The 102,838-nt window shown below is 49.4% G+C and overlaps 3 protein-coding genes across 3 annotated transcripts; all 3 read right to left on the minus strand.

Annotated features, from left to right (window-relative positions):
• Positions 1-37,287: 37,287 nt before the first annotated feature.
• On the minus strand, positions 37,288-45,679 carry CLEC19A (C-type lectin domain containing 19A). The gene is made up of 5 exons (XM_063414590.1): positions 45,420-45,679; positions 40,003-40,168; positions 39,426-39,519; positions 38,516-38,648; positions 37,288-37,783 (listed from the first exon to the last, which is right to left on the minus strand). The coding sequence occupies exons 1-5, from the start codon at positions 45,508-45,510 to the stop codon at positions 37,704-37,706; spliced, it is 564 nt and encodes a 187-aa protein (XP_063270660.1). The 5' UTR covers positions 45,511-45,679; the 3' UTR covers positions 37,288-37,703.
• A 2,343-nt stretch (positions 45,680-48,022) lies between these two features.
• Positions 48,023-83,561, minus strand: SYT17 (synaptotagmin 17). The gene is made up of 8 exons (XM_063414459.1): positions 83,424-83,561; positions 80,304-80,321; positions 78,878-79,026; positions 73,756-73,904; positions 72,729-73,348; positions 63,900-64,020; positions 63,076-63,231; positions 48,023-49,076 (listed from the first exon to the last, which is right to left on the minus strand). Exons 1-8 carry the CDS (start codon positions 83,436-83,438, stop codon positions 48,880-48,882), a joined length of 1,425 nt encoding a protein of 474 aa, XP_063270529.1. The 5' UTR covers positions 83,439-83,561; the 3' UTR covers positions 48,023-48,879.
• Positions 83,562-95,504: 11,943 nt separating this feature from the next.
• ITPRIPL2 (ITPRIP like 2) lies at positions 95,505-101,188 on the minus strand. Its single transcript, XM_063414779.1, has 2 exons — positions 100,866-101,188; positions 95,505-100,774 (listed from the first exon to the last, which is right to left on the minus strand). The coding sequence occupies exons 1-2, from the start codon at positions 101,186-101,188 to the stop codon at positions 99,124-99,126; spliced, it is 1,974 nt and encodes a 657-aa protein (XP_063270849.1). The 3' UTR covers positions 95,505-99,123.
• Between the last annotated feature and the right edge of the window lie 1,650 nt (positions 101,189-102,838).

Raw genomic sequence — 102,838 nt, forward strand, 5'->3', positions numbered from 1 at the left:
CCGGCCGGCGGCGGCACCGCCCCGGGCGCTGAGAGCGGTGTCAGCCCCCGGCCCTGTGGGGAGTCGGGACAGCGCCTCAGCTGCCAGGGGAGCCCGTGCGGGAGGGCAGTCAGGGCATCCCAACGGGAAGGGATCGCGGGATCACTGAGGTTGGAAAAGACCTCTGAGATCATCGGGTCCAACCTCTCTGCAAACAACACCACGTCAACTGTACCATGACACCGAGTGCCACGTCCAGTCCTGCCTTAAACATCTCCAGGGACTGTGACTCCACCACCTCCCTGTGCAGCCCGTTTCAGTGTCTAATCCTTCTTGTGAGCGTCTTCCTAATGTCCAACCTAAACCTTCCCTGGACACAGCTTAAGACAATGTCCTCCCATCCCTGAGGAGCCCCAGGGTGCCCGGGACATGGCGGGAGGCAGTGACTCCCAGTCCTCAGCTGTGAGGGGAGCCAGGGGATCCCAGACCGCGAGTCCTGAGGGGATCCAGGGGATCCCAGACCCCGAGCCCTGAGGGGATCCAGGGGATCCCAGTCCCCGAGCCCTGAGGGGATCCAGGGGATCCCAGACCCCGAGCCCTGAGGGGATCCAGGGGATCCCAGACCCCGAGCCTTGAGGGGATCCAGGGGATCCCAGACCCCGAGCCCTGAGGGGATCCAGGGGATCCCAGACCCCGAGCCTTGAGGGGATCCAGGGGATCCCAGACCCCGAGCCTTGAGGGGATCCAGGGGATCCCAGACCCCGAGCCCTGAGGGGAGCCTGGGGCCCTTGAGCCCCGGGAGCAGCCGGGGCTGCCAGGAGCTGAGCCGGGCCGGAGGGCAGACTCTGCCCTGCTGCAGTCTCCCCAGTTCCCTCTGCACGACTCTGGCTGTGCTGTCCCACGCCTCGCTGGAGTCCGCAGGGAGCTGTGTCCCTCCGAATGGAGCAGATCCTCATCCCCACACTTCTCCCCAGTAGGACGCGTCTGCTCTGCATGAGTGTCAGGGAGTCTGATGTTCAGCAGCCATCAGCAGAAAGCTGACCAGGCTCACATTAAACACGAATTGAACGACTAAAGTTTCCCCATCTTCCTCACAGGAAGCTTCTAAATTGCATTTCAAAAGCAAAATAGTGTCTTTCTAAGCCCGGATACGTTTCCGTGTATCTCCACGGTTATCCATGCTATCCTCCAAAGCTATCTCCACAGTTGCTGGAAGGGCATTTGGTGCCCACTGTTGGCAAAGCCTGTCTGTTACCAGGAAGGCAGAGAATTCTAAGGAAAGAAAAAAGGTGGCCTCCATTTGGTAGATATTCTAAAGACATTTCTCCAAAAAACATGTGCATACTGTCTCTGGTATATTTTTATTTCTCCTACAAGGCCTGGAAACTTATATTAGCTGATTTGTTAAGTCCAATTCCTGACATCAAAATATTCCTTAGTTAGGAAAAATCATATTGATTTGGTCAGATACTCAGCAAAGAGACATGAGTAGATCAAAATCTTTTTTTAATTGCAATATCCGAGGCTTGAGACCACTGCAAGACCTGAAGAGAATTCTGAAATTCTCCTGTGCCTATTTCCATATTAGAAACCCTGCTAATATGCCACAGTTCTGTTGGAGTCTTTGCTCAGACAGATGGCATCCTGCCGTCGCCCTTGGACTCTGCTGGGCAGCCCTCATCCTGCTGATACAGTCCTTTGCAGGCAGTTAGCAATGCCTGCAAGACATAGAGATTTCAAAATCAATTTCAGGACAAAAAGAAGAAAAAAATGTATCATAAGGCTTCATCACATTAAAATGCCTCTTTCATGCAATGACCCTTGCCCATCAGTCTGAGTTTGAGTTGATGTGCATTTGTGTATCTTAAGTGAATTAGTTTTGCAAAACCAATCAATTCTGTGAGCCATGACAGATTTTTTCCTCGTCCTTCATAATTGAGATGGACATCCAGAATTACACAATATGCCACAAAATTATTTTTTGTAAGTATAGCAACAGTACCTGCTGCAAATTTGCTGACCCTTCCCAATTAAGTCAAGCAGATCCTCTGCCCCAGTGATGCAGCAGCTGATTTTTTTAGTTTCATTACTGAGTGGCATCTCAGTGGTAACAACAGGAATCACTTGAGGGACAAGGTAATACCAGCAATGTATTTTTAACTACACTTCAAATTAATTTAGCAAGGGGAGGCAAGAAAGCAACCTGGGTACTATGACCAGTAACTGCCTGCATCCATCAAGAGTTTAAGAACCACTGATTTAGCGTTCAGTAGAGTAAATTTTGTATGAGAAATCCTGTATTCTAGTGGTGAATTTGCTGCAGTCTGTGTGGTCTAATGCAGATCCCTCTTCAGAGTGCAGTTGTCTCCATTTGTGAAATGGATCAGTGATGCTCAGCTGTCTAAACTGCTTCTGTGCACAGCCTTAACGCTGTAAAATATTATATAGCTGCCAAAATAAAAGATATTCTAGATTTGTTTCTACAAAGATGATTATATTGTGAAATTTGAATGGTATTAAAGATATTAGTTAAAAAGCTCATCAAGATTTGTGAGATAGAGTAATAATTATTCCTATAGCATTTTCTCAGTGGCAGATTTCAATCAGCCAAAGATGGATAAACCATTCAGATATCACACTAGGAATTAAGAAACCCAGGGAAGCTGAGGCCAGGATTTTCAAAATTGTCTTCTAAATTTCAGTCCTCAGGTTTGGAACTTGGATACTGAGTAACCAGCACAGACATCAGTTGGAGCTGTACATTCTGAAATCTTGCTTAAAAATAAAGTGTTTCAGTATGGACCCTCTCAAGATAGAAATAGATGTACTTAAAAGACCTGCCTTAAATTTCAGAAGGAGTGGATGACACTTGTGGAGATACATGCCCTGTCTCACTGCTGGGTATATGCTCAGTCCACTCCATCAAACTGCCTACAACCATCCTCATGCACAACTCTGGAGTGACAGACACTGTGAACCACACTTTTCCTGCTTTATAATTCATGCTAATGATTTCTCGATTTAATATATCAAAGAAAGCTGCATTAATCTGAGTGCTATTTTTAGTTGGAATGAAGTGCAGATTGTATATATTTAATGTGCCGAAATAGGGTGGTAAGCACCATATTGCGTCTTTTACCCCTCGCTAATTTATTTCCTTACTAAGCAGTATGTCTGGAGAAACCAGCGTGTGCTGAGGATTGCAAGTCACTCCTGGCCCTTGGCTCCCTCTGATCCATAATAGAGCTACAGATTGAGAGAAAAACCATCCCCAACAATGAGAGGGAAAGAGATGCTATTTCCTCTTGTGGAAATAGGACAGAAGCCAAGGAGCAAAACAGTATTTAACCAGAACAGAAGTACCAGTCGCCAAGATCCTGTGTACTTCAGATGGATGCCTCTTAAAAATTAGAAAGGATTCTTAGAGAAGTTACTCCCAATACCTGCCAGTTCTACTGTTTTAATGGCAGAATCCAATTTCTATTCAACAACCCACCAAATTTTCAGTTGAATGGCCCCACAGACTAATTTCTAGGCATAGCAGCCTCAGAGCACGTGTGATGTGTGGCCAATCTGTGCAGGCACTGAGAGCACAGCGTGTCCAGAACACGTTGTGCTCGTGGCTCAGGCACAGCCCCCACGCATGCACTGGAGCTCCCCCGGGACTCCCACTGTGTTCACTAAAAATGTGGGCAGGAGCGAGGATCTGCAGAGGTCTCTGCCCAGCAGGGACACTGTCCACAGCAACAAATGCTGCAGCCCCCATGAGGCCTTGTCTCATCCCAAACTGGAATTTTTCCTTATTCTATGAGGTGTATTAATACAGAAATCCAACATACAAATAATTCTAATAACAATGCATATTGAACCATTAGTTCACCACCAGTTTAATGTTGAAAATCATTTTAGTGTAAAAAAGTCAATCTTTTGTTTTGGAATTCTAGTCTGAATATCAACAAAAATCATCTTTTACCTTGTTTTACCTTACCTTTTTTATTTGAATAAAAGAGTAAGGAAACATTGTTTTATTTTTTCTGGGTATTTATAAAGCCACTTTGAATTTAAGTGGGATAGCACATGCAACCATCTGCTCCATTTCCTCAAGGTCTTTTAGAGGATATCTTTTCCTGAGCACTATTCCTCCACAACAGAGCAACAAATATAAGACATTAAATTTCTTAGAACTCACTCTCCTGAATTTCCTTATGATGATTACATTTTTAAGGCATTTTACATCTCCTAAGTGAGATGTACCTCTCCTAGCATTATGTACAGTATGTGAGTAAATATCTGAGTTCCTGTCATGGATACCATCCTGTCATAGATTTATTACATCGTGGGCTACATTTGTCCTTGTTTGTGTGTATAAGCTGTTTCTTCATATTCTGTTTATTGTCAGTATGTTTTTCTGTTTATTAGGTGTATACTTCCTTAAATGTCCTAGATATTATTTACATATTACCAGCAACAGTCATAGATAACATACAAACTGAGCACTTCCATTTAAGTGACAGGTTTCTAAACAAGTAATTTTTTGCAGTAATTTTAACCTGACAAATACATAACCTAAACCAGTTTCAGATCTTTAAATATTTAGGTCCTGAAAGTCCAAGGAAAAATAGTAGGCGAGTAATTTTTTTTTTGTCAATACAAGCAGTCATATTATATCTGTTAAATTTCAGCCAGGGTAAAAATGGTGAGATAACCCAAAGCAGTAGTGTCCACGCTGCTTTCAGGAGAGTGGGAACTGCAGCAATCCTTTTCTGAGTTTTGGAATCCACACAGAGCTCCTTAGAGGAAAGTCACAGTCTGCCTGCAGTGTGTTACGTAGTTAAATTGACAGCATTGTAACAACTCACAAAAATTTTTCAACGTCTCTGAAAATCAAACTTCGTGGAACAGCTGAATGCCTGATGTGTAGACAGCGCTGGCTGGGGATCAAGTGTGCTTTCACTCACAGCAACTGCAAGGTGCTCCAGGAGCAGCAGCTCCCTCTCCTCTGCTCAGTGAGACGCTGCTGTCCTGCCCGAGATGTTCTGTTACCCACAAGCCAAGCGTGGCTGCAGATCAGGTCGTGGTGCTGCAAGAGCTGGCTGTTCAGGCAGCTGGGGGGAGATTTGTGCTGCTTGCATTATCCCTGAGAGCCCGGGCAGAAGCCTGAGAAGCATCCTGCAAGAGGGAAAAGCTGAATCGGGGCTCACGAGCAATTGCTCGTTATGAAATGCTGCACAGTGGTGGAGCAGAGCTGGCGTGCACTGTACTGCACTGCAGAGAAAGGCAGAGTTGCAGCAAGAAGCAGTTATCCCTCACCGTGGATGCCAATAGTACAAGACTTTAATACTGTGAAGCCCTTTTGAAAAATTAATGGTGTGCTTGATGCTTCACCTTTCTGGTGAATCTGAGCATTTCCACCTGTTAAAAGAACCGCTCTCACACATAAATTTTCATGCTCTGCAGACCCAAGTTTATGTCATGTTTGTTGAAAGGGTAATTTGAAAGAGGCTGCCAGGGAAGTATCAAGCCTTTAGGCATAATAAGCCCAGGGAAATTTGTTTGAATGGTGTAATGAATCAAACTTATTAATTTAGCTCAGTTCAGTGCTTATGCTGATAGTGGAGTGCTATGAAAATTAAAAGAAAAATTGGTCTAAAAGGTGCAGTACAAATAGAAGTGAAACACACAGTAAACTCCCCCAAGGTATTTATCCTTTAATCTTCTCTAATTTTAATTGCTTTTTCTAGGCTTATTTTCCTACCTGTTTTTTTAATGTGTTCCAGATCTACACATTACTAAATCCTTATCTCTCCATCTTTCCTTGAAGCCTCTGGAAAAGACTTTGATGAGATCAGTAGAGATGTCACTTGAGTCATACTTCGTGAGACAGCTCGATAGCCAGCCTTTATGAGAAAAGACACAGTATCAGAGCATGAAAGAGAGGAGCCATGAGTCCAGAAAGAGAGATTTAAGCAGCAGGTCCTTATCTCTCAGAGTTTAGTGCTCTGCCCCAGACAGTGTTCTGTGGGACTAATTTTATGTGTGATGTGCAACCAGAGTATCCGTCAGTTTTGCACACATTTCTCAAGCACCACTCAGGTTTTCTCACAGCTCTTCTGAAGGGCATTTTTGTGGAAACTCACAAGTCGAGGTGTCCAGCTGGAAAGCTGGCAATGGGACCAAAAGTAATTCCTAGAGGAACCATGACTCATCTGCTGGCCAAGGGACCATGTAAGCTCTGTTTTCATAGGAAACAAGCTAAAAAGACAAAACCTTTCATGTCTCTGGATGTTTGCACGATAACATGCTAACAGGGTGGGAAAACACTCACCAGCAGAAAACAAATCGACTTGGATAGACTTGTGGCCTGTGGATAAAATCCAGGTAAACACAGGGAGCAAGAGCAGTTTCTCTGGTTCTTCTGCAAGCAGGGCGCTGCTGAGGACGGGCATCCCTGTGACAGTGGTCAGTGGCACTATCTAGAGCAAACCCAGGAGGGGTCAAAGTCTCCACAAGGGGAACTGAGGCCCCAGGCACTGCTTGGTTGAAATCTCACCTGCATAGTTGTTATTGCATGTTATTTTTGTGAGAAAGGCTGTGTCCGTGTCTGAATAATGACACAATTCAGTCTAAATCAAAGAAGGATAAATTGCCTTTTACTGCCAGATACATGCAGTGCAAGGGCTCAGTATTCCTTTGAGCCTATGAAAAGCTTAGTGTGGGAGAGCTGTCTAGCATTATGTAAAAGAGAATCTGATTTCCCAAATAACATACATGCATTGTAACCGCCAAATCATCTTCCCGTAGCACCCTGTATAAATCACTACAATTTGCAGCTTCTTTAACAACAGCCTTACAAACCACAGCTTCTTTCAAAAGCAGCTTTGACTCATCTCCAGGCCAGGGTGAAAAAATAGCATAGGGCTTTGTGCATGAAAATCACACGTTATTCCCAGTCAACCTGATTTCTGACTTTTTCTCTGATTTTCAAGTTTTGCTTTTTTCAGCCTTCATAAAGTTCTTTTAATTCAATTTTTGCATGTTTATAGAGAAAACTCCAAGGATTTACTCAGAAATAAGGAAAAGGCAGACAGCAGATGTCATCAAGCCCTATTGACATGTTCTTTCAAATTCTTATTTTGTCATACTCTTTAGTCCCCAGTACTCTTGATTTCTCACATAAAAACATGTTATTCTGTAAACTACTGTATATCTTAAAGTTTTCTAGGCAGAAATTACATTTTTTCTTATGTTTAGAATAGTCAGACCTTGATCAGGTTGGCATCTTGAAGCATAACATAACATTGTCAATAATTCTGCTATAGAAAAGAACTTCATCATCTAAAGCAGAATGAAGCCTTAAACAGAGCACATCTCTCTCCTTCTCTTTCTCATTGTTTTCCTAGACCACATTTATGCTACACTTTTTCCCAGTTCCCTGTAGCACCACCATCCTCCTTACCCACAGCTCGTGCAGCCAAAGCACACGGAGCTTACAGCCCTGTTAACAGACATGATCAGCCTTTCATTCAGCCAGAAATGTTACATAAACTTACTGTTTTCTTTCCAATAAGTTCCTTTAAATTCTTATTTCAGATATTAATTAGATTGTTTTCAACATATGGTTTGCAATTATTTGGTTCTTTCAGTTTCCTGAAACTTGGTGTTCCACAGTCTTACAGATCTGGTGATCCTTCAGAGTGAATAAAATGAACAATAATCACTAATGCACAAAGATAGTGCTTTATCATGGTGCTTTTTCTTGTTATTTCTGTTCACTGATTATAAAAACAGTCAATGTTTTGTTCTCTCAGCTCATTCATTCAGATGTTTTTGTAAAACACTGACACTAGAAGCTGCCCTGCATCTATTCCATGTCTGATGTGCCATTAGTTAAACACCTACTCTCCAGATAAATGGGATTTAGCTCCAAGCATGCAGACCCAGTACACCAGCCCCTTAATGACATGTTTGCAAATCCATAAATCCTGGCTGTAAGCTTTCACCAACACACAGCTGAAGAACAAGCCAAGCCTTTAAACATCCAGAAGAAAACCCATGATGAGACAAAAAAGTGCCTCTGAGGAATGTAGCCATATGAACCAGAGCTGCATATGGCATTGCTGTTTGGGCATAGCCACCCCTGTGAAATGCAATCCCATGTGTGGTGTATACATACATTTCTATGGATACTAACTGGATCAACATAATCGACTTCCTTCAAATCTGGGATCCAAGTTGAAAACAACAAATCTAAATTTGAGAGAAATACATCCTTTACCTTTCGAACTTCACAAGATTAAAAATGGCACTGAAGCAAATTACAAAGCAGCCCATCACTGCTGAGAAACTGAAATGAACTGCTCAGGGTAGATTTCTAATGCATTTCCCTCCTCTTTTCCTTCTCTACTGCCTGTGAGAGGACTGGCTGCAGTGTGCTGGCTCCATAATGCAGAGGGGATTTTGGGGTGCACATCCTACAGCAGCCCAGCTCTGGGTTGTGCTGAGCCAGCCACAGTGCAGCTCATGGAAACAGCCCAATACACATCAGGGAGATGCACATCAGCATTTTAAAGCAATTTCATGTGCAGCCAACTGAAGTTATAAATCAGTGAACAGAGAGTGATTTGCATAAGTGACAGGGAATATGTTAATCCTTTGGGTTTCCCAAACCCTACTTCATTAGAAATCACGTGCCTTAGTAAAATATGTAAATTTGTACATTTTTGTTAAATGACTGAATGGATTAATTGCTACATTTTATTTATATATGTATTTATATTCTATTAGCTGGGTTCAGCTCTTCCTTGTACTTGTTGAATATTTATGGCCCTGTGTAGCACTAAGGTGGAGATTTGGAGACTGATCCCTTACAGATTTCTGGGTGCAGATGGACTCTGACTCACACAGAGAAGGTAACAGAGTCACTGTCCCCATCTCAGAGCCCTGCTGTGGCCTTCCTGCCCCAGTAGCCAGATGACAGTCTCTGTGCTCCTGAGGTACTGCAGGGCATAGACTGACATATTAATGCAAACTGGAATTGAGGATTATGTTAATATGTCAGATTGTGCACTGGAGTGGGGAAACAGGGCAGGGAGCTGGGAACCACAGCCTCAGCTGCCATCTCAGTGTGACCTACAGAGCTCTAATTCCCACCCTGAACCCGGGACTGGATTATTTTATAGGCTGCCCTATTTATTTTTTGCCTGCTTACTTGCATCTACTTTGGAAGGGATCTTTCCATGGTATGAAGTCCCTGTTGGACCACTTTTGCCAGGATCCTTCTCCCTTGTGTCTCAGAAGGAAGGTACTCTGGTGTGCTCAAACCCACTGCTGCAGGCCCTTTGGCCAGCAGTGACTGCTTTGCTGTGCAGAACCTGGTGCAAATCCTGAGTGATAGCTGCTCTCATGTCTTGGTTTTCTCAGTAAAGCCTACACGTCTGTGCTGCCCAGAGTGGTTTGAGTGCACACCTGGGCTCCTCCAGGCTGCTGGTGCCAGTTCTGCTGCTGGGCTGCTGCTGTCTGCAGTGCAGCTGCCCCTCAGCTATCGGGGAGCCAAAGTGCCACTGCCTGGCTGACACAACTCAGGAGCTGCCCCGAGGGGTGCAGGCCATCTGCAACATCAGGAGGCTGACAGCCCCTAGAGCTGATCAAACCCAGCCATAGATCCTCCCTCTCACTGCTTTCCTGCCCCCTGCTAGCCCTGCTGCAGTGTTCCCTCTCTCCCGCCCTGCAGCAGAGGCCAGCAGAGCGGTTCTGTTTCCCTCTCCTCTGCACTGTTAGAGTTAGGCACTTCTCTTGGTTTCACCTGTGCTCAGAACTCAGCAGAATGCCAGCTGAGGACCTGGAAAGTGACAGGGGTTTGGACTTGGAGAGCCATGCCAAGTAGCCAGGACAAGCACGTGGCTGCCTCCCACACACGAGGCTTGTCTCATCTTCCAAACCATCCCCACTGAAGTCACCTTTGTGTAGCCCTGCCCTTAGAGCTGAGCTGTGTCAGCTCATGAGGGCTCAGCACAGACAGTCCCTGGCATAGCCGGGCTGAGCATGCAGGTGAGCAGCCAAAAATTAAACAGCACTCCTTGTTCTCAGGAGTGAGTTATGAAATACACATTCCTCGTGGGGCACTGGGGAGTTGCTAAATGAGTTTGTGATAGTCTCCATAGCAATGGAAAAGCGTACTAAGAGGAGAAACCACAGAGAAGATGTATGCCAGAGATATGTCTCCTTGACAACAACCCGGGCATGGGACTGAGAGAGCTGCCTGGAGGAGCTAAAGCTGGATCCTCATGTCCTTCTCTCTGAAGTGACTCAGGACATCAGAAGGAGCTGCTCTTAATAAAAGCAACAAGCACCGAGACAAGTATAAATTAAACCAGTAACACTGATTTACATGAGTTAGAAACACATGTCTGGGTATATCAGTTCCTTTACATACCTATATGAATCATGTATGAATTTTATATATTCATATGCTGTGAAGTCAAGTATTCAAAAATTATCAGTCTTACTCTAAGCCATGCAGCTGTCTCCTGTTCTCCTGTCTCTTTGCCTTTCAAGATATTCTTTAGCAGCATGATCAAGGAGACTTTTCTTGTAGGACCCATGCCTTGTTCACCACAGTGGGCAGATGATGCTCACTGAATTGTTGAGTCAATATTTTGTTTTGCCCTTGTTCTTCAATAGCTTGCCTCAGGCCTTCTTTATTTCATGCAGTGCAAACATACTCACAAAGACAGAATAAATTCTCTCATGACAATTTGTGCAGCAGTTATTATAGCAACGAAGTTAAATGCTACCAACCTGGAGTAATGCTAAAAATATCAGCAAAAAACCCAAAACCCAAAAAACCTGCTACTACAAAGGCAAAAAAACCAGAAGAAAGCAAGCCAAAACTTCTCCAGCTGTGCCACACACCAGCTCGCTTGCAGCCAACAAATCCAGCTGCTACTTTTGCTCTTTTTCTATTTGCCCAGATTTTGATATGTTATTCCTGGGACCACTGGAAGACTCCCTTCACATCTTGCTGAATGCTCAGCCCCTTCAGGGGGAGTCTGAGATGGTTGTGTGCACTCTAAAGGAACTACAATACCTGGGAGTATCTAAAAAATATTCTTAATAAGTAATACCCAAACAAGCAGGTCATCACTCAGTTTAATGTTGGGTTCTCCCACTGAAATTGGGCACTCATAACAGATATTGCTGAACAGACTTGGTGTAATTTTAAAACAAAGTGTAGGGCCCTGTTTTCTTTTTCAGTCAGGTGCTGAATATTAAGCAATATGGTTTATTGACTGAATGGTGAAGGTAAAGCATAGTATTTTTAGGCAGAGTATTGCAACACAGGAAGTTCTGTCACTTTACATTAAATTAAAATCATAGCAGAGTTGTTAGAGGTATTATTGAAATTAAATCCTATTGTTTCCCTCATATTGCTTATAATTAAATGAAGTAATTACTCTTTGATTGTTTAGGTGATTTAAAATTAATTCCATTGTTATCCTACTGCATTTATTAGCTGACAGATGCAAATCTCCCGGGACCATTGAATAGCTCTGGCCGTGTTCCTCCTCCCTCCCTCCTTGCTGACTCTTCCCTGTCTTGAGGTTTGCAATATTCTCTGGAAACCAGGAAAAGCCCATGAATTTTCCTGCAGCAATGTCAACAGAGAGGACTTTACAGTTTGCTGCCAGCAGTCAGCTTTTAAAAAAGTAAAGGAAGAAAAACAAGGAAAAGGGAAACTCCAGTGAGTACCTGGGGCTTGGCAGGCTCTAGTCCTGAAGTGACAGGTTCCTCAGAGAGGAGGCTTGCTGAGGAGCCCTCCCTTCCTTTAGGTCAGCTGCTGCTCAGTCCTGGCAGGTCCTTCTGGACCACAATTTGGCCCTGTGAGAGGGAAAGGGCTACCAAGGCACAAGGATGAATTGGCTGAGAACTGGGTTCATCTTACACCTGTGATAGCTGGGACAAAATAAAGTACAGCCACATTGACTTTGGGCTCATCCAGCACATTTTCTGCTAGCAGTCAGCGTTATTACTCCCTGATCTTTCTGAGCATATTTTTCATTTTCTACACAGAACAGAGGACTTTTATTGTACTTAGCCCAAAGATGCACACACTGCCCTACTCCCTGAGGAAATTTTTCTTCCAGAGACCATGATGTCATCAGTGACTTGGACCTGGCTACTCTAGACACTGTGTGCAGACACTTGTGTGCCAAGTGAAAAAGAACAATGGCAAAATATCTCCAAGGCTCCAAGGCTGCCAACAAGACAGACCATGATTCAAGGTGCAACAAGGTGCCTGCCTGGGAAGCCAATTAAATCCACAGAGCTTGAAGAGAGCTCAGAACAGGCCCAGAAAACACAACACATCCTAAAAACCAGGGAAGATTTTTCCTTAATGCCTTTTATCTATGTGGGCAAAGCTGACACAGTGTTCAGATGTCCAGACATAGATCTTGCTCACATTGTGTGAGTAATACCACAAAGATACACCATTGTGTCTTGTGGCAAGAAATGACTCTGTGCCTGCTTTGGTCCAGCCTTGCAGCTCACCATCCTGGCATATCTTTTGCTACTGCTGCAGCACAGCTGATTCTGGAGCAGGGAATAGCAGCCCAAAATACAGCTCAGCAATTTCTCAAGGCAAACACAGAGTGCACCTCTACCATCCCAGGCTCTCGGAGTGGCTCAGGCCCCTTAGAGGTCAAATATCCCCCTTGAAGGAGATTCATACAAAAAAGGTGAATATGGCCCAGGCTGACACAGTGGCAGGGGCTCTCAGCTGAGTTCAGTAAGCAGGGCAAGAGGGTAAACATCAGGAACACTAATGTGAAACTGCCTTTTCTCCTGCCCTTGCTTCTCAGAGGTTTGTGGTTTTTTTCTTTAATAGAAACAGATTTGAAAGAGGAACCCTAAATATATTAACACCAAACAGCATAAAAGAAAGTGTTCATGAATATTCCAGTCTCCAGCTTTGTATGGGATCAATATTCATTTTGTACCGGATGTGGCAAGAGTAATAGTAGCATTAAGTGCTCCTCAGGATATTATTAAACTATCAAATAAGAGAGAAAATTGGAATACAATTTTTACTGTAGGCCACAGACAGATCTCAGCTGTGTGTGGAAAGATTTTCACTTACAATTAAGGACTGTGGTAAGAGTGAGCACAAAGCTTTTCACTTAGCAGGGTGAAGGAATTGTGCAGGATTTTTGGTCAAAGGAAGGTACTCCCCTATAGGGCCCTGTAACAAGGAATTTGTCCCCATACCTCTAATACAAATACTTTGCTCTTCTATAGGACATCTCCACCAAGTTCTGAATGCTTATTTTTCACTCTGAACTGAAACAAAAACACAGTGCTGCAACAAAACAGTGACAACACTGTACTCAAGCTCTGCAAGTCTGGGCTGCATTTGTTTGAAACAGCAGCTGGACTCAGATTTTGCAAATAGTTTAAGCCTTTATAAAAAGCCAAGCTGTAAGCCTTGTGGCAGACATCTCTTGTCCTTAATGTATCCAAAACTGTCCAGTGTGAGGATGCGCCCTGTCATGGAGAGAGCACAAACTTGCATGGTTTCTGGTAAGACATTGAGAAATGTGAAATGAAAAACTGAATTTGAAAGCAGATGAGCAGAAGTGAATCAATACATTGCCTGTCACACACAGAAGTGATTTTTGAAGTGATGACAGCTGAAAGTAAAAAATGCATCAGAGTCCCTACCTGACACAAATCCATTGCAGCAGTAGAACGACCCCAGGGCTGAATGAGGGGCTGGGGGGTTCAGGTGATAACTTCTGATGAGAATTTCCCCTTCTCCCCCAAGAAGACCAGAGCAGCAGCAAGCACACCCTGAGGACTGCTCTCCATGTGGAGGCTCTCGGCACTGGCCAGGGGACCCCACTGCTGTTGAACTCCATTGATTCAGCATCCCTGCAATGTATTTGTCACCTCTTACCCAGTTATAGCTCTAACTGTGGGACACATCCTCCCAGCTCACAACCCACATTGGAGGCTCAGAGCTGATACAAGGGGATAAAAACCAACAATTCAGCTCCCTCTGTTGAGGTGGGCTTGCAGGGCAGAACTCAGGCTGTGCTGAGGAAATTCAGGGTTAATTGAGCAGAAAGAGATGTAACAAACATGTTTAGGAAAAATTGAAAGCAAATGGCTGTGCTATTTTTTTATCTCTCTTCTAGAAACCTTCCCTGACTCACTATGTTTGTGTGGGTTTAAAAGCCACATCCTCTATTATCACCACCTAAAACACCACCTCAGTACCTGCTGTGGGGTGTCAGGGATGAGCTTCTGAGAGCTCCCTCTGATGGGAGGGGGATCAGACACTCAGATATTTTCAGAGCTCACCTGAGTGCCTTCCTTTGGGCATGCTGCAAAATCACACGCCCTTACAGAACTGTTTTTGTAAAGCACAATACCAACTTTCCCACCTTCTTTTAATTTAGACCTTTCCCACACTGTGGGTTTTTCATCTCCCCTTCTTTCTCCTCATACCTCTCCTTTTTCTCTCTTGCCCAGGTATTGTACCCTGGTTTTGTTCCTGGGTGTGGTCCATGACCTTGTAGATCACATACATCAGGTAAATGCATTCCCACAAACACCTCCAGCCGCTGAAAGGCACAAACTTTCTCAGCAGCCTGGGAGAGCTTGCCATGGGCCAGCAGAGTCAGCTGCTGGTTGCCACACACAGATACTACTACAGACCAAGATGGTGAGCTCCAACCTGGATTTAGGTTTCTGTAGATGTGAGGAAGCCCAGATGAGGCTGTCAGGACCCTCCCACCATGCAAAGCAGATCCCAGCACCTCTCAGGGTGTTGGGGTCCCCCAGGTCCCCCCTCCTGGCTACAGCTTCTGCAGGAGCCAGTGTGAAGGGGCTCCCTCCTGCCATGCCCATGCAATTCTTGCTGTCAGCAGCAGATGGCCAAATATTACCACACATACATAACATTTACATCCAAAAGGGCACATAACTGGGTGGAAATCGCCTTTCCTTGCCAGCATTTATTTATAAAATGGCATATGCATGCTTGGCATTTACCTTGCTGTATGCAACATTACTAAATGTGTGACAAATGGTGACACTCATTTCCTTTCCCACTCCCGACATGCTTGCCAAACTAAAGAGCCTTAAGCAAACAAGTAGTAGGATAAATCATTGTCCTAAACCATGCAAACGTTATTTCTTATTTCAGATTTACTTTATAGTATAGAAAAAGCCCCCAGACCCAGCTGCAGCAAAGCCCAGGTCAGCAGCAGCTGGCAGCAGGTGGCAGAGCGAGAGGCATCTGGAATTTGAATGCAGAAAGTGTTTCATTAAACACGTCAAAAGGCCCAGCGAGGGGTTGGGCTGGCAAACGCACATGTTCATGGTTTTAGCTGTTTTGAAGAGAGCACACAAAGCTGTTCTCTCAGTGCCTCACAAGGGCGGAGGGAGGAGCTTTACCTGCACATTTTAACACTGCTCAACGTCTGAAAATAATTGATAAATGCACAAGTGCTAATGTGACAAACAGGAGCAAAAAGGCAAGGAATTACCTTTGCAGCACCACCTCGGGGCATGCCTGTGCAGACAGTCGAGCACAACATGCTGGGTTGATTCATCCAGGACACGTGCCAGGCACTGAAAACAAGGCTGGAATTGCAGAGGATTGGGAGCACAGACACCTCAGTACTGGATTCTCCATCGTCTCTTTGGTATGATGGCAAAAACACACACCTGCTGCTTTGGACAGGACTCCCCACTCTTCAGTGCTGCTCTCTGCCAGATCCATCTTTCCCAGGGTTGTTTGGGAAACCAACTCAGTAACTGGCTCCACATCCTTTACTGTACATCAGTTAAAAAGGACAAAGTGAGAGGGAAAAGTTCCATCACTTGAGCATGCTTTAAGGGAACAATTTTCCTGAAATGCTGAGTTTCCAGTAGCTCAGAAATTGCCATTTAATCTTAAAGTGATTAAGTATTACTCCAGGTTGCCAACCATTACCAAACCAAAATGCTTCTTTGTGTACTACTTGTGTAGCACTGGGTTTGACTTTTCCTCAGACTGTCTGAGCTCTCTGCTGGCTTGCCAGCAAGCTGGGTAGTAGCACGAGCTACTGGGAAGGTCCTTGGTGTCACCATCAACTGCAGAAAATGCATGACTGCCCCATTCTCACACCCTACTTAATTTTTGGCTGACATTTACCAACAGTGGCAGCCTATAACGCTCACTTCTAGAAAGAATGTAGGATGGCTTTCTAAATTGCATGATCTAGGAACCAAGCTGGCAAATAAGGCTGAACTGATATTTTATTTCTGCCTTTAATGCTAAATCAATAAGACTACAGGTATGCGCAGAGGGCTTTCATGCTGAATGATAGGGCTCACATCTCTTATCCCTACCCACAGCCTAGGAGGGATGCTCCAGATGGGATCCTGGGTGTAAAACACAGCAGCATAACCTACTCCAGACTAAACAGGGAGTGATATTCAGAGACCATTTCACTTGAGCAGAAATCCAGTCTCTGGTTTGGATGCTACTGGGCTCCTCCTGGCAGCTTCTGACACACAGCAGAATCCCTCTCCTGCCATCAGTGTTCCAGCCCCGGTGCCTGACAGAGACCTTCTGTCTCACAAACAGCATCCTCCTGAAATAGCATCTGTCCTTGCAATAACAATCCCTCCCTGATAACCAGGCAGTGGGTTATCAAGGAGCTCCTAGACCTGCAGTCCCTCCCTTAGCTGCCCAGATCAAACAGTTTTGACTCCAACAGCCCTCCCTGCACACTCTTGCTGCCTTCCTCTTCCCAGAGCCTCCTTTGCCTGTGCTCAAAGCCCTGTGGCTCTGCATCGTCACTCTCCAGCTTGGATACACTCCCTCTCATGTCTGGTCACACATGATGAGGGGATCCAAGTGCAGGAACAGGAGCTGCAGCACATCCTGGAGGGCAGACAGGAATAGGATGTGCCCCAAAATGCACAGACAGCCTCAGCCTTTTTTCTCAGGTTTATCAGATTATGGAGCATGCTTATATTTGTGCATCAGCTTGGGCTCCTGCCATTTTGGAAACCAGTCCCTAAAAGTCCTGTGTGTGTATTGTATTTGTACCTGCAGTAACTCATTTCAGGATTTTCTTGCCTTAAAAGGAGTCTGTCAGGGCATGGAGACTTAAAAGAAATCTTACTTCAGCTTAATGTACTTACAGACTTACCTGTAGCTCAGCAATCTGATTTGATCAATTTGAGCAGATATAGTTTAAGTACCAGAGTTTTGAATTCGAGAAACTGCTTTTGTCTTCCGAGAGCCCTAATTCTAACTGAGGGTATCACTGAGTTGACAACAAACGTAATTCCCCTCTCAGACACCAGCAATCCTGATAGGCAGCTTTAGACACATGCAATTCTACATTATGTCAGAGAAAACACATCATCTGAAAGTAAAATGGCTCACCAAAGAGTAAACAAAGCATCCTGCCAAGGCTTATTGCACCGCCTTTCCTTGGCTGTGGATTCTGGACCTCCACAGGGGCGTGTTTTGAGCCCAAGCCCCTTTTTTGATGTCTGATCTCAAAGAGAGCAAGCCCAGAGGGAAGGGCCTGCTTGCCACAAGGGTGAGCGCGGGGCAGGAGATGCAAGGACTCGGCAGGGGATGCAAGGACCGGCCGGGGATGGAAGAACCCGGCAGGGGATGCAAAGACCCGACAAGGGATGCAAGGACCCGACAAGGGATGCAAGGACCCGTCAAGGGATGCAAGAACCCGTCAAGGGATGCAAGGACTCGGCAGGGGATGCAAGGACCCGGCAGGGGATGCAAGGACCCGGCAAGGGATGCAAGGACTCGGCAGGGGTTGCAAGGACCCGGCAGGGGATGCAAGAACCCGGCAAGGGATGCAAGGACCCGGCAGGGGATGGAAGAACCCGGCAGGGGATGCAAGGACCGGCCGGGGGCTGTCACTGCTGCCCGCAGGGACAGCAGCGCCGGGAGCTGCCGGGCAGAGATCTCCGCACGCCTGCATCGCTCGGCCCTGCCCATCCCCAGCACGCCGGCGCGGCCGCTGCTAAGCAACTAAAGCCGGAGAGCAGGCACTTGTGAGATAATGCTAAAAATAGTCGCCAGCAGGCGAGACAGCCGAGCGGCCGCAGCCGGTGATGTCAGGCTCGCCTTGCCCTCCCAGCCTCTGCCCGCAAAGCCTTTGGTGGCCCCCGGGGAGCAGCACCGGGACGGGCGGCAGCACCGGGACGGGCAGCAGCACCGGGACGGGCAGCAGCACCGGGACGGGCGGCAGCACCGGGACGGGCGGCAGCACCGGGACGGGCAGCAGCACCGGGACGGGCAGCAGCACTGCCGGCAGCCCCTGACACACGGTGCCCAGCCCAGCCCAGCCTGGGCCCCAGCCGGGCTCGTCCCTGCCCACCTTGGGTCCTACCTAACCGAGGGAGGAATAGAAAGAAGCCCCAGGGCAAATCTAGTGTTAGAAGGAGCAATTTGATTAAACTGACAAAATCATGCACACCATTGGAAATGACAAATGATGTCTACTAACACAGTAGAAACACGAGGCAGAGCATACACCTCCCTCTGCCTCTTCACTCTGTTCCCAGCAGCTGAAATCACTTTTGTACCTCATCTGTACCAAACCCACTTTGCCTTTCTCCTCATGCAGGGATGGCAGAGGACATAAACCAAAACACAGGAAAAGGTGTCCATATACTCTGTGCAGCAGTGTTTGAAGTTCTAGGCCTGGAAGAGGGAGAAATGGCAGGAAGGAGCCCTGTGTTTTACCTGTTTGGTAGAAGCACATTGCCCTCAACACAAAGGGAGAGCCTTCTCTCCAGCAGCTCAGTCCTGCCCAAAGTGGGCCACTGCACCTTTTTTGGGGAGGCACAGAGCAAAACCACTCCAGTGAGCTGATCCAGTGCAAGAATCATCCCTCTTTGTCCATTTCTCCTCTCTTTTGGCAGCAAGGTATTTCTTGAACACACCCTTCCTCCATGACTGCAGCCCCTCTCCAGCCCCCTTAACCACATCAGGGAAATTACCAGGGTGAAAAGAACCCCCAGCTCCCTTTCCCCAGGAGTATTCTGGCCCAGGTCTGCTCATTCAGAGCTTCTTGCTTGTCACCCCGAGTTCCAGCAGGGCTGGAGTGGGATGGAGAGAGTGTGCTCCTGTCAAGAGCTGTGGGCAGGAAGGGTGGGTTAGTCACAGGCATTGAGCAACAGCCTTTCACCTCCTTGCAACACCAGCTGCAGGAACAGGAAAGTCCAGGCAGGTGTTACCCCACATGTAAGGATTACTTTGAATAGTGCATCCGAGAGAAGTGTTTAACTCCTTGAAATACCACTTTCTTTTAAAGCCATGGCCCAAGATTTTGGGGAAGTTACAACCAAAGTTGCTTGAGTACAAAAGCAGCAGCAAGAGCCCCCTGCATCAAACCAGCAAAGGAGCACACCAGCAATGAGCAGGGCCCAGTGCCACCCACACAGGGAGGCCCCTGGAAACTGGGACATGCTTAGCTCAGTGTTCTTGGTAAGGCAGGCAAATACATTTTTCCACACATTCTTCTGCCTCGTGTCTTTTTCTAAAAAAAAGCAGTACAAAGCCCTAGGCACCAGCCTTGCAAACTGATCCCACATCACTTCCCTTGGAGGTGCCTGGGGAGGTGTTTCTTCTCCCCTTAAGCTGCTGTTATAACCCCAGGGTGCAGCTCTTATGGCAGGTGACGTTTCCTCCTGCAGCCAGCACACAGGACATGGATCAGCTCCTTTGGTTGCCCCAAAAGAAGCCCCAGGAGAAGGCAGCAAACTCTGATGAGCAGCAGGTGGCTCCCAGCTGGCGCTGAGTTGTTTGTTCTTTCCAGGACCTTCCTCTCTGCACATAAAAACACACACAAATGGAGAAAGGGCAGTGCTAGAAACCAAATTTTGATGTTCATTGCAGCAAAAATAGCCTCTCTGTAGCTGGGCCATAAATTTCCCTGTGAGCGTAAGGGGGACGTGGGTGCACATGTCTTCCAAATACCAATGTCATTTTCAGTGGGAGTAAAACCTAATTGATCTTTAACATGCAGCTCTTAATTTCAATGCCTTTTGTACATCAACACTACTAGTGAAACAAACACCAGATTTTAGTGAAATGAGTACGTGTCAACATATTGGTGATTCACACACACCCAGTTGCAAACTCAGAATTATCCAGAAGTTTTCTGCTTCAGCACTTTTTACCCAGTAATGATAGAAATATCCCAGCTGGAAATCCTGGTGCATCCCCTGGTGCATTGCCCTGAAGCTGAGGTTTCAGCATGTTTGGAAAAAGATTTCCAAGTGGGAAATACCACACATGTCAGCCACACATATGCAGCATTGGAAACATCAAGGCAGCAGCTGCCACTAAACATTTCTACAAACCCAATGGAGAGGGTTCAGCCAAAATAGGAGGTCTGTAAACATTTTTGAGCAGGCTTGTTGTGACCCTTCCTGACCACCCCTGCCACTCAAGCACACTGAGCACTTCCTGGGAAAGTGGATCTGCCTGGGACTGTGAGATGCCCAACCCGTGGTTGCAGACTGCCACAACTTCACTTATATTTGTTGCTGCTCTTTACAGCTTACTTTGAATGAATCATCACAGAAAAGCTAAGGGTTTGATACCTCACAGCTGTGAAATATAAAGAAAGACCTTTAGAGCTATTTTGCACCATAAATGTATTTGTCTGTGCTGGTCTATATCTAGGTGATAAATGAAGACACTTGAAAGAGCTTCCTAATCTTTGAAAAGAAAACCAAAGCAAATAATCCTTTCTAGTTTTATTATATCATCCATCCAATTTCCTTTGCTCTGCTTCCAAAAGCATTGGTGGCAGATGGGCAGTCTACAACTTCCAGCCTGGTTGGGTTTGCTGGCAGGGTTCATTGTAGGGCGAAGGCACTGGAACCACTGAGCAATTATCCCCACTGTGCTGGCCTCAGATTTCACCAGGTCTGCAAGCCTTCTTCCTCAAGGCCAACCTCTGACAAAATCCAGACTGACCTTTAACTTGATGTCTATAAATATCTCAAAGGCAGGTACCAAGAGGATGGTGCCAGATTCTTCAGTGGTGCCCAGCAAGAGAACAAGGAGCAGTGGCCATAAACTGAAACACAAGAAGTTTCACCTCAGCATGAGGAAGAACTTCTTTACATTGAGGATGGCAGAGCACCAGAAAAGGCTGCCCAGGGAGGCTGGGGAGTCTCCCTCTACAGAGACCTTCAACACCCATCTGGATGCATTCCTGTGTGACCTGCTCCAGATGACCCTGCCTTGACAGGGGGTTGGACTGGATGATCTCCAGAGACTCCTTCCAACCCTAACTATTCCATGATTCTACTAGATACAGCTCTACAAGCCACCCCTCATCTCCTGGGAAATCTTGCAGAGCTGTAGTGAGCCTCACAAGTCTCAGGCATCCACACCAGTCTACAGCCACCCACAGCTCTCTGAGGACCCAAACCCAGCCGGCAGGGAAGACCTACCACCATCACAACCCCACAATGAGGTGGGAGGATGTTACAGAATCAAGAGCCTGTTGCTATGCTTCATTTTCCCTCTGGGCCCCACCATGAAGTCTCTTCAATAATGGCTTTATGGCTCCATCAATCTTATTTAAACTTCAGTACAAATAAATTGCAGCACATTCAGAGTCCCATCACAGCGCTCTGACTCACCCAGTCCCAGCAGACATCGTATATTAAATTAGTTTTGGAATGTATTCAAAAGCAACTGCTTCAGCTTCTTCGGCTGAGAACTCCCCATGCTGATAGGGGAAAGCAGAGCAGGATGTCAACCCCAGCCCCTTTGGGCTGGGTTGTGGGGTTTGACATGGCTCTGAATTCCTCCCCTTGTTCCCAGCCTGCAGCAAGGGCTTCCTGCTGTAGTCCTGTCTAGGACACTTTCCACTGTAGATCCCCATGCTGCCTGCCCCAGTGTGAGTTCCCTGTGAGGTCACAAGTCCTGCCAGTAAACCCGCTCCAGCCTGGGCTTCTCTCTCCCAGGTCCTGTCAGGAGCCTGCTCCAGCCTGGTTCCTCTCTCCCAGGTCCTGTCAGGAGCCTGCTGCAGCCTGGGCTTCCCTTGGGGTCACAGCCTCCTCTGGGCACCCCCTGCCAGACCTAAAGAGAGAGACTGGGAGTTGTGCTCTAAGTCTATCAGAGTGACCCCTCAGAAAGCCAAAGATGTATTCTTAAAATAATATTATTAATAATTAATTAATATATTGATTATTATTATTAATAATTGTAATTAATGAATAATAATATTTTCCAAAACATGTGGTCCTTTATGACTGAAAGCAGTTAAAGACTGAATTCCTTTCTAAAGAGCCCCAACCTTCAAATGTAATTCAGGGGCCTGTGGGATGCAAAAACAAAAAAAGAACCATAAAAAAACCCCAGGACAACAACAAAAAACCTAACCAACCAAAAAAACCCCAAATCCTGATGTTTTCTCTTCCTTAGCTTTCCTGCAGCAGCAAGGAGCAAGGCTGCAGGCAGTGTCACCCCAGGGGCTGAGGGTGTTTGTGTCCCTGTGTCCCACAGAGCCGGGGGACCCATGACCTGCAACCTGGGCAGCATCACTTGGCAGAAGTGCCAAGTATGCGTCAAAGTAGAAAAAAAAATAATGTGCTTCAACTGAATTACTTTCTCACTCACTGGCTGGCAAGATAATGATCTGACACAGATAATTAGCAAATTCCTAAGGCTGTTGTAACCCTCAGACCAGAAGCATTCCAAACTCCCTGTTAATTCAGCTGCTCAGTCTCCTCTGCCCCCTCTCATTGTGTACCCTTATCTCCTTTGAGAAACAAACGGGAAACACCTCCCTGTTTAACTGCTTGTGCTCTGGAGTGGTTTCCAATCAGGGGACATCAGTACCAGCTTTAGATGCAGAAATCCAATTAATCTAACCTCCCTGCCAGCTGACTGATATCTGAGGCTGGTGTTCACGGGAGAAAGCCTCCGGAGAGCGGAGGGCAGGCAGGCTGCTGTGTTGATAGCAGTGATTATGCAGGCTCACGCTCTCCCCACGCCTGGCTCGGTGTGTCTCAGCAGCCCCGGCTGCGCGGAAGCAGCAGCTTTCAGCTCTGCTCCTTTAGCTTCAGCCGCATTTCCATCCCAAAGCAAGAGGCAGAGGATCTGTGGTGATAAGGACTTCCAAGGCTAAAGGGCATCTCTGCTGCCCTTGAACAGCTACTGGAATATTTTACCTCTGTAGCAAACTGAACTCGGCCATCCCAGGTCCTGCCAGCATGTCTCATCATTTTCTGGTTTTGCTGGTGTTAGGGGCCAGACTAAGCTGCGCTAATCAAGCCTGGAAAATGACAAGTAGTGAGGCTTTTCTGCTTCCTTTCTAAATCATATCAAGCTGCTCAGCAAAAGCTGCTCTTTGACATAGAAGTCCTGCAGCTTTCCTGGATAAATCCAGGTATAATCCATGGCCATGGCCATGTGTGTGTTCAGATGTGGAAGAGAGGGCTGTGCCTGCAGCCCTGGCACTGCCCCGGGATGCCCACTCCATCCTGCCAAGCACTGTGTCCTCCTGCCAGGACGTTTTGGGGTGGGCAGTGGTGGTACCTCCTACCTGCATGGCCATGGTGAGCTTTGGGCACTCATCATGGAATCGTAGAATAATTTAGGTTAGAAAAGACCTTTAAGACTATTTGTTAACTGTTAACCCAGAACTGCCAAGTCCACCACGAAACCCTGTCCCTAAGTGCCACATCTACGTGTCTTTACAATATCTCCATGGATGGGCACTCCACCTTCAGATGAGGGAGGGGTATGACCCCAGCAGCCTTGATCAGCTCTGTGCAAGTGAGTGCATGCAGGGTGTTCCAGCCATGGATCTGGAGGTATCTTGAATTCCTTTGGGCCAGGACACCACAGTGCCCCACTCCCCTCTCCTCACTGGATTTCCCAGTTTCTGTGAAGCAGGCACTCAGCTGCACGGGCCCAAAGAGTGCTGGCACAGCTCAGCTGGGCCTGGCCCTGCTCACTTGCATCCTCACAGAGCAGGGGTAGGGAGAGAAATGCTGGCTTTGCATCCACGGGGATGCTCTGGCAGCGCTGCAGTGGCACAGGGGTGGCAGAGTGCAGGTGCAGGGCAGGCTCAAAGCAGACTTTTGCTTTTGCAGGGTTCTGGGGTCACTGTCCCAACACTTCCACAACACTCAGACCCTCGGGGGCTGCCTCTGTGGGACTGGCCAGGCAGGAGCACTGGGCCGCCCCTCTCACGGCTCCTCTTCCATAGAGTCCGCTCAGGCAATCTTCCACAGCCTCCCATGCCAGCACAGGAGCAGGGCACTGCTTCTTTTGGCACTGGAAACAAAACGTAGCATGTCTGGCTTTTGAAACCATGTTTCCATGGAGTGATGCTTGTGTTGGTGCTGAGGGTGGCTGGGATCAGTCCCGCTCCTGTCAGCAGCACAGGAAAGCAGCAGGTTTCGGCAGCCTGCGCTCTGAGGCGCTGCGAGCACCGCGGCTGATGCCGTCTGCCGTGATGACTCACTGCTGTTGATTTGGGCAGAGGCAAGAAAAACAGCCTGAATTGCACCAATTTAACATTCTTATTCTCAGCGATGGGCTGTTAGCTCAGAGCAGGTCCCCATCCCGTGCTGCCCGCCACCTCCTTTCAGTGCAGCATCCTTGAAATTTATTTTTCAATATCAGAAAAGTGATTTATTGAGAACCTTATATTTGGGAAATCAACTTACATCACTACCAGAGACATGACATACAAATGGATCACATCTGCAAAAAAAAACCAAAAAAAAAAAAAAAAAACCAAAAAAAAAACCCAAAAAAACCTGACACACTTTGACTTGATAATCTCCCCAGGCAATTTTTTTTAAATGTCTGCTCAAACGTTGGCTTTATCACCATGGGAAGATAGGAGGAACCTGTAGAGCACATGCTCATGCTAGCTGGTCAGGATGACTGTCACCAGGCTGTTCTCCCGAAAGCATTCATCCCAAAAGAGAGTTTAATTCAGGGTGAACCCCCAAGAGGTATTTCAGCCCTGCTGCAGCTGCAGCCAAACCACTGGTGGAGCTGAACCAGGGCCAGTGGTGGGTGCTTCCCCCCTGGAGAAGGGACCACACAGCACAAACCAGCCCTGGGGGGTTCAGAACATGCCACTGCAGTGTGGGTGGCAGCTCAGCCCCAGCCTGGTGTGGGAAGTGAGCTGTCAGGTTGCATTTCCTACATCCAGCCTCAGCAGCCACAACTACTCATGTACATTTTTCCAATAATTTCCATTTTCTCTTTTCCTTTTCAAAGTACCACAGATGAGCTATATGGTCTCACACAAATGAAAAAGAAGGGCTGTCATTCCAACAAATAACCTCTACAGCTGCTGGTACCCTGGAGCTGTCAGAGCATAATCTGTTTGTTTTGAAAGAAATCACACTGTAGATTCTGCAGGGATGGATGGATGGATGGAGTCATGCTTAGTTCTGGATGGAGCTCACCAGGGAGGGATCAGATACTCTATTTTCTGAAGTTCATTTCTGAGACCTGTTGTGCCTGGTGGTAGCAGTTTCAATCCTGGGCCGCACACAGACTAAACACTGTATATAAAATAGAATACTCACTTGTTTGCTGCTGGTAAGCCCCATTTTTAAGCCCAGGAAGGGGATCATTACATCGCTCTGGATATTGCAGTGTGTCCCTGAAACAAAGAGGTGAGCCTGAGACTTTCCATTACTTTCAGTAAATAGTTTTCAAATTTACAGAAAGCCTTTATCTCTGTTGGGCTGAAACACTAAAACATCCATTTGAGTGTTTTGTTTGGAAGAAAGGGCTGCTGGTGTCCCACTGCACGGTGTGGTCCCTTGGAAGCTCAGCTTGGGCTGCCAGGTGCCACCACGGTGACACCTCAGGCGGTGCTGAGGGCTCCCCCCTCGCACCCAGGGTCACTTCACAGGGTAAAGGGAATAGTGGTAAAAACACACAGCAGAAGAGCGGTGCCTAAAGCACATTTTCCCCGGCAACGCGAGCTGCAGGGGAGCCGCTGTGAGCCGTGATCCTCCCGATTTGCATAGCCAAGAGATGGCAGCACGCTCTCAGGAATGTGGGAGCGCTCCCTGGCAGCGGACACGCTTGGCTCCGCTGGCGAGCCACGTCGGAGGGACATTCCTGTGCCCCGGGGTGGCTGTCGCGGGGCGGCAGCGTGGGGCGGGGACGGTGCAGCCGCTGTGCAGCCCCTGTGCAGCCGCTGTGCAGCCCCTGTGCAGCCGCTGGTGCAGCCCCTGTGCAGCCGCTGGTGCAGCCGCTGGTGCAGCCCCTGTGCAGCCCCTGTGCAGCCCCTGTGCAGCCCCTGTGCAGCCCCTGTGCAGCCGCTGGTGCAGCCCCTGTGCAGCCCCTGTGCAGCCCCTGTGCAGCCGCTGGTCCCCGCCACGCAGTGGCACCCATGGAGGACACGGCAGGAATCGTTTTGCGGACACCTGGTCATCCCCTCCAGCCCTGAGAGAGTGATGGGCTGAGCATCCAGGGCGTTTGCCAGGTGTCAGTGACCTGTTCTTCATCTTCTAAGTGTTGTTTGGGGGAGAAAAAATAGTTAACAGCATCATTTGTCAAATTGTGCATCTGGAATGACTCTCCCTTCCCCTGTCCCCTGCCAGTGTCCCCGGTGCACACCAGCTTCTTGTTTGAGTGCACCATCAGAGCCCGAGCAGAGAAACAGAGAAAAACCTCAGTCTTAGTGCTTGCCTTTCCCAGAATAACAAATCCATCACACGATTGCTTCCATTTGCTTTCTCCCCCTACTCTATTACTATTTCTTTGCCCTTCAGGGTGCATCCCCAGGCGCCTGCTGTGGCCCCATCAGGCTGTTGTCACTGCAGCCTGCAGTCCCAGCACTTTGTAAACAGAAGGACCCGAAGTTTCTTTTCAGATGCAAGACTGTGCTTTAGAATCCCTGTGAAAACAGAAGGAACGAAGCGAGGGGAGGAGCTGCAGGTGAGTTCAGATGGCAGAGCAGCTCACAGGAGGGAAGGCTCAGGGTGGCAGTGGTGCCCTGCCACGGGTGATGTGGGTGCCTGCACCCAGAGGAGCCCATGGGTGGCAGGGCACAGCGGCTCACCAGGAGCTGCCCTGCCTCAGGATAGTCTCATCTGCCGTGCATTAAGGTCCAAGTCAGGGCTGAGCATTTCCAGCGCCCCAGGGGCCCATCAGGCAGGTCTGGAAAGCCCCAGCAGGGGAGGTGCTCTGGTTCTGCAGCCTTTTTGTGCCAGATCTCCGAGTCCAGCCCAGCTCTTCGGGGTCACCTTCCCAGCCCAATCACAGCCCCACGGCACTGCCCCCCACCCCATCCTCACCCTAGGCAGTTGTGTAGCACCAAAAACAACAAGATCCTGGCAGGAGAGGATTTCAGTAGTGGGAGCTGTGATTCATCCCCTGTGGCCTATAGCTCATACAACATATGGCAATGCATTTTCAGAAACTCAGGATGCAAAGAGGGAGACACAGCATGTGCCAAGCTGTGGCAAGAGGCTCTCTTGATGACAAAGCTGGCACGTGGCCGCAGATGGGCTCCTGCATCCCCCTGTGCCTGCAGGAGACAGTGAAGCCCAGGAGAGCGATGGTGGCTGTCCTACATCCCAGCATCCCCCCTCCCACTGTCTCACCTGCACTGCTCACACCCAGCCTGCTTGACTTTCTAACGGGGAATGCAAGCCAGAAATACCACAGAAAACCATGCATCCTTTGGTAAATTAATTAAGATTCCACCTTGCCAAAAGCACTGGTGTAGCTCCTTCTCTTTTCCTGGATGGTCTCACTTCTTCTGAAACACCAAAGGTGATTTAGCCCAAACTACAGACTACAAAGACATAAATCCAGAAGCAATTCCACTGCCATTAATGGTGGTGTGCTGGGTTCACTCCAGCACACTAGCAATGAGAGCCTGGCACAGGTCACAGACAGGGATAGGTGAATCATCAATATATTGTGATTGTGTCTGCCTTCTTCTCCTCCCTTTATTATTTTCTCTTCCTTTTTTTAAGCAATTCAGGAATGATTGCTACATATTTTAGTGACTTCTTTAGGGGCTGCATTTGCAACACTCTGGGCTCCAGCTCAGCACCACCACTGTGAGCTCTACTACAACATGAACACAAGCTGGGGCAAATCCTGTTTAAAGGGAACCACTCTGGATTCAGGACTAAATCATTTAAAGAAAATCACAGTAACTGTGCAGGAGTACAAACATTCACTAAGTCCTTGGTGATGGCTGAAACTAATTTAACCCTGTGGTTGTGCCACGTAATTAGCATGCTTATTGCTGAATCACATGCTGACTGTTCAAAATCAAATCTAAAAGAGGGCAGGGGAAATCACACTGATGTCAGACATTGCCAGGGATGCAGTGGAGATGTGCTGCAGTGTCTGCATGATGATAGCTTGTGATACAAGAGCCTAGAGCAGCCCCAGCCCTCCTGAGAATGAGATTCAGACTTGTGCCAGCCAGGCCCCTGCAGAGCCCTGACCCACACAGCTCTGCAGAAACTGCAGGAGCAGAGAGCAGCCAGAGGGGATTTCCCATTTATCAGGCCAAAACTCCATCCTTGAGGCCTGCAATGGAAAACTGCTGTCCAGCTCTGCTGGGCACTCCAGGAGGCACCAGAGATGCAAACTGCCAGCACTGGCTTTCCCAGGGTGATGAATGCCATAGAGGGTGATTTATTTCTCCCTCTCTATCCCACCTCTTAATCAAATCAGATATAATTTTCCCTTTGATGAAGCTGTACATGGAATTGCCTCTGCCTTGTTTCCTAGGATAGCCAAGCTCAAGGCAGAGTTCACCATGCTGGAAGGGGCAGAAGAGACCTGTGGCCCACATGAAGTGTCCCAGGAAGGTGGTGCTTGAGCTCCCTGAGTGATGAGGGGCTGAGATGGGACGTGGCCAGGATGGATCCCCAGCAGGCTCCAGCATTCTCCCAGATGGGTGCCAACTGCCCACCCCTCAGGACTCTGTGCCTGCCTCCCTTCCCACCTACTCCTTTAAAGCCTCTTGCACATCTCAGAGGAAACACTGCCATCCCACAGCTCCCCCCAAATCAGAACATGGGGCAGAGTCCACAATGCACTCTTCATTTTGGGGAGTCCAAGCAAACACCATCACTAAATCCACTAAAGCAGCATTGCTCCAATAAATGAGGGGTGCTCTGAGCACACACTGAGAGTCTCTGGGCAGAAAGGCACATGCATATCACCTTAATTCATAATTAAAAAGCCTTTAAAGTGAGTGGCTGAGATACAGGTTGAAGTAATTTGTGTGGCCCCAGCTCCCACATACAACCCCCCATACATCAAACCTCTGCACACCCAAATGCTCCCCTTGGAGAACAGGGAGGGCTGAAACATGGCCAGGCTCTCCCCATTGCACAAGCCCCACTCCAGAATTGACAGAGATCTGTTATTTTCAGCAGATACACAATAGGCAAGTGACTGGGGAAAAAAAAAGGCAAAGCTCAGTGTGAAAACCTAATGGAGCAGGAGGATGTCCCAGTCTCCCAGCAGAGCTGAGCTGCACAAACAGCCACTTATCCACAGGGCCCTTCCCAGCACCTGGATAGCCCCAAAATCTCCATGCTGCCAAAAACCTTCTTGACTGCTGGGCTCTGTTTCTCTCAGCTATTCCATCAGAGCCCAAAGCGCTCAGCATTCAGCTCAGCCAGCTAATCAGGCTAACGAGGGGACAGGCACCACAACTTCCTGTGCTGCGCCATCAGCCTGAAATTAGGTCTTAGTGTAAATCTTACCAAATACATCTTTAGAAGTTCAAAATCATGTAATTGGACTCGACTGCAGAAGAAATGTGCATGGCAGACCTCGATGCTGGTTATTCCTCACAGGGTGGGAGAAAGAGAGAACGGGAAGGGGCTCAAAGCAACCTGGCCTGGTGGAAGCTGTCCCTGTCCATGGCAGAGGGGCTGGAGGGAGATGATATTTAAGGTCCCTCCCAACCCACATCAGTCTATGATTCCATGATTAAGTGTTTTCACTAGGTTTGCTGGAGACTGAGTTTGGCAAGATTCTCCAGAGAAATTAAACTTTGAAAGGGCAGTACAGGAAAAAAACCAACAAATTGAAAATGGGAGGAACATTATCCTCTGTTAACTTGCATTTAGTAGCTTTAGTTACCATACTATCCACTAGACTACGAAGGGAAAGTCACACTTTGGGTGGTGTTTTGGAGACAGGAGCTCCACAAATATTAGGGAAAATATATCTCAGTTCATAAATAAAGATACCATTTTTAAAAAGGCATATTGGCTCCACCTGAGGTGGGGTTCAGACAGCCCAAAAGGCTCATTTGGCCTCTTCCTAAAATAATTTGGCATTGTTCTCTGCTTGTTGGCCTCTGCATTTCCCCTTACAGGGGGTATCTGTCACAAGAGTTCATTTTGCCAGCAGTTCAGTGAGGTCTGTGCAAGAAGCAAAGAGCAGGGCTTTGGGATACACCCCAGATGCAGGAAGGGCTTTGGGATACACCCCAGATGCAGGAAGGGCTTTGGGATACACCCCAGATGCAGGAGGGGCTTTGGGATACACCCCAGATGCAGGAGGGATGTCTCTCTCCCTGAGCTGTGACCCCACTCTGTGACCATTCTGCACATCTAAAAATACCTCCCTTCTCCTCTCCTGCTTCTCTTTTGTGAGAAGCACCATCTGGGAAGGGATCCCCTTCTCCTGCTTATGAGAAGAATTTCAACACATTTCTAATATGGAAAAAGTGTTAAGCATGAAAGTAGTATCTTTTAAAAGTACATAGACACTAAATCTTTTCATGAAGCCATTTGGCACATGCCATTCACTGTGAGGGTTCCTTGGTGAGCACAGACAAGGCTGCTGCCACTGCTGGAAAATTCAGACATATCCCCCAAATGGCATATTAATAATGAGATCTTTCAAAGGAGGATCCATGACTCATCCAAGAAGAAAAATGGGTCATTCACTACACTGAACTCTTCAAACAAAACAGCAGCTTTTTTTGGGTTTTCCCAGTTTGAACCAGAAAAATAGAGAAAGTAATGGGAGAGAAAACGTGATGGCTGCAGCTGCCAGACAACATGAGCAGTGAGAGCCTGCACTGGCATTTTGGGGTTAAAACTCCCACCCTGACAGGTATTTTGTGTCTTGTATGGCTGTTTACTAAAGCCAGGAGTGCAAGAACTGCAGCATCCTTCATCATCACCTCACCTCACTCCAGCCAAAGCCACAAACTCTCTAGTCCTTCCCCAAAAATTCACCAATCCTTTCCCAAAAGTAACATCCTGGGGGTACCCAGGGTTAAAGGGAGCAAAGCCACCAGCACTGGGATGCTTTGGGAGCCTGGTGGCTTTTGCCTTGGCAGTCATGCTTCAAGGGACATGCCTGCAGCAGGGAGCACCCAAGGGGCCAGGGCAACGTGCAATGAAGGGTGAATTTGCTGTAGATGCAGAATACACTCAAACCCACCAAATCTGAGCAAGGATTTTCAGCACCCAAACTGTGTTACTGCCAGGGTAGGAGCTGCTCTGCCTCGCCTGTGTGGATATGGGGCCTGACACTGAAATCCCAGTGGGACAGGTGTAAATGGGGCCAGAGGGATCATGTGCAAAGGGACATGCAGCCCCCAGCCAGCTCCCACTGATCCCTTGATGGAGACAATGCAGAAAAAAGGGCAGGTTGCAAAGCTGGTATTTAAGACCTCGTTAGAGCTGTTAATCTTATTGCTATTACTGTATTATAATCACTTTCACAACTCATCTAAGTCCAGGGCAGCTATCCGTACTGGATTATTACATTTATCATTCGCATTCTGCATTTATTTGGGACCACGATTTCATATAATGCTTTGGAGATTAATAAAGGCCATGACCCTTTGATGTAAGCAGTTGCCCTGCACACTGATGAAATACCACGTTTAATTGCTTCAACCCATCCTGCTGCTATCTCCTTCCTCTCCCTCTGCCTGGGATCTTCACATTCAGTGAAGAGCTGGGCTCCACATGGGCACCTGTACCAGCAGAGGGGGACCCCACAAAGGTGGTACATCCTCATGTAGACAAGCTCCTAATTTAATTATCTCAACAAGACAAAAGAGGAGCTCATGGCAAGTGGCTTTTTGCCGCTAAGCAAATGCTTGACAAGGAATGCTGAGCTCTTAAACAGCTGCTTAAATTGACCCTATGGGTCAATTGACTTTCAGGAGCCCAGAGCCATAGAACATAAACAGCATCCAAATCAAATTAATTTTTCCTTCAGGATAAAGAGAGAAGCCTGCCCTATCCTCTTCTATAGCCACCTCTGAAAGTTCCAGCCAGCCCTGCAGCATCATCCTTTCCCAGTGCTCCACACCTTTGCAATACCAAAACCCAGTAAGCATTTACTCTGAGCTGGCTTTTTTCCAAGCCTCAAAGTCTCTGTGCACTCTGGAAGCAGAGGGTGGTGGCTGTCCCCCTGTGAGCAGGATCACAGCCATCCCATCTCAGCTGCTGGCTGCTGCCCCTGGGGCCCCTCCACTCCTGCGGCTCTCACCTCCCTTGAAGGCGTGAGGACACAGTAAAGCCTCTTGCCCTCCTGCCCTGTGGCTGGTTCTCGAGAACGGCCAGAGGAGGATATTTTATTTGAGTCCTTTCCATGCAAGAGGACAGCCTCCTGTCAAGCCTTTTCCCATCCCATCCTGAGTGTGGTCTCCCATCCTGAGTCAGTCGGATTTTATGTTAACCCAAACAACAGCACAAGGACTAATGGGTATCAGAGGGGATGAGCAGAGCGAGCACCCCCTCCCTAGGCCAGGGTTGTCTGGGTGTCTGTGGGAGGGCTGCTGTCACAAGGCACCCACACTCCAGCAGAGTTCCCATTCAGAAATCTGCTCACCAGCAGCACCACTGGCTCCCTCGCAGCCCTTGACACACAGGGATTTGTTGGCGTCCTGACAAAGAGCTTCACAAACGAGGCAATCAGCAGCTCGGTATAATTTTCAAGAAATACAAATGAGCAAATATCTAGTTGCCATGGTAACCCTGAGAGCTGGGCTGGACTTTTTTGGTAGATTCCCAAATACAGCTGCATTTTGCCAGCGCAGCAGGAGCGCAGTGCCCAGGACCCCGCCTGGGGACAGCAGCCAGGATTGCTGAGCAGCATCAGCTCTTTCAGCATCACCCAGAGCAGCCCTGTGCTCTCTGACCAGCTCCAGGCTCTCACATGCACGGTGCCACCTGTGGATCCTGTCCCTCTCATGTCCCCTGTGCTTGGCTCTGTGTCCCTCAGGGCTGGCTTTCCGAGCAGGGAGCACAGCGGGAATTGCGTTCCCCTCACATCTCTGCTTTACCCCTGATCAGTGGCAGCTCTGGCAATTTGCACCCAGGAATGGAAGATTCCAGCCAAGTTACTGAGCCCCAGCAGGGCAAAAGTGGTTAATGAAAAACATAACCACCCTTTTTATGGGGCCGTGCTGCAGAGCCTGTGCCAAACAGGCACAGGGGTACTGGCCCTCAGCCAGCTCTCCCCACCAAGGCAGTTTTCTCAGGAGCCTGGAAATCCTTGGCCACAAGAGGAGGAGAGTTTGGGGGCACCGAAAGGGAACAATCAGAAGCACAAGGGGCCCTGGCATGAGCCAGCTCCTGTGCTGAGCCAGCCCCATCCCAGGGTCCCCCAGCCTGGAGGAGCCCCCTGGCAGCTATGAGCCTCTCTGAGGGGAACTGGTGCTGCTGGAAATTTCTCTGAGCTTTTGCAATTGCTTCAGGTGCCATTACACACCAGCAGCTTCCAGGGTGTATAAATCCAGCCTGATTCATGCCTCTTTCAGGAGGCGTGGCTGCTGCAGCAGGGCCCTCAGGCTGCCCAGAAGGAGATCCATTTCCCAGAGGGTTTGTCCCACTGGTTCCCACTGTCCTGCTCATTCCCTGGCAGCAGCAGGGAGCAGATGGCATGAGGTGAGATGGGAAAGCCCTGCAGAACAGCAGGAGCACCTCAGTTAAGCCAGCATCCACGGGGATCCACACAGCTCACCTTCCCTGTGCCCCACTGCTCCATCTCTCCCTGCTGCAGACATTCGGGATGCACTAAAGCTGTGGGATTTAACACTGCCCCGTTGCACAGATGGGTAACATAATTTATCACAGGGGTTTGTGGTTGGGGTTTCTTTGGTGATGGGGTTCACTGTTGCAGCCAGTCTGTGATGTATTCTCTGAGCTGCTCAAGGCATGTTTTTTGGTCCCAAGATATTTTTGTTCTCTGTCAAAGGGAACCACTCTGCGGCATCCTGGCCTCAGGGCAGGAGCTGAGCCACTGCTCAGGCAATTAAATCCAAGGGAACTGCACAAGGAAAAGCTCATCATTCAGCTGTGCAGCCCTTATTCGCCCAGCCATTTATGGGAGAAAAAGAAATCTTAACTGAATTAATAGAGGAAAGGACAGCCTAGCCCAGCCAGGCATTGGAGCAGTCAAGATAATCACTGGGGAGGAAAATCCTCACCAGGCTATGCCAGGGCAGCTCCAGCATTCCCAAAAGCTGTGATATCCATCTCCCATATCACAGCATCCAACAGCACACCTCAGGAAATTCTCAAAGTAGGAATAAAAGGAATCAAAGGGGCAGAGGTGCAGGCAGGCCCACCTCTCCCCACTGCCATGCCAGGGCAATAGTACCTCTACAGCTCAGAAATAGGGTACAGGAGGTAAAGACTATTTTGGTTCACTCTCAGGCTACATCACACACTGTTCACACTTACAGCAGCTTTCATGAATTACAAAAGGAGGTGTTCAACCCCTAAGAAAATCAGTGTCATAAAAAGACCCTTGGGAATCAGTCACTTGTAAGTGATGTGCAGAAGAGGTGCCAGAGAGTCCTGCTGCTGCCAGGTTTCCCATGGCCTGCACCACACAGCGAGTCAGAAGGGAGAAATTCAAGATAAAAAGGGAGTGAGGGGTTCTGGGACAAGGAGAACAGAAAAATAAAGTTCATCCTGAAATCTGGAGCTGCTCCAGGCCATGCAGAGTCTGGAACCGTCCATGCCGTCCATGCCGAGAGAAAGGGCATGGCCCATCTTTCATCAAGCCAGATCCACTAGAAATTCATTAAGGAGGTAAAAACTCCTGTTGTTTTCTGAATTTTATTTGATTACTGTGAAACAGAAGACACTGGCAAGGACAGAGGGTTGATTTTTAAGTAAGGACCCTGGAGCCAAAGGAAGAAGACAGGGGGGTTGGGAAACAAAGCCCCTATTAACTTTGGTCCTGACTTTCAGGTCATGCATGTTCAGCTCTTTTTACCTGGAAATGAAGATGTTAATTGGAGGTGACAGCTTTCATTGGGCTCCCCATTAGCAATATTTTTAACCACAGTAGGGCCCAGGTCTTCAAACGCTTTCCCGAGGGAAGGTTTTAACCTTTCTTTTGAAACATCTCATACCACTTGCAGGGAAAAAAGACAGTTGTTTGGCTCGAGGCATACCAATCCCCAGCCGTGCTGAACTCCCAGCTCCTCTGAGCAGGAGACTCGGGAGGAACAGGGAGAAGAAACTGGGGAGGGGCAGCCTGGAGCCGCACTCTGCACGGTGCAGCAGCATCTCCCCGTGGGTGGGTGTCCATCCCAGCCAGCCCCAGCCTGCCAGGAGACAGCCTCGGGCACTGCCAGCACAGGGGACACCAGGCTGTGCTGTCCCCACTCCCTTGCTGTGCCTGAGCTCCTCACAGAGCCGGGAGCACAGCTCAGAGCCACGAGTTCACCACACACGTCCTGCACCACCCCTGGTTCTCCAAACCCTCTTCTGCCACAGGCCACACCAACTTTATCCAGCTTGCTGCATCCAAGAGCCTTCTTCTTAAACAGCTGGTTTCTTTACATACTGTTCTCATCCTTGCACAATTTATTATTTTTAGGTGAAACGAAAGCCTCTAGAAAACACATCCAGTGCTGAAATCCAGAACTGAAAACTACACAAATGGCTAACTTTCCATATAAATATATGAATAGTGTGTATATTAATTTAAAAAATCCAATAAAAATAATTTCGTTCCATTTATATGTATTATCCATTTATATATAAAAATACAAATGTAGGGATGACAGCACTTTTTTATTTTAGAAACTTGTTCCAGCACGCACATTCCACTTACAACACCATTATTACCCCCACCAAATTTTCCAGTTTCTCTCCAAGTGGAAACATAGCTGAAAGCTCCACTGCCATCTGAGGAAGCAGTTCCAAATTCCCAGTGGAGCCTCAGCTACTGACCTCAACTGCATCCAGTGCAATCACTCTGCAAAGACTTAGTTTGGAATATTTCTAAGATGATGGCATCAAGAGGGACCAGGCAACTTTATGCCAATGCTTTACTCATCTTTGCAGGCAGCAGCTGAGATGGGTCAGACCCTGTGGCTTTGCCAGAGCAGGGACAAAAGGGACTCCTGGCTCCCAGGAGGGGGCAAGGGGCCCCTCTGCACAGGGCTACCTGCAGAGCCACCTGCATGCCACAGGCTGTGAGGGATCAGACTTCACACCCCGGGGCTCCCGGGGAGCACTGGATTTCCTGCCTCTGACTGGGCCAGCAGTGCCCTGGGAGCTGTGTCCCCTGGAGAAGCCTGGTTTTCCCTCAATGGTGCTGCCTTTCCCTTGGGCCCTGGCACCAGCACAGCCCCACTTGCACCCAAACCCTGCAAATCCTCCCTGGTCCAAGGAGGAGTGTCCCATCTGCACACTGAGCTGCTCAAACAAGGCACACAGCAGCTGCCACAACCACACACACCTCCCCAAAAATTACTTAGCTGGCAGACAGAAGTACTTCTGTAGCGCCAGTGCAGCAGAGGACAAAAGCAAAGACTCAGGGAGAAAACATCATCTCACTAGGACGTGGGGCTGCAGCAAACACTGCAAGCTCTCCCCAGGCAGGAGCAGGCTGTGAGGATGGGTTGGCCCCCAGCTGGTGTGTGCCAGCCCCTCACTGCCCTGCAGCTGATCCAGTGCCCTGGAAGCAGCCAGGGCCAAACCTGCTGCTCAGGGATGCTGCTGAGCTGTGGGCACTGCCTGGCCCCTCACACCCTCCATGGTGACTCTGTCTTTGCTGGGGGCCAGGAGAAGAGCAGGGTGAGCACACAGGCTGCCCCACCACCCCAAAAAACTGCCAGGGTCAAGAAAATAAACTTTCCTAGGCAACTGCTTCCCTGCAATACATCTCTGTAATACAGAGCAGGCTGGGGAAAAAAATTCTTTCACATGAAACCCCAAGTGCCCAGGGAATCACTGCTACTCCAGTGCAAGAAAGACAGTGGAGCCTCCACCTGCTGTTTGCAGTTTATTTTAGCAGAGAGAAAAATAACATGGACAAGAGGCATTTTGCATAACTTAACAGAAAGTAACACTTTTCCTCCACTCTTCACACATCAACGGGCAAAAGCATTTCCTACACACGGCTATTTTTGGGTGCTAACAGTTTGGTGTATTGGTAAAATCCTGGGTTTCCTCTAACAGGCTGTGATAGTCAACCTGAAATCCAAAGGCAGATGGGGGCTGGGGGCTCCTTTGCTGTTGGATGTAGCTCCTGTCACTGCTGAGTGCCAGGTTCATCCCCACTGTACTCCCAGGAGGGATTCTGCAGCCAGGACTGGCTGGGGATCCGAGCAGCTCCACAGCTCTCCCAGCCCATGCCATGTCCTGACTGCTGGAGAGGTGACCCAGAATGAAGGGGTGTGTTTGCAGCACCAGCAGCCTCAGTCCAGGGCCAGGGAGGGGATCTTGCAGACGAAGGGGAAGGCTCTGCCACAGGCATTGTCATTCCAGGAGCGCAGTGCTACCCTCCAAAAAAACACAAGGCATTAGCTGAAAAAAGGCAAAAGGAGAGAACCATGCACTGCCCTTGGGACCAGGATCTCCTGCCACTGTGGGAGGAGTGCCTGGATGTGCTCCCATTTGTGCCATTCACAGTCATGCCTCATCCCAGCATCCCCATCTGGGGGTGTGAGAGGGGAGGCCAGGCCCCAGCCTGGACTGGGGAGTGGAGGGGCAGCTGCAAACACAGCCCTGTCCCCCAAAGTTATCCATGGACAGACATTTCGGTACATCTGGGGGGCCTGGACACACCTGGCTGGTCTCACCAGCAGTGAGGGTGTGAACTGGGATTTTTGCACAGGCAGGGTCTTGTCCCACTTCAGCACGATGTCCTGGCCCAAGCATGGGAGAGAAAAGCTCCCAAACCAATGAGTGTTTCCACAGATTTCCCATGTTGGAGGGGAAATGGGAAAATATGACCTTAGACTAAATATGGTAATTCTTCAAGGCAGCTGATGTTTGTGTCCTGCTGCTGCTGTGGGAGAGGGAGATGGGCTAGGAGCAGAGGGAAGATGAGTATGTGCATGGTGAAAGGAAAAACACCTTTTCACTGTAAAGAAAAAAAAGGATATAATACTAAAAAAATTAAAATGCAAGTCCTCTGCCTGCCAGCAACCTCTTCAGAAAAGCAGGAGGCATGCTGGATTGAATTTATTGACACACAAATCACACTGAAGGCACCCTGGGCACTCACCACTGCTGTGTCTGTACCAGATCTGCACACAGTCCTCCTCCTCCGGGATGGAGTGGATCCCATCGTCAGGCTGGCTGCCATCCCAGTAGTGGTAGTCGTAGGAGGAGCCATCTGTCCACTCAAAGTGACCCTCCTGACACGAGGACAGCAGAGAAAGGCTGTCACCACAGAGCTGTGACTGCAGAGTCACCCCCATCCGTGGTGCCACTCAGCCCAGGGACATGGGGAGAGGCTGTCACCACTCAGCAGATCCCATTCCCAGTGCCACACAGTCCTGGGACATGGACAGGCACCCTTCTGCAAAGTCAAACAGCTCGTTTGGATTTCACAACTGGAATGCCAAGAACAGCCCCAGGTTTCACAGTGTTTCCCCAGGGGAAGCCCAGAAAGTAAATCTATATTTTTTAACAACCCCACTCAGTTCTGCATTCCTTTTCATTTTCCATTCCTTTTCCAGTATCTACAAGAAATCTGCTGATATGAGACTGTTCTCCTGATGGTCCCCATTTTTCTTTCTAACATATTAGACTATATATTTCCAACATGTCAGCTTTCAAAAGACACAGAGTATCACAAGAGAGCAATGGAACTTGGCGATTTTTGACACTGAAGACCTTTTCAGTTTATTTGCTCTTCTTGGACCAGCAGCACAATACTCTATTAATCCATTAATAAAATGTGATATGAGCAATTATTGATTAATCTATTAACTCTAGTAACACTTTTCTTTTAAAAGCAGACTGGAATGGGTGAAACAACAGGTTTCTCTACGTGCTGCACCACAGACCCTATGGCACCTCCCGATTGAAGGGGGTACAAGGGGCAAAGAAGAAAACCAAGTGGCTTTCCAGGAGGAGGACACAGAGAGGTGAATTTTAAAGCCATTTCCCAGGTTCCAGGGAGCTCCCACCTGCCGAAGGTCATTGAGCCCTGTCCAGATGTCGGTGGGGATGCCGGGCACGCGGCTGTTCACCAGGTCGTACACAAACACGTTTTCTTCCCAGCTGGCAAAACAGAGCAACACGGGGCAATCAAGGGGGTGGGTATGTCAGCAAATGGGCAGGCGTGTCCCTAAGATTGATCCTGCCACAGCCCCCGGGGGAAAATGGGCCCCCTGCTTCTTCCTGCTGCTGGTTACCTTCCCTGGTCTGTGCAAGAGGAGCTGGGGGAGAGGGATGAGGGAAGAAACCCTCTGTAAACATATTGTACTTCTATCCCTTTTCCAAGAGTAAAAAACACAGTTTGGGGAAATTTAGGGAATACTATGCCAGCTTTGCTGCCACTCCAGGAAAAGGCATTTATTTTCTCTATTGCCTTTGTGTGACCTGTGCCTCAGCCTTGGCTGGGCTGTTGCTGCAGAGGGATGTGTAGGCTGGACCATGAGCCTGCAGCTGACAGAGGCTGTGATGTGGGAACTGGACTTTGCCTCGGTTTCCCTCCTCCCCAGGCTGTGCCAGCGTGGGATGACGTGTTTCTGCCCACCTCACCTGTGGATGGAGGCCAGCTTGGCTGACCTGATGCCGATGGAGAACTCGGCGCAGTAGAGGTCGGCTTCAGCCCAGGTTTTGTTGATGGGGAAGTAGCGGTAGCAGTGACCCTCGTACTCCGTCCAGAAGAGGGGGCAGGAGTAGGCGTGCACAGGCTCGGGCATGGCTGGGGGCAGAGCACAGCACATCCAGCAGCTGGTGGTGAGACAGCTTGGACAGGAAGCTGAGCAGGCAGGCAGCAGTGCCCAGCCCTGCTCTCCCACCTCACCCAGAGAAAAACCCTCCAAACACATTCAGGGAAAACCCAACTGCTGCAGGAGCTGTGCAAAAGTGTGCAAAAGGCAAAACACATTTTAAACAAGTTGTGGGGTCCTCAGTTTCGGCATCTGTCTAAATCAGGACGGACATTCCAAGCTAGCCTGACATCACTTTAGGTAGAGGATGCTTAAAATAAAGGCACTGCCATTTGCTACTGGGAAAACCGAGATAAGGGCTCCTCTTGCCCCTATCAGCACCACTGGAGCTGCTGTGCTGGGACGGGAGCTGACAGCCGGGGCTGCGGGGCTCTGGCCGTGTTCTGCCCTCCTGCAAGGCCAGCCTGCCCCTCCTGCCTCCGAGGAGAGCCCCCCGCCCTGTCCCTGTCCCTGTCCTGGATGCAGCCGGGCACGTAGGCTTTGGAAGCAGCCCCGGGAGGAGCTGGTGAGGCAGGGATGCCCCGGTAGGTGCCAGCTTCTCTGCCTGCTGCAGCAGACACAGCCCCACAGCTGTCACACCTCCCTGGCGCTGTCAGCACCGTGGGGAAGCTGCCCCAAGAGGGGCCACTGTGGGGACAGGATGTCCCTCCGGAGCCTTTGTAGTGGCCGCTGTCTAAAGTGGCATTCACACCTTGCTCCAACCTCCCCTGCTCTGCTCCCCCACGGGTGGGGAGGGTGCAGCACTCGGGACCCTCAAGTCTGGGGGCACAAAAACTTCACTCTCTCAGCTGCAGGTTTGTGAACAGGGGAATTGCCATCTCCCCTGAGGCAGTCCCACATCCCCGGGAGCTGTGCTCTGGGGTCAGCGCTGCTGTGGAGAGAGTGGGGCAGCGGGCAGGGTGGGCGTGCAGGGGGCAAGGGCAGATGTCAGATGCCATCAGACTACCCAAGCAGGTAACAGGCTCAAGCCTGGAGAGGTCAGGGTGGTGCCTGCAGAACTGAGGGGCTGCGGGAATGGCTTTTCCCGAGGGTGGGGAGAGCAAAACCCTGCCAGCTGCAGCAAGGGATGTGGCTGAGTTAAGAGGAGGCAACAGTGTGGAGAAAAAGAGAGGCAAGGTGAATCCAAAGCAGCTGTGTGAGCATTCACAGAGCTAAATCCTTCCCCGTGCCAGTGCTGGCAGCTCTGGGTGTTCATTTCATCTTTCATCAGCTCCTTCCACATGGGGATCTCTGAGTGTTCTACAAACAGCCACCAGCCAGCCCACGGGGTCCCTGCTGTCACACCCCCCTCCCAGGTGACAAACCACAAATGCAGAGTCTTTTTTGCCTCCCGAGCAAGGCTGAGTCAGCTGCCACACCCTGTGGGGCTGTCACCTGCCTTGGGACCCCCAGCCACCCCTCCGGGGGAGCTGAGACTGGGGGCAGCTCTGCACCCTACAGCACCAAACCCTTGAGGGGCTCAAGGGGCTCTGCCATCCTCATCAGCACTAATTATGGGCTATGGAGGAAAAAAGATAAGGCCTGCTGGGCTGGAAAAGCAAAATAGGGTTTGGGGAGAGAGGGAAAGATAAAGACAGCTCAGCGATGATGCAGAGTTCAGTTCTCTGATTCACACCCAGCCATAGTTGCACTGGGAAAACCTTAGAACAGCCTTGGGAGATGCAAATTATTTCACTGTAGCAATAGAGCAGAATCAGGAACTCCTACAGCTGATGTGATTCCTGGGAGCCAAACCCTGCTCCCCTCATTATGCTGGCCAGGGTTCCCTGTCTCCACCAAAACCGAAGCAGAACAAGGGTCAAACCTTCAGTGAGGCTTCAGCTTTATCACCAGGTCACAGGTGAGGCATGTACCTCCACTAAGGACAGGGCTGGGATCTGGTCCTGGCTTGCAGAGACTCGAGGTTGCTGTTCTTTCCTGGGGTCTGTGCCAGACAAGGCACCACCAGCTGCCCCAGCAACTGGGATTTTATTATAGTGCCTTGACAAAATCCTCACCTCTGGCAGCGTGGTGGCAAAATTCACAGGGCTTAACCCAGCAGCATCCCCAGCAAACGGAGCCTTCACTCCTGAGTGCTAATTGCAGTGGGAGTCCCACTGTCCTGGCTCAAAGTGGGCACCCCGATTGCCAGGGAAAATCAGCCTCATGTTTTCTCAGAGTAGCTGAAACCAAATCAGAAATTGAGACAGTCCTTCTTTGTTATTCCATACTGGTTCCCATTAGGTAGCATTAATTTGACGAGCTTCAGTGAACCAGAGGTGCCTGAAGGAATTTAAGGTTAAATATACCAAAAAGAAAAATATGGGAGGTCAGCTTTTAATTAGCATCTTTTCTGTTAGGTCAGGATCAGAGGCTTTGGCTGTCTCTTTGGAGGAGAACTACTGGTCCCAGTTTTTCAGGCAGGAACAATTAGGGGAGCTGCTTGATTTGAAATATTTGTAGTAGAAAGACCATAAGAAATCTGATGTAGGGTTGTGAGTATAGGGCCTGCTCATGGCTCTACAGGAAAGCCTCACAACCCAAGCCAGCAGCTGTGTGTGGTATTTTGATCTAGAAGGTGACAGGGGAAGCATTTGGGGGCTTTTTAGACCTGATCCTCACTTTTAAGCACCCCAGCAAAACATCAGCTCCTCCACACAGGGCAGGATCAGCACAGACAGCGCCTGTAGCATGGGGGTTCCTGCCAACCCCAAGTCAGTCCATCCATTTGTCCCCAAACTCCTGGTGAAAAATGATGGCAAGAATCCTTTCTCCCTTTTTTTATTCACAATGCAGCAGTTTTAAAGGCAGGACCATGTTTTAAAGCAGCACCAGCAAAATAGATGTTCAGACTTGGCTGAGGATAAGATTCAGATCAAGCAGCTGTTACTAACTCAGAAAAGCTGGAAAACAAATATTTGGGGTCAGAAATAAAGTTTTGTGCTCTCTGCATTTGTGTCAGTGCCAAATTGGAGCCTTTTTATTCACTAGTTGAGCCCCACTGTAGAACTACCAGGAAAATCACTTATCAAAATCTTACAGAAGCTGGCACTGCTCTGCCAAAAAAGTTTCACTTCCCCAGCTGGCCTATTTCCAACTAGAAATAATTAACTGAGAAAATTCTAGCCAGTTTCACAAGAGTTTATCTCAGGATGCCATTGGAAAAAATAAAACAAAACAAAAACACCACAAGCTGCATGGCTCCCCTGGATTCAGCTGGTGAAGAGCAGGTTTGCTCCTGAAAACTTCATCCCAAGGAGCTGCCTCACTTCCAGGGACCTGCAGGTTTGAGATGTGAAATCTGAGGCCAGGACAAGGTTGGCAAGAGATGCCCAGGGAAGGAAGACTCCTGAGGGGCTGCAGCTCCACCAAAGGGTTTTGGACAGCAGGTCAGTGCTGGCAGCAGATGCTCCTCTTGTCGCAGAGAATCAAAGAACTCCATTTCATCAACAGCTGACAGCTTTCCTCAAAACTTAGAGGTGCTAGGAGACACCCTCCTTGGCACATCCATAAGCTAATGCTGCCATCTGACCTGGAAAGGCAAGTGAAGCTCTTCAGCTCTTGGCAAGCAGCTGGGTTTGGAGAGTGTCCATCAACGCCCAAGAGGCTCGTCTGAAATTAATGTCAACAGAGAAGAGCTGAGGAGATCCCTGTCACGTGGAGGTCTGGGTCCTTCCCAGGGCAGAACCCCTCCAGCAGGATCCCAGGGCTGTGCTGGTGAGAGAGGGATGGGCAGTGCTCCCAGCTGGCAGGGCTGGGGCTCAGGACCAGCAGCCTGGTGCTCACCAAGTCACCTCTCACCAGCTGAGGCCACGGGGAGGGCCAGCAGCAGGGCTTTACCCAGGCTCTGCACTGCTGGACCGTGGGCAGCTGGAGGGGATGGGTGAGACAACAGGGCTGGGACAGGGGACCCCCAGAACCCACCCCCAGGACGGCTTCAGCAGAACCTGCCTGTGGCTAAGCCAGCCGAGCCACATGTCCATCCTACCACATCCTCTTTATCACAGAATAAAACCCACAGAATAAGCATTTAAATGGGTTTGGAGGGCAGGAGCACGTGGCAGGGACTAAGTCAGTGCTGTTGTGGGATGCCTCAACTCACCCATGGCTACAGAAGCAAGTCCTTAGGCCCTCACATTATCATCACCCTGGGCAAACAATGCCGCCTTCATGTAACCTGTAGCATTTATTTTTCATTAACAGATGAAAGAGTGTCACACTGAGCATCCACCTTTGAAGGAAGGGGTCAGAGGAGGGACCTTGGTCTCTGTATCTGGGGGTTGGATGGAGCTGCAGGGGATGTCCACTGATGGACATGGATCTCATAACTGGGCAGTATTTTACATACCCTGAAGTGATTTTTAAGGCACGAGTCACAAGTTTTCAAGTAAAATGTTAAACATCAGTTGAAGCACATTGGGAGGGACATCCTCTCACACCAAGGGCTTTGCTTTTTAAAATTCTTTAATGAAACCAAGCTGCTTTTACAGGTTTTAAGGCTTCAAATCCTCTGCTAGGTATGCTTGGAGTTGTGAGGCTACAGCCAATACCAGCAGCAACGCTCTTGCAGCTGGCACTGACAGATAGAAGTTATCTTGCAGAGTTTTTTTCCTCCTTAATTAGTTTTGGCAAAGCTCCCACGGATTAGGCGTCTGGCAGGAAAGCCAGGCTTGTATCGATCCCTTTTCTCACGATCTCACCACACAGCACTTCAGGAGTCCCCTTCCACTCACAGTCCCAATAAACCTAACAGGGTTCAAACAAACTTGGTGCAGCAACTCTCTGGAAAAGTTTGGAAGAAACCTAAGTGACACACAGCAGCCAGCAGCAGCTAGGAGCAAACAAGGGGAATGAAGGAGAATCCCGTATCTGTTTCACATGCATAAGTGTGAATAAACCAGGAGCCCTGGTGGCCCTCAGCCTGTCCTGCTTGGCCACAACCCCGCACCCTCCCTGTGCGTGCCTCTGCAGCGATTCCCGGGCAGGGCACGGCAGCGCGCCTTGGCCAAGGCGAGAGCGCTGACCTGACACCCAGAAACAGAGACCTTTGTCATCCCGGAGAGACGGACCGGAGCTGCCCTTGCCGCGTCCCCGTGGTGAAGAAGAAAGTTGATTTCCACGAAAGTCAGGGATTTCTGGCGCCGGGGGAAGCCAGCTGCCAACCTCCTGTGCGTGAGGCACACACGCTCCTTCCCTGCCGCCAGCACCGGCGGTCAAACACCGCGGCCAGCGCCGAGCACTCACCTTGGCTGATCTTGATGTTGGTCTGGGGGAAGGCCTGCGCGGCCAGCAGGGCGGCGGCCAGCAGCGCGCACAGCGCCCGCCCGCTGCCCATGGCCGGAGCGCCGGGCGCCGCTGCCGCTGCTGCCGCTGCTGCCGCCGCTGCCGCTCGGCCGCGGGGCCCGCCGGGCTCGGGGACCGGGCAGGGCTCGGGGCTCCCTCCGGCCGCGGGTCCCGGGGAGGTCCGGCCGGCTCGGGGGTCCCTGCGGGTCCCGGGGAGGTCCGGCCGGCTCGGGGGTCCCGCCGGCTGCGGGGTCGCGCTCGGGCCGGGCCCCGCGGGCTGTGGGGCGGCCGCCGGGCGGGGCGGATATAGGGGCCGCGCTGCCCCCTCCCCCGAGCGGCGGCTCGTCCGCAGCCCGCCCCCGGCCCCGCTCAGCGCATCCCAGAGGGACCCGCACCGGGGGCGCTGCCCCCAGCCCGCCCCCGGCTGAGCCCGCCCGCGCTCAGCGCATCCCAGGCGGGGCCGAGGTCCCTGCGCTGCCCGCAGCCCGGGGTCCCTGCCCTGCCCTGCCCGCAGCCCGGGGTCCCTGCCCTGCCTGCAGCCCGGCTCGGCCGCACGCCGCTCCAGAGCGCTGCTGTCCCCCTCCGGGGCCGCGGGCAGGGAGGACACCATCCCTGCTCGCCCCCAGGCGCATCCCGAGGCCGTGGTCAGTGTCCCCGTCCCGCAGCGGCCCTCGGGCGGAGGAGGCTCGGGGTGACACCACCGTCACCTCGGGGTGACACACGGGACCTGCTGCCGGCAGGGCCGTGATGACCCCGGGGAGCGGCCACCCGGGGAGGGAGGCAGGGGAAAGGCTCCCGGGGCTGCAGGGCGGTGGAGTTTAACACGGCAGTGCCCCATTGTGTGGTGCGCTTTTTGTTGTTTTGGTTCAGTTTCGGGGGAGTGGGGTTTGTTTGTTTTTTCCTGTGTTTGGTTTGGGATTTTTTCCCAGAGCAAGGCAATGCGCTGGCACACCTAAACAGGCTGGAAGAAGGAACCCCCGGCTGTGCCCGGGGCTCCCAGGCTATTTCAGGAATTCACTCTGTGCCCATCTGCCAGGTGCGTGCTGGGTCCATGCCATCATGTAACAGCAAAAAACCTGATGTGATGCAGCAGCCTGTACCAATACAATCCAGCATGTCTCCTTCCTGTGGTCAACATTTTGTTAGACATAACCTTCAGATTTTTAAAAACACTGCATAAAATACCTTTCTAACTGTTGCACTCATAAGGGAAATAGTAGAGGCACAAATACTACACAATTTTGTGGTCCTTTTCAATATCCAATTTATGCCTTAAATCAGCACTGAAGGAACTGCTTAGGAACACTCTCAATGCTGTTCCCTCTTTATTCTTAGCTACAGATTAAAATTTTCAGCATTTTTGACCCATTTTTAGAGATTCAAGTATAAACAATTGGGGGTGACACCAAGCTTTCAGTACAGTAAAGCATCCAGACTCACTCCAGAGACAGTAACTCATTCAATCAACTTTTCTATATTAAGTGTTCTTCATAGTAAATAAAGCCTTTTAAGAACATCTCCCCCCTTCCATGCATTGATCTGAACTTATCTGGCTCAAGGAGAAGCCTACTGCTACAACACTAAAAATGAAGGAATTTGGATTATTAGAAGTCAAGGCATGCCTCTCCCTTTCTTTCCTGTGTGCCGTCCTCAGATAAAGCCAGTGTTACAAACAACTTTTACCAAACTACAGAACAAAAATCTTTGAGCATATTAATCTATTCCCAAAGCACAAATACTCATGTTTAAAGAGGGAGCAGAGATCCTGAATCATTTTTATCCTGCTTTCTACCAACCAGACTGGTGGCAGCAGTGTCCCCCAGCACAGCTGGGAGCACTGAGCCCCCGTGCTGCCCCTGAGGCACAGCCCCGGGCCTGGCACAGCAGCTGGGCACCAGCTTTGCTCCCAGCTCTGGGACAGCACGTCGTGCACGCAGTGCCAGCTGCAGCTGCAGCTGCCCTCTGGGTTACCTTCCAACTTCACCAAACATGAGATGTGCTTCACCTGCTGCCTGCAGACCCAGGAGCGTGGCCACAGTTCATCCCTCCTGCTCCTCTCCCTCCCACGCAGTTCTCTTTGCTCTGCAGGCCAGGAGCTCCCCCCTCTGCTTCTGTTCTGCTCTTACTGACCTTCCCTCTGGGCACCATCACCAAATTTTGGCATCCTGTGTACATGACTGTTCCTCCCTCTGGAACAGACACCTTGTGACTTCAAGGACAGACTCGGGCAAGATTACCTTCTGTTCACATTTCATCCCCAGTCCTGAGCAGAGCATGTGTCTGCTCTCATGGATGTCCTGAGCTCATTCTGCCATCCACAGGCCCCACATGGAAGAATATTAATGTCACCCACAGTAACTGCTGGAACCACTGCCTGAGCCTTCCTGAGTTACAGGATCAGCCTCCTACAGCACATGCTTAAATTGCTCCCAGTTCATCTGCAGTGAGTAACAATGGGGGAACTGCCAACATTCTGGCTTTTTTTCTTTTTTTTTTTTTTTAATGCCATAAGCATAACTGAAGGAGCTCAGCACAAAGGTGAATTCAACAAGTATCAACCCCAATCTATGTGCCACAATTAAATAGAATTTTATTTTCAATAAATATACAATCTGCATCATACTAGACAATACGCTGTGGAAAAATAAAATGTACAGAAGCAACCAACAGGACACATTGACTGTAGCTAAATTCACTTGGTGACCTGAAGAACTACCTGGCTAAACACACACAACACAGAAAGGGCCACTGCAGTCTGTGAGGAAACTAAAATTGTGTTTTCTGGGTCATCTGAACTGCCAAAGTCCCTGGAGCGGGTTTTTTTTTTTTGCACAGCACATGTTTGAAAGGATGTGAGCTGGTTTTCCCAGTAGAAATGCTATTGGAAATGTTTATTTTGCTCTATCAGCACTGACTCTACTACGCACACAGACTGCGGTCGGGACTGGCAGGTCACCGCTGACGGGACACGGACCCGTCCGACGTGGGGCCACACAAACACACACTAACAGCAGCTTGATTCTCTTAAAACTAGCACAAGGACAAAAACTGCAGTCGGAATCGATTTCACCACAGGTTCTACCGTTTAAAAAAATATTCTAGCCTAACTACCACGTTCACCAACGAGAGCACACGGGTACTGATATCTCCGAGAGGATGGGCCATGGGTTCGGGCTGCAAGGACGGCGGAGGCGACTCCCAGCTCCTCCGCCCACCCCGTGCTTCCCACGGCACAGCCCGGCCCCAGCTGGGAGCGCAGCCAGAGCTGCGGCCCCAGGGGAGCAGCGGGCCCAGGGTGAGCATCACCGGGGCGGCACGGCTGGCTGGGCGCCGGCAGCGCCTCGGTCCGCCGGGGGGTGCGCTGGGGGGCGAGGCGGGGCGTCCCGGTGGCCGGTTCGGTTCTGGTGCCGCCGGTGCCGGGTCAGGTCACCTCGAGGGAGGCGGGCGAGACGCGGTCGCAGTCCTCCCGGGAGCGCAGGCTGTGCCACTGCTCCACGGCCGTGCGGTGCGCGCCCAGCATGCGGCGCCAGTGGCTGGACTCGGGCGCGCCTGTCGAGTACTGCCCGATCACGATCCGCCCGATGAAGTCGTTGCTGCTCTTCACGTTGTGCCCGTACACTGCGGAGAGCACAAACACACACCGGTCAAGGCACAGGCACCGCTAGCCCACCCGGAGCCCTGCCCCGGGAAAATAAATGGCCTACAAATGTCCCCCTCAACAGGGGGTGCCAGCATTCTTGGTGTGTAACTCAGCACCTGAAAAATGTTAGAGAAACGGGAGCTTGGAAGGAATAAAATAAGCTGTACTACAGCTGTACTACTTGTAATACCATACAATTGTATTTGAAATACAATCCAAATAAACAAGACATAAATCCACAATTACCACGGTGTTTACCATGAACAGGTAAAGCAGGTTCATAAAATGATTTGGGCTGGAAGGGATGTCAAAGATCATCCCATTCCAACCCCCTTGCTGTGGGCAGGGACACCTTTCACTGGAGCAGGCTGCTCAAAGTGCTGTCCAGCCTGGACTTGAAGGAGAATTACATCATGTGAAGAAGAGCCAAAAGCTCTGCCTGGGCATCATGAAATCACAAAAGCAGCCCAGCAGCCTGAGCCCAGGGAAATGCAGAAGCAGCATCCCAAACTGCCCTCCTCCAAACACACATCACACAAAGCACTCCAGCACTAACCCACAGCCTTCCCTGCTTGGAGACAGGAATCACACACGTCCAGGCTGTCAGCAGGATGTTTACACAGTCACAATTTGCCATAATTATCACTGCAGCTACTTGTTAAACGTCCAGGAAAGCAACTGAGGGAGAGACATCAACCCAACACCCTGTCCTTTGGATTAGCCCAGTCTCCTGGAACAAAAGATGCAGACAGCAGCAGACCCTAATGATGGGCCTGGTCCTGGGAAAGGCTGAACACTCCCACAGACAGGAGCAAGAGCACTTGGTGTGCTGCAAACTGAAGCCCTGCCTCAACTCATTAGAAACTTGAAACAAAGTCTTTGCAAGCTGCAGCCAGGATATCCACAGGCACTGCCTGGAATATTAACGATTAAAGAATTTCCTCAGGAAAGAGAGGGATTTTTAAGGACAAATGTCTACAGGAGCTCCAAATCCAGCTGGGCTGGTGCAGCCAGAGCGTGTTCAGCCCAGCATGGAGCCCCTGCCAGCAGCACCAGCTCTCCAGGGCTACTGGAAACCAGCACTGGCAGCAAAACAACACCTGGGAACCCCCACGCATCACCCTGAAGTGTGCACACCCTCACAGGCAGGCAGGACACCCAGCACAGCACACTCAGCCTCACTTTTAACCACACACCTTTGTCGAGGCTGTGCATTTCCTGTTAATACACCCCCAAATGATCAGCATTACTCTAACCTGCCCCTCTGCCATCTCCACACTCTGCAAAGGCTGGTTCCTCACCTCTGCACCAGTCTGGGATCTTGTTCTGGGCAGCTCAGGCACCAAGTGCCAGTGCAGCCCTGAAATCAAGCAGTGCCAGGTTACATCTCACTTCATCCCTTCCGACAGCTCTGACACACACAGTTTTTGGGCAGAGATGCTTCTGCTCACCAAATTACCTGTGGATATTTTAGGTGACAGCAAACCTTCAAATGCTCAAGTAATTTGTTCAAATAATAGCTCTAAAAAATTCTACCCTGCAACTCAGAGCCCTCTAAGTCTATCTTCAAATGACATTTAGAAATGATCGGGGACTCCCCACCCCAGCAGGAAGACTGCATTTCTTCTGCCTGTCACCATCAGTTATCCAGGGCTGATGCCATCAGGATGTGTTGTCAAGCAAGTGGCCCTGTCAGGAGGCCAGGCTGGTGTTTTTTGGAAAGGCCACCTTCTGAGGACAGTCAGGAATGTTAAGCCATCCATCTCCAACTAATACACAGCCTGTCAGGGTTATTAATGAGTTCTCCTACAAGGCAATGGATCACAGGTGTAGCTAGCAGGACTATACTAAATGTTTTGCTATGATTTATTAGCCTACAGAAATCAAACATAGTGATAAAACCACATAATAATACTCCCAAACTAAAATTTTCTATAGGATGTTTGGGGTTTTTTTGGTTTGGTTTGGTTTTTGGTTTTTTCTGTGGTGTTTGTTTGTTTGTTTTGTTTGATAAAATGAAGGCAGATGAAGCCTAATCCTGGAAGACAGTACCAAGTAATTTAAACCAAGAAGCCTTACAGGCCATCAATTAATCACAGGATAAATTAACAGTGGAGAAGTACCCCAGGCATACAGATTCTTCAAAAACACTCCATGCCAGGACTGTAAAACAAGCAGGTGTGCTAACTAAGGGCACCTGTTATTCTACTGTTGATCCAAGTATTTTGAATTCTTGTAATGCAACTTGCTAATCTCATTGTGTCAGGTAATTAGCATGCTGAGTCCTTTGGGGTATTAATGGGCTAATTATACAAGCATTGTTGCTTCTATCATTAACTACTGCAGATAGCACAGAGACTTATTGCTGAGGAACAGGGGAGACATTTTTCCAAGGCCAAATGCTTATTCACACACAGACCATAAGAGGTAGCACTAGACTGACCTCAGGTTTACAAACTCACAGCTTCACCACAGCAGCTTTCTCTAAAGATGAGAGGTCTTTGTGTGCAAAAATTCAGCTTTACCCATCATTTCAGGAGCCTTTTAAACTCAAGGACATGCCTTTCTGGGAGGCTAACTGCAATTCCACTGCAATGGCCGGGATTTGCTGAGCAATCTGCTGATGACCGAGTTCACCAAGCTGTGGAACAGACCTTAACCAAGAAGGGGCTGGAGTTCACTGAGAAAATGAACCCTTTCCTTTGCTCACACTCAGGAGCGCCATTCCCCTGTTGCTGCCACCAGGATTTCCAAGAATAGCTCGGAAAAGAGAATGGTAGGAGCCCACAGGCCCAGGTGAGCAGCTGGAAGCAGAGACTGGTCCTGACACAGGGAGGGGAGCATCTCCCCCAGTCCTCCCTTGGCTGGAGCAATCACTTCTCAAAGAGGACAGGAACCATTTCCTTGTGCACCAACAAGCACCAGCCACTGCTGCAGCGTTTGCACTCAGGTCTGATCCTGCAGGCTGCACCAAAGCCCAGCAGCAGCAGCAGAGCAGCAGCAGCTGAGCAGCAGCAGAGCAGCAGCAGAGCAGCAGCAGAGCAGCAGCAGAGCAGCAGCAGAGCAGCAGCAGAGCAGCACAGCCCGATGCACACACAGAGCCCTGTGCACTGCTCGGGCACCCAGCAGCACTGCAGAGCTCAGGCACAGCCCCTCCATCAGAGCTGCTCCAGACACAGGGGGAGCTGCACTCCCCCACGGGGCTGGCCCTGCCCTGGCTGCAAGGGCACCTGGCAGTGTCCACGGGGAGCCCTTGGAGCAGGAAAGCCCTGCAGGGCTGGAGCAGCAGCCTGCAGACAGGCAGCCTGTGCCAGAGCCCTTGCTGTGGTTCCCAACACCTCTGAGGGTCCAGCCTTGCAGAGAAACAGCTTAAAAAATTAGTGAAACACCAGGGTTGAGTGTGTCTTGAAAAAGCAAAAAGGTTCTAATAAAAGGAGGGAAATAATACAAAAACAAATAACAAAGCGCACACAGTTACATATACACCCATCTCTATACCCATTACAACATCTCGAAAATACTCCTGAGCACCTCTGTGTTCTCCCTTTAGTGCTCAATTGTTTAGGTGGGCTATTGGGCACCTTGCCCAATGAACTTGGCACCAGGCTTTGAGGTGCATTTCCCAAGCCCAGTCAGTGCCTCTGTGCTGCCACTGAGCCAGGTACAATGAGAGGGCTATAGAAAATTCTAGTTTAACTTCCTTACGTATTCCAAGGTAAACTGAAACTCCCTTATACAGAAACACCTGCCCAAGTGTGGAAATGCACTGCTACAAACCCTCTGCTTCTGCACACAGAGACACACAGGGACACACAGGGACACACAGGGACACACACAGGGACACACAGAGACACACACAGGGACACACAGGGACACACAGGGACACACAGGGACACACACAGGGACACAGGGACACACAGGGACACACAGGAACACACAGGGACACACACAGGGACACACAGGGATACACAGGGACACACACAGGGACACACACAGAGACACACACAGGGACACACAAGGACACTCAGGGACACACACAGGGACACACACAGGGACACACACAGGGACACACAAGGACACTCAGGGACACACACAGGGACACACACAGGGACACACACAGCACAGCTGCACTCCACCTGCAGTGCAGCCAACTCCACACCAGCTCACACCTTCAGCCTTGGGGGTAAAAAGCTGCTGCTCTTTCCTTCCAGCCAGTCCCACAAGTGAAGGTGGAAAAGCCCCACGGGCAGCAGTCGAGCCCTGTGCCACACGCTGAGTCCAGGTGAGTGTACCAGTGGACTGAGCTGTGTCCCCTGATGTCTGAGCATCCCCTGACAGAGTCTGAAAGGAGCTCACAGTAAATTTCAGATTCAATCTGCCCTTGGCCACAAAAACAGTGACACCATGGAGCTGCTCAATAGCAGAAAATTAAGTAATTAACATTTGGGATTTTCAGACTGACCCAGACTCTGGTTATGAACTGGTAGATGCTGCTTTTCATTTAAGAAGCATATTTTCCTGATAGAAACTCCACACCTGGTCTCATGAGCTCTTTTTCCACCGTCACAGTAATTTACACAATAGCAACATCCATTTCTAGGCCAACACAGAGCAAAAAGCAATTAAAAAAGCAGAGGTCAAACCAATTCCTTCTGCAGCTGCTCTTCAGAGGGACACATTTAGAAACAGAAAGGCTTCTTGAAAAGACTTTCTTTTTAATAGAAATGCTGAAATACAGAAGAAAATTGTGTTTACTTATGTCCATTAAAAGGGTTGAATTCTTGAGGACAAGGTACATGATGTAAATAAAACATTTTCATGTCATGTACTTATTGAAGCAGTGCTCCTACATGATCCATATCCAACTGATGGGGGCCTGGGTGCCACGGGAAGGGTTTGTCTGGGGTCAGGGCCTTGTGCCCCACAGGGATCCTGCCCAGGAGGGAAGGCTGAGCCCCAGCCTGGTCCCGGCTCCCTGCAGGGCTGAGGGCACAGCCGTGCCAGGCACTGCACACACAGAAGCTGCTGCCCAGCAGGGCAGTGACTGCCAGGGGATGCAATGGCAGCTCCAACAGCTGGTTCTGGGAACAGTTCCAGCCTGAGCTTTCCCTTGTCCCCTCCAGCCTGGGTCACATGGAATCACTTTTTGCCAGGCAGCTGCTTTCCATGTCACTGTGTAATGCAGCCATGAGGCTGCCTGGCTGGCATCAGCCCTGGCACCACATCAGCCAAAATGCCAAAATGCCTTTCACCTTTCCCTCTCCTTTGCCTCTACACTGACACGTGCAAACTGAGAACTCGTGCAGAGCACGACTGCAAATCACTGCCATCTATGAGTCATATGCAACAGTAAAATTGAGGCTGGCATTTCACAAACTAATTCATCCTTTGATTGAACATATTAGCATCCTTGGAATGACCAGGGAGTAGCACTAAGAAAATTTCCTTAAGCTAACTTCAGGGCTATCAGTATCATTTATGGGATGGGGACAAGCTTGAACCTTGCAGCTGGGGCCATGAAACGTCTGCATCTCCTGAAACCCTCTGCCAGGTGGGCTGAGCAGCTCCTCAACAGCTCCAGCTGTGCTGCACTGCCCAGTATGGCCACACAGCACCTCTGCTGCTGCCTCTCCAGGAGATACAGCAGGGGAATCTCAGCGAGCTGAGCAGAGAGCTCCAGCACCAACAATGAACTCTTCCTCACTCACCTACACCATCACCTGCCAGGCAATGCAAACCATGTAACTCAGAGAAAAGAAGCACTAGCAGAAACACGCCCAAGGCTGCACACAGGCACCTGGGGGGGCAGAGTGCCCCTGAGGACACAGATCTCATGGGACTGTGTGATCTCTCTGGCAGAACCACAGCCCTGCTGGCACTGAGCCATCAACACCTCCTGCACTTCCCGTTCAGCTTCAGCACTTGGTGAGGTCTCAGAAAGTGCCCCCTTCACACACTGCCCATTCAGGCAGGCAGTGCCTGGCCCCAGCCTTGGCAGGCAGCAGCCAGTGCCCAGCAGACAGTGCCCAGCACCCAGTGCCCAGCCCTGCCCGTGCCCAGCCCTGCCTGTGCCCAGCCCTGTCCGTGCCCAGCCCTGCCTGTGCCCAGCCCTGCCTGTGCCCAGCCCTGTCCGTGCCCAGCCCTGTCCGTGCCCAGCCCTGTCCATGCCCAGCCCTGTCCGTGCCCAGCCCTGTCTGTGCCCAGCCCTGCCTGTGCCCAGCCCTGTCCGTGCCCAGCCCTGTCCGTGCCCAGCCCTGCCCGTGCCCAGCCCTGTCCGTGCCCAGCCCTGTCCGTGCCCAGCCCTGTCCGTGCCCAGCCCTGCCTGTGCCCAGCCCTGCCTGTGCCCAGCCCTGTCCCTGCCCAGCCCTGCCTGTGCCAGTGGGGCTGAGCTGCAGGTTAAGCAGGACTGCAAACTGCTTCTGAACTGCTTGACATCAATATTCAAAGGCTGTTTAGCACAAAGAGGTGCTGTGAGGAGCAGCAGCAGCTGGGCTAATGATGCACACTGAGCAGGTCACAGGCACGGCCCCAGTCCTGCCCCTGCTCCTCGAGCATGGCCTGTCACATTTAGCAGAGAGGAGAGGAAAGCACGGGAGAAGATGCCGTGGTTTCCCATTTATCAATTTAATCTCCATCAGGGTCTGAGGGGCACATTAAACTCTTTCCAGCCTTCCTCAGTGAGGCTGCTCCCTGCAGGGGCTGCACCTGCCCAGCTCCAGAGGAACAGGAGCTGCTGGAGTCCCACAGACCCAGCTGCTGCCCCTCGGGGGGATGCCACACCAGGAGAGGCTTTGGAAGCCTGCCCCAGGAGCAGCCCCTGTGCTCTGGCTGGGGCTCCCTGCACCCCAAACCAGGCGTTCAGGCTGCTCTCAGACAGGCACAGGAGAGTCCTGAGGCAGACAGCAGCAACCCAGGGTGCAGGGAAAGTGCAAATGTGCAAATGTGTCTTGCAGAGATCTCAAGGGCATGCAGGGATGACACCTCTTGAAATTACCTCATCAGGAGAAACTGGAATAATGGGCTGGATGCATCTATTGCAAGATGCCCAGAGGATACTGAAAATGAGTATCTATGGCTGGCTTTTTCCACTTCCAACTCCCCTTTTTTAAAAAATTGCATATTAATTCTCTGCACTATGAACTCCAGATGCAAAAAAGCACACAGATAGATGACTTCATGCATATTTACACACCTCACAGGAAGAGGCACCAGTGCCACACAGCACCTGCAGATGCAGGCAGGGACAGCCATGCAGGAGAGGCAGCCTCTGCCTGCTCCATCATCCATCTCCTGTGACAGCCACAGGGCCAGGCACGGGCACCCCCCTCCAGACACTGCTCTGCTGCCCACAGCAGCTCCTGCCACCCAGACTGCTCTTCATTTGATGCACAGGCAGATTATGGCCCTGCAAGACGTTTGAACAATTCCCTTCACTGCAGTGTGAGCCAAACAAGATGAAGGGCTGAGGGCAGGAGAGCCATGACACTGCTTAAATTAAGGTGCTCGGAAAAGGAGCAAGAACCCATCAGCAGCCTGGAGAGAGGAGGGTTTGCTCCTTTCTTTAGCAGAAAAAGACTACCAAAAGATTGCAGAGAACTCCAGGACAGGCAGTTTCTGCCACATCAGGTGCAGTACATTTATTAACTAAGTCAGGCCACTTGATGAATCTAATTTTGCCTTCTAAGCAAGCAACAGATCGGATCAGGAAGCGTCAGCATCTTGTTGCTCTCACCCTGATTAATGGTGTTTCACTCCCTGCTAAAGCAGCCAGTCTGCTGCAAAAAGCCAAATCCAACCCACAGCATCTTCTCTGAGAGACCCCAAAACAGGACTGGGGCTGCAGGACCCCACTCAGCATCTCTGACCCTCCACTGTCACCTCCTCCAGGCTGCCCAACAGCACCGGCCATGGGGAGCAGCAAGGCACAGGGGCTGGGAACGGAGAGCAGGGGGCCCTTCCCCTCCCACAGGGGATCTGTACAGCTGGAAATGTGCACAGAGCCACTGGAACAGGCTCTGCCAGCCAGGCTGGGCTGCTGGGGTCTCCCCTGCCAGCACATCTCCCCCAGCCCCTCTCCAGTGTCCTCACAGGGCCTGGGGCCACCAGAGCTGGGGCAAGGCTGGGAGGGCAGGAGGCACCAGCCAGGAGCTCTCGGCTGTCCCCAGACCTGGGCAGGACCATATGGTGTCTGCTGCATACATGAATGAAGGGTTTTACAGCTCCAGACACACAGGCCAAACTCTGATCTAAATTAAACAGGTATAAAGCCCCAGAAAACACAGTGCTGACATCAGTGGGGTTTTTTTTCCATTTTTTCTCCTTTGGCTAAGATAGGATTACACAGGTTTAATCAGGGATTAGATTTTGCTTCTGAGCTCCAGATATGGGAAACATACAGGCAGTCCAGTACTTCCAAAAGACATGTCTAATAGATGACAAGAAACAATTTTCTAGCAGTGAGTTGCCTAATTATCCATCCATCTAAGAGATGCTATGGTGCTTAACATGATAGTATTTCAAAAGAGATATCACTTCCTCCTCCTGCATTCCAGCATGGGAAAAAAAAACAGTTTAAGTTGACTCATATATTAGAGAAGATTTCTTCCCAATATCTGTGTGCAAAAGACAAAGTGCCTAAATATTTGTGAGAAAGCAAAAGCAAGCGGAGAAAGGACAGATGAGCAAGTCAAAATGTAGATGTGTGATGATCCCAGACACATGGTGGTTTCCATCCCTGCAAACAACAGCTAGAGGTGATGCTGGTACCTCAAGGTCACACTTCCACATTTTGTCCTGAGGAGAAGCCTCAGGACAAAAACTGTATGGGCCTTCAAGCTGCCCAGCTAATTGGGACATTTGGAAATCGGTCTCTTAAATAAATAAATACCACTAAAAAGCCTTGCTGTCTCTGCATCCTGTTGAAACAAGGCAGCTTTACTTCAAAAAGAGAACATTCCAGTGAAAGCAACCCAATACCCAGAACTACGCCATTATCCATACACACCAACAATTACTTTTTTTCCCCTTTAAAAATACAAACTTCATTAAGTGGTCCCCATATTTTCCTAAAGGCCAAGGGAAAATGAGCCAACAGAGGAACCAGGTATCTTGCTATTGAACAGCAACCTGTTCTTTTAATCAAGCACTGCCTATTAACTGGAAGTTAATTAGAGCCCTGGAATGAAGCATTCTCCAGGGGTCTGGAGACACACGTTTTTACAGCACCTGGGGCACTGAGGTGGCTGATGGCACTGCCAGAGCCCCTCTGCTGCAGCCTGTGAAACCACAGGTACAGGTCTGCAATGTCTCAACACTGAAAAAAAAATACTCAAAAAAGAAATAAAATTGAAAACTTGGTTCTAAATCTTTACAGAAAACAGAGACCTTGCCCATTTTAAAAACATCTTGAAAAGTGAGGAGTATCACCACACCCTCCCAGAGGACAGAGTGCCCCTGGGCTGCCCCCTCAGCCAGGACTGACTGAAATCTCCCCAGTGCAGGTCACACACGTGTCCAGGTCCATCTCTGCACCAAGCAGCACCCCCTGGTCCAGCCTGCTCCCCCTCCAGGCAGAGCACCCTGCCCTGCTGGAGCCAGGGCCACCTTCCAGGGGATGGAGCAGGGGGTGAGCCCAGCACTGCCCTCCATCAGCCCCAGGGCTGCCCTGACACTTTCAGCCAGGTCAGAAGGCAAAGCAGATTTTAACTCTACAAATGCACAGTGAGCACCCAGAGCATGAAGATGATTTCTCCCTCCTTGGGGACCCTGCTTGTGTCACAAGCCCTAAAGATCCTGCCAAGCAAACATGTCCAGGAGCTGATTTAAATGGAGAAATACACAGTCACCACAAGGACCTCGGGGACACAAACATCCCCTGACTGTGAGTGCTAAAGGTTGTCTTTTTTACAGTATGTGATGAAAAGATGCTAAGGAGTCACTGAGACACAGCTTGCCTGGAGTGCTGGTGGTTTTTACTGGGCCATCTGGGCTTTACTGCAGTGCAAACAGCATCACTGACGATTGTTATTAACAACATCATAATCATTAACAAAACACTACAGTGCTCAGGTTTCAGGTGCTGTCTGCATTCCTGCTGCACAGCCCAAGCTTTCTGACAGGCTGGGACTTAGAGGACAGCCCAAAAGCCCTCAGTGGGGAGAGCACAGGGTCTCTGGGTGCCCATCATCCTGCCCCCCCAAGCACGGAGGCTGCACTTGCATCTCAAATACTCTTTTTTCTTCATGGAAATGACCTTGGGCAGAGGCTGCCAGCGCTGCTGCTGGGGCCAAACTCCACCTTGCCCTTATCAGACAGGGTAACCAACACCTTTGCTCACAGGTGTCCATGGCTGGGGGAACACCCTGCCTTTCAGAGCCTGCCCCACTTCTCTGCAGGAGGTGAGCCCCTCACTTGCTGCACTCAAGCAGAAGATGGCACATGGGGGATATGTGTCAGGCTGCCAAAAAACCCCAAAAGTGGAAAAAAGAATCACCCAGAAGAGTGCATTTCTGTTACAGTGTGTATATGGCTGCTCATTACCTAGACAACATGCTTGATGAAGTAAATGAAAATCAAACATCCTCTCCACCAGCTGTTGCCTCGCTCCTTTTTCTTTTGTCAGGACATTAAACCTGTTATGAGTATCAGTGGCTTTCCTGGTTTCAGCTCTTTTGGGAGAAGCTGTTAACAGACACTACTTGCAGCAGCAATCCTGACCCTGGATGCTTTTTCCTGGAGAGGACATTTCAACAGAGCTCATCCCACCTCATTTCAGGCACTGAACTGGGACATGTGAGCTAGTGACAGCTCCAGAAGCATCTGAGGAAGGAACAGAGGGAAGGCAGGAAGACAGCTGGTACAAGGTGGCCTGCACCAGTGTGGAAGGAGAAGCATTTTGGTCTGTAAATACCAATAATTTATAGTATTGACTCTTTGTGTGCCTAAGGAGGAGGGAAGATCAAAGCACCAGCCCAATCACCCCCTCCTCCAGCCCTGGCTAATGCAGAGTCCTCCTGTGCACATCATCTTGGAGGCACCAGAGCCCCTCTCCAAATCCAGCTGTGCTTCAGCCCTGAGTTTGGGCTGCAGTTCAGCTCTCTGGAGCACCACCAGGAAAGCAGGGATGCTGCTTTACAGTACCTCTTCAATGAGTGCACACACAGTCCTTGCTAAATCACAGCAAAACGGGGCAGAAATCCATGCTAGAGTGCACTGGACACAGCTTGATTCAAGATGCACAGGAGAAAAACATGCAGGAGGGAAAACAAAATTAATCTTACTTTGTCTGGACAGTGCCTTATTTTGCAGTGGTACCAGCCCCACTGGGAGCCAGGAGCCCCAGCTGATGGGAGCTGGCAGAATTCCAGGGCTTTCCAGTGAAGCCAAGCCAGTGTAAAGACAGCTGCAGACTGGGTCCAAAATACAAAGGCACAATAAAGATTCCTTTAAATTATTGAAGATATACTCACTTCTGGCTCCCATGACTGCTTTTACAGCTCTCTCTCTCTCCATTCAAAGCATCATCACCCACCCTTCAAGCAGGATTATTTTGCTTTAAAATTGGACTTTGACTCAACAGCAAATTAAATTAACTGACCTAATGGACTAGAGATGTGGATTAGAAGAGAAAAGAAATAAAAAACAATTCCAAACAAAACACACAGCACCACCGCAGCAAAAAAAAAAACCCAACCCAAAGCACCTAAGTTAAAAAAACAACAAAACTACCCCTGCTATGCAGAGATGCAAAATAGAGCTCCTCACATTGCAAGATACCCAAACTGCCAAACATTTGTTCTTGGTTATCTTTTAACAGAACATCCCAAGGCCCTTCACGAGTCCTTAAGCTGCATGACACTGTGAGGCGCCAAGAAGGACTCTGTGGGGAACACAACCCCCTCCCAGAACTTCAGAAACTCATTTCAGCAGAAATGCACACAGGAATGAGCTGGTGCTGCACTCCCTGCTGGGGACACACCTCCACCAGCATCAGGAGCTGATCTGTCACTTGGATGAACTGAACGTGGCTCAGCATCCTCCCCACCACCACGTCCCTGATCCGGGGTCCCTGTGACAGGCAGTGTCACTGACCCAGCAGAAGCTGCACACACAGTGACACAGTCAGCACCCCTGGGTGCAGCTCTCTGCTGGCTCCACCAACCCCTCAGCTCACACCAGAGTGTCCCAGGCACAGCCCAGGGAGCCCACACTGCACCTCACCCTGCCAGGGAATGGCCCCACTGCTCCCCCAAAGCTCTGCACGAGCCTTCCCAGCCCTGGAGCTGCTGGGGACATTTCTGGCCTGGGATTATTTATTGCAACATTCAGTGCAAGCAATATGTCACTTAGGAAATGAAGCCTCACTTACGAGGCTCAGTGCTGAAATCTGTGTGACATAGGGTGATGAATCAGCCAACTTCCCACTGGCTCATTTGGGAATACACCCCTTTGCACAGAAAAAAAGAAAAATACTCAGGGATCCACTCCTTAATCCTAACTTCCTTCCCTGTGGTGAGGAGCAGGGTGCTTCCCTCACCCTCCCAACTGCTGAGAGCTGCTGCTCTGTTTGCCTTTTCTGCTTCCAGCAGGAAAAGGGGAAAACAAGGAATCCAGTGATTCACACCTGTCACAAGATCTCCTGGTGGAAGCTTCCAAGAACAAATTCAGCACTGCACATGCAAAGTACAGCCAGGGTGACACGCATGCAAAGCAGTGATTAATTATAGGTGTTTTGCTGAGGAAATTTCTGAGCATGAAGGGCAAAATTTAAATTGCTAATCAGCATCACTTTTTGTTATAACATGTTTGAAAACAAACTAATGAGTGGGAATAAACCTCCTTGAACCAGCTTTGACACCTGTATCTTCCATGTAAAAGGTAAAATTAAAAAATACTTCGAAATAAATCCTTTCAGAAGCAGATTCTTTTCATAAGAAGAAATGGTGGGTAATGGGTGGAAAGTTGTCAAGAAAGGTGTTTGTGGAGCATGAGAGCCCAGTGTAGGAAAGAGTGTGGGCCCCACCACCCAGCCCCTCTGATCCTGAAGAGGACAAGGAGGTCTGACCCTGCTCCTGAGGGTGCCTGAGCTCCACAGGGTGGGTGAAGTCATGGCATGAGAGGGAACTCCACCCTTCCCAGGGGTCCCTGGAGCTCTGCTCAAGATTTTTATGGTGGGAAAAGGCAGAGGATGCCACCAGCCTCAGCAGGGCCCTGGGCTAGGACTGCAGCCCAGGCAGGGAGCATCCCTGTGCTCTGCCATCCTGCTCACAGCACCAAGGCTCTTCTGCCTGTTGTCATGCCTCAAGAATGAACACAGGAGATTCAGAAACTGTCAAAAATAAAATCTCCTATCCCAGCCAAGCATCTCCAGGGCTGACAAAGCTGTCAGGTGAGGTCAGCTCTGAGCCTGCTGGTGGCCCCCAAGCTCTGTGGTCTGTCTCTGGGTCCATCTCAGCTGTGCCACACAGGGCTTGGCACTGAGCCCCAGCCCTTTAGAACCAAAGGCATGAGCAAGCCCTGCCTGCAGAGCAGCTGAGGTCCATGTGGAATACCTTTAGGTGCATCCTCTCGCCAGCAAACCACGCCGAGTTCCACAAATTCCTTTGCCATTGCCTGGGCTCTGTGACTGCTCACTGCTGTCCCCTCATTCCTCTCAGGAGTGGCTTTATGCCAGGTTGGGTGCACTGAGAAGGGCAATCAGTGCTCCTCCTCCTCCTCCTCTGCACAGAAGCATTTCAAATGGGGCCAGCTAAGCACAGGATCAGCTCCCAGCCAGCTCCAGCTGTTGGGTGGCAGTGCTGGGGACAGCTTCTGCAGAGGACAGAGTGCTAATTAACCCCCCCAGGAGACCCCAGTGATGGGCAGCCCTTGCAGGGTGGGACAAGCAGTCTCCTGCACACCCACAGCTGCTGCTCTGCTCACCTCAGAGCCAACCACGACTGTGGGCTGACCAATCATTGATACCACCCCCACAATTACCTGTGAACACCAGGCTGGCATTCTCCAGCTCCTCCTGTGGAACCTTGAAGCTGAAGGACTCGTTGTAGAAGGGATCTATTGTGCCCCGCATGCAGGAGGTCTTCTTGGTTTTTGTCAGCTTTAATCCGTGAACAAGCTGAATTTTCACAAAGGGATCTGGCAAAAAGCACAAAGCACAGGCCCTGTGTTAGGGGGGTCATGAGTGAGCAGCCTGTTCATGAGGGCTGGGCCCCACAGGGATGGACTGTGCTGGGAATGGCCTTTGGAGATGCCTGGGACTTGTATCCCCACGCTGCTCCCAGGGATCTGCAGTGGGGACAAAAGTCAGGCAGGCAGATTAAAAACAGTCCCTGCCAAAACTACAGTTAATGTCAGCCGTGACAGAGACCAAGCAGACTGTTCTCTTTGGAAAATGCCAATATTCTGACAGCAGCAGAGGCTGGGGCAGGAACATGGGAAAACCACCTGAGGACAGAGGCACGGGGCAGTTCCCAGGCAGAGCCCCCAGAGCCAGCAGGGAGCAGTGCCCAGGGGCTGCCCCACAGAACACAGCACAGGGGGGTCACAGCTCCTGCTTCCTCACCTCAGCCTGGCTCACAGAGCTTGACTTTCAATTCAGCAAACCCTCCACTATCTCAGGGCAGGTGCTCCAAACAATTCCATTATTGTTGTCTATACATACAACACAAACATCCAGAGCCTTCTATTCCAGGAACTGAGCATCAAATCCCCCTGGCTCCCCCACAAATTGCAGCCTCACTGATCTGCCTTAAAGGCACATATAACCTGTGCATGAGTAATGTGAGGAATGCTCTGCCCTTTACCTGAGCCTTGGCTCATGTCTGTCTGGAGAAGCTGTTTTGCTCTAATGATGTCCACGTTCAGTCTTCCTGCACTTGGTAGGTAGTTCAGTGACAACAGCAGCTCTCCCAGCTCCACCTCATTCTGCAGGGAAAAGAGAATGTGGAGATTTAGAACAGAGCTCAGAGGGGAAGAGGAGGGAGAGAAATTAAATAAATCCCATTTGTCTGAGTGCCTGAAAAACGAATTTTAGTCACGCTCTGAACTGCAACCAAGAACCATCTGGTGGTACCTCGTGCTAAGCAGAAACAAGGAAGAGACTATCCCCAAATTAAGATCTTTCTCTAATCACCAGTCCTTCAGCAGCTTCCCAGCAGCCATGCACAGAGGACTTTAAGGAGGCAGGGGTACAAGAGGCCATTAGCTTGCTCCATTTTTAATGATTCCAGGTAGTTCTGGTGTTAGCAGTGTGCAGAACACAGACCCACTAGAGAAGACATTCTCTCTCCTCCCCAGCCACTTGGGAAGTTCAGTCAGGCACCCCTGGGTCACAGCAAGGCAGCTCAGAGGAGACATCCCCTGATCTACCAGAGCCCACGGCACAGCCAGGCTGTGCCCCTGTGTCCAGCCATCATTTCTTTTCCTTTTACCTAATGATGCTTAAAACCAGTAACTAAAGAGCTGGAGAGCTCACATCACTGCTCCTCAGACATGAGGGTTTAAAATAACCTCTCCTCCCTTGCCAGGACCTGGCTCTGAGAGGCTCTTGCTGTCAGATGCAAAATACACACACTGAAACAACTCTGGAGACTGGGAACACACCAGCCAGCCCAGGCAGGGAATTGATCCATCTGCCCAGTGTCAGGAGTGCAGAGCTAGAGCTTCATCCCAAACAGTCAAACAGTCCAAAACCAACCTAGATCGGGTGTCAGAGCCCATTTCCAAGAGGAAAAGGAGCTGCAGTGCTGTTGCAATCATAACAAAAGGCTCAAACATCTTTACTGATGCTCCAAAAATTCCCTTCCATCAACCTGGGCCAGCTCCCACACCACAGCGCTGTTCAACAGATGTTTGAAGTTCTTTCCATCAGAAAGGCACTCCCCAACACAAGCCTGACCCAATCTGCACACAATACTCACAGCTCTGGTGAGGCCAAGCCATACCTACAGACACCACAGTGCCCTGGGGTCACACAACATAAGGATTTAAGAGTCTCACACCCAAAGTGGTCTAAACACCATCTAATTCATTTAAACTATCATCTTTCTTTTGATTTTGCCCAAAAATGCTCCTCTCAGGTCTGTGGCTGGAACAGCCTGCAGACATCTTTATCATCAAGAACAGTCAGTGATTTTTAATCCTTATTGCCAGGACAGGATGGAAGCCTCACAGTGCCCACACCAGCACCCTCAACGAGGCAGCCCATCACCCTACTTTATTTTTTATAACATATAAACAGCATTTTTGACAGACCCAGTCCTACTTCCACTTGCCCTCACTGCTGGTCAGGTTCCATTCAGGCTTAAATTCCTGGAAATTCAGGCGCATTTGGACAGTGCAAATTAGGAAACTGATCACTGATTTTATTTCCTGCTGGGTAGACACAAACAGCTCCAGCTGTAAATACCAAGCTTCTGGCACAGCCAGGTGCAGGCTGGCATGGGGCAGTGATGTAGGACCTTTCCAGTCACCTCAGGCTTAGAGTGCTGAAAATCTGCATTAAGGTTTGGGATAATTACTCGTGGAGCTGTCCATTGGTGGAACCTGTTGACCTTATCCAGGAGCTGCAGGAAACAAGGCGCTTCCCTGGCCAGAGAGGAGCCATGGAGCTCAGCAAGGGAAGGCAGATCTCCACGCTTCCAGTTCATTTGCATTTATGATCCATTTACCAAAAAAAGAGCCTGATGCTGTACACTGCCAGTGTCAGGCTGGATCTGTAACACCCACCTGGGCACTGGCAGGAGAACCACATCCCATCACCCGTGCAGGGATTATGGAAGGAGCCACGACAGTGTAACCATCACACTGCTGCCCAGCCCACACAGCCTTCCACAGGTAAAGGCAGGACCTAATTTTCTGTAGGACCTAACCCAACAGGGATTTTGGCACCTCTAGAAAAATCTTTTTGGCTATCTAGGCTTAAATTTGAGGAAGGAGAGATATAAAATGCTATATTCTCTATGTGTGACCCACCAAAGACAGCAGGCAGACTATGAGTAGCTTTAATCAGTCTCAGATCAAGCCTGATCTCACAAAATCTCAACAGCACCTTCTGCCACTTCATACTTTTCAAGAGTGCCTACATTTGTGTTAATTATTTTGATGGAAGGAGCAGAGAGCCCCTTCCTCCAAGGCCACGGCAGGGTGGGTGTGCTTAGAGCCAGCAGGGCAGGTCTGCAGCAGCACCAGAAGGTGTTTCCAGAAGGAAGCCTGGATTCCCAGACAGCCTCACCTCCTGGACAAGTGACTCAGCCTTTCCAAGGCACTGAATGCCAGCAGGCAGCTGCCTCTGGTGTTATAAATGCATTACTTCTAGTTTAGCCACGAGGATCTGGGAAACGTGCCTCAAACGCTGCCCGGTGCCCTGGGGGCTGTGGAAAATGAATCAGTGCCTGAGCATCACCCCAGGCTGGCACTGCCCCACCGTGCCCAGCTCACCAGCCTCTCCTGTGCTCCAGCCACTGCCACGAGCAGCAAACAAGCAAAGACCTCACGGGCTGCAGGAAGAAGCAGCAGGTACAAGGCAGGAGGTTTTTGTTCCTGGTGCTTTTCCTGATAAGATCACGCTCCCTTTGCTGATGTGTGAGTCTTGCTCACCCACAGCTTGGAAACAGAATTCCCTGCCAGAAGCAGTCAGCCCTAGCCCAGCCCCATGCTCAGGGGCACAGAACATCCCCCTGGGTCTGTCTCACACTGGGGCATCCCCGGAGCTGACAGAGGAGATGTGAGTTCGTGCACAAGAGGTGGGCACACTGCTCACCACAGGGCAAGGAAGGGCCCGAATTCTGTAGGGCAAGGAAGTGCTCGGGTTTTAGGTTTCCTAGGTCTGTTCATCAGGAAACAACAGGGCTGTTGGTTTTGCCTCCGCTGTTTTGCTGGCAGCAGGCAGCATGCAGAGGTGCCGCCGTGCCAAGGCATCATTTCAGCTGCCATTATGATGCTGATTCGTGCCGAGATCCCAGATGACCCTGGAAAAGCAATTTCCTGTTTGATGAGATGCCGGAGTGACACCAAGTCTGGGATGTCTGAGACTCTCCTGAAGCTCTGATTAACATTTCACTCCTGGCTGTATTACACTGTCAGGCTGGGTTTGCAGCCTTGGGCTTGCCTGTGATCCAGAACCTTCTCCAGTTACTGCCTGGGCTGAACCCAGAAGTTTTTGAACCAGAATTTTTTCAGTTATCTCTGAAATACAAAGAGGCTCCCCCAAAGGAAGATGGGCTTTTAATTAATGCCATTCTCACATCTTGTTTAGACCAGGTAATTCCTTTCCTCACTGCCCCCCAGACTGTTCTTTGTGCATTGCTACAAAACCAGCAAAATTCTGCAGCTGAAACCCTTCCCAACAGGAACCAGAGCACATTACCTCAGCACTGACATCTATGCATCACTCCTAATGAAGTTTCAGATTGATTTTCCTCCTCAAGGTTATCTGTGTTGGTACCTCCAGGCACATTAGAAAACTGATGGTTTAGAACCATTTGCTCTAACAGGTTTTCTGCAGCCATCCTGTGACACAGCCATTGTTTTGGGAAGGTTGAGACATTAAGGACCAGAGTCTGAGAAAAAAATATACTTACCAATGAACAGGAGCAGTGTTTCCTACATAACTGACACCAACTGGATGTGTGATGAAGAGAGTCACAAAATCCCTTCTAAAGTCAAACTGCCTTTGCATCAGTTTGAAAGGCTGTGGCAAAGCCTCTGCTGTGCAAAAAGCTTTGGGAAGAAGATATCCTGTGGAGAGGTCCTGCTCCTGGACCCCGCCAGCCTCTCCTCTGGGTTCCTCCTCCACAGAATAACCCCACTGCACCCCAGTGCCCTGCAGGAAGGGCAAGGGGTGAACAGCACGGAGGGGAAAGGATGAGGTGAACAAGAAGAAAGATAAGGATAAAGAGAGAACAGTCAAGAAGAAAAAAATTTCAGTGCTGGAACTTTAAAGACTCAAAAAGGAAAGGGAGAAAAAAACCACAGAAATGGAACTGAGGAAAAACAAACATACAGAGTGGAAGAAAAGAGGACAGTAGAACAACACAAGACAAAATATGAAAACAAACCACAGGTTAAGAGTTAAGATGTTGTTATGATGAGCAAGCACCCATCATAGCATCCCATCACAGTTCTAACTCCAGTGACCTGCAGGGTGGGTCTGCAGGGTGTCCTGCCCTCTGCCAGGCTTGGCCCAGGGCATCTCCTCCCCTGGCCACAGGTAAAATTCCAGGGTGATTTTAACATCCAGCTGATGAGCAGACATGGCCCCATGCAACCCCCTCGTACCATCCTGAACATCAGAACTGATAGGTCATTGTGGTGCACTCGTAGTATGAAGTTAAAAAAGCAAGTCCAATACACACTCCCTCTACTATAAAAATGGCTTAATTTGAGGGAAGAAGGAATTTCATGCTATTTTCCCACCATAACTAGGCAATTTTTTTTTATTCTTTTGCAGAATGATCTCCAAGCTCTCATTACTGCTGGTCTAAAACATTTATTCCTGCCCACTCAGATCTGCCAAAAGAGAAATGAATCATATGTCAATAAAACCTGGGGTCCTGAACATGTGCTTCAGAATCAGTTTGAGCGGCGGAATGCGCGGATCTGAGCCCAGCTCCAGCGAGGCCTGCCAACTCCATTCATGGTAATTAAGCAAAGCCACACACATTTCAGGGGATATTTAAGGAGTGCAGAGTGTTCCTATGGGGACTGGACTCAAGAGCCTTTCCATGAGCAGCTACTGAGCATTAGAAAGGCATTAATTACCCTGCAAGAGAAAGCCTCCCAGAACGACCAAGGATGAAGAATTTGGCAATACCTGCACTGACATTTTCCACAAGGAGTAAGTCCTTCTGCTTAGCTGCTGGCTCTGAAGATGCATCAGGCAGCAGCTTCCCCGTGCCTCTGCTTTGGGCTGGGTCCCCCAAACACTGAGTGCATGATCCAAGCCCAGCCAGTGTCTGTGTGCAGCTACAGCCTCCTGCCTGAGGCTTGGCATGAGCAGTTCATACCCTGTGTGGGCCTGATATTTTTGGGCCTTAGAGATTTTAGCCTGCTGGTAGCTGCTAACTCCTTTCCCGAGGGAAAAGTTTCTCAGGAAAGCTTCTCCCCAGAACAATCTTGGCAAAACTACTATCCTTTCCCAAAACAATCTCTCTCCAGGTGGTGTGTTGCCCTTCTGGTTCTCAGAGAAAAACATTTTGGCTGTTTCTCTAGTTTGACCAATGGCATTGGGGAGATGTCAGTCTTGTGTTAAGTCTGTATCAGAACACCTTCTAAAATACTACTATTTAAGTTTCTTTATGCCTTTTGCCTTCTGAAATATTTGGAGTCTTTCATCTTTTGTTCGTGTCCTACGGTGACATCCCTGGTTCCCCAGGCTGAGGGCAGAGCCTGCTGCTCAGCTGTGCTGGGGCTCTCTGCCCACCCAGTGCTGCAGGGAGCAGGGCAGAGCAGCACAGCCACCTCCTCACAGCAGGGACAGTGCTCTGCCTGCTCACCCCAGCAGCCCCTGAGCTGCTGCTGAGGGTGTTCCTCCAGCAGTGAGGAGCTGTACATCCCTCCACAGCCCAAGGAGCTGGGTCCAGCTGTGGCTGTAAAACCTGGACCACGCCTCGCCTGGGAGGAGCTGGCTGTCCCTGCTGACACTGCACACACCACAAGATCCCTGGCCTTCCCCACCTCCTGCAGCTCTCAGGGGCTGGCACAGCCCTGTACTAAGGCAGTGTTCCAGCTCTGGGATGAGGGACTCAGTGTGATGGTGGGACAAGGACTCAGCACCTGACTTTATCAGCACACTCTGTGTCAATGGCTTCCAGGTGGAAACAGCAAGTGCAAAACAGATGTTCACCTCAGCTCATGTCATCTGGCCACTTTCTCTGCTCTTTCACAATGCCTGCTGCCCTCCCACTCCCACCAGTATGAAGAGAAAACTTCTCCAGCTCCTGCCATCTGGATTCACTTTCCTCCATCTCTCTCCAGCTCATGATGTTTCTGTCTATAAATGCCAGCTTAAAAAAAAAAAAATCACGTATTTTGTGTCTTTCATCTTCACATATCATATCTGTGGCTGTCTGTGTTTCTCCCCCTCCTGTCACTGCTTTTCCAAGCACCTGCCTCTCCTGTGGCTGTGGGGTGCTGCCAGCTGCTGCTCTGTGTCACAGCCCCAGGGCAGCCAACCCAGACTGGCAAATTCTGCTCAACTAACGAGCAGAACTGCACCACAGTGGTTTGTGGTGCTCTCCAGGATCCAAGGACACAGTCTGCAAAATAAAATGCAACTGCACGTAGATATATTTTTTTTTGTTCCTGTCTATCACCATCTCTCAACACAAAGCACACTTCAGCAGGCTCAGGTTCAATCCAGCAAGAACTGATAAAGGCTGTCTGTCCCTCAGCTAATCAAGCAAAAAAGTGAGAAGTGTAAAAAAAATTGTCAACATGTCAAATCTATCATTCCACAGGCAGAAGGTTCCAGCTAGTATTAAAAAACCCCTCAGAAATTTCTAGCACAAACATCACTGTTATCGAAAGACATTAAAATGTATTTTTTCAAAGCAATAAGCTTAACTGTTTTACTTCTTCCAGGATTTATCTTAACCCTTTGATCAATTAATTCAATCACCACTAGGATGAAACATGCCTTACTCAATGAACTTTAATAATTTTATCATTGAGAAAATATGGGAAGATGATACCAAACATCATCCCTGGATGTCCTGTACAAGCATTGTTATCCCATTACAGCTGCAGTCTGCTAGCTGAGGTAAAAACAGCAAAAAGGTATGAAAGGACCACTTTACTGATCAAAGTGTGGAGGAATTTGTGCCTAAGTTTTTCCATATGACACCAAGGGCATAAATGCAAAAGGCTTTTAAGCCTGTGCTTTCAAATGGAGTCTTGTCTTTCTCCTTCCTTTTATAAATACCAGAAATGCCAACTTCTGCATAAATAATTTATCTTGAATGCTGGTGAAGCAGACAGCACTGCTGAAAACAGCAGCAGCTTTCAATGAAACTTTGGAGAGGGGGAAAGGAAGAGCTGGCTCCGAGCTTGGCACATGAAGGGAGAGATGATCTTTTCTAATCAAGGTCTGTATTAGCTGTGGAATGAGTCCATGTTACTCATAAAGAGATGCAAAATACAGAGAAGTATTCATCATGCAAAAGTAGGGAGCAGGGAGAGAACTGCAGCAGAACTGCATGGTGGGAATCACAGGATAATGGGATGCAGAGACATGACCTACAGAAACACAGGGTCAGGGACCCCAGGATTTTGACTTATGCACCACTTCCAAAACTTTCCCATCTTGCCTGAGCATTGCTGAAGCTAATCCCACAACATCCCTACCTCTGTTCCAGGAAATCCAGCTGGCTCTCCTGCAGTTTCCTGGAGCCCTGATCTTCCTCCCTTTACACAGTGCAGCAGGTCTGAGCAAGAGAAGAAAGTGCTCCCAGCCCCTCTGCACACACAGAGGGGCCAAAGTAGAGTCAGAGCCCCAGCTGGCTTCACTTCCAAACACTGTCTGGGTATTTCCCTTCCCAAGTGTCTGATCAGAAGCTTCCACTGCAAATCAGATTCTTGAACCCACAATATAAAACAGCAGTGAGGCAAATTATTTACTGCTCATTTCATCCAGTACCTCTGCCTATGGCACCCTTTTGTGAACACCTACAAATCAAAGAAAAGGTGAACTATCCAACAGGGTTTAATTCAGCAAAGACTCCTTGGAAATTGCAATTTGTGAGCTGGAGAGGAACTGGGAGAGGCAAGCTTGTTACACCAACCTGGTGTGATATTCCTGTCCTGAGTACAAACATTTGAGATGCTGTTCACACCACGTTGTCCTCTTGGTGTTTCACAGGGTTCTGTGCCTCTAGCTATGTTGGTGATACCACTAGTGGCAAATTTGGTAGGTGACCACATTCCTGGCTGCAAAGCTCAGATCCTTCCACTGAACAGCCCTTTACCTGGCTGGCAAGGAGGCAGCCCTCTCCTGAGAGCAGAGGTGAAAGCACAGACCCTCTGCATCTCCTCTTCCCATCCCACTGGATGGATGAAATGCCCAAAATGCATGAAACATCCCACTTGCATCAGACAAATATATGGCTAGTTTAGTTCCTTCAGGGATCTGATGAAAGTAATTCTACCACTCCTGTGCAGATTATTGCTTATGCATTATGCCACAGGTCTGGGTAGATTTCATCTTCTATGTGTTTTATTGAATTAAATCATTACTGAATTGGTACCAGCAGCTCCCCTCATGCCCAGAGCACAGGAGTGACCCGGGTGGGACAGTGTCACAGCATTCCTGAGAAGGGATGCAGGTCCCTGCAGTGACAAGAAACACCTTCCCAAAGGTGCAGACTTCCAGAGCAGGCTTGAATTGTTCTCCTTAAAGCTGACATAGGATCTCTGCTCAGGACTATAGAAGACAGCCCCTCTACCTCACACTGTTTGTTATAAAACCAGTCACAGGCCCACATAATCCCAACCCAGCAGATGCTGTGTTAACAAGATGACAATTACTAATTAGAAACAGCATTACTTGCCAACAGGCAAAGGAACCACACACATACACACACAAACTCCCAAAACAGCAAGAAAAGCTGTGGCAATAATCTGATAAATTCTGTTACCTGAGAACTAGGCACAAGGGCTTTCCACCAGTGTCCACCTTTCACAAGGTCTACATCACTCAAGGGCATTGACACTTTGCCAATAACACAATGGCGTGAGAATTTGTCAAAATCCACTACAGTTAAAAGCAGAGTTCTTCTCTGGGCTTCTAAAAAGGGGATTTCAAAAGTGTACCTCTCCTCAAACACTGGGTTCTGCGTTTTGCGTTTCACTCCGGTCTGCTTGGAGTTCTTCTGATCAGGAAGAAGGCAGATCTTCACGTAGGGGTTGGAGTGAGCCATGTCTTGCCTTGAGCCATCGTAAGAAATGGGAGGAGGCAGATCTTTAGCCTCAATGACTCGCACTATTAGGTAATTGTGCAGCAGATCATACTGTGTGCTAAAATGCAGCATGCCCAGCTGGTACTTGGACAAGATCTCCTCATCTGTCAAGGAGTCCATGTCATCGCTATTTGAGTCAAGGGAGTACAGCCTTGGTTCAAATTTTCTAAAATAGTCATCTGGGGTGTAGGTTTTTCTCAGGATAGTTGGCTGGACTATTTCTTTCTTAGCTCCTATTATTCCAAACTCGATGGGTTTGATGTCAATCAGTGGAGAACTCGGCCTCCTTGACTCCAGACCTGAATGGGAGAAACACACAGATACGACTGTTAGAAAGTCCACTAAAGCAATTACAGGTGCACCTCAGCTTTGGGTACACTTTCTGTGTCTGTGCAGTGCCAGCACAGGCTCCACAGTGGGGCTTTTCCCCCTGCACTGCCCACAATTACAGCCCCCTGAGCTGTGCTGAAGCACGAGCTCCCCTGCTCTCCCTCCCTGTCCATCTGCACGTGCAATTGCCACGCTCGTGCTTCAGCAAGAAAAACAGGGCTGGCCTCTTCCACCGTGCTCCTGCAAAACAGGATGGGATTTAACCCACGTGCCTTCAACCTGACTTGGCTCCCTGTCTAAAAGATGAAGGAGCAGGCTGTGCAGTTGGGTTTTCTCCCCAACAAGGATGACATTAGTGCTGGAAGGAGGGCCTTACTGGAGATGCGGCGCGTGAGGCTGTAAGTGGACCGTGACGTATCCGACGACGACCGCCTTCTGTCAGGGGAAACATCCTGGGGAGTGGGAGGCAGCTCGCTGATTGTATTGTCAGAGTCTCCATCCTTGTCCTCATTCTGGCTGCTTATCCTGTCATAATGAGAGACCTTTGGATGATTCAACCCGGCGCAAGGAGTATGTACAGAATAACAACGTGTTCTGGCATTCTGGGGCTGATCTCGGGTTCTCGTCCCTCCATGCTGTGGGGCATCTCCTGATCTATCTGGCAAGCAAAAGGCTAAGCAAGTGACTTCAGACCCTTGTGAAAAACAGATTCTTCACCTTTCTGCCTTTCAAACAGGGTTTTATTAGCATTAGAGCATGACAGAAGCCACTAAGGTACTTATAACTCTGACATCGATCAGAAATATTCTACTTCCCCCTAAGGAAAAAAAATCAACCCAAAACCCCACAAACCACAAACCTCAAACAGTAGCTTCCTGCTGTAATTCACAGCTTTGGAAGCACAGACTTCACTAGGAATGAACCAGCACATAAAATCACCATGCTCAGATATCCCAAACCTACCCCACACCTCCTGGTAAAATACTGAAGATTTTCCAGTGAAGTTTCAAAAGTTACAGACACAATTCATCATTTGCTATTTATTGCCATGCTTTTTTAAATATTTGGCTGCTTTTTATCCACTTTTACAAACCAGATGTGATTCTCAGCAGACAATAATTTTACTGCCCAGGGATCTTGGTGGGAGCTGGGAATTTGGCAGGATCTAAATGACAAAACAAGTTTTGTAGCACCTTTGAGAAGACTCCACAGAAGGTTGGCACCATAGAGAAGTCCACAGGTAACTCACTTTCAATTTGTACACACAGGTTGTTTTCATATAAAACACCATTCTGGTTTTAAACCCCAATATATCACAGCTGCAGTGGCCCCTGAAAGAAGTGAGGATCTCCCAGCTCTGAATGGAAGAAGGGCAGGAGCAGACACAAAGAGCTGCAGGAGGTAAAGCCTGCAGCTGTGTGCTCAGAGGGGAGTGCTGCTGATGGAAATGGAATCACACAATGGCTACAGGACATGCTGCACCCTGCAACACAGCCAGTCCAGCAGACAGAAAACAGCAGCAGATCACAAGAAAGCATCAGCACAAATGAGCAAAGCAAAGGGAAATTCTGTGTGAATTTTGCTTCCAAGCCACCCTTTCTATGTGCACAACTCAGCTGGGTATAAATGAAATATATTGAATCATTTTCATTAGTAACCAATGACTAGAACAGAGCAATTGATACATTCTGCAAAAAAGCAGCAAACTTGCAGAAAACCCCAACAAGCATTAAAAAAACAAACAAAGCCCCAAACCAACTGGAAATTCTTATCCAAACCCACAAGTTCACAGCAGGATCCATGCAAATTTCACCAAGTCAGACTCACACAACTCATCCACACTAAAAAGAAAAAAAAAATCTGCTAATCAAAACCAAACCCTCTAAAGGGGGCGTACGATATTTGCACAGCTCTGCAGCCCATTAAAGGCAGTCCAAACCATACAGTTTGATATATAATCAGCACTTGGAACACAAATAGCTTTTTCATGCCTAAATGCAGGTCCACACAATCACAGGTGGCATTTGGATATGCCTGTGTTTGAGAAGCAAATGCACAGAACAAGGCAGGGTGAAAAGGGAATCAGGAAGAGAGGCATTAAGGATGTTCTACAATGGGTAAACGTAATAGTGAGTTAATAACATACAGATGACCTTTAGTAAGGAAATTGCTACTGAGCCACAATAATTTTTCCTCAAATAAACTTTGGCTCTGGTTAAAGCAGCTCTGTTTCTGTTTAATCCAAACCTTTGGAAAGAGGAGTCGTGTCCTGATTTCAATTCAGTCTCACAGTGTGCACTGTTTATCTTTGGGGTTTGTGTAGAATATTCCATAACAAGCAGTTCAAACATCCACCCTCATTCCCAGGCCATTTCTGCAAGGATCAGGATGCAAATGCTCCTCATGAAATAACATGAAGTTCCCATGCACTCAGGTCAATGCAATTGGACTCACTGCAGGAAAGTTGTTTATTTTTTCCTAAGTTGACACTACAAAAAATTCAGAAAGTGAAAAAAAATCCATATTCTCCCAAGAGGAAGGGCTTAAACTTTCAGCTTTATCATCCACTCCTGAATTTCCAGGACAATGAGGTGTCTCAGTGCTGCCAAAAGGAAAACTTAGGGCAAAAATATAAAGGATGGGTCATTAACCACGGGCCTTTCAATGTTTGCTCCTTCACCAACGAGCACCATAAAACAGTTTTCCCCTGGGGAGTGGGTAGGAAGGTGAGGAAGGCACAAATTGCATTCTGCACTACACCAGTGTCTCAGGCCCATGAAGAATAGGCAAGATGGAAATATCTCAGCTGAAAACGTAGATCTATTTTTAAAACACTTTCAGGCTGCAAGCAGGGAATACAATAAATTGATTTGTTCCCAAATTCAGTGCATGCATCTAAATGAAAATAAGGTGATGTCAAACCTGTTTTTCATTGTAGGGGTTTCCACTAAATACAAAAGCCCCCACTTCAAAAATAAAAAAAATTTAAAAAAAAAGAATGAGGGGTTTAACTGGCATACACAGATCTCTAAGCACTTAAAAACATTAAAAACCTTATTCTAAGAACAAGTCCAAACTCTTACTCTGCTCACACATCTAACTCCAGAAATCCTTCCCTACATCCAAAAATGCATATAAGAGATAGGAAAATATACAATCAACACAGTGAAAACAGAATTCTTCTTTGGTTTCTAAATTCTGAGTCAACATGGGATCATTTCCACCTTAAATAAACACACAAGAAGCTTGAGTCTCCTATTTGTCAGCAAACAAAATATACCAAATCTGGCTCCTGCCTTTTACTTTCTTTTCACCTTCCAGACCCCTGTTCCTCTACAGACTCATTTTTTCCCCCTCTCCTCCCCATCACATCCCCTTAGGTCCTCTGCTTCTCCCTGTCTTTGTCCTCCTCACTGAAATAATGTCTGTGCTCCCTCACCATTTTCCAGCAAAATCACCCTGGAAAAACAGAGCATTGCCTGGCACCACTCTGGGCCCATGCCAGCTCAAGAGGAGCCCCACAGCATTTTCAAATAAACAGAGCCTCATCTCCAACTTCCACATCCATGTGTGCCAACAGGCATCCCTAGAGATCACAGGTTTGCACTGTGTCACAGGAGATGGTGACTTCAGTGACCCTGAGGCAGTGTCCTGGCAAAGCAAAGCTCCTTCTCTCCTGTGTCCTCCTCTTTGGTGCCTGCTGCCCTTCCCAGGCTTCACCTCTGGGAACTGAACTTCTCTCAGCACTAGAGCAGAACAGGGAGACCCCAACTGCACCAAACCACCCAGAGCTGGATGGAATAAATGGCCTGGGGTCACAGGGACCCTTCCCAGAGCTGGGAGCATCTGTAGGTGAACCATTAAGTGCAACAAGGTTGAAGAACTGAGTTGTTTTTCACTAGGGAGTGTTGTCCTCTGCTTATGGCCATTCCAAGAAGTTATTGTAGGGGCTGTCAGATGGAGCAGGACCAGGGGAAACAATACAGGCTGCAGAGAGCATTTTACAAGTCCAAAGGTCTCCAGGTTCTCTGTCTGTGGCAAAGTCCAACTCATCTGCAAAGCCACCATACAGCTGAGATTTGAGATAATAAGAACAGGGCTTCAGCACTCACATCACCCCTTCAGCCAGACAGAAGAATCCAAGAATCAAAACCTACACCCTGGTACAGTCACTCCTCTCCCAAAAACACACAGGATGTCCCTTCTGCTGCTCAGATAAGACACCAGTGAGCTGTGAATCACCCTCTTCCACAAGCCCAGCTACTTGTTCCCAAGATGTAATTGCTCCTGCACCAATCTCTCCACATCCAATACTGCAGCCTCATCACTGTGCTCTCCTGTGTGTGATGCTTTCCTATTTAGCATTGATTTTGTTTCCATTCCCCGTTAATTGCAGGTGAATAAGTTTCTGAGCATATATCAGCCTCTTAAATATGCTGCTCCACATTTAAAAACCATGCTAACACATCTTGAACAGTTCTATTTTTATTGCTTCAGTATTAATTACCATCCTGTTCTACCTGAATTCAAAAGTGTACGTGGACAAGACTACAATTTAAACATGGGAAAATTTATTTCATGCAGACAGGAACCTTCCAGAGCTGACCCAGAGTAACACACATACTCACAGGAGTAGATAAAATTACCTGCACAGGTACCCAAGTCTGAGCATCACACGATGCACTGAACAGCCTCTCCTGTGCCACAAGTTCTGGACATGCTGAAGCTGTGTCCACCAAATGGTCTGCTCTACAAATACAGCCCAGCCAGCAGAAAGGCAGCCACTAAAACACCAGAGAGCTCTGCTCCCTGCTTGGTGTCACTGCTGCCTCCCCTCTGTGCTGCAGATTCCTCACTGAGGGAGTACAAGAGGAAAGACTTCACTTCCTTTGCAGTGGATTTGCAAACACACTAATTAAACCTCCAGATAAGACCTGGTGCTGTGGTTCTTCCATGATTTGAGAAGAAGTTCTGAAGAGCACTATGGTGACGCAGAAGATCAAGTCCTGCTAAATGAAACTTTAAATGAATTTCCCCTTCAGAGCACGTAGGAGCTGTGCCTTTCATCTGGCTATATGATAACCACCTTCACGCTAGGATAAGAAAGTATTTCAAAACAACCTCATCAGCATTTCAGCCAAGTTGAAGTGCTCCAAAGGGTGGGTCCATTTCAAGAGGAAATAGGACTGAAGATGAAAGGCACCTCTAGAGAAAGGGGCACAGCTAAACCAGTTATCAGCTTGTTATACCAGCCTACAAAACAACTTCTGTCTTACCCATCAGAAGAGGTTTTTACAAAGACTAACCTTGTTATTTGAGTTAACAGAGCTGCCCTTTTTCACCACGCCAGGAGCAGCCTGCATTCCCACCCTAAGGAGGCTCCTGCTCTCTAAGCAGCCTCCTCTGAATGTCCCATTGCAATTCATATCAATCCTCTCATCACAGCTGAGCAGTCCTACGCCTTGGTCAAAGCTAGGAAATCGTGCATCTGAACTTACAGCCAGGCTGGAGTTTGAGCAGGAAAAGGTCCCAGGATTTCAACTTCATCTTCATTTGTTTGACAACAGCTACAGTCAAAACACTTCTGACAACAATTTCTGCAAGTCCAACGGCACAGCAAGAGATCGGAGATCCGAGCGAGCAGACCCTGGAGCCATTGCAAACCAAAGTACAAGATTACAGCCCATCAATGGCTATTGAGGAAAAACATCAGCTGTATTTGTGTTTGTGTTTCTGCAACAGAACATCAAGAACTGTATTTATTTCATCTATACCAACAGACAAGTGCTAGGCAGTTACCAGCCCAACCCCACTGATGCCACAACAAGGAAGGAAAATAAGCATTCCCTGCAGGTATTTTCCCCTCTAGCAGCAATGTATTATTATGTAGGTTGGCAAGAGGGTGATTTACAAAGCACTATGGCACAACAATATGCTGGAGTGGAAACATGCACGTTCCTCCACACACATCAACAATCTAATAGATCAGCAAACTTAAAACAGAAGGAATTAAAAACAGAAGTGAAAGCTTCAATTTAATCCAGTGAGGATCTATTTAATTAACACAGCAACGTGAACACACTTCATCCCTGTAGATGTACCAGTAATATTTGTACAATCCATACATGTGGAGCATCACAGCCCAACAAACTCACCACTAAAATGGATTAGCCAGAGCACACTATCCTCATGCTTCTGCTCTGCTACCATGATTGATTTAATGAATAACCTCCAATGATAGTTTTTAGAAGAATAGTTGACCAGAAAAGTAATTCATTTCTTAGGTTTCTGTGGTGGCACTGGCAGCACCACTTGTAACAGAGCTGTGCCAGCTCCCCATCAGATCAGCAGCACCCCATTTCCATGCCATCCCCACAGCCTTCCCCCACCCCAAAGCTCTGCTGTGAGACGAGCAGAGAGCCAAACCTCAGCTCATTTCCCACCCACAGCAGCCCCAGCCTGTCCCGTTCATGAGAGGGCTCATTGAGCAGCACAAGGGCACTGCCAGGGCACAGCTCCTGCACCCAGGGTCAAACTGCTTTACAGCTGGATGTGACCTTGGAATGCTCCTGAGAAACTGAGGAAATAAAGTATATGAGAGATTCTCCTCAGTTATCTCCCCAAAATACTCCAGACATTTGCAGTATTCATGAGTGTCGACTGTGGGGAGGGGTTTCCTCAGAGGAACCTGATCTGCAGGGAAGATTTCATTAGAACATGGCTTTTTGCTACAGTAAAACACACTTTTTGGGGTTTTTTTCCATAAACAAAATCTGGGCACTGCAAACCAAAAAAATCACCAGCCCAAAATGCAGTGCATTACTTAATATCTAGGACATCAGTAAAGAGTCAGAAAACACGAGACAATCCCCTCAGGATGGAGCAAGGAGACAGAGCGGGGAGTGAATCATCAGATTAACTCACCTCATTTATTGGTTCCAACTGTCCTTTTAGACATCCAGGATGAAGGGGAACAAAATGAAAAAGACAAAAACAAGTTAGCAATGCTCAAACAACTTTAAATTTTCTGCTATTACATGCCCCAGCCTGGGATGAATTTGAATTTCTGGCAAGACAGTACCTTATAGGTGTTAGAGGAAGGAGAGGTCTGACTGGACATCAGCTTCTGCCATTGCCAGTCCTTCTCTACAAAGCTCCCTCTGCTCCTCCTTTCCCACAAGCAAAACTCCCAAACCCATTCTGAAGCATGAGAATCCTGAGAATCCTGCTCATTGCTCCTTGCTAATGGGTATCCCATGCAACCACTCATTTTGTTTTCTTTAGTAACCTGCCTCTAACAGCAGCAACTACTTGCTGCGGACAGCAAACCATATCCAAATTTTTCAGTGGAAAAAAAGGCTTTTTCTCCACATTCACATTTTCTGTCCATATCAGTGCAGTTCCAACACCTACTCATTAAAGCAACATTTCTAGGAAAGGGTACAGACTGAATAGTCTCCATTACATACACATCTCTGAGCACCTTCAGCCTCATCCTCAGATGTGACTTGAAGAACACAAAAGACAGAAGTTAAAGGCTTGAGTCCCACACTCCCATTCAAAAATCTGCATGGCAGCCACCTCCCCCAAGCCACAGAGAAAATCTACAGCAAAGGAAGAAGGCATCACAAAGTTTTTTATTCACAAAGCCACCCTTAGAACATTATATATATACATATATATATATATATATATATATATATATATAATGAACCCATTTCCTTTGGAGATTCACTAGCATTTCTGATACCTGTCTCACCTATTGCATTCCCTTGATAACGTCTAAAAATTTCCTATTTGTCTTGGCTATCTTTGTATATGGGGAATCCCTAAAAAAAAGCCCAAACAAATACAAAACCACAGAACAAAACAATACCAGAAAAAACCCTCTAAAAACTCCATCCTATTCTTCCAAATGCAGAAATTGGTTCCTAGCTTTACGCTCATGACATGACAGAAGAAGCTGTGATGAAGAAGTTGTCTTTAGTTCCAAGAACTCTCCCAAGGCCCACGTTTTGGTGCAAGCCTTCCTTTTAAACTTCCTGAAAGCCAGTGCTTGTCAAAAAAGCCACCACTCGTTAGGAGCAGTTAACAGACTGAAGAGCTGCGGTGCAACGAGACAAGGCAGTGATTACAGATACCCATGGGCCAACTGTTTAAGAAAACGCTAAATGCCTAAAAGGCCTTTATCATTCCTTATTAATGCAGAGTTGCAGCCAAAGCTCCAGCGGTTTAGCAGAGCTGCACGGAGGATATTTAAACTGCTCTGAAACACAGCGGCTGGATCGGTGCCACGCGATCGAACACCGGAGCACATGCCATGCCCAGAGAGGGCTTTTCCAAAAGGGACACACATGGGACAGCCCTCCTGGGCACCGGCAGTCACGGCGAGGTGAAGCCAGCCTTGCGTGCCACCAGCCCCGAGGGCACACCCAGCCATCCCCGTGTCACAGCGAGCCTGTGACACCCGCACGGGAGGGCAGGGATCAGAGCTGAGTGTCAGAGCGCTGGAGAGGTAAACAAGGCAACAGCACTACGCAGGGCTGCAAGGCAGGGGCCCGGGAAAGGAAAGCAAACACGACCACCTGTTCACCCACCCCGCTGGCACCGGGCCGAGGGGCAGGGCTGGGGACCGGCCCGGGTTTAGGCTGGCGCTGGGGGATCCCCGGAGCACCGCAGCTGCGATGTGCTCAGCAACCCCGGAGAAGGGCTCGGCCCGCAGGGTCACAGCGGCACCACCGCGCTCTGCCACATCATCCCGGCCGGCCGAGCGGAGAACAAGGCACACGGGAGTCTCCGGGCACGAGTGAACCCTCAGCAAGGGCGAGGCTGGGGGCAGGGCTCCATGTCCACAATCCGCTGCAGGGCCCCTGGCTGGGGGTTACTCGCTCCAAGTTAGCAGAGCCTCCAATCCCAGCCAGGGCCTCAGATCAGTGACAACAAACCACGCTGGCAGTACCCTCAGGGATGCTGCGGCAGGGTGGGGTCCTCGCCGGTCACAGACCGCGTTTTGCCCCCGCAGTTACACCCCGGGAGAGGCTCCCAAGCTCCATCGGCAGTGGACACCGCGGCCTGGGGACAGTGCGGTCCCCTCCGCCACACATCCCCCACCGTGACTGAGCCGGCGGTGTGGGGATAACGGGGCACTGCTGATGTCCTGCTCCTCCCGGGTACACCCACCTTGTACCCAGGGGCCCCGACGGCCGTGCCCGGCCCCGCTCCAGACCCGCCGAGCCGGGGGACCCCGGGAGCCCCGAGCCCGCAGGACACCTCGGGCGGGTCCGACTGCCGGGGCAGCTCCCTCGGTATCCCCGCTCCCATCCGCCGGGCGAGGAGCGGGAGGGACCGCGGGGCACGGCGGGGAGCGGAGGGGACACGGCCCCGCGGGACGGGGCACGGGCGGCGCCGGTAGCGGGGTCTGCACCGGCGCCCGCCCGGCTGGAGATGCCCCCGGCCCGGGTTCATCGGAACCGGGCGGCTGCGCTCGGGGCAATGGCTGGGGAGCGGGCGGCTCGGGGGTCGCTCCGGGTCTGAACCAGCCCGACAGAAATTGAGCCCCACAAGGCTGGGAGAGCTCATCCATCACGGCGCAGCCCGCGGCTCCCCGCAGCCCTGGGCGCCGGTGCCCCCACCCCGCCGGTGCCCCGCCGGACCGAGCCCAGGCTGAGGCGGCCCATCGCATCTCCGTCTGCCCGCGGGGTTCAGCATCCTCCTCCCTCCGAGAAGTCCTTGTGCGGGATAGGGACGGGCTTCCACGTCCCCGGGGCCAGCCCGCTCCCCCAGCAAAGAGAGGCCCGAAGGCTGCTCGCAGCCCCGCGGGGATGCTCTCCTGCCCCGGTGTCTCGCCAGCAACAGCTGCCGGCCCCTCGCCGGGGGCTGCTGTCGCCTCCGGGAACTCCTCCCCAGAAGTTAACCCGAAGTTGCGCACCCGCACCGGGCACGGAGCACGGGGGGGCCCCGCCGCGGCACCGCGCCCGTCCCGCAGACGCCCCACGGAGCCCCCCCATCCCGCGGGGACCAGCGCCGCCGCCGCTCCGCACGCACCTGGATGTACGCCATGGCTCCGCGGGACTCCGTGGGGCTCCGCGGGCGCGCACGGCCCCTCCCGCCGCGCCGCCCCACCCGCGCCGCAGCGCGGCACCGCCCCGGGCGGGGGAACGGCGGGGCCCCGCGGGCGGCGGCGGCGGCAGCGCGGGGTTCCCGCCGCCCCGGGGGCGATGGGGCGGCCGCGGGCGCGGGGCCGGCGCTCCGAGCGGGCGGGCGGCTCCCGCCCGGCCCGGCCCTGCCCGCGGAGCCTCCGCGGGCCCGCAACAGGTCCGCCGCAGCGCGGGCGAACACTGACCTCCAGAGGGCCCGGCGCGGAAATTCAGGGAGGCGAAGCCCTCCTGGCCCCCGGGACGCGGCGCGGGAGGCGCCGCTGGAGGCGAGGGACGGCGGGGCAGGTGCGAGCGGCGGCCGTGGCTGATAACGCGATTCCACGGCAGCGCTTTCCCGCGAAGAGTTCGCTGGATGCGAGGACGCACCTGAGTTTCAAGGCAGATGCGGTTGTTTTGTGAGCTTGAATGAACAAAGTCAAAACGGACAAGCTCACACCTTCCCCAGCTGAGACGAGGAGCTGGAGCGAGGGCTGGGTTGGTAACCCACAGTGAGCATCCTGTCCCTGCGCTGATGTGCTGGGTCCAGCCAGAGGCGGGGTGGGAGGGAACGTGGTCCATCAATGGGCAAATCCCACCTCGGGGTGGTTGGACCTGCAGAACTCAAATAGCAAAACACTCCTGAGGTCAAACTCTTGAAAGGGAAGGCACAGGAAAAGTGGAGCTTTTCGGCCGTTCTCTTGATCACCACCTTGGTGCCGCACAAACTGGAGGCTCCCCAGCATCCTGGTGTAAACAAAGGCTTCTGCCCTCGCTTTTGGAGGAAGCTCTCAGGCTACACTTCTGGCACCTTCCTGGCACATTGACTCACTCTACACCCTGGACAGAGGCAGAGGCAGCAGCTTTCAGCTCAGACCAGCCCGACGGTCAGGGCACCTCCCTGAGTCGCAACAGCTCTGACTCACCACATTTCAGTTTATTGTGGTGAGTGATGGAAACATCTCCTGCTCTGGAGAAGGGGACACTACAGCTTCACACACTGGCCAGCCTAGGATCGCTGGTGACTGCTGCTCCCTGTGGTGAGGAGGGAGCATCCGGGCCAGGATGTCTTTGGAAAGCTCTTGCATTACTGATCTCATTTAATGGCCCATTTAAGTTCTCATTGAATTCAATGAAAAACTGCCGTTGACTTCCGTGGGAAGGGCCATACTCTGAATTTGAAAAAAAAAAAAAAATGAACTCTCTTTTTCCCCAGGGAGTGCAGCTACTGCTTTAGAAGAATAATTATCACAGTGGAGATAAGCAAGAAAAAGCCTGTAATGCTTACTTGTTTCAGGCGGTTTGGAGCATATGATTAAGTGGCAGTACAAGTTATTTGTCAATTTTTGCTCTGCAATTCTTTTTAATTCCACTTCTTTCCAAGTGCCAGTGTTTACAATGTCAACCTGTACTTTGAATATTGTTGCTCTTTTCACCACTGCCTTGATGCAGCTTGCAATAACCAAATGCACAGATTTTCTTTTTTTTTTTTTCATGTCACAACATAATGAGGAGAGAGGCTTAAGCTTTCAGACAGATTTTTTTTTTTGACTCCTTAAAGGCAGAATGCTGTGAGTCACAAAACTGTGGCAGGCACTACACAAACATTATGTGCATGTTTGTACTTATTCCTTTAGAAACTTTTATCGAAGAGAAAGATCAAATGCTGCATCACTTCACAGTGACTTTTTTGGCTGACACATATAAAAATTATGAGCCAAAAAAGAAGAGCAAAAGGAGCTTATATTGGGAGTTGCCAATACTATTGATTTTTACATGAAAGGAATGCCCTCTTTTCCCCTTCACATGCTTTGGTAGCATCTTATAGCACAAAGCCATAAGATACACATGCACTCTCATACATATACATGCATTTAAGTGCTTTTTACATCATGGCATGAAGGCTTTTAGATGATTTTCTCCCAGCACACACATTCACTAAGCAAGCACAGCTCTAACCCAAGGAACATGACAAGGATTCAAAACAGGAGACAGGTGGTTATTGTAAAATCTAATTTCAAATCTGCATATGGCTGATGCTCTGATTAAGCTCTGCTTCTACAGCACTCAGAATAAACAGATCCATTTGACATGATGACAACATAACCTTTGGATGTCCTTTGCTGTGCACGCTCTGTGTCTGATAAGACACATTCCATACTTCCCACATGTAATGGCTGTGATGCAGATGGCCAGGCTTGCAAATGCAGAATTTTTAAGCAGAAAACTAGGAAATGAATAGTGCTTTTGCAGAACGGGATTTTTATGGCAGATTTCTATTCTTACTAATACACACTGGGAATAATATCAGCTACATCCAAAACATGCTCTGGAATCATTACAACCAGCCCAGCAAGTAGAAAATCTACCTCCAGCACAGCAAATCAGTTCAGCAGCTTCTCAGGCAAACCAAACCAGAGATGTTGGTATTAAAAATGCCATGCCATGCCCAAACCTACCCAAAGACTTTCAGCCTCTTTAAAGTTAAGAAGAAAAGGGTATCACTCTGAAAAAGTAAAGAAAGCAAAGGAAGGCAATCTGATGGTTATTTCAGAGCATTTTCATTGGAATCTTGCCGAAACAGTTGACAGTGCTTTCTGCTGCAAAGGGGAAGCAAGAAGAACAGAGGCTATACAAGGTAAGATGAGGTGTCTTCCTCTGCCAAATCCTTATTATCACTACTTGAGCCTGCTGGAACAGCCAGCTACCACTCTGCCTAAAAATAAGCTGCTTGTCTCCAGATGTTTTTATAAATGGCAAGCCACTGTAGCTGGTGCTTCCCCACTGCTGTTGGCAGCTGATGGAGGTCCAGCTTCTCTTGTCATTACAGGATGGACTTCACTTCCTCTCAGCAGCATCCCTCCAATAAAGGTATCTGCAGTTAACTCTTCAGAACTATCTCCAGCAACCTTTGTCTCTGTACAGGCATCATGGAAATGCAGTTTCTTTCCCTCTGTGATTTTCATGCTTTTTTCTTCCCTTGGGTTTCTACCCCAAAGAGGCAAGTCCAGGAGGTTTTATTCAAGAAGTTTTGGGCAACCAGGAGCAGGACTGTTTCCTACAGCCTGTACCCAGGAGAGGCCCTCCCTCCCAGACTTTCAGCAGCAAGGATTAGCTTTAACTTTTCCATAGGGACCTGTATTTATTCTGGCTCTATGACTCAGGGGCAGGGGCAGTGTCAGGGAATGCCTGGAGCGAGCTGAGCTGAGCTCTGTGCTTCCTGCTGATGGCACAGCTGCAAGCCCAGCCCTGCTGGCTGCCTCCCAGGCTCACGTGCTGTTCCCTTCAGTCCTTTTCCTCAAATTCCCACTGGCCATGGTGCCCAGACAGCTCAGTTTGGAGCAGTGAAAGGTTACCCCCTTCTCCTACATCATTCCTGGTGTACTTCAGGGATCAGCAAGAAGCCTGGGCTCCAGCTCCAGCTCTGTCTCAGATTCTGGTCCCCTGAGGCATGAGAGAGTCACAGCAACTGATCTTGTGCCAGTGATGATGCAGTTTCCAGCAGGAACTGGGCTGACATCAGTGTGACAGACACAGATTCCAGCTAGTGGCAAAAGGGGAAGGTGCTACAACCCATTTCCATGACTCACCCAGCCTTTGGTCTCAGCTGCCTCTAAATCAGCCCATCCACACCACAGACACCCGTGCATGTGGATGTGGAGTCAAGACACCATCTCCAGGCTTCTGCACTGCCAGTGGCCAACTGCTCTTCAGATTTCAGTGCACTTCCCTCCCTCTTCTTTGCAATTTTCCTGAGCTCTTATCCCTTCATGGATTGGCATTACCCACCCCAGGCTCCCCCTCTTGTCCCACCTCCCGGACCCAAGTCACTCCTCTAGCCAGGAGGAACCAGCTGGTGCTGTGCCCTGGAGAACTCCTCTGCTTCACTTCACAAACAGCCTCTGCTGATGCTGCATCTTGCAGCACATCTCAGTTATTAACTGGCCACCTGGCAGCTCCCTAATTGGTAATATCAGTAAAAGCACATTTTTCTCTTTTCTTAGCTCTCCAGATAAAGCAGTTAAATTTGATCTAAGATCCTCACATCCTCATTGCCTCATATAATTTGTAATGACCTTGCCTATGCCACAAAAAAAAATTACAGCTACTTTTTTTTGCACTCACACACTTCCTAGTTTCTCTTTAACATACACTCTGGCAGGGAACTGAATGACACAGCATAATCTGCTAAAGCTTTTTCTATAGTAAACAGAGATAAAAACCACAGCCAAAGGGCATGCAGGCTCTGAGGAGGCGAGCACCGTGTGTTATTGCAGCAAGCACTCCAGTCCGAGCTCCTGCTCAAAGGAAAGCTGTCCCCGTGGGAGCTGTCACCCCCCAGTGAGGTCATGCTCCATAGCACAGCACTGCTGTGGCACAGCAGAGCCCTGGGTGGCTTCACACAGTGTCACCTGTGTGAGCCCAGTGTCACCTGTGTGAGCCCAGTGTTGTCAGCAGAACATGTTGAAGGGGCATGGTCACTGCCAGGTCAGTGTATAAATATGAATTTGAGGTCGTGTTCTCTCCATGACCTCATTTTGCAATCGAGATGGGACCTCTGTGAGCTGGGACTCAGTGGCAGGGTCCCCCCGGGGCAGGCACAGCCTCAGCAGTGGGAGAGAGCCTGGGGGAGGCACAGCACCACCGAGACTCTTCTGCTTTGGAACTCATTCCCTGCACTGAGGCCAAAAAAGCTTGGATACAGCAGGCTTTGGGTCAGGCTAAAAAGCCTGGAGTATTTTCAGACTTCCGAGGAGAGAGCATTGTATTTATAGGGAAGTTTAGTTCTTCAGTTGCTTTTGTAATTCATTTTGTTTATGACTGGTTTATTCAAGCTGTAGAGCTGAGGACTTAGCTGCTAGATTTCTTTTCCAGGTTTACATTTCTAACTGTTTGCAGACATAGGACACAGCTATTTTTGTAATATAAATCATTACAGAGAGAATATCTCCCAGTCTCCACTGAAGCAAATTCCTAAGGAAGAGAGCTCTCTTTTAGAAGTAAATTTCTACTTCATTTTTTTTTCAATTTAATGACTGAGAAACAAGGAACACCAGTCTGAAGCCAAGCAGTGTCCCCATTTCTCACGAAGACAAACCCAGTGGAACAAGAGTCACTTCTACCAAGAGGAGCTGGGTGGGAGCTGCAGATGTGGCTTCCCAAGCCCTGGGGCATTGAGAGTGATCTTGGTGAAGGGGCTGAGCAAATGGGGACAGAACCTATGCTTTCAGGTGACACAATTTTAGAGAGGAAGGTAGTCAAAATACTTTCGGTGCCCACCTCTTCTAAAAAGGCCAGAGTGTGGGATTTATAGAATAAGGTAAAACTCTGTCCCAACATCATCTCTCTGAGACTCAGGGACAGAGTTGTAAAACAAATGCTGAGAGCTTTGGTTGTGTTACAGACTCATGGATGACTTATTTTAGAAGAACTCATGCCCTGGAAGTTGTTTGAATAACTGTGCTCTGACTCTTCCCATTTAATTCACATTAATTTGGCAAGTCACAATTCATATTCATAGGAGCATCAAAAACTACATCAAACCTAGCAAATGGACAGGGAGGGAATTAGAATTTACATGTTTCTCCTTTCCAGCAGTGGCTTAAAGATGTAAATTAACACAGAAACAGATGTGGTCAAGCACACTTTCTTCAACTGAATCAGCAAGGCTTTATAACTGAGCCCTGGGCCATGCAGCTGTGAAATACAGGAAAAGTTATCCAAAACCATTTCAATATAGCTCATAAGAGAAAAGCTTTTAAATTATGAAACAAATTAACAAAACAGAAATTGCTTAAAGCCTTTGGAAAAAAACAATATCAACAGCAGCAAAATCTACTTCTGAGGTGCAAAGGGACAACTACAAGAATGTTCAGGATCATTCAGCTGCAAATACCAAAGCAAGATTTGCAAAAATATGCCCAAGACAGCTTCAGAATTCAACAGGTTCAGAGGGGCATGACTGTTTTTATGACCAAAGGTTCTGTTTCCAGTCGTCTCCTCACAGCAGCAGAGACCATTACATCTGGTTTTCCCATTTTGCACATCTCATTAAGCAGATGTGCAAAATACTGTATGGTGCAGCAGAGCTAAACTTGGTGGGCTAAAAGGGCAATTTGCATTCTAAAGCACTGCAGTGCTGTAGCTGAGAAATAAATGGAATTCCTGAATATTTCTGCCTTGAAAGGACCTCGGTTTCACCTGTCTGTTTCTGTGGTTGAATTCTTTCCCTCCTCTCCATTCTGTGCATTTACCCTGCACATTTTCAGTGGGACACAGCTCTGCTGTGGAGGAAGGCTGTAAATCCAGATAAATACAATCAATATAAAGGAACCAAGTCCTTTCCAAATCAAAATTTCCTTCTCACAAGGAATCTCTTCTTTGGACATTAATAGAAACCAAAATCACTACACACACAGCAGCACACACCTTGCTCTCTGCCATTCAGAGCTGAGCTTGGAAGGCAAACCTGTTTTCATCACAGACTGAACCAGGCTCCTAGGCAAATATCTGCTAAAATCCCGGTGATAACATTCTTCCTTGCTGCTGGGAGTTCCCCTGGGTGTCTGACTGAAAACCCTGTTCTCACAGATCAGATGGGAACACTTTTGATCTTGGGACTGCTCCTTATGTTTCACAGGTAGCAGCATGTCATGTTCCTCTCCCAGAATGTGCCCAGAACTTGCAGCTGATGGAGCAATGCTGTCAGGGAAGATGTCCCTGCTCCTGAGCCATGTCCTGGTGTGGGGCCAGCCCCACCCTGTGTCTCATCACTGTGCCAGTAGCTCAGCCTGTGTCACCTGCCATGATGGTGACAAACTGTTTCCAGTGACCCCAGCAAAGCAGTTTCTGTGAGTCAAGGGCTGCTTTAGCCCTCTCCCAAGGGAGGAAGCTTACTTCTCCTCCCTGCAGCATCCCTTCTACAGCCTTGGACTGGGGACCTCGTTAGCAACACAAATAAGTTTCCAAGCAGAAAAGGGACAAAAGTAAATCTGATCTCATCCCGGCTTCCTCCCCCACTGGCAGAACGGGAGCGGCTGTGGCCAGCACATGACTGCATCTTGTCCTCATTCCACAGGGATGCCATGAAAAGGTTATGAAAATACTGTGCAGGACGGAGAAAGGAGACATCCATCTGCTCCCTCCACTGGAAGGGCCTGCTCCCTCTGTGAGCCTGGAGCAGGGAGATCTGCTGAAAACAAACCCTAGGTGCTCTCGAGGGACAAAGATGTGCCCGAGCAGTCAGGACAGCAAACTCTGGTGAGTGCAGGGTCCTGTGTTCAATCTGAGAAGCAACTTATTCACTCAAAATTAACCTTCTGCTCTGCAACTTGAAAGTTTCTGGGGTAGCTGTGTTTGCTGACCTCTGAGAATGAGCGGTTTTATACAAATAAAATACCTGTGCACTTCACATACAGCTGCTCTAGTGGCAGTCAGGCACACAGGTACTCAAACTGCTGCACTGCTGGAGCCCTTTGAAATGAAAGCCTCATTCTGAAGGTCTTTGTCAGCCAAAGAGATAAATCTCACCACTGAAATGACCCTTTTTAATGGTCCCTCCAGCTCCTAGAGACAGGTGAGCAGTACTTCGACCAGCTGACATTTCAGAGGGCAGGAAGCAGGGCTCACACCACATCTTCCACAAGCCCTGACATCTTTGGCTGAAGAGGTTCATGCAAATCCCATGGTTTTCCCTCAGAAACGCTGTCATGTTTTCCACTGAGGGCTGACTCTTCTGATGACCATTCCGGTGGTGACCATGTTGCCCAAGGTCCCTGTCCCTCCTTGCAGTGTTCCTGCTGCCTCCCCTACTTAGCCCTTTCTCCCACCATCTCCCCTCCAGCTTATCCATGTGGATGTCTCTGTTGTCATTCTAAGTCAGATACTAATCTCATCCAACAGCATCTCATTATAATTAGCTCTTAATTGCCACTTAACACAGGGATCGTTTTGGAAGGCCATAACAATTCTTCCTTAAGGAATTGAGAGTTAAAAGCTCATTATGGGCCCCTATGCACCCTTTGGGTAATGAAAATTATTTCAAGAGGCAAATTTAAAATGCTGCTGTGCACATAAACTGTGCACACAAGATTTATATGGTTTCCTGGAGCACTAGTAGCATTTCAAGGAGCAAAACACAGAAGTCAGTGTGTTCTGCTACCAGTCTCCCTCTGTCCCTCCCTCACACACTCACCACGTCGGAAAGTCATGAAAATCAAAGTGGGAACATTTCAAGAAGTGCCTGTGAAATGTAAGAGGTTAATGTCACAGTAAAGTTGCATTGCTGCTGCTCTGCTGGAGCTGGTGCCCCCAGCCAGGTGCAGCACATCGTGAAATCTGCATTTCAAGGCAGACAGCACTCAAAGAGCCAAGAGATAAACAGACTGTCAGACAAAACTCATCCTTTAGGCACACACAGAGCTTCAGAGACTTCCTTCATTCCTGAACAAGTCAGACTCCTGAGAGACCTGAAAATGGACAATTTGCCAAATTCTTACCAAGATCTCCAGGATTCCCACAGCAGATGCTACAACTGAGTGCCAGTTCACTTCCTTTAATCATGCATCTGTCAGTGCAGCAGTGAGGAGACAGAGGGGCCTGATGCTTCTCAGGTACTGCCCCATCCACACTGTGCCAGGAAATTCAGTGTCTGTTCACAGCACCCTGGAAAACACCACACTGAAATAAAAGGGGAGAGATGGGCCTGTTGCTTTCTCAGAGTCTACTGCTGCTGTTCTCCTCCCCACTCCCCCTCTTTTTTTTTTTACTATTCAGGAGATGTCATTATATTTTGTACGGTCTGAATGACTGCTGAGCTCAAGTATCTTCTGGGGAAAGCATACAGGCTCAGTGCAGAAATATTTTTTGGAGAAGTGCCCATGATTCACAATCTCTGTGACTAGCAAGTTTCTCTTTTTTGAAACACACTTCAACAAGCTTCCAACAGGGTATGACAAAAAGAGATGCTCAGAAGACACCCTCATACCCCCATACAATCACTTCTTGGGCAGCAAACAGACCCAAGAGGTGAGAACTGCACAAAACTCAGGGTTCCTGAAAATCCCTCCTGTAGAAGCCAAGCCTGCACAGCCGATTTAAATGAAGAAAAAGTCTGTAATGTGCCTGTTCATTTGCTGATGTTTTTATGCCTAAACGTGGTCCTAGGAGAACTTCCAAGAAGCAGTAGGAATATATTCCTAAATGCATTGCACAGCACAGAGAAGTCTTTTGCAACAGAAATAGAGGAATGACTCATTTCCTCTGTAGCGGCTGCTCCAGCATTTCACTCGCACAGGCAGTGGAGCAGCTCCCTGTGCCATGTCAGGAGGAACTGGGAAACTCAAGAGCAGTTTCCCAGCATGTGAATACCTAACTGAATGTTGCCTTCAAAAGCAGTGATCCCTGATTGTCATCTGGTGGAGCACAGGAGATTGGCAAACCTGCCCAAACACTCCTTCCCTCCATGGGAGTTTTGTATTTCAGCATTTTAATTTTGCACAGGATTAAACTCTGAAAGAAAGAGGCAAGAGTTGCCCTCTCTGTTGCCCTTCCCTGAAGCAGTACACAGATGGATTTGCCAGTGAATTCAGCTCCAAGTTTCTCTTCTCCCCTACTTGAAATTGAAAGGAGTGGACTGAAGTTGCTGAGGAGAAGTGGGCTGTGGGTTGCACTTCGCTGTTCTTCCTGTTTCTACAGCTATTTTTTTTCAGTCACTACAGTGAGACTTCTCCAAGCAACTCTTACACTTTCTCCCCAAGGAACCCATCATAAATTTTTGGTAACTTTTCTTCTTTAATTTGATAGCTGTCAATCTTTACAGCACCATCTCCATCAAGCCTGTCTGCTTGTTTCCTTACATCCCCTTTTTACCTCCCCCCACACAGATTATCATGGGGACTCTGCAGCAGGCATAAAAGCCAATAGATAATCACAAGTATGATGAAATCACTAACAAACCCTTGTCACATCCAGCCCAGAGAGATGAGTATTCTCAATGCAGCTCTGGTCCCATATTTCAGGGGTTTGGTGGATTGTTGTTGTTTTTGTTTGTTTGTTTTGTCGTTTGTTTGGTTTGGTTTTGGTTTGTTTTTTTTTTTTGGGGGGGGGGGGGGAACTCCCAAGGGTATCAAGAAAAGCAGCTTGTCATGGGAGTACACTGATTTCTTCTGAGTCTCTGAATCACCATTGTCATCCTTTAAAAATAAAACAAGGCTTAACACAGAGAGTGCTACACGATGACATTTGAAGCACACACGTTGGTAACAACCTTTAAGCGTTTTGCATAATAAATCGTTACTTGAATCCACAGGCTGTTTACAGACACAGAACACACATTACCTAAATAGCTCTGCTGCTGATCTCTTATAAAGCAGTTGCAAATACGTCAATTCTTGGTTATTTATTTAAAATAGGACACTGAAGGCACATGCCCAAGAGCAGGGGTAGTCTCTTAATTAGCCACCTCGTATGTTTGAGAAATCCAGACAGATCCACCCATGGTCAGCCCTCCATATCCTGCTTATTTTAGAGCTGGGGGCTACTTCAGCCTCTCCAGTGAGCACTGTGCTCCAAAGCATCAGCAGGCACTGAAGGAGAATCCTTGTGTTTGAAGGGGTGCCAGTCCTTATTCCTTCCTCAACCACCAGCTTCCAGTGCTGTCAGCCCAAGAAAAGTGGGACTGGCTGCTCTTCTGCCAGCTACTGAAATCACATCACTTTCCTCAGGGAAGCCTCACCAGGCAGACATTTAAAAGGTGACACAAGAAATAAACCAGCCCGGAACAGGAAATTTCCCGTGTCTGAAACCTTCTGGAGCCTTAAGAAAATGGGATGCACAAATAAGACTCCCTTCCCTTCCAGACAGCTCTAACTTGCATTAGCACTGTTTAATCAGCAATTCACTGCTGACCTTGACTGTGTTACAAGGAGGTATTTGCAAAAGGATGGAAAGATTTTAAACAATTTATCCAATGAGTTGGATGCAAACAGGCTTTTCTTTAAACACCAAGCATGCAAGTCCTTAGGCCAGGTAATTTTTTGTTAACAAATTTATCACAAAAGGAAAGTACTGTGTTTCTTTCCTGTTGAATAGGAACTCGGGCTTCAAACAGAGAAATATTTCAGAGCAAGGATTGAATGGAGACCAGAGGATGGCTATTACTTTTAAGGAAGGCATTAATAAGACATAACGCAATTAGAAGTAAAGTTCTAAATACGTTTTCACCATGCTGACTTGGGTGGCTGAGTGTTGACACTAAATGTTGACATTTTTCCAGACTTTGCCAGCAAGAAGCCCATTAGCCACACTGTGCCAGCAACTGCTGCCCCTCTCACAGAAGCAGCTCCTGCAAGGCAAAGGCAGGCAAAGACCTGGAGAAAGCCACTTCCAGCCTGGCTTTGATTCAATGATTTAAAAGCTCAGGGTCTTGCTGTTATTTCATTAATACGGAATACCAGCACAAGCCATGTGGATAATTCTTGCATCTTACCAAAGACTAATAAAGGACAGGTAATTTGCTGGCCCATCCACAAAATTCCTGCTGGCTCCAGCAGGACTTTTCCCATATTTAATGAAAGCATGACCTACATGGTTTGGAACACAGACGTGTCTGGACATGCCCTGCTGAAGGCTCACACTGACACTGTGAAATGAAGTCCTTGCTTTTCATCAAGCACCAAAGAGAGCGGATTTGCAGCAACCCAGCACTGGAGCCAAGCAAACAAGAACTCTGAGGAAGCCAACCACAAACCCCAACGTGCTCCATTTCAGAAGCCAGCACCACCACAGACAGTGCCAGCCGTGCTTCTCTCTCCTGGCACTCTTCCCCATCCCTCTGCACATCTCCCAAGGCGTGGACTTCCTGCTTCTCCATCATTTTGCCACTTTAGTAGCCTTCTAAAGAGCACATAAACCTGCCAATTGCAGTTCTGTGGCTGCAGGTAGCTTTTAGTGAAAAAAAAGGCAACAAGGAATTTAAATCTTGAGGCACAGATGCTTTAACACAATTGTTTATTATTACAGTGAAATATTCAAACAAAACCACCAACTTTTTTCATGGAAACAAAGTGCAAATGTATTTTGGAATTAAATAGGAAATGAATTTATAAATGTTTCATTAAAATGGGCTGACACTTTGAGCCTATGAACACTTTTAAAAAACCAAAACAATAGCAGCTGAACACTTCAGTTAAATCTTTGGTCTTATGATTAACCAGCAAAAATTAGTTGTACCAGGAATGTCCATTACAAACAGATAGTTAAAATTGACATTACTCTGCAGAGATTCAAAATCAAAAGAGGAATGTTTGCAAGATATTTGGTCAGATAAAATGCAATGCCTTTGAGAAACAGACAGCATTTTCCAATACAAAATGAAATTACATATATATGAATTTTGGTACTGTAAATTAACTTATTCTCTTGTAGATGTGACACCTCTTCCCAATCAACGTTCAATAAAAACAACTTCATTTGCAATGTTAGGTTGCAGGGAAGAGAACCAAGAGCCCATATTAGTGCTGAATAACATGGTCTTTTTTTCTGTGTTTGTGTTTCTGTTTACACACCCACAGGCAACCCTACTGAATCCATTCTACATTATAACAGCTACAGCCTTAGCAAACAGGTACTCATAACCTTGTTGTGTATCCATGGGCTGGGAGAGGAGGAAGAAGGCAAAAGGGCCACAGGATTACTCATATGGGTCAAGTTCTCTGTACAAGTCCCTGCAGATAAGGCCCTGTAACAGCTCCAGCACACAGCAGGCACCAGTGCTGTCATGTCTCTGTGGAATAAGATGAATGCTGTAACAGAAACCCAACTTCTATCAGCTCCTTTCCTCAACTCTATTCATGAATGCGTGCTTTAGGGCAGATAAGGAGAATACATTTAATATCTCAGGGGTACACCTGAGCCACCAAGTGCACACACACTGCTTCATGGCAGGACACCCCCCTTCAAGAAGGCTCCCCAAGCTGAAGGTGAAAGCACACATGCATTTTCTCCATCATCAACCCAAAACATGCCCTGCTGAGCAAAAAACTCACACTGAAGATCCACCTGCATAGCTAATGAACTGAGGGTCGGCCTCACTTGTTACCCTCATGGACTCAACTGCTTTAGAAATATTGTCAAAACAAAACCCACTTAAATCTCTTTACCCTGCACTCCAAATCCACTTGCTTTCAATAGTTGTCCTCCAATTTTACCCCATGTCCTCTGGCTTGTTTGCAATGCATCCTCACTGAGAGTTTACCATCATTGTCACTCACCCCTCAGCCCAACTTTCATTTTCTAAACTATTTACATTCTCCACCATCTCTCCTTGTCATGTATTTTCCAATGCAACTCTCTTCTCCTGACCCTACTACATTTTAGTGAGGAAATCCTTACCAAGTCCATTACAGGTTTCCACGTATTGTGGCAATACTAAGCAAATGTACACCCCTTTCCAGAGAAAAGATCCCTTTTCAGAGACAGGGATGCAGTGATATAAACAGACACACAGCTGACCGAAGTGACCATGATGCCAGAATTAACAGCTCAAGGGTTTTCATGTCAGGAGTTCAGGCAGCCACAACAGCCTGGGCTGGCCATCGAGTTCTTTGGGCAAGAGATTCAATGGCTTTGATTGCAGAACTGCATCTTATTTTAAATACCAAGAAACACAAATCTGCAAAAATAGAACATATCATGGTCTGCTACAAAAAAACCCAACAACCCAGAAACACCAATGTAGCTGATTTAGACTTAAATACCATGTGCAAAGAACATTTGATCAATACTACCTATAAATACATTATTTGTATTTGTAGAAAGAAGCATAGTGCTTCGAATACAAAAATAACCCAGCTTGTGGGTGTGACCTATGCCATAATTACCTGAAAGTATGACTGCAAGAGCAGTTAAAGAAATAGACAGAAGTAAGCAAACATCTGCCTAGGGAGTGTTTCCATTTAGAAAAATAGATTTGTATAAAGCTTCATAGATTTTGAAAATGTTTCTTTCATGTTCTGATGCACAGAACTGTAAGGCACACCAACACATCAGGGAGAGGAAGAGCAGGTTAGTAACTTCAGGCTATCCTAAAGCTTCCCAAAGTTACACTTGGTCCTTCACAATTCCAGAGTGCTCACTTGGGACACAGCATTGCAGGTAATAAGGCACATGCTCAGCTTCCTGAGCACCTGCAATTTAGCAACACTTTCTGGGACTTAACACATGAAAAACCTGAGCAGGTGACCAAAAAAAGCAAGGATCTGAAATTCTGAATTCTCTGGCACCCTGGCACACCTGCAGTAGTAGCTAAGGACACTTGCAAACCTGGCTGCATCACAACTCACCAGGTTATTCCAGCAACTGGGACATAACCAGACAAAAAGTGGCAACTATCTGCCTAATATTTATACTCAGAGGACACCAGAATCTGTAGCCCAAGACTGACACTGTACCACGAATCAGTGCTAAACAATTCTGAAGTACCCTGAAATATTTCACTTCCTTTTCCCATAATAAAATAACAATTTGCTGTAGTAGACCACTAGAAAGTCCCATCAAGGTTATTTGGTTTAAACACTGACACAATCAGACAACTGGTCAGGCAGTCATCTGAAAATCCCACCAAACTCCTACCAGGGAGCAGGAGGGTGCCACAGTCAGTTTATGGCACTGAGATTTGGACTGGTTTAAGCTTTGTTCCAAAATATAATACAGAATTTCTTATCTTGTTGTTGGTCCTTGAGGTAAAGCATAGTCTTAAGAAAATAATACTTGAATACAGAAACAAATAATAAATCTCAACTAGAACCCACAAACAATTGAACCTCAGAGTATTTCTTTAACAGGTTTTCCTTGGGATAATTCAAACACCACTCCTTTAACAAAATACTAATGCCTCCTAAATAGCAATATTTAGTGCAGCCAATTATCCTAAAAATAAGGCCCTTGTGAAAATAAAGTGCTATTTGTTTCCTTCTCTCTGCATTTCAGTCCTTCAGTATAACCTTCACTTGAACACAAATTGAAACTAGATTCTACATCCTGTTATCAGAGCAGTTTCACTTCTTCCCAAGTTTACATTAACATGTTTTACATTTCTATTTAGCATAATGTGCTCGATTACCCAGGAAATTTAAAGCATGGCATTGAGCACTTCAAACTGTGATCCACACCCATGCTCTAGTGCTTATCACATTTTAAGAGTCTCTTGGTACATTGACGGATTGGGGGGGGACTGTTTGCACTTAGAAGATCTTTACATCCCACATGGATTTTGCATCATAAAAAAAAACTCTCAGAAAAAGCTCTATTTTGCCACTAAGACAAGTTAACATTGATTTCTAAAAACGTCAGTTCAAGCCTTTTAGTTTGCAAACTGTCGGCTGAAGGCAACACTTGACGACTACGGCGTTTCCCCAGAAACATCAAAATTTTCCCACGTACAAGCAATAAGAACGAGAATCATCATTTCAGTAAGTCTTGGCTTGGTCTTCTCAAGTCAGGAACAAAACCACGGAAGCACATTCCATCAGTCCCACCATCCTCAGGCAGATGGAGGCTCTTGCAGCACCGTGAGCTGGAGATGTGCCGTGCCCCGGCAGAGCTCTGCGTGCTCACTGTGCCGGCGGCTCCTGCCCAGCCTCGCCGATGTGCCGGCACGGCGCGGGCACGGGCCGCCAGTACCGGGGGCTGCTGTACATCCTGATGATGTGCGGCGCCTGCACCCACGTACTGATCAGCTGGAACGCCACCAGGTCCAGCGTGGGCCCCTCGAAGGCAGACAGCAAGTTCACCGGGGCCGCCTCCTTGAGGAAGCGGGGCAGCGCCACGGCCTCGGGGATGCTGGCGTTGCCCAGGAAGAAATCCATCAGCACCTGCTTGCGCAGGCAGTCCCTGAGGTACAGCACCAGGTCCTCCAGCCGCTCCACCAGGAACCGCTCGTCCCACGCCTCCAAGGGCCCCTGCAGCAGCAGGGAGAAGAGGGCCGTCTTCAGCACGTAGGAGGAGAGCACTCGGCCCCACTGGGAGCAGAAGGGCTCCTCCAGGCCGTGCCTGCGGAGGTCCCGCAGGCCCTTGAGGATCTGCAGGCACTTGAGGTGGCAGGAGGCGGCCGGGGCCTGCTCCTTCAGCCAGCCCAGCAGGCGCTGCTCCTGCCGCGACGCGTTCAGGCCCCACAGCGCCTCGGCGGCCGGCGAGCCGTGCGGGCCCTCGGGCGGCACGGCCGTGAGGTAGAGCGCGTCGCCGAGAGGGATGGCCGGGATGAGGCGCACGGCCATGGAGATGTGGCAGCACACGTAGTCGGAGCAGGGCACGATGTGCAGCGTGGGCGGCTGCCCGGGGCACGCCGAGAGGCTGACGCGGCACCGCTCCTGCAGCCGATACCGCACGGCGCCCAGGCAGCGCTGCAGATGGCCCTGGAACCAGCGCAGCACCAGCCCCGAGGAGAGGTGGCTGCGGCCCTGCAGCTCCACGCAGAAGCCCTCGGCGAAGGGCCGGCAGCGCCGCGTCCGGCCGTCCCTCGCCCGCAGGCCGCAGACGAAGGCGCCGCACGGCCGCAGCCCGTCAGCGCGCCGCGGTTCGGGCTCCAGGTGCGGCGGCAGCCGCAGGGGCACCAGGATGTCGAAGCAGTCGGGGCTGCGCACCTTGTGCTGCTCGTAGGCGCTGCCGATGCGCACGAAGTCCCCGCGCAGGCTGAGCGCCAGCGGGCCGGGCTGCAGCCCCTGCGCCTTGGCGGCGCGCACCAGCTCGGCCACCACCCGCCCCACGTGCGCCTTGCTGTGGCCCAGCACGTGCGGCGACACCCGCAGCAGCCGCGCGTGGAACCGCTCCAGGGCTGCGCGCCGCGGCCCCGCCGCCCCCCGCGCCCCGCCGCGCCGCGGGCCCGCCGCGCCGCAGCAGCGCGCCAGCAGGCAGCCCAGCAGCAGCAGCGCCGAGCCCTTCAGCAGCGGCACCCCGGAGCCCGCCGCCTCCGCCTCCGCGTCCGCCGGGCCCCCCGCGCCCTCGCCGGCCGCGCTGCCGCGCAGAGCCTGGTAGAGGCAGAGCAGCGCGGTGCAGAGCGCGGTGAGCAGCGGCCAGAGGCCCCGCACGCGGAGGGGGGAGCCGGGCAGGGCGCGGCGGGGGCTCGGGCCGCGGGGGGAGCCCCGCCCGCCCCCGCCGGCCCCCTCCTCCGCCGCCCCGGCCGCCCCCAGCGCGGGCCCGCCGCTGCCCCTCGCCCGCCGCGCCCCTGCCTGCCCCGGCCGCGCTCCGCTCCGCTGCCGGCTTCCTCTTCCGACGGACGCAGCCCCGCGTCAGCCGCCGGCTGAGCTCAGAGGAAATGCCGCGGGCGGCGGCCCGAGGGCCGGGGGCGTTGTCCGACGGGGGCCGGCCCGGGGCGGGGAGCGGCGCCGCCCGCGCGGTCGCGGTTTCGCGATTTCCCGCTGTCCCGATCTCCCGCTTTCCCGCTTTTCTGATTTCCCGCTTTCCCGCCCAGGGAGGCAGAGTCACGCTTGCCCCCGGCCCGGGCAGAGCCCCCGCAGCCCCGTCCGTGCCGCCCTGAAAGAGAAGCGGGAGCCGAGTTCCGTGCAGCGTGTTCGGGTGTAAAGCTGCGATTTTCTGTACCCCCACATGCGGGGACGGCGGGGGCAGGGGGAGCGCTCCTGCCGGGCTGCGGGGCCGTGTCAGAAGCTCCACGTTGCACATTTTCCCTCAAATGAGTGTTACAGGCCTGTGCCACTGCAGGGGAGTCCCTGCCGTTCCCAGCTCTGCCTGAGGGTCTCGGTGCCAAGGGAGCACCAAAGCCATCAGTGCTATTGCACCGCGGTGTGTACGGGCTGCTGCCGTACTAGCAGCTGCCTGCAGTCATAGAATCATTTAAAAGCCTTAGGTTTTTTTACCTTGTGCCCATTATTAACAAATTAAGACAGAAGAAATAACCCTGGGGTTAAATCTACACAGATACTTGAGATCATTTTTAAACACGTAGTTTGCTGGGAGTATGTTAAACTGGCTCAAATATTGATGGGGACAGGGTCATCATCCTCAGCTTCTGTTTGCTTAATAAATATTTACAGAATTTTGAAGCTGTTTGCTGAAGTTTAAGGACCATCTATGTAAGCATTCTGCTCAGTTTCATTTTGGATGATAAAGTTCCTGCTGCTACATCTGCACAGTGGCATAGTGGCTCCATGAAGGTGAAAAACAATGAGCACAAGAGACTGAACCCAGCAAGCTGCAAATGCTGAAACCAGGAATGGGTCAGAGAATCAAGAGATATGCCGTACAAACGTTTGGTTATGTAATTTGTGTTTATATGAAACAAAATATGACTCAAGGGACATAAAAATCATACCTGACAGGAAGTAGCATATGTTGCATAGCCAAGATGCTGCACACAAAGTCAAACTAGGTAACCAAGGTCAAGCAGCCTGAATTAATTAATGGGCAACCAAACTAGGGTGAGAGTCAAGAGCACACTTGAGAGACACAAAGAGAAGTCCTAATCACTCCAACTCTGACTATTGGAGTTACAATCAGGAGATTGGGGATTTTTAAAATTAAAAATAAAGTACCTGTAGAGGCAAGAAACTGCAGGCAATTTTATAACATCCCAGCCAGCAAAACGTTCCATGCCCTACAACCAAAAGCACGTTTTCTGACATAGCCTTGCTACTCAGAAATATCACCCCATATCTTGCAAAGAAAACCCAGGAAGTGAAAAGGATCTTTCTTTCCCACTCATTGTTTGATGTTTTCCTATATTTCTTCACAAGACTGAATGAGGGGACAAAAACATTCATTGTTCTGCTTACTGCCTGTGACCCATCACTTCACTTTGTCCTGCACCCCTAAAACTCCAAACTGTTTAAATAACACAGCTGTCCTGGTACTAACCCGATCCTTCAAGATGTTTTATTGGAAAATACTGTTGAACTCTGTGAGCCCTTGGCTCATACATTCAATTTCTACTGGCCTGTGGGGTTTTTTTCACCCTCAAGCCCAGCATGTTTCACATGCCTTCGGACCTTGCTCCAGGCACTCTGATTTTTCAAGACAGGCTGCACTGTCTTTTCACGCAGGGTTGATTTGATTAGCTGCACAGCCATGCTCAGGAGACAGCTGCATCTGCAGGAGCTGGCACAGCCCTTCACGCCTCTGCCCACAGGGACCTGGAGCTTACCAGCACAGCAGGGATCCCTGTGGGGTTTCTGCACAGGGCAGTGCTGCAGCTTCCCAGCCAGCCGTGGGTCCCACGGGCTCAGCAAGTGCAGATGTCACCCCAGGCAGTGGCACAGGGGGCCAGCTGGCCAAGAGCGTGTCACACCAGGCCTGGCAGTGCAAACACAGGCTCAG

The sequence above is a fragment of the Prinia subflava genome, chromosome 17 (genome assembly GCF_021018805.1).
Source record: "Prinia subflava isolate CZ2003 ecotype Zambia chromosome 17, Cam_Psub_1.2, whole genome shotgun sequence".
NCBI lineage: Eukaryota > Metazoa > Chordata > Aves > Passeriformes > Cisticolidae > Prinia > Prinia subflava.

Excerpts from the sequence above, each read along its gene's own strand:
- SYT17 (XM_063414459.1), bottom strand. Across the intron at positions 64,021-72,728 it reads CCCTTGTGCCTAGTTCTCAG|AATGAGGTGGAGCTGGGAGA; the intron begins GTAACAGAATTT and ends TTTTCCCTGCAG. Across the intron at positions 63,232-63,899 it reads AGACATGAGCCAAGGCTCAG|ATCCCTTTGTGAAAATTCAG; the intron begins GTAAAGGGCAGA and ends GCTTTTTGCCAG.
- CLEC19A (XM_063414590.1), bottom strand. The coding sequence starts at position 45,510 with ATGGGCAGCGGGCGGGCGCTGTGCGCGCTGCTGGCCGCCGCCCTGCTG. Across the intron at positions 38,649-39,425 it reads GGCTCAATGACCTTCGGCAG|GAGGGTCACTTTGAGTGGAC; the intron begins GTGGGAGCTCCC and ends TCCTCGTGTCAG. Across the intron at positions 37,784-38,515 it reads CTGGTACAGACACAGCAGTG|CACTGCGCTCCTGGAATGAC; the intron begins GTGAGTGCCCAG and ends TTTGGAGGGTAG.
- ITPRIPL2 (XM_063414779.1), bottom strand. The coding sequence starts at position 101,188 with ATGTGCAACGTGGAGCTTCTGACACGGCCCCGCAGCCCGGCAGGAGCG. Across the intron at positions 100,775-100,865 it reads CCCGCCCCGGGCCGGCCCCC|AGGAAGCCGGCAGCGGAGCG; the intron begins GTCGGACAACGC and ends GTCCGTCGGAAG.